The sequence below is a fragment of the Heterodontus francisci genome, chromosome 7 (genome assembly GCF_036365525.1).
Source record: "Heterodontus francisci isolate sHetFra1 chromosome 7, sHetFra1.hap1, whole genome shotgun sequence".
Lineage (NCBI taxonomy): Eukaryota > Metazoa > Chordata > Chondrichthyes > Heterodontiformes > Heterodontidae > Heterodontus > Heterodontus francisci.
Window position 1 is genome coordinate 68,584,414 of NC_090377.1, and position 144,179 is coordinate 68,728,592.

Genomic DNA, 144,179 nt, shown 5'->3' on the forward strand with positions numbered 1-144,179 from the left:
GATATGATAGCGACGTTTAAGAGACATCTTGACAAATATATGAATAGGAAGGGAATAGAGGGATACGGTCCCCGGAAGTGCAGAAGGTGTTAGTTTAGGCAGGCATCAAGATCGGCGCAGGCTTGGAGGGCCGAATGGCCTGTTCCTGTGCTGTACTGTTCTTTGTTCTTTGTTCTTTATTACAGCATCCATTTAGCCACAATAAAAACTAAAAGCCAACATAAAATGGACATTCCAAACCAAATTTATAAATTAAATCATGCCATAATGCATACAAAATCAAACTAATCACCCTTCTGCTTTCCCTTAGTACCAGTCTTCTGTGTGCCTTTGTCTGTCCTAGTGCTCTGACACTGTGCTAACCCAGTGGCTGCAGCATGGTTGGTAGAAGGCTGCAGACGTTTGGTGAAGGAGACGGCAGATGGCCTTGGAGGACGACCTCGAGCAACTCTAGGCCTAGGAAGCCTAGCTGCAGCCTGCACCATCTCAGAATGAATAGCAGCAATTTGGGCTGACTGGCTGAAAGGCAACAGCAAGATACTGGCAAAGTGGCAGAGGTGGAATACAAATGCTGTTGTCCTGAGAAAGGACAGCAGGCTCGTGCTCCATGGAGCCACTGCTACTCCCCAGGGTGACACCTCTGCAATCCTTGTAATCTGTTGGAAGCCAAATTGCTAGACTGCTGCAACACCCTGGAAACACCTTGGAACATTGTTATCTACAACCAAAATGGCAGCAGTCTGAGCTTGCATGGTAGCAAACTTAGATTGTGTGGTGGAAGTCTGAGCTTCCACTGCAGCACTCAGACCTTTGGTGAAAGCTGCTTTTGCTGCTATGGAAGCTGATACATTGGCCATCAGATGCTGCATCATAGTTAGTTCCACAAGCGTGTTTACGGAGTTGGCCACCAGTTCCATGCTGGAAAAGGTGGGCTCCAAACTCTGCACAAAGCCCTGTGCCAAGTTGGTGCCGGATTCCTCCATCTTCCATGACATTGACCACAGGCTTTCTGACAGGCTTCCCAATACACCCAGCATTTGGTTGTGTATATCTATAAGCCTTCTTCTGCAGCCTGGCCCATCAAAGTCCTCACCTGAGTCCTCTGCAGCAGAACTTGTGTGCAACTTCACTCTCTGGCAAGCTGGCACCTGCACCACCCTTGGCCCCCTGCTCTGGCTGCAGTGCACTTTTTTTTTAAGTTTTAGAAATACAGCACTGAAACAGGCCCTTCGGCCCACAGAGTCTGTGCCGACCATCAACCACCCATCTATACTAATCCTACACTAATTCCATATTCCTACCACACCCCCACCTGTCCCCATATTTTCCTGCCACCTACCTATACTAGTGACAATTTATAATGGCCAATTTACCTATCAACCTGCAAGTCTTTGGCATGTGGGAGGAAACCGGAGCACCCGGAGGAAACCCACGCAGACACAGGGAGAACTTGCAAACTCCACACAGGCAGTACCCAGAATTGAACTTGGGTCACTGGAGCTGTGAAGCTGCGGTGCTGACCACTGCGCCACTGTGCCGCCCAGTGTCTCATCACATGCAGATCCCGCCTCAAAGCTATCTTCTAATATATATGCTCTGTCAATATCTGAGCTGTTGGCTTCAAGGGTGAAATCAAGTGACAGCATGTCTTCATCAACACTGTCTTCTTGGTCTTCCTCCACTGCCTGGGCAGGTTGCAGTTCTTGGGTATCTGAAAAATAAAAGGACACAAGGTTAAGGTTGTGAAGAGAAGAGAGGGTAAAGTAAAAAGGCATGCTTACACCATCTGTAGCTTGTACATCAGAAGAGAGTGTGGGATGAGAGGGTTTGTGGGACATGAGAAGGAGGATGAGGTATGAGGATACCATCATCTTCAATGGATTCAGCCTCAGCGGTGGCCACGGGCTCAGCAATAACTTTTCTCGCAATGGCTAACACTATTTACTCCATGGAGGTTAAAAGGTGCAGGTACCCCTCTCCTGCTCCGGTTAGTTCCTGCTGCCTCAGGTTGTGCGCCACCTTTTCCGACAAGTGAGAGTGAAATGTGTTATTGAGTGTTGTGCAATCTGTTTGAATGATGTTGCTGTCATAGTTGAATAGCTGGCAGTATGTGCAAGCTGCAAGATGTGCGTGTGAGGCTTGCAAAAATGCTAAGTGTGTGAGGGTGAGGTGACGTCTATGAATATTTGATATGAGTCCTGATTGATTGAAGTTGTTTGTGGGTGAGTGATGAGGATGTGGCAAATTGAGCAGTCATCGAGTCGTAGAGTCATTCATGGAATAGAAGGAAGCCATTCAGCACATTGAGACTATGCTGGCTCTCCAGAGAGCAATCTAGTCAGTCCCACACCCCGCTCGATCCCCATAGCCCTGAAAGTTTTCCTTCAAATCCCCATTCATTTTCCTTTTGAAATCATTGATTGTCTCCGCTTCCACCACCTTCATGGGCAGCAAGTTCCAGGTCATTGCCATTCATGCGTAAAAAAATTTCTTCCTCACGTTCCTCCTGCATCTCTTTCCCAAAACCTTAAATCTGTGTTCCCTGGTCCTTGTATCATCAGTTAATGGTGTCACGCTCACAAGAAGTGCAGCGATTAAAATACAGAACCAAACTGAAGAGTTATTTTTAAAAATTGGAACAATTTTAAAGAGACTGGTACATGTGCTGTCAACAGAATGGAGGGCAAGACACATGACCCTCAGCATCTCTTGCCCTCAAATCCATATCCATGTTTATTAAAACTGAAAACCAATTAAGCCCCAACTGCATGAAAATGCGACAGATAACCACAGCTGGATGCGAGCCATGCTCAAGCAAAATGAGACAAAACCCTTTTGCAGACTTCTCATCTCTGAATAACTTCCATTGCAATGGAGTGGGAATGACCCTCATCTCCTCAGAATGGGGCCATTATCAAGGCTGTTATATAGTCCAGCTAGGACTGAAACCTGAATCCACATGGAGGAAGCCAACCCTTGTAAAAAAATTCACCTTAAAAGGTAATCGTTTTGAGGAACAAAGTGGGGAGTCTTTTCAGGACAGGACTAGAGACAACATTAGTCTGGTCTGTCCTCTGTTCTCACAGTACAACAACAAAAAAGTCATTTTGAATTCCAGCAAGGCTAATAGAGAGAGAGAGAGAGATCGATTCCAGCCAATACAGTTGAACTGAGAGTTAAAAGCTAGCTACAGTAGAGACAAGAGAGTGCCCTTGCAAAAGCAACTTTTCTACCAGTCACAATTGACCTCTGACATCAGCACCATCTTTAACCCAATGTGAATCATCAGGAGACTGCAAAAGCCCACGAATACCAGACTACCAGAAAACAGGCCTGCAACTTTAAAATTCACCTTCCGAAGGGGATATCATAGGTTATTCCTGAAGCAACAGACTTTTACAACCTGAATCTGAACACTTCTTACCCTGTACTTTTCTATCTATCTTCTTTTGAGAGTGCATGTGAGAGTGAATGTGTGCGTGAGTGATGATGCGATTATTTTGGGATTTATTTAAAATAAATAGCTATCTTTTTTTCCCTACAAAAAAACTAGCCACTCTCTGTTTATTTGGCAAATAAAACACAAGGGGTTAAAATACTAGTAACAAAAACACGTGCTGTGGTCAGTTGGGAGGTGAACAGTGGGAACAAGCCACACCATCACCCACCTGGCTGTAATAATGGGAACAGTTTTACCTTGCCTAACTTATCTAAGCCTGATTTTTCCTTGCCTAACTTATCTAAGCCTCAGTGTCTGAGGCTAGTGATGCAGTTCGTAGGCTATGGTATTTAAAGACTCATTCACTGGCCTTGACGACTCCTGTGAGGTCATTAAACTTCTTGCAGCACGGCATCCAAGTCGTTGGGGCTAAACTCCTGGCATTGACTTCCGTGGCTGTCTGTTTCCATTGCCTTCTCATTTTGTGTCTGGAGGGCCTCCTGCAACATCTCCACAACCCCTGCTCCACCCCACCTCCCGTGGATAAAGGTTATCTCTCCACCTTTCCACCTTCTCCATCAAGACCTCCAGTGTAATGTCAGAAAACCTTGGTATAAACTCTCTCCAATGGTCAGCCATTGTTAATTGTTGCACAGCACTATTCCCAATGATATCAGCACCTTCAGCAGCCACAATGCACCTTCCATTTAAGAGGTGCAAGTTATCTTTAAGTATTGTTAGCAAATAACAATATTGGGCCCCCTGCTGATGTGTGCAGCCAATGAACAATGTGGTTTGATCTGGTTGCACGTAAAAATCATTAGAATAAGCAGGCAACATGAAGATGTCATGCTGCCTGCATTACATTCTAATGGGTGTGGAGTAATCATTCATGCGACTCCTGTGCCATTTTCGGGGGCTATCCAATTTAGCCTCATGCAGTATTCATACAAATGATTATTGCCCACATTTTATTAAAAACATACAAATTTCTCATGTCAACATTTATTCTCTTCTAGATCCTGGAACCAGGCTGTTGTCTCTTAGGTAATTTGAAAGATCACCTTAGTTTCAATTCAATGAATTCTTCAATGTCACCTGGAGATCCTGATGAAAAAAAACAGGCCAAAGCACTTAAAGGCAGAAAGTAAGCCAATATTCTTTATAATCTTTGAAAAAAAATGAAATATTAAATAATATCTGTATAAGATTTGATATCCTGCCTAAAAATCTATGAATATGTCTTGTGTAGATATAGTTGGCTATAACTTCAAATAGTGGCATAAAACTAACATAATGTTTATAGCTGGTATTGTACCAAATTCCAGACTCTTCAAATATGATCTTACTCTACTTTATTTATTGGCTCAATGATTGCAAAGAGATGGAGGGGTAGATTTTCCAACTGTTACAATTTGAATGTGATAAATCAGGAGTAGCTCTGCCCTGTGGTACTGCTCCCTCGCCGTCCTCATCAGGGAACTCCTCTTTGCTGACGATGCTGCATTTAACATCTCACACTGAAGAGTGTCTGCAGAGACTCATCGACAGGTTTGCGGCTGCCTGCACCGAATTTGGCCTAAACATCAGCCTCAAGAAAACGAACATCATGGGACAGGGCGTCACAAATGCCCCATCCATAAATATCGGCGATCACACTCTGGAAGTGGTTCAAGAGTTCACCTATCTAGGCTCAACTATCACCAGTAACCTGTCTCTCAATGCAGAAATCAACAAGCGCATGGGAAAGGCTTCCACTGCTATGTCCAGACTGGCCAAGAGAGTGTGGGAAAATGGCGCACTGACACGGAACACAAAAGTTTGAGTGTATCAAGCCTGTGTCCTCAGTACCTTGCTCAACGGCAGCGAGGCCTGGACAACGTACGTCAGCCAAGAGCGACGTCTCAATTCATTCCATCTTCGTTGTCTCCGGAGAATCCTTGGCATCAGGTGGCAGGACCGTATCTCCAACACAGAAGTCCTCGAGGCGGCCAACATCCCCAGCATATACACCCTATTAAGCCAGCGGCGCCTGAGATGGCTTGGCCATGTGAGCCGCATGGAAGATGGCAGGATCCCCAAGGACACATTGTACAGCGAGCTCGTCACTGGTATCAGACCCACCGGCCGTCCATGTCTCCGCTTTAAAGACGTCTGCAAACGCAACATGAAGTCCTGTGACATTGATCACAAGTCGTGGGAGTCAGTTGCCAGCGATCGCCAGAGCTGGCGGGCAACCATAAAGGCGGGGCTAAAGCGTGGCGAGTCAAAGAGACTTAGCAGTTGGCAGGAAAAAAGTCAGAAGCGCAAGGGGAGAGCCAACTGTTTAACAGCCCCAACAACCAATTTTATCTGCAGCACCTGTGGAAGAGTCTGCCACTCTAGAATTGGCCTTTATAGCCACTCCAAGCGTTGCTTCACAAACCACTGACCACCTCCAGGCGCTTACCCATTGTCTCTCGAGACAAGGAGGCCAAAGAGAAAGAAAGAAAGAAGGCTCTGCCCTACTGGAAACGTGCATGTTTGTTTCCCAATGCATTTTCTGGCAGGCAGTAATTTCATAGAGACATGGAATTAAAGAAGTTTACAACACAAAAGGAGGCCATTTGGTTGAAAATCTAAAAACAAAACAGATGGTGTCTACCCGAAACATGGACCTGTCTTCATTTACATAGACCTGCTGTGTACTTCCAGCATTTTCTATTTTTACTCCAATCTCCTCGACATGTTTCATTTTCAAGTGAAAGGGTACATTTCTCATACTTCCCTAGTTCTTCTGTATTTGTCACACGTCATCTTACTATGAAATTGCTATGCTTCCTGGAAAATCCATCCTTTGCAGTTCACCTTCACAGCTTTGTAGACAATGAACATCATCAACTTAACACAAAGGTACAAAAAGAGACGATGAAAAAAACATGCAAAGGATGTCAAAAAACCTTTACAATTATCTTAGGAAAAAGAGGGTGGTTAAAAGCAATGTGAGCCACTTAAAAACTGATAATGGTGACACTATAAATGAAAATAAGGAAATGGCAGACATATGAAATAATTACTTTGCATACAGTTGAGGAAGAAGATAGCATGCCGGACATCCCAAGGAAACTAATACTGAATCAGGGAAGGGGGTGCACAAAAATTAACAATAAAATTAACAGTAATGAGGAAAATAACGGCACTAAAGTTTGACTAGTCACTAGATAGTATTCATCACAGGATTTTAAAGGAAATAAGTGAGAGTGTTGCAGATGCACAAACTATGATCATCCAATGTTCTCTCAAGTCAGGAACAGTTTCTTTAGAATAGAAAATTGCACATGTTTCTCAATTATATAAGAAAGGTGAGAGAGGGAAAACAGGGAATTATAGACCAGCTAGGATAGGCAGGAAGGAAAAGGAGGTGGTGTAGCTTTCTTAGTAAAGGAAGAGATCAGTGCTGTAGTGAGAAATGAGATAGGCACTGGAGATCAAGACGTAGAATCAGTCTGGGTAGAAATAAGAAATAGCAAGGGAAAGAAGTCCCGAGTGGGAGTAATCAATAGGTCCCCAAACAGTAGTTCCACAGTGGGGCACAGTATAAACCAGGAAATACTGGGGGCTTGTAAGAAAGGTACGGCAATAATCATGGGTGATTTTAATATGCGTATAGACTGGATTAATCAAATTGGCAAGGGTAGCCACGAGGGAGAGTTCATCGAATGTATTAGAGATTGTTTTTTGGAGCAATATGTTGTGGAACCAACCAGGGAGCAGGCTATTATAGATTTAGTATTATGTAATGAGGTGGGATTAATTAATGTTAAGGATCCTCTAAGAATTAGAATTAGAACATTAGAACATTATAGCGCAGTACAGGCCCTTCGGCCCTCGATGTTGCGCCGACCTGTGAAACCATCTGACCTACACTATTCCATTTTCATCCATATGTCTATCCAATGACCACTTAAATGCCCTTAAAGTTGGCGAGTCTACTACTGTTGCAGGCAGGGCGTTCCACGCCCCTACTACTCTCTGAGTAAAGAAACTACCTCTAACATCTGTCCTATATCTATCACCCCTCAACTTAAAGCTATGTCCCCTCGTGTTTGCCATCACCATCCGAGGAAAAAGACTCTCACTATCCACCCTATCTAACCCTCTGATTATCTTATATGTCTCTATTAAGTCACCTCTCCTCCTCCTTCTCTCCAACGAAAACAACCTCAAGTCCCTCAGCCTTTCCTCGTAAGACCTTCCCTCCATACCAGGCAACATCCTAGTAAATCTCCTCTGCACCCTTTCCAAAGCTTCCACATCCTTCCTATAATGCGGTGACCAGAACTGCACGCAATACTCCAGGTGCGGCCTCACTAGAGTTTTGTACAGCTGCAGCATGACCTCGTGGCTCCGAAACTCGATCCCCCTACTAATAAAAGCTAACACACCATATGCCTTCTTAACAGCGCTATTAACTTGGGTAGCAACTTTCAGGGATTTATGCACCTGGACACCAAGATCTCTCTGTTCATCTACACTACCAAGAATCTTCCCATTAGCCCAGTACTCTGCATTCCTGTTACTCCTTCCGAAGTGAATCACCTCACACTTTTCCGCATTAAACTCCATTTGCCATCTCTCAGCGCAGCTCTGCAGCCTATCTATGTCCCTCTGTACCCTACAACATCCTTCGGCACTATCCACAACTCCACCGACCTTCGTGTCATCCGCAAATTTACTAACCCACCCTTCTACACCCTCTTCCAGGTCATTTATAAAAATGACAAACAGCAGTGGCCCCAAAACAGATCCTTGCGGTACACCACTAGTAACTAGTAACACCACTAAAAGGAAGAGTGATCATAGCATGCTAGAATTTCAAATTCAGTTTGAGGGCGAGAAACTGGAGTCCCACACTAGCGTTCTGGAGTTAAAGGAATTACATAGGCATAAGGACAGATTTGGCCCTAGTGGACTGGGCAGGAAGGCTAAAAGGTAGGACAGTTGATGAGCAGTGGCAGATGTTGAAGGAGATATTCAATTCCTCCCAATTAAAATATATTCCAGAGAGGAAGGAAGATTGTAAGAGGTGGAAAAACATCCATGGCTAAGCAAGGAAGTTAAGGATAACATAAAGACAAAAAATAAGACATGACATATTGCAAAGGCCAGTGGCAGGCTGGAAGATTGGGAAACTTTTAAAGATCAACAAAGGGTTACTAAAAAAGTAATAAAAAGAGCAAAGGTAAATTATGAAAGAAAACTGGCTCAAAATATTTTAAAAGATAGCAAAAGCTTCTATAAGTATACAAAAGGGAAGAGAGTAGCTAAAGTGACTGTTGGTCCCTTGGAGGATGTGACTGGGGAGTTAATACTGGGGAACACAGAAACGGCGGAGACACTAAATCAGTATTTTGCCTCAGTTTTCACGGTGAAGGACACTAGTACCATTCCAATAGTAACAGGAAATGCAGAGGTTATAGAAAGGGAGGAACTAAGAACAATCATCATCACTAGGGAAAAAGTACCGAGCAAACTATTGGGATTGAAGGCAGACAAGTCCTCAGGGCCTGATGGCCTACATCCTAGGGTCTTAAATGAAGTGGCAGCAGAGATAGTGGATCCATTGGTTATAATATTCCAAAATTCCCTGGATGCGGGAAAGGTTCCAGTGGATTGGAAAAATGCTAATATAAGGCCCTTATTCAAAAAGGGAGGGAGGCAGAAAGTTGGAAACTCTAGATCAGTTAGTTTAACATCTGTCGTTGGGAAATTGTTAGAATCTATTATTCTTCTTTTTTCTTCTTTGGCCTCCTTGTCTTGGGAGGTGGTCAGTGGTTTGTGGAGCAGCGCCTGGAGTGGCTATAAAGTCCAATACTAGAGTGACAGACTCTTTCACAGGTGCTGCAGATAAAATTGGTTATCAGGGCTGTTTCGCAGTTGGCTCTCCCCTTGCGCTTCTGTCTTTTTTCCTGCCAACTGCTAAGTCTCTTCAACTCGCCACACTTTAGCCCCGCCTTTTTGGCAGCCCGCCAGCTCTGGCGATCGCTGGCAACTGACTCCCACGACTTGTGATCAATGTCACAGGACTTCATGTCGCGTTTGCAGACGTCTTTAAAGCGGAGACATGGACGGCTGCTGGGTCTGATACCAGTGACAAGCTCGCTGTACAATGTGTCCTTGGGGATCCTGCCATCTTCCATGCGGCTCACATGGCCAAGCCATTTCAAGCGCCGCTGACTCAGTAGGGTGTATAAGCTGGGGATGTTGGCCGCCTCGAGGGCTTCAGTGTTGGAGATACGGTCCTGCCACCTGATGCCAAGGATTCTCCGGAGGCAGCGAAGATGGAATGAATTGAGACATCGCTCTTGGTTGACATACGTTGTCCAGGCCTCGCTGCCGTAGAGCAAGGTACTGAGGACACAGGCTTGATACATGCGGACTTTTGTGTTCCGTGTCAGTGTGCCATTTTCCCACACTCTCTTGGCCAGTCTTGACATAGCAGTGGAAGCCTTTCCCATGTGCTTGTTGATTTCTGCATCGAGGGACAGGTTACTGGTGATAGTTGAGCCTAGGTAGGTGAACTCTTGAACCACTTCCAGAGCGTGGTCGCTGATGTTCATGGATGGAGCATTTCTGACGTCCTGTCCCATGATGTTCGTATTCTTGAGGTTGATGGTTAGGCCAAATTCGGTGCAGGCAGCCGCAAACCTGTTGATGAGATTCTGCAGACACTCTTCAGTGTGAGATGTTAATGCAGCATCGTCAGCAAGGAGGAGTTCCCTGATGAGGACTTTCCGTACTTTGGTCTTCACTCTTAGACGGGCAAGGTTGAACAACCTGCCACCTGATCTTGCGTGGAGGAAAATTCCTTCTTCTAAAGACTTGAACGCATGTGAGAGCAGCAGGGAGAAGAAAATCCCAAACAGTGTAGGTGCGAGAACACAGCCCTGTTTCACACCACTCAGGATAGGAAAGGGGTCTGATGAGGCGCCGCTATGCTGAATTATGCCTTTCATATTTCATGGAATGAGGTGATGATACTTAGTAGCTTTGGTGGACATCCGATCTTTTCTAGTAGTCTGAAGAGACCACGTCTGCTGAGTTTAATGAAAGCAATGTAGAGGGGCATCTGTTGTTCGCGGCATTTCTCCTGTAGCTGACGAAGGGAGAACAGCATGTCAATGGTCAATCTCTCTGCTCGAAAGCCACACTGTGCCTCGGGGTAGACACGCTCGGCCAGCTTCTGGAGCCTGTTTAAAGCGACTCGAGCGAAGACTTTCCCCACTATGCTGAGCAGGGCATGCACGATGCCAATATCATCACCCTCTATAAAAACAAAGGTGACCGCGGTGACTGCAACAACTACCGTGCAATCCATTATTAAAGCAGTAATAACAGAACATTTAGAAAGTCAAAACGCAATCCATCAGAGTCAGCATGGTTTTATGAAGGCTAAATCATGTTTGACTAATTTGCTGGAGTTCTTCAAAGATGTAACAAGTTAAGTGACAATGGGGATCCTGTAGATGTAGTATATCAGGACTTCCTGAAGGCATTTGATAAGGTGCCACACAAAAGGTGAATACACAAGGTAAGATCACATGGGGTTAGGGGAAATTTCTTACCTTGGACAGAGGATTGGCTAACCAACAGAAAACAGAGAGTCGGGATAAATGGGTCCTTTTCTGGTTGGCAAGATGTAACTAGTGGAGTGCCACAGGCCCTAACTATTTACAATTTATATTAATGACTTGGATGCAGGGATAGAAGGTACTATAGCCAAATTTGCAGATGACACTGAAATAGGTTGGATAGTAAAGTTGCAATAAAGAAATAGAAATTTACAAATGGATATGAATAGGTTAGGTGAATGGGCCAGAATTTGGCAGATGAAGTTTAACGTGGATAGGTGTGAGGTTATCCATTTTGGCGGAAGAATAGAAAGGAAAATTATTATCTAAATGGAGGGAAACTTCAGAGTGCTTCGGTGCAGAGGGATCTGGGTGTCCTCGTGCATGAATTGCAGAAAACTAGTATACAGGTACAGCAGGTAATAAGGAAGGCAAATGGAATTTTGGCATTTATTGCTAAAGGAATAGAGTATAAAAGTAGGGAAGTGTTGCCGCAACTGTGCAAGGCATTAGTGAGACCGCACCTGGAGTATTGCGCACAGATTTGGTCCCCTTACTTGAGGTGGGATGTAGTTGCATAGGAGGCAGTTCAGAGGAAGTTCACTAGATTGATTCCAGAGATGAAGGGTTTGTCTTATGAAGAAAGATTGAGCAGTTTAGGCCTTTACTCTCTAGCGTTTAGAAGAATGAGAGGAGATCTAATTGAGATATATGATTAAGGGGATTGACAAAGTAGACATAGAGAGGACGTTTTCTCTGGTGGGGCAATCTAGAACGAGAGGTCATAGTTTTAGGATAAGGGGTAGCAGATTTAAAACAGAGATGAGGAGAAATTATTTCTCTCAAAGGGTCGTGAGTCTGTGGAATTCACTATCCAAGAGTACAGTGGATGCCAGGACTTTGAGTAAATTTAAGGAGGAGATAGCCAAATTTTTAATTAGTAATGGGTTGAAGGGTTATGGAGAACAGGCAGGAAATGGAGTTGAGGCCGAGATGAGATCAGCCGTGATCGTATTGAATGGCAGAGCAGGCTCGAGGGGCTGAATTGCCTACTCCTGCTCCTAGTTCTTATGTTCTTAGCCTAACATCTGTTGTCGGGAAATTACGAGAATCTATAATTAAGGATGGAATGACTGAACATCTTGAAATGTTTCAGCTGATCAGAGAGCTGGCATGGATTTGTAAAGGGTAGGCCTGATAAATCTGATTGATTTTTTTTGAAGAAGTGATTAAAATAGTGGACAGGGGAAATGTCTATGGATGTTATTTATATGGACTTCCAGAAGGCATTTGCTAAAATCCGTCATAAAAGATTACTAGATAAAGTTGAAATTCAGAATTGAGGGCAAATTATTGACCTGGTTAGGAGATTGGCTGAGCAGCAAGAGACATGAGTAGGGATAATGGGCAGGTACTCTAATTGGCAGGATGTGACTATGGCATCCTAAAGAGATCAGTGTTTGTGCCTTAACTATTCACTGTATTTAGTAATCAGTTAGAGAGCCACATACCCAAGTTTGCTGATGACACAAAGATTAGTGGTATCGTAAGCAGTGTAGATGGAAAAGTAAAATACCAAAGAAATATTAATAGATTAGTGCATTGAGCAAAACTATGGCAAATGGATTTCAATATAAGCAAGTGTGAGGTCATCCACTTTGGGTGTCAAGAAGATAAATCAGAATACTTTCTACCTAGTGAAAGGCAAGAAGCAGTGGAGGTCCAAAGAGACTTAAGGGGTCCTTGTACATAGATCATTAAAATGTCAGAGAGAGGTAGAAAAAGGATAATGAAATGCTGGCCGTTATATATAGAGGACCAGGATACAAGGGGTTAGAAGACATGCTGCAGCTATACAAAACACTGGTTAGACCACACCTTTTCTTTCATTCACTCATGGGATATGGGTGTCATTGGCAAGGTCAGCATTTATTGCCCATCCCTAATTGGCCTTGAGACAGTGGTAGTGAACTGCCTTCTTGAACCACTGCCGTTCTAGTTTTGAAAATATTTCCACAGGGACTTTTTGTACTGGTTTGGTACAACCGAATGGCTTGCTAGGCCATTTCAGAGGGCAGTTAAGAGTCAACTACATTAGCGTACTGTGTTCAGTTCTGGGCAGCATACCCTAGGAAGGATATATTGACTATGGAGGGAGTGCAGCATAAATTTACTAGAATGATACCTGGACTTCAAAGGCTAAACTAGAGTTGTACTGCTGGGAATTTAGAACACTAAGGGGTGACTTGATTGAAGCTTTCAGGATGTTAAGGGGAACTGATAGGGTGGATAGAGAGCAATATTTTTGCTGGTTGAGGAATCTGGGACCAGGAGATATAGCCTAAACATTTGAGCCAGGCCTTTCAGGAGTGAAATTAGGAAATGCTTCAACAGGAAAAGGGTAATAAAAGTTTGGAACTCTCTTTTGTAAAATGGCAGTTGATGCTGGATCAAATTGTTAATTTTAAATCTGAGATTGATATATACCAACGGTATAAAGGGATATGGGCAACAGTAGGTATATGGAGTTAGGTCACAGATCAGCTGTGATCTCATTGAATGGTGGAACAGGCTCGAGGGGATAAATGGCCTACTCCTATTCCTATGTTTGAAACAGTATTCTTAGTTATCAGTACATAACCTCTTTTATCTTATTACAGGTATGTCCTAAATGAACTTGTTCAAACTGAAAATGTTTATGTGAAAGATTTAGGAGCTGTGGTAGAGGTAAGATGAGTTGGATCTAATTAAAATACCAGTGAAATGAGCTTAGTAATAGTCACTGTGAGAGGCTCTCTCATCCAGTTGGCTAAATTGGGAGCCTAAATGTTCTGATTCGGGTGCATCTCCGGTGGGGTAAGACTTCCACCCGCAACACAGGTGCCCTCCTTGTTCCCCCACCCCACCCCTGAATCCAACCAATATTCCAGACTTGGGATCAGTTAAGTACTGGAGGCTTCAGCCAGGTAATCCCACAGAAAGAAGGGAGGAGTTCTTCTGTGGCATGTTGTGAAGGCCTCCCACAGGATATTGTTGCTGGCACCTGCTAGCAGGCCAAAATGTTTTCTAATTTTATTTTTGACTGTCTTGACTGACAGAAACTTTTCACCCTACACCCAAGAGCCAGCCCTTGTACTCAAAATTCTGATGATGTAAATTCCAGAAAATAAATTGAAGAATGGATTTCCTTCATTTTACATGCGGCCCAGGCCCAGGCCAGTATTAGTCACATGGGCCTGAGGCATGCAGAATTTTTGTCCACCTCCCACATGACCCATGATGTAATAGGAGATAGGGCCAGTGGAGAGGCATTCCCCCATATGAAATTGGCTCCCAATCCCATCTGTCCAGTGATCAGGATGCCAGAAGGAATCCAGCGGCCAGGTCAGTGACAAAGTGGGGCCACAAAGTTCTCTGGCCTGGAAACTCCAGAATTCTTGCCATGTAAAATGCTTGATTGAACCTTTTATGAAAGGGGTGAATCAACTGCAGAGGCTAAACATCTGGAGGGAGACCAAGTGGTCATCCACCTATGCATGTGGCGGTTGGGGGGGGGGATGGTGCCGGAAAATACCTCCAGCAGAGGCCAGCATTCCTGCCCCTTTGGATACCCATCCAGGGATCTGATGTGGGACACTGGTGGGGAGGGAAGAGCAGGTAAGTATTTCAGTATGGGAGGTGTGGGAGCAGGGTCAAACTCATCTGATTGGTGTAGGGGATAGTGGGAAGGGATGAAATTAAAAGTTTATAAACTTTGGGGGTGGAAGGTCAGGTGCACAAGGCAAGTATTTTGGCAGGGAGAGAGCAAGGAATGAATTCTATGATTATTGGGGCGGGGTCAGAGAGGGGCTAGAAACATTTATTTAATTTTTTGAATCAATTTTAATACACTATCTCTTTAAAAATTTGAATTAAATGGAAGGGCTCGAAGCCCTTTGAAAATGGCGTCTGCCGCCATTGTAGGGGACGGACTGCCTCCACGTCATCAGGGTGCCTGCGGTCCGCCCCAGCCATTTAAATGAGCCACTTCCTTCAATATCATGGTGGCTCTGTGACGTGCGGTCCGCATGGGCAGACTGCCATTTTTGAAGCTCGCCGCCGAGATCTAGCCCAGGACTCTAGCAGAGATAGGGGCAGAGGTCAGTGGCACCTGGTCTGCTACATGTATGCTGGCCTGAAGATTTTTGGGGCCTTTATTCATTTGAGTTCAAGCATTTGGTGAGGAATTGTAATAAGCTATATACTAGCATGGCATGGATACAGGAGACTTTAGTTGTGATACCAATTTCTGCGCACATCTGATATTTTAGGGTTTCATGAAAAAAATGGAAGAGAAAGGAATTCCTGATGATATGAAAGGAAGAGATAAGATTGTTTTTGGAAATGTTCAACAGATCTACGACTGGCACAACAAGTATGTAGATAGCCATCTCGTATAGTTGTTGCTAAAGAAACAAATCAATAATTTAAGAAGGAAATTCCTTATTTTTTTCTCACACTATTTCTCTGCCAGTTTTCTTCCCTTTTTCTGAAGATCTTAAAACTTTCCCAGCATAGTTCCACAGCCGGCCCCCTATGTTTATCACATCCAATACTTCACACTCATCCTCCTTAACTACAATGTCTGCATCGGTCCCCCTCTTTTGTGGAGGCAGACGCAAAGTATTCATTAAGAACCACACCCACATCTTTTGCCTCCACGCATAGGTTACCTTGTTTTTTTATGGGCCCTATTCTTTCCTTAGTTATTTCCTTAGTCTCTCCTTAGTATTTTCCTTAGTCTTACTCTTAATGTATCGATAAAACATCTTCAGGTTCTCCTTAATTTTACTTTCCAATATTCTTTCATGCCCTCTTTTTGCTTTCCTAATTTCCTTTTTGATTTCACCCTTCCACTTTCTATACTCCTCTCAGCTTTCAGTAGTATTGAGTTCTTGGCGTCTGACATAAGCTTTCCTTTTCTGCCTTATCATACCCTATAAGCTCCTTGACGTCCAGGGGGCTCTAGATTTGGCTGTCCCACCCATTATTATCTGGGAACATGTTAACTCTGAACCCCTTGAATTTCCCCTTTGAATGTCTCCCACTGCTCTGACACGGATTTACCTTCAAGTAGCTGTTTCCAGTCCACTTCTGCTAAATCACTTCTCATCTTAGTAAAATTGGCCTTACCCCAATTTAGAACTTTAACTCCTGTTCTATTTCTGTCCTTTTCCATAATTATGTTAAAACTAACTGAATTATGATCACTACCACCAAAATGCTCTCCCACTGCCACTCCTTCCACCTGCCCAGCTTCATTTCCTGACACCAAGTCCAGAACCACGTCCTCTCTTGTTGGACTTTCTACATACTGGCCAAAAAAAATTCTCCTGAATGCACCTTAAGAATTCTTTTCCATCCATTCCTTTCACACTAAAACTATCCCAGTTAACCTCACTGTACTCCACATACCAATGCATTGAGGTGGCGACAGATTATCTGCACAGACTCATCAAGGACAACGACCTGGGGAATCTGAGTGAACTACCTATCCTTTTTGCATGAACAAGGCATCAAGGCCAACATCTGAATATTAAACTGGTGGAGAAAAACCACTCAAGCCTAATCACTTGAACAATGGGACTCTGGTTGTGAGAAAAGAATTCTTAGACATGGTATGATTAAGTTGCAAGAAGAAGTACACACTGGTAACCACCATGCTTAAATGGCTGAGTGACAGTCATGTGACATGCCCACCATCTGTGTGCTTAAGCTGGTGTTTTCTCTGCAGCAGCCAGACAAACAGTTAGACACTGACAAGAGAAGATCCAAGTGGGGTCCCTCCTTCCTCTCTCTCTCCCAATCCATCTTGCAAACTTTGAACCCTGCCTGTTGACTGTGACCACCTAGGTATATCCCTGCTGCAGACAGAGACCCCTTGAAGGAAATCAGCTGCATTGCTGTTTCCTGGAGAACCATTGAATCAGCCATCCACATCTTCAAACCCAAAGCCTCGGGACCACCAAAGGAAAGTTGCGTGACCACCAATTTCAGGCTGAAGCCAGCCAAGTCACCAACCTCCACATACTGTATTCCCCTTTTATTTCTCTGGACTCTAATTTGACCAATCTATCTTTCCCCACTCTGTAACCTATTTGTGTGTGTGTGAATTTTGAGTGTGTGTGTGTGAAAGTTGGAGTGTATTTTATTTTGTTTAGATCAGTTTAAGTACAATAAAGCTAACCTCTTATATAATATGTAGTATGTAATGTATAATTATGTATTATATATAATATATATATTATATATGTGCTAACCTCTTTCTTTGTTAAAGTCAAGAAAACCTGTCTGGTTCTTTTTATGATCATGGTGTGTAAATATTTAAACACTCACTGAATTGTCAAGTATATCCATTTCAAAAAGAAATAAACCTGTTGTGGTCAAACAAGGAAAGGGAAAAGAGGGGAGTCCTTCTACCCTGCCTCACCTGATCGTAACAGTATAAAGGGACCTTAATTAGTGATGACAATGCAAAGCACATGAACTTATGTGAAAGTACTGTTGTACATTGTTATGTGCATTTTATGAAAATCATTGTATGGATGTAAGATCATTCCTATTCATTAGTAAACTGTAGTATTCTATATTTATCATTTAAATGCAAATACAGGGAAATAGCTCACAGTCCTTTTTATACACTGAGCTTATAAATGAAAGGAATCTCCATTTCAAATAAACAGGACTCGTCGTAGCCAGATGATCACTTGGAATGGCTTCTCTTCTTGATCCTGCACAATTAGCTCTGAAGTCCTCCAAGAATTTATCGTTGGCCCCCTTCTATTTCTCATCTACACTCTACCCTTTGGCAACATCATCCGAGAAACATGGCAGGTTCCTCATCTACCCAGCTGTACCTCACCACTACTTCAGTCAACCCCTCCACAGTTTCTAAATTGTTCGACTTCTTGTCAGACATCCAGTACTGGATGAGCAGAAATTTCCTTCAACTAAGTATTGGGAAGATCAAAATTATTGTCTTTGACCCCTGCTACAAACTCCACTCCCTAGCCACCAACTTCATCCTCTTCCTGGAAACCGTCTGAGTTTGAACCTTGGTGTCGAAATGAGCTTCCAACCACATATCAGCAAAACTGCCCACATTCACCTCCATAGCATCGTCCAATCCCACCCCGACCTCAGCATATCTGCTACTGAAACCCCATCAATGCCGATATTACCTCTAGACTTGACTATTCCAACACACTCTGGGTCGGCCTCCTGTCTTACACATTGCATAAACGAGCTGATCCAAAACTCTGCTGTACATATCCTAGCACGCATCAAATCTTGTTCACCTATCATCCTGTGCTCGGTGATCTGCATTGACTCTTCGTCTGGCTAGCACACGCTCAATTTTAAAATTCTCATCCTTGTTTTTAACTTCTTCCATGACCTCACCCTCTCCATTTCTGTAATCTCCTTCAGCCCTATAATGCTCTGAGATTTCTGCGCTTCTCCAATTACTGCCTCTTGCACATCCCCTATTTTAATCGCTCCACCATTGGCGGCTGCAGTTTCAGCTGCCTCGACCCTAAACTTTGGAATTCCCTCCGTAAACCTCGCCACCCTCTATCTCTCTCTCCTCCTTTATGACACCCCTTAAAAGCTAATTCTTTGAACAAGCTCTGCCCCTAATATCTCCTTATGTGTCTCAGTGTCAAATTTTGTTTGACAACATTCCCGTGAAGTGGCTTGGGACATTTTACTATGCTAAAGACACTATCTGAGTGCAAGTTGTTGTTGTTATTGTAAATGGATAACTTTGTAAGCACTCCATTTTCTAGTAGTAGCCCTGTATTCTATGGATTTGAATCTGAAGAATGAAGGAGCTCTCTCTGACTAATAGTTTTCAGCTATTTTGATAAATAAAGCATTTAAAAAATAATAAAACCATAAGAGGAAAAGAACATAAGAAGTAGGAGCAGGAGAATGCCATCTAGCCCTTTGCGTATGCTCCACCATTCAGTAAGATCATGATATGATCTTGGCTTCAACTCCACTTTCCCGCCTATTTCCTATAACCCTTGACTCCCCCTATAGTTCAAGAATCTATCTATCTCAGTCTTGAATATATTACATAGGAACAAAGGAAATAGGAGCAGGCGAGCCTGCTTTGCCATTCAAACCGACCATGGCTGATCATCCATCGATTTCTGTCTTGAACATGCTCAATGTTTGAGCTTCCATAGCCCTCTAGGGTAAAGAATTCCACAGATTCACCACCCACTGAGTAAAGAATTTCCTCCTCAGTTCAGTCTTAAATGGCCTGCCCCTTATTCTGAGACTGTGTCCCCTGGTTCTCGACCAGGGTTATCCAACCTTTTCGGGCAAAGGGTTGCATTATGATTTATGCTCAGCCCGGTGGGCTGGTGAGCTAATTTCAAAAGATAAAGGCATTAAAATTTTATCTTACTAATACAAACAACAACAAATGTGCATTTTTGTGAATGAGAAGACTAATTAACTTATTTTCTCGTCACTTTATTGAAAATTGATTTAGTGACATACCTGGCATTAGTTTTGTTTGCATATGTAGTCAATCTCTGCCCGCCCACTTGATGTAGCAATGCAGAGTATTCTGGATAGATGTCCATCTTTCAGGAGAGACCTTGACCCCTTCCCCCTACTCTTCCCGCATGTGTGTCTCGTTCAGTCTCCGCTGCCCCCTGCCCACTCCCCTCTGGGACTAGGGGATACAGATGGAATGTTTTGTGCAAAAGATGCAGGGGAAATATGAGGAAGCACTTTTTTACGCAGCGGATGGTTTTAATAAAAGTCATAACCCACCGGAAAACCCCAAGTCTGTTGTGAAACGGCAATTCCCGATGTCAGCAGCTGTCGGCAGTAAAACGGACAGTGTGATATTTTTAAAAAGGCAGCTCTGTAAGAAGATGACAAATGGAAATTTCTAATTTCCAGTCATGGTGAGGCTGAGGAACGGTCCCAGGATCCAGTCCATGGGCCGTATGTTGGACAACCCTGTTGTAGACTCACCAGCCAGAGGAAGCATCCTATCCACATCTACCCTGTCATGCTGTGTTAGAAATTTGTAAGTTTCAATGAAATCACCTCTCATTCTTTGAACTTCTAGAGAATACAGGCCCAGTTTCTGCAATCTCTCCTCATAAGACACTCCCTCCATCCCAGGAATTAGACTGGTGAACCTCCGTTGCACTCCTTCTGTGGCAAGTATATCCTTCCTTAGATAAGGAGACCAAAACTGTACACAATACTCCAGGTGCAGTCTCACAATTGCAGTAAGACTTCTTTACTCCGGTACTCAAATCCCCTTGCAATGAAGGCCAACATACCATTTGCCTTCCTAATTGCTTGCTGAACCTTCATAGTAGCTTTTAGTGACTCATGAACAGGGACACCCAGATCCCTTTGGACAGCAACACTTCCCAACCTCTCACCATTTAAGAAATACTCTGCCTTTCTGTTTTTTCTATCAAAGTGGATCACCTCACACTTATTCACATTATATTCCATCTGTCACGTCATTTATCCTGTCCAAGTCCCTTTGAAGCCTCCTTGCATCCTCCTCACAACTTACATTCCCACCTAGTTGTGTGTCATCAGCAAATATGGAAATATTACATTTGGTCCCCATATCCAAATCATTCATACAGATTGTGAACAGCTGTGGGCCAAGCACTGATCCTTGCAATACCCCACTTGTAACAGTCTGCCATCCTGAGAATGACCCGTTTATTCCTATTCTCTGCTTTCTGTTTGTTAAACAATTCTCAATCTGTAGCAGAATATTACCCCCAATCCCATGTGCTCTACTTTTGTTTACTAACCTCCTGTGTGGAACCTTATCAAAAGCCTTTTGAAAATCCAAATACACCACATCCACTGGTTCTCCTTATCTATGTTACAAGGGGCGGCACAGTGGCGCAGTGGTTAGCACCGCAGCCTCACAGCTCCAGCGACCCGGGTTCAATCCTGGGTACTGCCTGTGTGGAGTTTGCAAGTTCTCCCTGTGTCTGCGTGGGTTTCCTCCGGGTGCTCCAGTTTCCTCCCACATGCCAAAGACTTGCTGGTTGATAGGTTAATTGGCCATTATAAATTGCCCCTAGTATAGGTAGGTGGTCGGGAAATATAGGGACAGGTGGGGATGTGGTAGGAATATGGAATTAGTGTAGGATTAGTATAAATGGGTGGTTGATGGTCGGCACAGACTCGGTGGGCCGAAGGGCCTGTTTCAGTGCTGTATCTCTAAACTAAACTAAACTAATATCCTCAAAAAGCTCCAACAAGTTTTTCAAACATGATTTCCCTTTCACAAATCCATGTTGACTCTGCCCAATCATATCATTATTTTCCAAGTGTCCAGTTATCTCATCCTTTAGAATAGATTCTAACATTTTTCCTACTACTGACATCAAACTAACAGGTTTGTAGCTCCCCATTTTCTCTCTCACTCCCTTCTTAAATAGTGGGGTCACATTTGCTAATTTCCAGTCTGCAGGAACCCTTCCAGAATCTATAGAATTTTGAAAGATAACCACCAATACATCCATTATCTCTACAGCCGCCTCCTTCAACACTCTGGGATGTAGCTCATCTGGTTCAAGGGATTTATCAACTTTTAATCCAATTAATTTTTTGAATACTACCTCTTTATTGATACTAATTTCTTTCAGTTCCTCATTTTTACAAGTTCCTTGCTTTCCTAGTATTTCTGGGAGATTTTCTGTGTCTTCCTCCGTGAAGACAGACACAAAGTAATTGTTTAGTCTCTCCGCCATTTCCCCATTCTCCATCACAAATTCTCCTGTTTCCACCTGTAATGGACCCACATTTGTCCTTGCTAATCTTTTCCTTTTCACATGCCTAAAGAAGCTTTTACAATCCGCCTTTATGTTTCTAGCTGGCTTGCATTCATATTCTCTTTTCCCTTTCTTTATTGGTTTTTTAGACTTCCTTTGTTGGATTCTAAATTGCTCCCAATCCTCAGGCTTACCACTTTTTCTGGCGACCTTATCTACCCTGTCAAGCCCCCTTCAGAATCTTAGATGTTTCAATAAGATCACCTCTCATTCTTCTAAACTCCAATGTGTATTTGCCCAACTTGCTCAACCTGTCCTCACATGACAACCCTTTCATCCCAGGAATCAACCTAATGAACCTTCTCTGAACTTCCTCCAATGCAAGTAGATCCCTCCTTTAAATAAGGAGATGAAAACTGCATGCAGTACTCTAGGTGTGCTGTTACCAGCACCCTGTATAGTTGTAACAAGACTTCCCTACTTTTATACTCCACCCCCCTTGGAATAAAGGCCAACATTCCATTTGCCTTCCTAATTACTTGCTGTACCAGCATGCTAACCTTTTGAGTTTCATATATGAGGATACTCAGATCTCTCTGTACCACTGCATTATGTGGCCTCTCTACATTTAAAAAATATTTTGCTTTTCTATTTTCCTACCAAAATGGATAACCTCACATTTTCCCACATTATACTCCACTTGCCAAATTTTACCCACTCACAACCTATTTATATCCCTTTGCAGACTCTTTGTGTCCTCCTCACAATTTGCTTTCCCACCTATCTTTGTATCATCACCAAATTTGGCTACAATACACTCGGCTCCTTCATCCAAGTCATGAATATAGATTGTAAATAGTTGAGGCCCTAGCACTGATCCCTGTGGCACCCCATTAGTTACAGTTTGACAACCTGAAAATGACCCATTTATCCTGACTCTGTTTTTGGTTTGTTAGCCAATCCTCTATCCATGCTAATATATTACCCCCAATACTATGAGCTCTTATCTTGTGCAGTAACCCTTTATGTGGCACCTTATCGAATACCTTTTGGAAATCCAAATACATGATATTTACTGGTTCCCCTTTATCCGCCCTGCTTGTTGCATCCTCAAAAAACTCTAATAAATTTGTCAAACATGATTTCCCTTTCATAGAACCATGTTGACTCTGTTGGTTGTATTGTGATTTTCTAAATGTCCTGCAACTACTTTAATAATGGATTCCAGCATTTTCCCAGTGACAGATGTTTGGCTAACTAGCCTATAGTTTCCTGCTTTCTGTCTCCCTCCTTTCTTGAATAAGAGTGTTATATTTGCAGTTTTCTGATCTGTTGGGACCTTTCCAGAATCTAGGGAATTTTGGAAGATTACAACCAATGCATCTAGTATCTCAGCAGCCACTTCTTTTAAGACCCTGGGATGAGGACCATTAGGTCCATGGGACTTGTCAGCCTAGTCCCATTAGTTTGCCTAGTACCTTTTCTCTAGTGACCATGACTGTTTTAAGATCCTCCCTCCCTTTTACCCCCTGATTTTCTACTATTCTTGAGATACTTTTGGTGTATTCTACCGGGAAGACAAATACAACATATGTGTGTAAAGTCTCTGCCATTTCCTTGTTTCCCATTCTTAATTCCCCAGTCTCATCCTCTAAGGGACCAATGTTTACTTTAGCTACTCTCCTTTTTATTTACTTTAGAAACTGTTACAGTCTGTTTTTATATTTCTTTTTCATTTACTCTCATAATTTGTTTTCTCCCTCTTTAAGTTGCTTTAGTCATCCTCTGCTGGTTTCTAAAATCAGTCCAATCTTCTGACCTACCACTAATCTTCACAACGTTATATGCCTTTTCTTTCAATTTGATACCATCCTTAAATTCCTTAGCCACGGATGGTTCATCCTTCTCATGGAATCTTTCTTTCTCAATGGAATACATCTTTTTGGGGAATTATGAAATATCTCCTGAAATGACTGCCACTGGTTATTTACCATCTTTCCTATTAATCTATTTTCCTTGTTCACTTTGATCAACTCTGTCTTCATACTTCTGTAATTGCCTTTATTTAAGTTTAAGACACTAGTTTCAGACCCACATTTCTCACCCTCAAAGTGAATATGAAATTATGAGTGATGTTATGATCACTCTTCCCTAGATGTTCTTTTATGATGAGATTGTTAATTAATCATGTTTCATTGCACATTATCAGATCTAAAATAGCATGTTCCCTGGTTGATTCCATGACATATTGTTCTAAGAAACTGCCCCGAATACACTCTATGACTTTGCCCTCAAGGCTCCTTTATCAATTTGATTTGTTCAATCCATATAAAGGTTAAAATTGCCCACGATTATTGCAGTACCTCTAACAACCCCATATTATTTCTTGATTTCTATTCTGTCCGGCAGTGTAGCTACTGTTAGGGGGCCAATCAACTACTCCCATCAATGACTTCTTTCCCTTGCTATTTTTTATCTCCATCCAAACTGATTCTACATTCAACCTTCCGAGCCATGTCTTGATCTTATCCTTTATTAACAGAACTACCCCACCTCCTTTTCATTTCTGCCTGTACTTCCAAAATGTCAAGTACCCCAGAATATTCAGTTCCCACCCTTGATCACCTTGCAACCACATCTCTGTGTTGGCTATCAGACCAGCTGTCAATACATTTTCTAAAATGAAATTCAGCAAAAGTAAAATACAAATTAACATGCAAAATAATCATTGAATGATAACAGCACAGAAGGAGGCCATTCAGCCCATCGTGTCAATGTCAGCTTTCTGCGAGAGCATCTCATCTAGTCCTACTCCCCTGCCTTTTTCTTGTAGTCCTGCAATTTTTTTCTTTAGATAATTATCCAATTCTCTTTTGAAATCCACTATTGAACCTGCCTCCAACATACCCTCAGGCAGTACATTTCAGATCCTAACCACTCGCTGTGTAAATGAGTTTTTCCTCATATAATAAAAACAAGAAACGCTGGAAATACTCAGCAGGTCTGGCAGCATCTGTGGAGAGAGAAGCAGAGTTAACGTTTCGGGTCAGTGGCCCTTCTTCGGAACTGATTTCAGAAAAACTGAGTTTTTCCTCATTTTGCTTTTGGTTCTTTTGTCATTCACCTTAAATTGGTGCCCCCTGGTTCTCGACCCCTCCACCAATGGGAACAGTTTCTTCCTATCTACTCTGTCCAGACCCCCCATGATTTTGAACACCTCCATCAAATCTCCTCTCAATCTTCTCTGCCCTAAGGCAAACAGTCGCAGCTTCTCCAATCTATCCACATAAGTGAAGTGCCTCATCCCTGCAACTATTCTCATAAATCTTTTCGGCACCGTCTCTAATGCTTTCACATATTTTCTAAAGTGTGGTGCCCAAAATTGAACACAATACTCTAGTTGAGGCCAAACCAAGTTTACCATAACTTCAAACTTCTCCTTCAACTCCACTCACTTCCTTCAAGTAAAAGGTGTTGCTATGGGTACCTGCATAGTTATGCCTGTCATTTTGTGGGATATGTCGAACATTCCTTGTTCTAGACTTACTCAAGCCCCCTCCCCCAACTCGTTTTCCAAATTTTATGTCATCTATTAGTAAAAATGGCATTGTTCTGGCATAGTGTTCAATCACTGTGGGTTTGAATAAGGAGGTATGCAAATGCAAGAACAAGTTGGATGAAGAGGGGTTAATGGGGAGGTTCTTGTGGTGTATAGACCAGCTGAGCTGAATGACCCGTTTTTGTGCTGTAGACTTGATGTAACTGACACAGCGCAACAAAATTCCTCTTGTGGGCTTTAAGAGGTGGTTCTGGGGGCTGGGTGGAACTTCTGCCTGCCTCATGGATGTCCCCTATTCACATCCTAAATCCTGGGATCAGGAACATTTTTATGTTGTGCAACTAGACTGAATCTCCAACTGTGGGGAGCTCCATGTTCCATGTTAGCTAGCCAGTTAACAGCAGCTTTGCTGAATTATAGGGGAATTTCAGACCCAATGGGGGAAAAATTCATTTGTATTGTAGCACTTCAAGCAGCACTATGCAGACTATGTTGATTCACCGCAGGCTTGTTCTCTAACCAGTATAGCCTACAGTAAATACTGCATAGCGTAATGCAAAGAATGTTCTACAGTCCTTCAGTAGTTAACACAATTGATTATGTTGTGCTCTTCAGTAGTCAAAGTTGTAATTGAGAAATATGCACCCACTAAGACAAATTTGTAGAATGGTGACTGTTCATATTTCTTTGTAGTTATTTCTTGGGAGAACTGGAAAATTGCCTTCAGGAACCAGAGCATTTGGCAGAGCTCTTCATCAAACATGTAAGTTATTTCAGTTTTCATCAGAGCTTTGAACAACAATAGCAACTTGGCCATTTAGTGCTGAATTGGAACACATTTCAGAACTTTACACTTCTCCTTCTATCACCTGGAAGAATGTGCCAAAATTGGCATAAATGTGTTACACCTCACCTCAACATCCCAGTTAAGGAGGGCGAAATTAGCCAGGGGTCCTGCAAAACTCCTTCTAATCACTATCCAGTAACCCTTGTTGGATATATGTTTATATATGAGGACATCAGGTGAGTTTGAGTAGCATACACCCCATCCACCACCTATGTACCAATGTGAACCATGTCTTTTGCCCCAGATGGATCTCTATGGGCTGATGAGTAAGAACAAAAAGGTAAATAATGAGTTGAGTTAAGGATGTGGTGATGTGCCCAGTGGTTCAGGAACCTAGTGCTTTTTCTTCCTCCTTCTCCTCTTTGCTGCTTGCTGCTGCTTGGCCTTTGGAAGGAAACAACGGGTCAAAAGTTGAGTCAGGGTACGAATTAAAGTATGAACTCTCGTATTTATAAGAAAACTGGCTGTGCTCCAACTACAAAACCGAAAAAAGCTACAGATTGTCAGATTGTTGCAGATTGGTGGGAGGGATATGGTTGAAGGACCTCCCACTACTCCGTTGCCTATAGTATAAGCCAAGCCAACAATGACAACACTTCTTCATCATGTGGAGTCAGTACATGAACGTCAGGGGGACATCCTCTGTTGCTGCCTTTCCTTTGCACTATGCAGAGTCTGCTCCTTCAAGAAGAATACAGATAGTGTGAAAACCACGTGGGTGTCATTGAAACACTAGCGAATGACAGCAACAGGAAGGAAACAAGGACATGGGGAGTAAGTTTTCAAAGAGTATTCTTAACTGCCTACATTTGTTATTTGTGAAGGCATTTTAGAGACTGGGCAATGGGCTGGCATACTCAAAAGGTGTATACTCAGATGGGATATAGGAGAAGAATGGAACCATGAACCAATGGTGCATTTTGTAACCCTATAGAGTAGTGACTGAGTACTGTGAGGACAATGAGTGCTACAGTAGCAAAGAGGGACTGATAAAGAACTCATGCCAGCTCATCTCACACCTTTCCCGCTCTAATTAGCTGTGACTCATTGGCAGCACTCTCGCCACTGAGCCAGAAGGTTGGGGGTTCAAGTCTGACTCTATAGGCTTCAGCACATAATCTAGGCTGGCAAACCAATACAGTACTGAGGGAGTGCTGAACTTTTGCAGGTACCGTCTTTTGGATGAGATGATAAACCATCTACCTCACAGGTGGATGTAAAAGGTGCTGCAGCATTATTTCAAAGAAGTGTCCTGATCAATATTTATCCCTCAACTAACACATAAAAATCAGCTGATTTGGTCATTTATTTAATTGCTGTTTGTGGGAACTTGCCATGCACAAATTGACTGGCACATTTACCGCATTGTTTACTTAAAAAGAAAAAGACTAGCATTTATGTTGTGTCTTTCACAACCACTGGACATCTCAAAGTGCTTTATAGCCAATAAAGTACTTTTGAAGTGTAGACACTGTTGTAATGCAACAGCCAATTTGCGCACAGCAAGCTCCCACAAACAGCAAAGTGATAATGACTGAATAATCTGTTTTTGTGATGTTGATTGAGGGATAAATATTAGCCAGGACACTGGGGATAATTCCCCTGCACTTCTTTGAAATAGTGCCACAAGATGTTTTATATCCATCTAAGAAGGCAGACAGAGCTTTGGTTTAACATCTCATTTGATAGACAACATCTCCAGCAGTACAACACTCTCTCAATACTCCACTTGAGTGTCAACTTTGATTTTTGTGCTCAAGTATTGGAGTGGGATTTGAGCCCACATCTTCCTGCCTCAGAGGCATGAATTCTACCAACTAAGCCATGGCTAACACCTATGTTCACTTCTGTGATTATAAGTGACAAGACTTCAAAAGTATTTCATTGTTTGTAAAGCACTTTGATATGTCCTGAGGTTGTGAAAGACGCTATATAAATGCAAGATTTTCTTTCCTTGTCAGGTCATTAAACATCTTCCTGCATTGCATGACTAGCCTAGGTGGCTCGAGGAGCTAAGGGAATTGGTTTCCTGCCACTCACCCCAAATTTTGAATTCCTCCTTTGATGCACCTCTGTAAATAGTATTTTAAGATTAACTTCAGGGAAATGAGCTGCACTCTATTTAGCTGTTGCTGTCATTTTCTCCGTGGCTGTTTTTCTGTCACTGTGTGCCTTTAAGCTGCTGAAGGTCTTTAAATCCTCAAGTAGGTACCAGCTCTCTATACATCCCAGTTTTATGAACGCCCCAGCACAACTAGCCTATTGCAGGCTGGATTTAGTCAACAACATGCTGAGCCTGGGATTTCCCACAGTTGGGGTTAGACTGGAAGTCCAACCCATCACAGTTCTACTGGTGGAATGGGAATTCAGGTAGTTCATGGCCCCTTTGGTTTTTGTAAAAGCAATGGCCAGGGTTCCGCAGATTCTCTCTCACTCCACCTCTGTAACTTTGCCAGAAGTGTGGCAGAAACCCCATTGATGTTGGTTAGACCACAGTTAGAGCACTGTGTGCTGTTTTAGGCAACCATTACAGGCAGATAATTAAAGCTGTAGAAACTGTATAATGTGGATTTACCAGGATGATGCTAGGGATTTGAAATAATAAAGAATGCCTGGAGATACTAGAACTATGTCCACTTGAGCAGAGAATGCTAAGAGGAGATTGAATAGAAATATTTAAAATTATGAAGGGATTTGACATAATGAATAGGAAAATAATGTTTCCTCTGGTTGGGGGGTCAGCAATAAGGAGTCATGAATTTGAAAAATATCACTAACAGAGTGAGAAGAGACGTTGGGAAAATATTCTTTACGGGTCTATTAGGGACAAAGAGGGTGATGTATTCTTTGAGGTGCAGGGCAAGGCTAGAATACTTAATGAGTACTTTGTATCAGTGTTTGCTAAGGAAGAGGATGCAGATAAAATATCAATACAAGTGGAGATGGTAGAGGTAATGGATGGGGTGAAAGTTGATTGGCAGAATGTACTGGAAAGGCTGGCTATGTTTAGAGTGGATAAATCACCTGGTCTGGATGGCTTACATCTCAGCTTTCTAAAGGAAGTAGAAGTGGTGATAGCAGAAGGGCTTTCCATTATCTTCCAATCTTCTCTAGATACGTAGCAGGTGCCAGAGGATTGGAGAGTGGCAAATGTGACACCCTTATTCAAGAAAAGGTGTAAGGTTATTCCTAGTAACTACAGGTTTAACATCAGTGTGAGTAAGGTTTTAGAAACAATAATCAAGAAAAAAAATCAAAAGGCACTTGGAGAGGTTTGAGTTAGTTGAGGAGAGCCAGCACAGATCTGTAAAAGGCAGATCGTGCTTGACTAATCTCCTTGAAATTTGATGAAGTGACAGAGAAGATTGATGAAGGGACTGCAATGGATGTTGTCTATATGGATTTCAAGAAAGCGCCTGACAAAATACCACATAAAAAGCTGGTTAACAAAATTAAAGCTCATGGAATAGGAGGGTCAGTGTCAGTGTCAGCTTGGATAAAAAATTGGTTTAGGTACATAAAACACCGAGTTGTGGTAAATAAAAACATAACATGCTGGAAATGCTCAGCAGGTCAGGCAGCATCTGTGGAGAGAGAAGCAGAATCAATGTTTCAGGTCTGTGACCTTTCATCAGAACTGGCAAAGATTAGAAAGAATTAGGTTTTAAGCAAGTGAAGGGGCGGGAGGGAAGAGAACAAAAGGGAAGGTGCTGCTCCTTGAGCTTACGTTGATGTTCACTGGAACACTGCAGCAGGCTAAAGACAGAAATGTTGGCATGAGAGCAGGGGTGGGTGTTGAAATGGCAAGCGACTGGAAGCTCGGTGTCATGCTTTCAGATTGAGCGGAGGTGTTCCGCAAAGCGGTCACCCAATCTGTGTTTGTTCTTCCAAATATAGACACCAAACGCAGATTGGGTGACCGCTTTGTGGAACACCCCCGCTCAGTCCGGTTCCCCGATCTTCCGGTTGCTTGTCATTTCAAAACCCGCATTCCCACCCCCTTTTGATTAGGTACTCTACAGCCTTGTGGACTGAACATTGAGTTCAATAACTTCAGAGTATTACTGGCTTTTTATATATTTTTTTAACCATGTGCCTGTTTTTCATGTAGACAGAGCTGCTCATTATTCTGCTATTGACAGTCTCTCTGGACTAATGCTTTGTCTTTCACCACAAGCATTAACACACTCTTTGCCATTGTCCCATGACAGCTTTGTTATTTAATTTCTCCTGCCCTCTGCCCTATCACACACCTTCCCTTTTGTTCTCTTCCCCACCACCACCCACCCACTCCCACCACCTTCACTTGCTTAAAACCTAATTCTTTTCTAACCTTTGCCAGTTCTGATGAAAGGTCACAGACCTGAAACATTAATTCTGCTTCTCTCTCCACAGATGCTGCCAGACCTGCTCAGTATTTCCAGCACTTTCTGTTTTTATTTCAGATTTCCAGCATCTGCAGTATTTTGCTTTTATTTTAGAATTGTTGTAAATGGTTGTTTTTCACACGAGGATGGTAGGCAGTGGTGTTCCCCAAGGGTCAGTGTTGGGACCACTGCTTTTTGTATTATATGACTTGGATATTGGAACACAGAGTAAAATTTCACAATTCGCTGATGATACCAAAGTTGATGTGGGCAAACAGTGAGGATGATACTAATCGATTGCAACAGGACATAGGTTGGCTAGCAGAATGGACAGACTGGTGGCATATGGAATTTAATGCTAAGAAGTGTGAGGTGATACATTTTGGTAGAAGGGATAGGAAGAGGCAATATGGCACAGTTCTAAAGAGTGTACAGGGGCAGAGGGACCTTAGGATCAATGAGCATAGATCCTTCATGGTGGCAGGACATATTGAGAGAGTAGTTAGAAAAGCATATGGGTTCTTGAGCTTCCTAAATAGAGGTATAGAGTACAAAAACAGGGAAGTTATGCTGAACCTTTATCAAGCTCTAGCTCAGCCACAACGAGAGTATTGTATCTAGTTTGGTTACTACACTTTAGGAAGGATGTGAGAGTCCTTGAGAGGGTGCATAGGAGATTTACCAGAATGGTTCCAGGCACGAGGGATTTTAGCTACAAGATTAGGTTGGAGAAGCTGGGATTGTTCTCCTTGAAGCAAAGGAGATTGAGGGGAGATTTGATAGAGGTGTACAAGATTATGACAGGTTTAGATAAGGTAGACAAAGAAAAACTGCTATCATTAGCTGATGGTACAAGGACTAAGGGATGCAGATTTAAGTTTTTGGGTAAGAGATGCAGAGGGGATATAAGGAAGAATTTTTTTTTCGCAACAAGTGATAATGACATGGAACTTGCTGCCTATGAGGGTGGTGGAAGCAGAGACAATTACTGGTTTCAAAAGGAAATTGGATGGGCACTTGGGGGAAATAAAGGTGCAGGGCTACAGGGATAGAGCAGATGAATGGGACTGATTGGATTGCTCTACAGAGAGCCACCATGGACTCAATGGGCTGAATGGCCTTCTTCTGTGTCGTAATGATTTTATAACTATGAATGGAATGCCTTGCCATGGGGATTGGTTGAGGCAGAAACCATTGCATTATTTAAAGGAAATATGGATAAATATTTGAAGCAGGGCTTGACGGGAAGAGCAGGGTAGTGGGATTAGGTTTGAATTGTTCTAGCAAAGGACCAGCACAGGCATGATGGACTAAGTGGCCTCCATTTGTGCTGTATTCTTCTCTGGTTCTATGTCATATGAAGTACTTTATTATTCCATTTGCTTAGACTCTAAACAGGTGGCAAGTAATAGAAAGCTTGTAAGCAATAATCTTATGTACTGATCGTCAGTGACTATTCTAATAACTACATTAAAGGGTCTATAAAATTCTGAATGTTTTTCACAGTCAGCTCAATAGTATGTAGTGTAATTTTGATTATTAGATTGTTAGTATCTTATCACTCTTTCGTGACACACTGAAGATCATAGTATGTACTGCTCAGTACCAGGATATTTACACACTCTTTCATTAGGGGTGGATAGAAATGCATTACACCTTGGGGTGATTGAGTAAGAAACCATAACACTGGCTACCTAGTTATTAAGCTTTGCATTTTGTTTTTGCAGGAAAGACGCTTAGACATGTATGTGGTGTACTGTCAAAACAAGCCGAAATCTGAATACATTGTGATTGAATATGATGCCTACTTTGAGGTGTGCAATTGGTTGTCTTTTTTCTCACAGTAATATAGATAAATAACAGCAATTGGAGACCAGTGGTTTACAGTAATTATTAACCTATGAGGAACACAGTTAATTATGTTGACTGAAATTTTCTGTTTATAGAGACGATTAGTTTCTTCAGAGTTGATTTTTCTTTCTGTTTATTTTGGCATGTGAATTAGCCTCATGTAAAGCGGAGGGGGAATATTTTTTTTAAAGAAATTTATTGAAAGGTATAAAATAGTATTCTAATGTAAGTTTCAAAATACTCTTTCTTAATATATTCACTATTTAAAGAGACAAACTGATGTTTTGTTTCCAAACAATTAAACCACATTAGCAGTTTATTTTGTTTTCTTTTCCGTGTCTCATGAAGACAGGACAACTGAAATGACTGATGCTGTGTAATAGTTCCATGTGCATGGCAACCCTCCAGTATTCCTAGACTAAATATTTATTCTTCATGTATGAGCCAGAGTGATGTTGATGAGCTTTTCATCCCTTGAGGAAGAACATCAACAACCCCAATCCTGGCCTCATTCAATCGCCGTACAAGTATACCTTCTATTCTAGAAGTGCTCAATGGAAAGCAATCAGGAGAATGAATATTGGTTACTAATTTCCTCTCCATTGCCCAGAGACTCTGACCAATTATAATTCCCTCAATACCAACCAAAACATGAGGTCACTTAGCACAGACCAGCGGTGAAGCCTAAGGGGTACTTTTTAGGGAGTCTCACCAGATTGGAAATTTGGGCGGAAACTGTGTACAGTTTTCGAACAATTAATTTAAATTAAATTTAAGGTCAGGTATAGCCCACACCCCCAGAGTTTCCAGTACGCACTTCTGGTACACAAGAATTCTCCTGGCAGTGCAATGTGAGAAAATTACTATAGAATGTACCTGAAATAAAAACAAGAAATGCTGGAAATACTCAGCAGGTCTGGCAGCATCTGTGGAGAGAGAAGCAGAGTTAACATTTCAGGTCAGTGACTTCATCAGAACTTCTTCAGACAATGAATCCATCAGTTCTGATGAAGGTCACTGACCTGAAACGTTAACTCTGCTTCTCTCTCCACAGATGCTGCCAGACCTGCTGAGTATTTCCAGCGTTTCTTGTTTTTATTTCAGATTTCCAGCATCTGCAGTATTTTGCTTTTATTATAGAATGTACCTGTCTGTATAGTTTAATATGACACTATATGGGCACCTATCCATTGAACCATTAGAATATCCAGCAGCACAGTTGTTTTTGAAATCTGGTGGTAGCTCAGCAGAAATAAAATTATCAGATATTACATAGGTATCACATTTTTTGCTTTTTTTTTCAGGAGGTAAAACTGGATTTAGGTGAGAAGTTTAGCCTGAGTGACTATCTCATCAAACCGATACAAAGGATAACTAAATACCAGCTGCTGCTCAAGGTGAGAATTTCTCCAATTGATAACATAGAAACATAGGAACAGAATAGGCTATTCACCCTCTCAAGCCATTGAATTAGACCATGTTCATCCATACCTTTTTCAGAACCGAGCACCAGCAGTACGTTTAAGGACCGCTGGTTAGGCTTCCAATAGACATGAATGCAGCAGGGCAGCCCAATTCTGGGAAGGGGTCCTCCATTTGCATATGTAAATTGCCTAACAGCCATTTCAGGCAAAAGTCCTGGATGCCTATACTGGAACTTTAACCAATATAGTGACCTGTGTACTCCTGGCACACAAATTAGATGTTTAGGCACCCATTTTATCTGTAAGAGGAGGGTACCATCAACTAATTCCTAGGCATTTATGCCTGCATCCTAGCATGGAAGCTTCTTTCTCGGTTGGCACTGTATGACACAAGATTAATTGTGTACCCAGTGAAGTTATGTTCTTTTAAAGGGATTACAAAACAAGCACTGTGTTTTGTATCTTGTTGCAGTCAGGATCCTGATCACGAGGAAGTCTTTTTTTTGAAGTACACAATAATTTTTTTATTTTGAGGTATGGACACTTTACATTTTGTTTTCAAACACAGAGAAAGGATAGAGAGATAAAATGCAAGGCGGATACTAGCACCAAAACACTACATACACAAGAGGATAAAATATATGTACAATCAAGACAAACTTCTGCATGTGTGCTTTATGTGTTACATTGATCCATGTTATCACCACGCAATAAAGTTAATTACGCAGAGCACTAAATATTCACTAATGGAAGAAAATTGTCTTGTTGCAGGATTTCCTTAAATACAGTGAACAAGCTGGGCTCGAATGTTCAGAAATTGCGGTAAAACCTGTTTTCTTAGATTGACTGTTATAGTAACAGTGGATCTCCTGTCACATGACAGGAACACCCATGCAAATTTATTAAGTAAATAATTAGCATTCATTTACTGCATTTGTCTTTGCATAAATTTGATAAATTAAATAGGGCAATTTAATGGAATGGAGTTAGTGTAAAAGTAATTAATTAAATTCTGAAAAAATTAGCAGAACTCAAGGTGAATAAGTCACTGAGCCCCAGTGGCAAGAGGTGACCGAGCAGATAGCAGAGACCACAATTTTTCAATGCTTTTAAATTATTTAAATTGTCCATTCAGCCTGTTAAAAACATAGGAACAGGAATAGGCCATTCAGCCCTTTGAGCCTGTTCCGCCATTCAATTAGATCATGACTGATCTGTATCTTAACTTTTTTTAATATTCTCTCATGGGATGCGGTCATCACTGGCAAGACGAGCATTTATTGCGCATCCCTAATTGTCCTTGAGCAGCTGGTAGTGAGCTGCCTTCTTGAACTGCTGCAGTCCTTGTTTCTAAGTCAAGATGGTTCATGACTTGGAGGGGAACTTGCAAGTGGTGGTCTTCCCATGTGCCTGCTGTTCTTATTCCTCTAGGTGGTAGAGTTTGGGGAATCTTGGCGAGTTTCTGCAATGCATTATGTAGATGGTGCAAACTGATGCCAGTGTGCATCGGTGCTGGAGGATGTGAATGTTAAAGGTGGTGCATGGGTGCCATTCAAGCAGTGGCTTTGTCCTGGAGGACATCGAGCTTCTTGAGTATTGTTGGAGCTGCATTCATCCATGCAAGTAGGGAATATTCCATCACACTCCTGACTTGTGCCTTGTAGATGCGGGATAGGCTTTGGGGGGATGTCAGGAGGTGAGTTATTCACCACAGATTTCCTAGCCTCTGACCTGGTCCTGTAGTCCACGGTATTTATGTGGTGGCCCAGTTCAGTTTCTGGTCAATGCTGACCCCCAGTATGTTGATGGTTGTGGATTCAGCAATGGTAATGCCATTGAATATCAAGGGGAGATGATTAGATTCTCTCTTGTTAGAGATGGTCATTGCCTGGTACATGTGTGGCATGAGTGTTATATACCATATATCGGCCTAAGCCGGAATGCTGTCCAGGTCTTGCAGCATGCAGGCACGGATTGCTTCATTATCTGAGGAGTTATGAATGGCACTGAACACTCTGAAATCATCTGAAATGTCTCCACTTCTGAAGGTCATTGATGGTTGGGCCTAGGACACTGCCCCAAGAAACTCCCGCAGTGATGTCCTGGGTTGAGATAATTGGCCTCAGGTATGCGAGGTATGACTCCAGCCAGTGGGGAATTTCCCCCTAATTCCCATTGACTTCAATTTTACTAGGGCCCTTTGATGCCATACACTCAGTCAAATGCTGCCTTGATGTCAAGGGCAGTTACTCTCACCTTACCTCTGGAATTCAACTCTTTTTTCCATGTTTGGACCAAGACTATAATGATGTCTGGAGCCAAGTGGTTCTAGTGGAACCCAAAATGAGCATCGGTGAGCAGATTGTTACTGAGTAAGTGCCGCATGATAGCACCTACCATCACTTTGCTGCTGCTATTATTAGCTGATGGTACAAGAAGTAGGGAAAGAGATGCAGGGCGTGTAACCAGGAACTTTTTTACACAGTAAGTTGTAATGACCAGGAACTCACTGCCTACGAGGGTGATGGAAATAGAGACAATCAATGATTTCAAAAGGAAATTGGATGGGTACTTGAGGGAAATAAACTTGCAGGGCTATCGAGATAGATCAGGGGAATGGCACTGACTGGATTGCTCTACAGAGTGCTGGCATGGACTCGATGGTCTGAATGGCCTCTTTATGTGCCGTCATGACTCTATGATTGAGAGTAGACTGCAGTGGTACTTGGCCAGATCCAATTTGTCCTGCTTTTGGTGGACAGGACATACAGGGGTAATTTTATCAAGTTTGGCTGCCACTAAATCAAATATTAACAGTGGACATTTAATGGGCAATAGGCTGTGAATAAGCAATGGAGTATGAAGATAAATTGGTGTCAAAATTAATTATTTTAAAAACAATGGAGTGGTGGGGAAAAGGCAGGAGAGACTGCGGCCTAGAAGAGATGGCTAGGCTTGTCAGGAGAAAGGCAGAATCCAGAAAGGGCAGTCGAGCTAGCCAGGAGCTAGACAGCAAGAGGCTCTAAAAATAGAGCAGCAGAGGAAGGCCAGGAAAGACTGGGGAGTCTACATAAAACAGTAGGGCACCCAATGAGTGCAAGGAAAGATTGACAACATTGGCAACAAAGAAGGGGAGAGAACACCAAGAATAGCAGGATGCGGGGGGCAACATCAGTGGAGCTGCAGAGCAGGGTAGGGAACATGAAATGAAAAATAAATGAAAACAAATAAGTACAATGGAAAAAAATGAAAAATAAAGCTGACCTGTGAAATTGTCAGGCAGACTCATGCAACTGCACCACTCAGTGGTGAGAAGATGTGACAAGAATTTTAGTTTATACATATATTTATATGTAAGTCACATTAACTGTACAAGAATATGTTAAAACTGATTTAAATTTAATCCTATTGTCAAGAAAACCCCATATGCCAAATGAGAAATATTGGGCTGGATTTTACCAGCCCCTCGACGTCATGGGTCATGACAGGGAGGCCCGTAAAATGCTTGCGGGAGCGGCCCGCCACGACCCACAATTCCAAGAAGGCCCCGCCGGATATTAGCAGCAGCAGCAAGGCCTCGGTGCGGCTCGGCGGGGCCTTCATTAAAATATTAAAATGTGGTTAATTAAAATGCGGTTAATTAAAATGCAGCTGAACTTACCTGAACTTACCCACGCCGATTTTACGGTTGCCGGCCGCAACTCGCACGCCTTTGGAACTCCGTACAGAGTGCGATGTGCACCGTATGGAGTTCCGAGGCGAGACACTGGTGGGGAGGGGGGAGGAGTAGAATTATCAGGATGGGGAGCAGGAAAAACAATCCTTATTGGCTGTGGGGATGGTGGGAAGGGGTTTGGGGCCAAAGGGAATAAAGTTCAGGGGGAAAGGTCATGAGTGAGAACACTTTTTTTGGGGGGGGGATAGGGCATAAAATTAAGTATTTATGCAGTGGGGGTGGGAGAGGGGATTGCAGGTGTGGACAAATCTTTTTTGAAATTTTTATGGACTGGCATCTTTGAATATTTAAATCTGTCCTGAAGGGCTTGAAGCCCTTTAGAAATGGCGCTGCACCTGCGCGGTGGTGCAGACGCCGTTGCTGGGGATGCGGCGGCCAACCCCTTAAATCATCAAGGGTGGCCGCTCCGCCCCCTCCATTTAAATGATCCCCCGTGCATAATATCGCAGGGGCTCTGTGGCGGCCGTTCAGTGCGGACAGGCCATCGACTTCAAAGCGCACCACGCGATGTGCATCGTGCCAGTAAAATTCAGTCCATTAATTCATCGGTTGGAAATTGACATTAGACTTTTAATGGAAAAATTCCTACAGTAACCTTTACCTTTTTGCACGGTCAAAGGCCCAACTGCAGACAGAAATCTGAGGAGCCCTGGACCCAGAACAATGGCTTGCTCTCAGTATTTGAATTACCTAGGATTGCTTCATTAGCATGGCTGTCAAGCCCATCCAGACACATAAACTTTGAAAGAGCAAACCCCTCCAAGTGTAAATATTGGCATACTGGAAACTATGGAGCCAATTCTGAACCTTGTATCTCATTAAAAACAAAGGGGCTTGAGAGAACCTTGTGAGCATCTGTCCAGCTCTGAAAAAACAGAAGTTTTGTTACACCCACAGCAGTAACTCAGAGTGTGCAGCAGCAGAAAGCTGCATACTTCCCTTTCTCTCTTTCTCTCTCCACAGAAAACATCAAGTTTGAAAACCGTCTGCGACTGTGGACCCTCCAAGCCTACAGTCTGGTACAGCCAGTGACCAGGGGAAGAGAGCCAGCTACAATTCTGCCTTCAAGAAAACCCTGAGCAAAGCCAGCCAACCACAAAGTGCACTTTGACCAGCGAGGACTTCAAGAATACAGCTTCAGCCGAGGATTACCAGATCATCCACTTCACAGACTGTGTATTTATGTTCCATTTAATCTGGATTTTAATGCAACCACCAAATCTATTTTTCCCTCTGTAATCTATTTGTGTACATGTGATTCTCATATGAATGTATGTGTGAATGTGCAGCCTATTTCTAATTATTTTAAATTGGGGTTAGAGTGTTAAGTATAATAAACTTACCTTTTTCTTGTTTAAACTCAAGAAAGCCTGTCCGATTGGTTCTTTCGCGATCACAGTAAAGGTAAAAGGTAAAACACTCACTGAGGTGGTAAGCAAGCGGGAAACAGCGAGAGCGGAGCCGGAGCACAAAGAGACTGGGAGACAGAGCGAGCATTCAGCGAGCGGGAAACAGCGAGAGGGGAGCCGGAGCACAAAGAGAGAGGGAGAGAGTTCATTCAGCGAGCCGGCTTACCATCCAGGAGCAGTCCAGGCGCGCTGGAGTTTTGAAAAAAAAAGTCAACAGTGACATCACAGGAAAGCTGCAAGGTGTTTGGTTGGTGAGTAACGGCTTTCAAGGAATAACTCTAAATAGCTCGGTAAGTAACTAAACTAAAGAGAAAGGTCTACAGTTCTTTTTAATATAGTAGGTAGTGTTTTTTGGGGGGGAATCAAGGTACCTAGTGTAAATCTAATTTTTGCAAAATTTAAGGGAGTAAAAACAGAGTGAAAAAAAACAAAGAGTGACATCACAGGAAAACTGTAAATTCATTGGTTGGTAAGTAACAGCTAATTTGAACTCCCTATTCTAAGTTGATTTCAGATTAAAGGTGAATAGGAGAAATATTTTACAGATTAAAAACTAAAGACCAGTCGGAAATTTAAAAAACAAATTAAAATCTATTGAAATAAAATAGAGATGCAGGGCGAGGCGATGTGTTGTACCTGCATGATGTGGGAGCTGGTGGACCCCATTGTGGTTCCCAGTGACCACATCTGTAGCAAGTGTTGGCTGCTCAAGGAACTCCGGCTCAGAGTTGATGAGCTGGAGTCTGAGCTTTGACACTGCGATACATCAAGGAGGGGGAGAATTACCTGGACGCTGTGTTTCAGGTGGCAGTCACACCCCTTAGATTAACTACCGTGAATTCGGCCAGTGGTCAGGGACAGGAGGGTGTGACTATGAGTGAGGCAGGTAGAGGGATCCAGGAGGTAGTGTTGCAGGAACCTCAGCCATTGTCCTTGTCCAACAGGTTCGAGATTCTTGCTCCCTGTGTGGACAAGAGCAGAAACTGTAGGGAGGCTGCACCGTGGTACAGGGAGCCATTCAAGTGGGGGGAGAAGAGAAATGTAGTCGTAATCGGGGATATTATAGTTAGGGGCATAGACACTGTTCTCTGTGGCCAGAATCGAGAGTCCCGAAGGCTCTGTTGCCTACCTGGTGCCAGGGTTCGGGATATCTCATCTGGGCTGCAGAGGAGCTTGGAGTGGGAGGGGTAAGATCCAGTTGTTGTGGTCCATGTAGGTACCAACGATATAGGTAGAATGAGGTTAGAGGTTCTGCTGAGGGAATATGAGTAGTTAGGGTCTCCGGATTACTCCCTGAGCCACGAGCAACTTGGGAAAGGGTCAATAAGATTGCAGAGGTAAATGCGTGGCTCAAAGATTGGTGTGGGAGAAATGGGTTCGAATTTGTGCGACATTGGCACCAGTACTGGGGAAGGAGGGAGCTGTTCCGATGGGACGGGCTCCACCTGAATCATGCTGGGACCAGAGTCCTGGCGAATCGTATAACTAGGGCTGTAGATAGGGCTTTAAACTAAATAGTGGGGGGGAGGGTTCAGTTGCATGGAAAAACAGGAAGTTAAAGGAGAAGGTAGGAGTGCAGGTTAGTGGTGAGGCTGATTGTTACCAAACTGCAAGAAGTATACTGGTTAAACCAGAAGAGAGAAATAATAAACAGGCAAATAAAGCATCAGTGCTAAGGGACAGGTTAGGGGGTATAGCCCAGATAAGAGTTCTATATACAAATGCATGGAGTGTAAGAAATAAACTAGATGAACTGCAGGTGCAAATTCAAATGGAAGATTATGATGTGGTGGCCATTGCGGAGACGTGGCTGCAGGATTGTCGGGACTGGGAACTAAAAATACCTGGTTATAAAGTTTACAGGAGGGACAAGAAAAATGGCAGAGGGGGTGGAGTAGCCTTACTGATTAGAAATAATATCGCCTCATTGGTGAGGGAGGATATAATGATGGGAGAGCATCCAGTGGAGACCTTATGGGTGGAATTGAGGAACAGAAAAGGATCTAAAACTGTAATGGGTGTTGTGTATAGACCCCCTGGTAGCAGTTCTGAGGTGTTAGATTGTATAAATGCACAAATTAGGCAAGTGTGTAACAAAGGCAGAGTAGTATTAATAGAGAATTTTAGCATACACATAGATTGGGAGAGGCAGACGAGCCCCTGTCGAAAGGTAGTGAATTTCTGCAATGTGTCCGGGATAGTTTCCGACAGCAATATGTCCTAGATGTAAGAAGGGGACAGGCAATATTAGATTTAGTTATGAGTAATGAGCCAAATTTAATTCGTAGCCTAACTGTGCGTGAACATTTATCAAATAGTGATCACAACATGATCGAATTCAAGGTAGCATTTGAAAGTGAAAAGCACGAATCAGCTACTAGAATTTTAGACTTGGGTAGGCTGACTTTACTGGGATGAGACAGAGACTGTCCACAGTAAACTGGGAAGATCTGTTAATGGGTCAAACGACTGAAGAACAGTGGAGAATATTTAAAGAAACATTTAATGAAATACAGAGTGAGTATATACCCCTGAGAGGAAAAAGCTCCACTTCACAGAAAAAACAGCCATGGACAACTAAAGAGATTAGGGATAGCACAAAACAAAATGAAATGGCTTACAAAAATGCAAAAACGCAGCACAGATCCGGCCGAGTGGGTTCAATACAAAGACCAGCAAAGGGCCACAAAGCAGCTTATAAGAGCTACTAAAAGAGATTTTGAAAGGAAACTTGCAAGGGACATCAAAATCAATAAGAAGAAATTTTATAGTTACATAAAGGGAAAACGGATGATCAAGAGCAATGTAGGCCCACTAAAAGCTGAAACTGGAAATATTGTCATTGATAATGGGGAAATGGCAGACATGTTGAACAATAATGCCTCAGTATTTACAGTTGAAAAGGAGGCTAACTTGCCGGAAGTCCAAAAACAATTAATAGCCGATAGGGGACAGGGACTTAATACAATTAACGTAAGTAATTTTTTAAAATTCATTCATGGGATGTGGGCGACACTGGCCAGGCCAGCATTTATTGCCCATCCCTAGATGCCCTTGAGAAGGTGGTGGTGAGCTGCCTTCTTGAACCGCTGCAGTCCATTTGGGGTAGGTATACCCACAGTGCTGTTAGGAAGGGAGTTCCAGGATTTTGACCCAGCGACAGTGAAGGAACGGCGATATAGTTCCAAGTCAGGATGGTGTGTGACTTGGAGGGGAACTTGCAGGCGGTGGTGTTCCCATGTATTTGCTGCCCTTGTCCTTCTAGTTGGTAGAGGTCGCGGGTTTGGAAGGTGCTGTCTGAGGAGCCTTAGGGCATTACTGCAGTGCATCTTGTAGATGGTACACACTGCTGCCACTGTGCGTCGGTGGTGAAGGGAGTGAATGTTTGTAGATGGGGTGCCAATCAAGCAGGCTGCTTTGTCCTGGATGGTGCCGAGCTTCTTGAGTGTTGTTGGAGCTGCACCCATCCAGGCAAGTGGAAAGTATTCCATCACACTCCTGACTTGTGCCTTGTAGATGGTGGACAGGCTTTGGGGAGTCAGGAGGTGAGTTACTCGCTTCAGGATTCCGAGCCTCTGACCTGCTCTTGTAGCCACGGTATTTATATGGCTACTCCAGTTCAGTTTCTGGTCAATGGTAGCCCCTAGGATGTTGATAGTGGGGGATTCAGAGATGGTAATGCTGTTAAATGTCAAGGGGAGATGGTTAGATTCTCTCTTGTTGGAGATGGTCATTGCCTGGTACTTGTGTGGCACGAATGTTACTTGCCACTTATCAGCCCAAGCCTGGATATTGTCCAGGTCTTGCTGTATTTCCACACGGACTGCTTCAGTATCTGAGGAGTCACGAATGGTGCTGAACATTGTGCAATCATCAGCGAACATCCCCACTTCTGACCTTATGATTGACGGAAGGTCATTGATGAAGCAGCTGAAGATGGTTGGGCCCATGACACTACCTTAAGGAACTCCTGCAGTGATGTCCTGGAGCTCCGATGATTGACCTCCAACAACCACAACCATCTTCCTTTGTGCTAGGTATGACTCCAGCCAGCGGAGGGTTTTCCCCCTAATTCCCATTGACTTCAGTTTTGCTAGGGCTCCTTGATGCCATACTCGGTCAAATGCTGCCTTGATGTCAAGGGCAGTCACTCTCACCTCACCTCTTGAGTTCAGCTCTTTTGTCCATGTTTGAACCAAGGCTGTAATGAGGTCAGGAGCTGAGTGGCCCTGGCGAAACCCAAACTGAGGGTCACTGAGCAGGTTATTGCTAAGCAAGTGCCGCTTGATGGCACTGTTGATGACACCTTCCATCACTTTACTGATGATTGAGAGTAGGCTGATGGGGCGATAATTGGCCGGGTTGGACTTGTCCTGCTTTTTGTGTACAGGACATACCTGGGCAATTTTCCACATTGCAGGGTAGATGCCAGTGTTGTAGCTGTACTGGAACAGCTTGGCTAGGGGCGCGGCAAGTTCTGGAGCACAGGTCTTCAGCATCGACTCCGGACCCCATGAAGTCTCATGGCATCAGGTCAAACATGGGCAAGGTAACCTCCTACTGATTCCCACCTACCACCCTCCCTCAGCTAATGACTCAGTACTCCACCATGTTGAACACCACTTGGAGGAAGCACTGAGGGTGGCAAGGGCACAAAATGTACTTTGGGTGGGGGACTTCAATGTCCATCACCAAGAGTGGCTCGGTAGCACCACTACCGACCGAGCTGGCCGAGTCCTAAAGGACATAGCTGCTAGGCTGGGTCTGCGGCAGGTGGTGGGGGAACCAACACGAGGGAAAAACATACTTGACCTCGTCTTCACCAATCTGCCTGCTGCAGATGCATCTGTCCATGACAGTACTGGTAGGAGTGACCACCCCACAGTCCTTGTGGAGACGAAGTCCCGCCTTCACATTGAGCATACTGTCCGTTTTGTTGTGTGGCACTATCACCGTGCTAAATGGGATAGATTTCGAACAGACCTAGCAATGCAAAACTGTGCATCCATGAGGTGCTCTGGGTCATCCGCAGCAGCAGAATTGTACTCAACCACAATCTGTAACCTCATGGCCCGGCATATCCCCCACTCTACCATTACTATCAAGCCAGGAGACGAACCCTGGTTCAATGAAGAGTGCAGGAGGGCATGCCAGGAGCAGCACCAGGCATACCTCAAAATGAGGTGTCAACCTGGTGAAGCTACAACACAGGACTGTCTACGTGCCAAACTGCATAAGCAGCATGCGCTAGACAGAGCTAAGCGATCCCATAACCAATGGATCAGATCTAAGCTCTGCAGTCCTGCCACATCCAGCCGTGAATGGTAAGTAAATCATCAGTAACAAGGAAATTAATGGAACTAAAGAGTGAGAAATTCCCAGGACCTGATGGTTTCCATCTGAGGGTGTTAAAGGAAGTAGGGGAGCACATTGTAGATGCCCTAACTATAGTCTTTCAGAGGTCCCTTGATTCAGGAGTGGTCCCTCTGGATTGGAAAGTTGCACATGTCACTCCACTTTCTAAGAAGGGTGAAAGGGTGAACCAAAGAAATTACAGACCAGTTAGCCTGACATCTGTGGTGGGCATGTTGCTAGAGTCTATAATCAAGGATAGGGTGACTGAACACCTAGAAAAATCTCAGTTAATCAGGGACAGCCAACATGGATTCATGACAGGAAGGTCATGCCTGACAAATCTCATTGAATTTTTTGAAGAGGTGACTAAGGTAGTGGACAGGGGAGTGTCTATGGATGTTATTTATATGAACTTCCAGAAGTCATTTGATAAAGTCCCACATAAGAGACTGTTAACTAAGGTCGAAGCCCATGGAGTTGAGGGCAAATTATTGACATGGTTAGAAAGTTGGTTGAGTGGTCGGTGACAGAGAGTGGGGATAATGGGTAAGTACTCCGATTGGCAGGATGTAACTAGTGATGTCCCGCAGTGATCTGTGTTGGGGCCTCAATTATTCACATTATTCATTAACGACTTAGATGATGGCATAGTAAGTCATATATCCAAATTTGCTGATTATACAAAGTTAGGCGGCATTGTAGACAGTCTAGATGATAGCATAAAATTGCATAGAGATATTGACAGACTAGGTGAGTGGGCAAAACTGTGGCAGATGGATTTCAATGTGGGCAAGTGTGAGGTTATCCATTTTGGACCAAAAAAGGATAGAGCAGGGTACTTTCTAAATGGGAAGATGTTAAGTACAGTCGATGTCCAAAGAGACTTGGGGTTCGGGTGCATAGATCTTTAAAATGCCACAAGCAAGTGCAGAAAATAATCACAAAGGCTAGTGGAATGCTAGCCTTTATATCTAGAGGATTGGCATATAAAGACACAGAGGTTATGCTGCAGCTGTACAAAACCCTGGTTAGACCCCACTTGGAGTACTGTGAGCAGTTCTGGGCACCACACCTTAGGAAGGATATATTGGCCTTGGAGGGAGTGCAATGTAGGTTTACAAGAATGATACCTGGACTACAGGGGTTAAGTTACGAGGAGAGATTACACAAATTAGGCCTGTTTTCGCTAGAATTTGGAAGGTTAAGGGGTGATCTGATTGAAGTCTTCAAGATATTAACAGGAAAAGACAGGTTTGATAAAGATAAACTATTTCCATTGGTTGGAGATTCTAAAACTAGGGGGCATAATCTAAAAATTAGGACCAGACCGTTCAGGAGAGCTGTTAGGAAGCACTTCTTCATGCAAAGGGTGGTGGAGGTTTGGAACTCTCTCCCACAAACAGCAGTTGAAGCTAGAACAGTTGTTAATTTTAAATTTGAGATAGATTTTTGTTAAGCAAGGATATTAAGGGATATGGGCCAAAGGTAGGTATATGGAGTTAGGCCGCGGATCAGCCATGATCTCGTTGAATGGCGGGACAGGCTCGAGGGGCTGAATGGCCTACTCCTGTTCCTATCTTCCAATGTTCCTATAAGCACATCCACTGTTTAAAAAGGAATAAATCCTGTTGCGGTCAAATAAGAGGTAGGGTGAGAGGGGAGCCTGAGACCCCCTCCTTATCTGGTCGTAACACTATTTAAATATTTTAAGGTCTGAAATTGAGGGCTTTAAGGTGAGTTTTTTTCCCTAAACATTCAACTACATCCCTTCAGCCTAAAACTTGTTGATATCATTAACTGCTTTGTTTCTTCAGGAATTTCTCCTTGCCCATCAAATATACCTCTCATCTAAAAATGCTCACTTTGACCCCTCCATCGTTTTTAATTATCACTGCATATCTAACCTCTTAAGGTCATCAAATGCATCTTCACCACACAAATTTGTACCCACCTTTTTCATCACTCTGTTTGAATCTCTTCAGTCTGGTTTTCACAGCATCAAAAAGATGCTAAATATTCTGTGTGAGTGTGTCCTGCAGTGCCTTATCTGTCCTGCCTTCTCTGTGACCTTCATTTTAGTCAGGCTTTCCATCTTACCCCATAGTCCATTTCCAATATCCTATCATGGGTCATTTTTGACTATACCACTGCAACCAATACATCTACAATGGCTTCTCCTTCCTCGCCCACACAGTCACTTCTGGTTACATTCTTGGCTCCTATTATACCTAAACTATATGCTGGCTTTTGGCAGTATTGTTCAAAATGTATGGCATCAATTTCCACATGTACGCTGATGATACCCAGCTTTACCTCTCTGCCACCGTCCTCGGCTGTATGACTGCTACAATGCTGACATTAAGTTGCGGGTGAGCCAGAATGTGCTACAGCTAATTAGCAATACCAAAACCATTCTATTAAACTCTCACCAGAATCTTTGCAGTTTGGCACCTAACTCCATCCCTCTTCCTAAGCAACAGTGTAGAACCTAACAGTGCAAATCCTTTGAATACAGTTTGATCCTGTGCTCAGCTTCAAAACCCACATCCAGTGCATCATAAGGACCACCAATTCTGAAACTTTGACCTATGCATCAGTCACCTCCGGGTTCAACTTCTCCAACTCTCCTCGTTGGTCTCCTGATCACGTCCAATGTAAATTCCAACTTATCCAGAAATCCACTGACTGTATCCTATCATCTATATCTTGCTTATCTATAATTCTGTCTTCAACAACCTCCAAAGGGACATTTTCCCCAGCATGTTGATTTCAAAATCTTTGTCCTTGTTTATAAATGTCTTCATAGCCTCAACACTACAACTTCCTAATTTGCACTTTCCAGGCTTTCAACTCTTGTTGACTGTATGTTTCCCCCTAGATGGATATTAAAAAAGTAATCAAAAATATGGTGCAGTGTCATCAATTTTCTTTCCTCGAGTTGCTTCTTATTTCATTGAGACTTGGTAAAATTGAGGAAGTTCATCCAGAGAGGAGAATTTTATTTTGCTCTTGGGATGTAGACAATGCTGGCAAAGTTGTACTAGCGCTTCAACTATCAAATACCTGCACTAGGCAATTTTGTTCCTACAATCTTGCTGTATTACTACCCACCTTCAAAAGCTTTCTCATAACCCACCTTTTCAAAGCCTCCTTCAGGCACACCCTTTAACTCAGCCCTCAACTTCTGCCCTCAACACAGATGCTGCCAGACCTGCTGAGTGGTTCCAGCATTTCTTGTTTTATTTCAGATTTCCAGCATCCGCAGTATTTTGCTTTTATCTCAACTTCTGCTTGGTGTTCATTCCTCCTTGTGAAGCACCTGCAGATATTTAATTATATTAAAGGCACTCAACTAGTGAAAGTTCTTGGAAGTTTGGCAGCCACATAACATTAAATTCTGAAATTATTGTTAACTGAAAGCACCATTATGTGCATCATTGACTACAGTTCAAATTAAAACAAAGACAAATTGATAAACTGAAATGGGGATACTTAAAGGACAAGGTAAAATAATCTCCATTCCATGGCACTGTCATATTAGATTTTGGCTTAGTGGAACATGTGTGTTCAACTTCACTGTTTATTTTTAAAATATCTTCCAATATCATTTTAATATTATCATTTTGCAATTTATAGGAAAAAATAGAGCTAAGTAAAAAGACACAAACATGTAGAATTGAAAGTAAATCTATTGGATGGATTCCAAAACTATTATGCTAAAATACTTATATCTGCAAAAAATGACATCACCAGAAACTAAGATTGACTTGTGCTTTGTTGACAGAAAGCTGTTGATGTAATGTACCATGTACCAAAACGTTGCAATGATATGATGAATTTGGGAAGGCTTGAGGGTTTTAAGGTAAGTTTTTTCCCCTTTCCTTCTCCCTGTATTATTATTTCACTGGTGCATAACAATACCAGAATTCTATATCCATAAAGTGAAAAAGGTTCAGATTGCACTAGCATATCTCAGGTCATCTTTCTAGTAAGGAGAGTGAGACAGAATGTTCCAGTGTGTTTCTTGGGGGCGGGGTGGGGGTAGGGGGTCAGTCAAGCATACAGGTAGTTTACTTCAAAAAGTATTAGCTGGAGCACCAGCTTTTAGTTTTTCCGCCGTGAAATCTTTATTATCTACTTGGCAAGCAGCTAGAAACTTGGTGCAATGGTTCATATGAAGGGGACTGCCTTACCACTTATGTTCAAGCTCCATAAAATTGTTTTGGGCTGCTACTAATAAGGATGAATCTTTTTCCAAAATAATGATCATATGTAGGACTTAGATAGGATGCAACCCCCAACATTGTAGGCATTTCTTTAAAGCATAGTATTTGTTGGTTTCTGGGCTGAAAATCTAAATCTCAGTAAACATTTCTGTTTAAATTGTTGTTTCGCAGAAAAGTAAAATGAAAGCATTTTGCATAGTGTTACTTCCATAATGAAAATGGCAAATAGAACAAATAATATTTTTGTGTACAGCGTTTGCTGTGTTGCTTCTCAAATTTCACTTGCACAAATCTAAGCAGACGACTGTTAGTAATGTAATCTAAAATGTGGGTAAAGTGTTTTCCTCAAGTTGCTTCTTATTCTCTTGAACTTAGTAAAGTTGAGACATCTAATCCAGAAGAGAATGTTTTTATTTTCCTTTTATTATGTGAGCATGACTAGAGAGGCAACAATTATTGCCACCTGAGCTCCCCATGAAGGTGGTGGTGGACCTTCTCCTTCAACCACTGCTATCCCTGAGGCTATGGTCCTTTCACAATGATGTTAGGCAGGATATTCCAGTTTATTGACCAGTCACAATGAATCAATAGCAATTTATGTCTTGTTATGAACGTGCTTCCATTTTTAAATATTTTTTGAGGACTGATGTTTGAAGATTGTGGAGATGGATTCATTTGGAAGACTGAAGTGATTCCAAAGGTGCTGGACTTTGTTTTTCTTACAAAAAAAGTCACTGGAAGGTCTTGAGCTTTCTGTTTTAAAACAGCCCTACTGGATATCACATGTCTTAAGCTAAATAAACAACTGGAGCCTTGCTGACTAGGGGGAGTTGTTGACAGAAAAGTGACATGTCAAGATTTATGGCGGTCAAAAGTTGGTTTCATTTTGGTTATGGTTTTGAGTCAGTTGGGATTGTAGCCTGCTGAGAGAAGCACCCAGCTCATCCTTTCTCCACCTCTCTAAGAAACTCTGAGAATCCAGTGTGTGATAGCTGAAATCCTTGATGCCGCATTTCTCCTGGAAAGCTTGTCAGACTAATCCTCGACATTGCCTGAAGAGAACTGCTCTAAAAAGATCCCAGTGACAGCTATCTAGGCGTATTTGGGATGCCAGAATAAAGGGACAACTGATATCATTCCATATCTTATTCTTTTCCTTCAAGAATTAACAAGTATTTGGCCCAAGTATCTTTTGTCTTCTTTTGTAAAGAGATCTCTGCAGAGAAAACTTCTTTATTTTTTCTACAACCTGTGTGTGTGTTGGGCTGATTTAAAAGGGAACTTCCATATTTCAATCTGTGTGATAGTGCTTTGCATCTTTAATGAATAAGTCTTGTTTTATAATTGATAATTTTGTTGTTTATTAAAGAAACCTGGTTGGTGGATTTTATTCTGAAATAAAAACTAGAGTATATAATTGGCTGCGTCGGTAACTGGGTAAACATTTAAATATATGTTGTGACCCGTGGAGAAGTGGAACTAAAGAAAGACAATGCACTCCTCCCGCCTTGGTCATAACAGTCTCCGCCCCTGTCTCAGCTCATCTGCTGCTGAAACCCTCATCCATGCCTTTATTACTTCTAGACTTGAATAAACTCCTGGCTGGCCTCCGTAAACCTAAGGTCATCCAAACCTCTGCTACCTGTGCTCTGACTCACACCAAGTCACGTTCACATATCAGAACTGTGCTCACTGACCAACATGAGCTCCCGATTAAGCAACGCCTTAATTTTAAAATTCTCATTCTTATTTTCAAATCCCTCCATATCCTTCCCCTTCCCTACCTCTGCGATCTCCTCCAGCCCTACAACCCTCCAAGGTATCTGAACTCCTTCAATTTTAGCCTCATGAGCATCCCTGATTTTAAACGCTCCACCATTAGCAGTTGTGCCTTCAGCTGCCAAAGGGTGGTAAAAGTAGGAATGAGACCCATTAGGGACCTAAAAAAGGATTTACGCATTAGGCTGAGGTACTAATTGAGTACTTCACATCTGTCTTTACCAAGGAATAAGATGCTGTCCAAGTCATGGTGAAAGAGGAGGTAGTTGAAACACTGGATGGGCTAAAAATTGATAAAAAGGAGGTATTATATAGACTAGCTGTACTTAAAGTCGATAGGTCACCAGGACTGGATGAGATGCATCCAAGGATACTTAGGGAGGTAAGGGTGGAAATCTCAGAGGCACTGGTCATAATCTTCCAATTCTCCTTATATACAGGCGTGGTGCCAGAGCAGTGGAGAATTGCAGGTGTTACACCGTTGTTCAAAACAGGGTGTTAGGACAAACTCAGCAACTGCAGGCCAGTCAGTTTAACCTGGTAAGCTTTTAGAAATGATCATTTGGGATAAAATTAATAGCACTTGGACAAATGTCAATTGGTTAAGGAAAGCCAGGAAGGATTCGTTAAAGGCAAATTGTGTTTAACTAACTTGCTTGAGTTTTTTGATGAGGTAACAGAGAGGGTTGATGAGGGCCTTAAGAGAAGTGGTTGCAGAGATAGTGGATGCATTGGTTGTAATCTTCCAAAATTCCCTAAATTCTGGGAAGGCCCCAGCAGACTGGAAAACTGCAAATGTAACACATCTTTTCAAGAAAGGGGGGAAAAAACAGAAAGCAGGAAACTATAGGCCAGATAGCCTAACATCTGACATCAGGAAAATGCTAGAATCCATTATTATGAAAGTAGTAGCAGAACATTTAAAAAATCATAATGCGATCAGGCAGAGTCAACATGGTTTTATGAAAGGGAAATCATGTTTGACAAATTTATTAGAGTTCTTTGAGATGTAACAAGCAGGGTGGATAAAGCAGAACCAGTAGATGTAGTGTATTTGGATTTCTAAAAGGCATTCAATAAGGTGCCTGTCATGCTCGGCCCCCATCTGCCAAGAATGAGGCACATTAATTTTGTCATGAACATTGATTTTTAAACTGTTGCTGGAGCGAGGAAATGACTTATTAAACAGATTAGCCATGTCTGGAAAAGTCATTTGCATATTAACAGACAGTGCTTGGAAGGGCAAAAGACCATTCCCTGACACATTCAACTCACAATGGACCTTTATCACCAGGGATTGTGTGCAAGAGGAGCATGCCAGAGACTGCTAAGGTGATACAATCCAGGAATGGTTAGACTAGCTGGTCACATAACTAACTGGTGGTTCCAGGGTTTTTTGAACTAGCCACAGAGAATTTGAACTCAGAAAGACTGGTTGCTCCTGGACTGTGAAGATCTTTCCTGTCTGCTCCCATCTTTTTCTCACAAGCCTCTGAATCCATTGAAGACACATGAACCCCAAGAGAGAAAAGTCTCCTACAGCGAACAAGGTTCAAGAAGAATACTAGGTCCCAATGAAAAGCAAGATCTACCTACAATCAAGGACTCTACAATGAGCTCGAAGAACAATAACAAAAACTCTTCAAATATTGCCTCAAACCTTTCCACTTTATTTTTCTTCTGCTCTTTTCTGTCTCTATTAGCATGTGTGTATTGTATATGCATGCTAGCGTGGGTACGTCGTGTATCCATAGGCGTCAACCGAATTAGAGTTTAAGTTCAAGTTTAATAAATTTCAACTTTTCTTCATTGAACCTAAGAAAACCTGTCTGTGCTGGTTTCTTTGCCTTATAGTTGGAAAGCGGTGAACAAGGATTCACCAAGGGGGAGCTAAAACAGTGTTTTAAAAATTAAACCCTATTAGGGTAAGACCAGGTGAAAGCTGAGAGGGACCCCTCAACCCCTTTCTCACCTGGTTGTAACAGTGCCACATAAAGGATACTACATAAGGTAAGAGCTCATGGTATTGGGGTGATACGTTAGCATAGATAGAGGACTGGCTAACTAACAGGAAAGAGAGAGTCAGGTTAAAGGGTCATTTTCCGGATGGCAAACTGTAACTAGTGGAGTGCCACAGGGTTTAGTGCTGGGGCCTTAACTATTTAGGATATATATCAATAACTTGGATGAATGGACTGACTGTATTGTAGGCAAATTTTCTGATGATATGAAGATAGGTAGGAAAGCAAGTTGTGAGGAAGATTAAATTAAGTTAAGTTAAGAGGTAGGTTAAGTGAGTGGGAAAAAATTTGGTAGATGAAGTATAATGTGGGAAAATGTGAGGTTGTCCACTTTGGCAGGAAGAATAGAAAAGCAGAATATTATTTAAATGGAGAGAGACTGCATAATGCTTCAGTGCAGAAGGAGATGGTGGCGTAGTGGTAATGTCACTGGGCTAGAAATCCAGAGGCCCAGACTGACACCCTGTGGTCACAGGTTCAAATCCTGCCATGGCAAGTGGTGGAATTTAAATGTAATTAATTAGTAAAAACAATCTGGAATTGAAAGCTACTCTCAGTAATGGGTCATGAAACTTTCATCAATTGTCATAAAAACCCATCTGGTTTGCTAATATCCTTTAGTGAAGGAAATCTGCTGTCCTTAACTGGTCTGGCCTACTTGTGACTCCAGACCTACAGCAATGTGGTTGACTCTTAACTGCCTAGCAAACCACTCAATTCAAGGGGAATTAGGGATGGGCAACAAATGCTGGCCTTGCCAGTGACGCCCACATCCCATGAAAGAATAAAAAAAACCTGGGTGTCCTTGTATATGAATCACAAAAAGTCAACATGCAGGTACAACAAGTAATTAGGAAGGCAAATGGAGTGATGGCCTTTATTGCAAGGGGGATGGAGTATAAAAGTAGGGAAGTCTTGCTACAACTGTAGAGGGCATTGTAAAGGGATACAGATAGGTTAAGTGAGTGGGCAAAAATTTGGTAGATTAAGTATAATGTGGGAAAATGTGAGACCGCACCTAGAGTACTGCATACAGTGTAAGTCTCCCTATTTAAGCAGGGACATATTTGTATTGCAATCAATTCAGAGAAGGTTCACTAGGCTGATGCCTGGGTTGAGGGATTTGTCTTATGAGGAAAGATTGACCAAGTTTGGTCTATGGTCATTGGAGTTTAAAAGAGTGAGAGGTGATCTGATTGAAACGAGGAGGCTTGACAGGGTAGATGCTGAGAGGATGGTTCCGCTTGTGGGGGAATCTAGAACTAAGGGGTACAGTTTCAAATTAAGGGGTTTCTCATTTAAGATGGAGGTGAGGAGAAATTTCTTCTCTCAGAGGGGCATTAGTATTTGGAATTCTCTTCCCCAGCAAGCAGTGGAGGCTGAGTCAATGAATATATTCAAGGCTGAGTTAAACAGATATTTGATCTACAAGGGAGTCAAGGGTTATGGGGGCAGGCAAGTAAGTGGAGTTAAGGCCACAATCAAATCAGCCATGATCTGATTGAATGGTGCAGCAGGCTCGAGGGGCCCAATGGCCTACACCTGATCCTATTTTCAATGTTGTTCTCAATGTTGTGGTGTACATAGACTTCCAAAAGGCATTTGATATAGTGCTACATAACAGGCTTGTCAGCAAAGTTAGAGCCCAACGAATGAAAGGGACAGTAGCAGCATGGATACGAAATTGACTGAGTGATGGGAAACAGAAAGTAGTTGTGAACGGTTGTTTTTCAGACTAGAGGAAGGTATATATTGGGATTCCCCAGGAGTCGGTGTCAGGACTCCTGCTTTTCTTAATATATACTAATGACCTAGACTTGGGTGCACAGGGCACAATTTCAAGATTTGCAGATGACACAAAACTTGGAAGTATTGTAAACTGTGGGGAGGATAGTGATAAACCTCTAGAGGACATAGGCTCCTCGGAATGGGCAGATACATGGCAGTTGAAATTTAATGCAGAAAAGTATGATGTGAATCATTTTGGTAGGAAGAATGAGGAGAGGCAATATAAATTAAAGAACGCAATTCTAAAGTGAGTTGCAGGAGCAAAGGGACCTGGGGGTATATGTGCACAAATCACTGAAGGTTGCAGAGCAGGTTGAGAAAGTGGTTAGTAAAGCATTTGTGATCCTGGGCTTTATAAATAGAGGCAAAGAGTACAAAAACAAGATTAGGTCATTAAAAGCTTCTTGCACTGAAGCTAGGAGCATGACACAATGCTCATGCTGCTGACCTCCTGGGACACATCCAGCCATGCCTATTTGTAACAGCAGCAGGTTTCTTCCTCCTGTTGCTGGGAAAGAATATCTTTCTCCAACTTCTTGCTGTCCCAGCAGTACACCAAGGGAGGAATCATTAAAGTGGGGCACAGTCAATGAGCAACCAGAGTCCATACTCTGTAATTCCTGTCTCTGGAATCTCCAACTCCTCCAAATTCCATCTTTGGATTGGGCCTTTAAATACTCCAGTTGAAATTGTGTCCTGTGGATCCACACCACGTGTGTTGCTGTGCATATGACACCAAATCCGGAAGTAAAATTGTAATGACATGCCTGCGTCAAAACACGATAAATAGACATGCTGAAATCACTTCCAGGTTTCTCAAGCATTAGCAGATTCCCACCCAATGCACCTCAGGTCATTTGGCCTATTGTGCCTGTGCCAGATCTCTACAAGAGCTATTCTGCTTCCACTGCCCTTTCCTCATATCGCTTACTTCATTAAAATTTAACTATTTTCCTTTTAAAAGATTATGGATTCTGCTTCCACCACTATCTTTGCCAGGACATTCCAATCTTCCTGCGATCATATGGATTTGTGCAAATAGTTCCATGTAGCAGTGAATTCCCCATCTTCACCAGATATGAACCAACCTGCCATTTCTCTTTCCTCACCCCAGAAATGAACAATCAATTGAGCAGCTTTTACGTCACTTTTTAACGGAGAAGCACTGGTGGAGGCCTAATATGAGATGACATGTCTGCTGCATCCCTATTGGTGAATGCATGTTGAGGAGTAGAATCCCAAAAAGGAAAGAAGAAATATTAATCTTATTTTAGAAATAGGTGCAGAAATCCTTTATATTTTGAACATAAAATGGTAAAATGATGCTCGACAGAATTGAATCAGTTCTGAACTATTTATTACTTCCAGAGCAAACTCACAGCACAGGGGAAACTGCTACAACAGGATACATTCCTCGTGATAGAGCAAGATTCTGGAGTTCTGTCACGAAGTAAGGAGCGACGAGTTTTCCTCTTTGAGCAGATTTTAATCTTCAGTGAACTACTGAACAAGGGTTCCTCAACACCAAGGTATCAATTCAAGCAGAGCATTAAGGTAATATGCAAAGGAGTAAATAAAGATTGCAGTATAATTATGCTCAGTTCTTCAGAATCAGCCCACAGAGTGGGATCAGAATATAACAGATTTTATTTTTTTTAATATGGTGATAAAAACCTATGTAATTTTAATCATTGTATGGGTACTGACAGCTTTCCCTTATCTAACCCAAATGGTCACTCTTAATGTGTGAGCCTGGACAGTCATGGTTTGACACTCTGTTCAACAATGGAAAGCATCATATCAGAGTACTGTTCTCCCATCTATGACATGGAATTTCTAGCAGGGGCCACTGGATAGCAGTTGAATGCATTTACCATTCCTGATGTTTTTTTACGTCCTTTGTTTGCTTAGCCTGAGGACACAAAGATTAATTTAGACAGATCCAAAACTTGGAACTTCCCTGGTGTGGTTCGCATGAGGCACAACTCACTGGAGTTGATTCCCTGCCCATCCATTCCCAGGTCCACATTCTTACTAGTGCTCAGTATTTTAGTGACTGGCAGCCTTTCTGACTCATCAACTACTTCCTCTTGTGTGGGTGTCTCTAAGCTGGTCTCGTCGGGTTCGGGTGGGGTAGCCAGGCCTTAACGCTGTGCTTTAACTGGCTGCAGCAGAACTGAATTTCCCTCCCACCCAATGGCAATAAATGTATTAGGAGCGGTAGTACCATCCTAAACCTACCTGTACAGCAAATGAGGGACACTGATGCTCAGTTTGGCTTCTGCCAGGGTCACTTGGCTCCAGACACAGAAAAAGCAGCTGAATTCCAGAGGTGAGGTAAGGGTGATTAGCCTTGACATCAAGGCATCATTTGGCTGAACGTGGCATCAAGGAGCCCTAGCAAAATTGAAGTCAACGGGAATCAAGGGGAAAGTCTCTGCTGGTTGGAATCATACCTTGCACAAAGGAAGATGGTTGTGGTTGTTGTAGGTCAATCATCTCAGCCCAAGGACATCGCTGCAAGAGTTCCTCAGGGTTGTCTCCTAGGGCCAACCATCTTCAGTTGCTTCATCAATGACCTTTCCACCAACATAAGATCAGAAGTGGGGATGTTTGCTGCTGATTACACAGTGTTCAGTACCATTCACAACTCCTCAGATATTGAAGTTGTTCATGTCCGCATGCAGCTAGATCTGGACAAAAATTAAACTTGGGCTGCTCTGCGGCAAGTAACATTCACACCACACAAGTACCAGGTAATGACCACCTCCAACAAGAAAGAATCTAACCACCTCCCCTTGATGTTGAACAGCATTACCATCGTTGAATCCCCCACCATCAACATCATGGGGGTTGCCATTGACCAGAAACTTAACTGTACCAACCATATCAATGCTGTGGCTACAAGAGCAGGTCAGAGGCTGGGAATTCTGCAGCGCGTAACTCGCCTCCTGACTCCCCAAAACCCGTCCACTATCTACAAGGTGCAAATAAGGAGTGTGATGGAATACTTTCCACTAATTTGGATGAACAACACTCAAGAAGCTCAACACCATCCAGGACAAAGCAGCCCGCTTGATTGGCGCCCCATCCACCACCTTAAATATTCATTCCCTCCACCATGAGCGCACAGTGGCAGCAGTGTGTACCATCTACAAGATACATTGCAGCAACTCGCCAAGGCTCCTTCAACCGCACCTTTCAAACCCCCAACCTCTAAAACAAGGCCAGCAGATGCATGGAAACACCACCACCTGCAAGTTCCCCTCCAAGTCATAAACCATTATGACTTGGAACAGTATAGCCCTTCCTCCATTTTTGCTGGGTCAAAATCCTGGAACTCCCTTCCTAACAGCACTGTGGGTATCCACATGGACTGCAGCAGTTCAAGAAGGCAGCTCACCACCACCTTCTCAAGCGCAATTAGGGACGAACAATAAATGCTGGCCTTGCCAGCATTGCTTACATCACATGAACAAATTTTAAAAAGAGGAAATTACACAAATTGATGTGTGTAGGCAGTATTTCCACTATGCCAACAGGTGGAGAAATATGCCCAGTTAGTCATTTAACTAAAATAATACACTCATCATAAACAGCTTCCAGAAGTCTTGTCTACACAAAACACAATTTTGCAGTAAGTAAGCACCAATTTGCAGTAAGTAAGGAGCCTACAGTTTTATAACCAGCCACTCAATTAAAGATAATAACATTCTCCAACATAAATTCTTTTTATTTAGCTTGTCACATAACCAAATTATACAACTTGCATTGCAGTGATGACATTTGTACTTAAGGGAGACATTGTCCTATTTTAGAACAGTTTCAGTTTAATAATTTGGATTATCAGAATAGCAGCAACTTAATTTGCATTAATCAGGCTGTGTGTGGACTATTGTATTATCATTTTAAATGTGAACAAAATTAGAAATGACTTTTTTTTAGTAATTTTCCTCCTCTGAAAGTGCGAATTTAGCTAGGATACAATTCTACTGGATACTTAGCCGGAGTCGACACTTTTCATGTGCAAGTCCAGATAGTGAGTATCAGAAGACTAGCCCATCATGGAGTACATTACAACCAAGCCCGATCCTATTCAAAACTGCATGATTCTGCCACTCTCATGACCTGGGATACAAATTGTATCTTCCCAAAAGCTGCCCGAGTTGAAATCAACTAACTCAGAATCATAGCATGGTTACAGCACAGAAGGAGGTCATTCGGCCCTTCGTGTCTGTGCCAGTTCTCTGCAACAGCCACTCATCTAGTCCCACTCCCCCACCTTTTCACCATTGCTCTGCAATTTATTTCTCTTCAGCTGATTATCCAATTCTCTTTTAAAGGTCTCGATTGAATCTGCCTCCACCACACTCTCAGGCAGTGCATTCCAGATCCTAAGCACTCACTGCATTAAAAAAAATTTCCTCATGTCGCTGTTGCTTCTTTTGCTAATCACCTTAAATTGGTGTCCTCTGGTTCTGCATCCTTTGGCTGATAGGAACAGTTTCTCACTATCTACTTTATTCAGACCCCTCATGATTTTGAACACCTCTATCAAATGTCCTCTTAATCTTGTCTTCTCCAAGGAGAACAGCCCCAGCTTAAAGTCATAGAGAGATACAGCACCGAAACAGGTCCTTCAGCCCACTGAGTCCATGCTGACCATCAACCACCCATTTATTCTAATCCTACATTAATCCCATTTTCCCTTTCACATCTCCACAATTCTCCGACCTACACTAGGGGCAAATTTTTTTTACAATGGCCAATTTACCTATCAACCCACAAGTCTTTGGCATGGGGGAGGAAACCCACACAGTCACAGGTAAAACTTGCAAACTCTGCACAGGCAGTACCCAGAACCGAACCCAGGTTGCTGGAGCTGTGAGACTGCAGTGCTAGCCACTGCACCACCCTTCTCCAATCTCTCTATGTAACTGAAGTTTCTCATCCCTGGAGCCATTCTCATGAATCTTTTCAGCACCCTCTCTAATGCCTTAAGATCCTTCTTAAAGTGGGGTGCCCAGAAATGGACACAATACTCCAGTTGAGGCCAAACCAGTGTTTTTTACAGGTTTGTCATAACTTACTTCTTCTTGTACTTTATAAAGTATTTATTTATAAAGCCTAGGATCCTGTATGCTTTATTAACCACTTTCTTAAACTGCCCTGCAACTTTCAATGATTTGTGCACATACACCCCAGGTCCCTCTACTCCTGCACCCCCTTTCGAATTGTACCCTTTAATTTATATTGCCTCTCCTCATTCTTCCTACCAAAATGAATAATTTATTTATTTGCCGACCAACAACCACCCATTTTATACTAATCCTACATTAATCCCATATTCCCTACCACATCCCCACCTTCTCCTACCTACACTAGGGGCATTTACAATGGCCAATTTACCTATCAACCTGCAAGTCTTTGGCTGTGGGAGGAAACCGGAGCACCCAGTGGAAACCCACACAGTCACAGGGAGAACTTGCAAACTCCACACAGGCAGTACCCAGAACTGAACCCGGGTCGCTGGAGCTGTGAGACTGCGGTGCTAAGCACTGCGCCACTGTGCCGCCCCAAAATTACTGCGATGGCCAGGACTTTTCTACATTAAATTTCATCTGCCACTTGTCCGCCCATTCCACCAGCCTGCCTATGTCCTCTGGAAGTTTATCACTATCCTCCTCACAGCTCACAACCCTTCCAAGTTTTGTATCATCTGTAAAGCCAGAAAACAAGCATTCAGGTGCAGCAAACAGTTAGGAAGGCGAATGGTATGTTGGCTTTCATTGCAAGAGGATTTGAATACATGAGCAAGGATGGCTTACTGCAGTTATACATGGCTTTGGTGAGACTACATCTGGAGAATCATGTGCAGTTTTGGTCCCCTTATCTGAGGAAGGATGTTCTTACCATGGAGGGAGTGCAAAGAAGATTTACTAGGCTGATTCCAGGGATGGCAGGATTGACGTATGAGGAGAGATTGGGTCGACTAGACCTATATTCACTAGAGTTTAGAAGAATGAGAGGGGATCTCATCGAAACCTATAAAATTCTAACAGGACTAGACAGGCTAGATGCAGGGAGGATGTTCCCAATGGCTGGGAAAACCAGGGATCACAGTCTCAGGATACGGGGTATGCCATTTAGAACCAAGATGAGGAGAAGTTTCTTCACTCAGAGGGTGGTGAACCTGTGAAATTCTCTAACGCAGAAGGCAGTGGAGGATAAGTCATTAAATATATTCAAGAAGGAGATAGATATATTTCTTCATGCCAAAGGGATCAACAGATATGGGGAGAAAGCGAGAACAGGGTACTGAATTAGATGATCAGCCATGATCTTTTAGAATGGTGGAGCAGGCACGAAGGGCCAAATGGCCTACTCCTGCTCCTATTTTCTATGTTTCTATGTGGCACTTTATCAATTCCTCTTGCAAGTCTATGTACCCCACATCAACTTCATTCCCATCATCAACCCTCTCTGTTACCTGATCAAAACACACAAGCAAGTTAATTAAACACAATTTACCCTTAACAAATCCATGCAGCCTTTCCTTAATTAATCTATATTTGTCCAAGTGACTATTAGTTTTGTCCCGAATTATCAGGCTGGATTTTAATGGCCTGCCGCCAATCTTGGTGGAGAGCACAAAAAAGAGCGGGCCGCATGCCAAAGTGCCACCGTAATCTCAAGCGTGGTGGCTCATTTAAATAGCTGGGGCAGCCGCGCCCCTCCCCTCCTAATCACGTGGAGGGGGCAGGCTGTTCTTCCCCAGCAATGGCCTCAGCTGCCTGTGCGCAGGCACTAGCGCCATTTTTAAAGGGGAGCCAGCCCTACCGCCCAATGTAAATTTTTAAAGTCCTACCCCGAAAATTAAATAAATAAATTTCTAACACCCCTTTCCCACCCCCCCCCCATAACAATTATAATAACTGTTTGCCCTTTCCCCCCAAAACACTTACTTGTTACATCTGACTTTTCCCCCCAAACTGCAAAAAGCTTAAGATTCAACCCTTCCCACCATACCCTAAGCCCATTACTATATTTGACCCCGTTCCCTCTCCCCTGCACTGACAAACTTACCTTCTCCCACCTCCCCATCAGTGTGGCGCCACATTTCTCCGGATGGGAATCTGAAGGCACGGGAATGCCAGCCGCCGCGCCAAAGATCGTGGCAGGCCCGCAAGATCGCAAGCAAGTCTATTTCAATTTAACAATTTTATTCATTTGACGATTTAAATTGTGGTCCCATCACACAGCGGTGGGGGTGGGGGGGTGGAGGGGCCACCACGGAGTCTCGCCTCTGCTGGGAGCATCGGGTCGGGCCGTCTCGGCGTCAAGGTCCGTGGTGGGCCTCATCCAGAGCCATCTTCAGGCACCCCCTGCCACGGAACGCAATGCCTGGGAAGAACAAAATCCCACCAAGGTTAAAATGACTGGCCTATAGTGCTGGGTTTGTCCTTACACCTTTTTTTGAACAAAGATGTGACATTTGCAATTCTCCAGTCTTTGGCATCACCCCTATATCTAAGCAGGATTGAAAAATTATGTTCAGTGCCTCCGCAATTTCCACCCTTACTGCCCTCTGGATTCTCGAATGCATCTGATCAGGTCCTGTTGACTTATCAACTGTAAGTACAGCCAGCCTATCTAATACCTCCTCTTTATTAATCTTTAGCCCATCCAGTGTCTCAACCTCCTCCTCTTTCACCATGACTTGGGCAGCATCTTCTTCCTTGGTAAAGACAGATTCAAATGTGCTCAATTAGTAGCTCTCATTCCAGAGGAACCATCGCTCAGAACTGAATACTGGTTGGTGAGTGAGATGCACTCAGGGGACTCCTGCAGTACCTGCCTGGTGCTTCTTGACTGGTTGGTGGCCACTCATTCACTGTCTGCCTGCATACCCTTAAACTTTGGGGTGTACAAATTGGAGATTTAATTGGTATATTAATCTATATTACACCTAGCAGTGTCTTTACTCATCAAGCTATTATGGGAACTGCTACAAGGTTCACATATTACATTAGTAATGTCTCATTGAGGAATCCTGCTACGACCTGCAGATTAAATTTTGCTCCTGAAGTAAAATAAACTCTGGACTAGGGGTGAGGTGAGAAATGTATTTACACAACATATTATGATCCAGAATGCACTACCTGGAAGGGAGGTGGAAACAGATTCAATAGTAACTTTCAAAAAGGGATTTGGATGAATACTTGAGAGGAAAAACATTGCAGTGCTATGGAGAAAGACCAGGGGAATGGGGCTAATTGGTTAGCACTTTCAAGAGCCAGCACAAGCATGATGGGCTGAACTGCCTCCCTCTGATTCTAATTTGTTCACCTTTACAGCAGTTCATTTGTCTGATCTATTTCAGATGAATAACCTAAAAATTGAGGATAACGTGGACAATGAACTTTGCAAGTTTGCTCTGATATCCCATGGAAGTGCTAAGCGATTCATCTTACAGGCACCAAACACTGAAATCTGGCAAGCTTGGATTCGTGATATCAAACAGATCCTTGACATTCAACAAAGGTTTTTGAATGGTATGCAGATCTTGTATCCTATTTATTTTTTGCACCATATTATACTCATTAGAAATTTTAATTCATTTCCTGAGGAGCACCCCCCCAACACCACAAAAATAAGCCTGCTGCTCACCCACTTAATTATCCCTGTTTGATTCCCATTTGTCTTGTGTGTGACACTTCAACCAATATTAATACAAGGGTGGCACCTGCCTTATGGTGACCCTTTGCAAAGATTCTATTTGGAGCCCCAACATTTTACTAGACAACGATACAAAATACTCCATACTTAGTCTGATGTCAAATGCGCACATGTACAATCATGATGAGGCATGTTTGCAATAGATAATGTAGTAATGCAAATATATAGTATGGATAAGGCAAGTCTGAAAGTTAAACAAGAAGGGCTGGGATGTTGAACAGAATCCTGACAAGAATAAAAAAGCAGGTCAACATGAAGGATGCAAAATGTCCTATCAGCACAGTTTTCCAAAAAAGGATCTATACCCCAAGCACCAACTTGCCCCCCTTCCCAAAAATCATCAATAGATCCATCCCACATTGCCAGTATTTCCTGCCATAAAGAAATTTTGAGTTATAGTTAAGGTTGTCCAATATTAAGGTCGTAGGTTTAAAAAGTGACTAGCAGAAAGATAAATAGCTTGAGCTTGCAATGGATTTCAATAGAACAAAGACATGGAGATCAGAATGGGAGTGGGATATTGAATTGAAGTGAAAGTGAAAGGGACTTCAAGGTTATACTTGTGACAGAATATAGGTGTTCACCAAAATGTTCACCTAATCTGCATTTGGTCTCCCTAATGTCGAAGGATTGAAACAAAGAATGTTAAACTTATTCTACAAAAGAGAGGCATAGCTGGGACCTGTGTTGGTTCCCATTGTGACATCTTTTATATGGAGGAAGTGAATGCAGTTAAATAAGTTATTCAATATAAGAACAAGTTCAGCCAGATAGAGGAGAGTGGTGATGGATGAAGACTATTTCAACAGCTATTCAATAAGAAGCAGAGGGCCCACAGTTGGAAGGATGGAGGTAAAGAAGTTTGTACGTCCATAGCAAAAAGAACGTGGACCCAGAAAATCATAATTCATTCAATTGGCAGAAAAGGAAGAGATATAGAAGTAGGTACTAGACAGGGGGGAATGTAAGAGTCAAAATAAGAGAATTCAGTGGGACAGGGACAAACAGAAATGATCTAGTCATGTATTGATACTGTACCTAGGGGAAAAGATAGAATTGTGCTGTGTAGCAAGGGAAGCAACTGGATAGGTAGATGGGGGGAGGGTGGTGGTGAGAGGGGAGATCTCCAGTAGAAAAGAGGTTAGTCTGGGAAATGATAGTTTGGTGTCCAATAGTGAAGTTGTAGTCCAGGAAAAGAGGAGAAATTATAAGGGAGTTGGTGTTCAGTATCAGTAAGGAAGAGGTCTTTCTGTTATACAAACTACAGTAGAATGTGTTGAGTCACAAAGCTACATTTGGACTCAAAAAATAAAGACAAGAAAATGTCGATTAACTAAGACTGGAATGAGTAGTCTGAATACCTCGTTTTTACAGCTTCCATTCTATACAGCATCTTAAAAACAATTTGGTCCCAATATTTACTGAGGCGTGTCTTCAGAGTGAGTAGGTGAAAGAGTTATAGACAGTAACCACGGAGATATAGGGTTCCCAAACGGCCTGTAGATATTAACTACAGGGCGTGTTTCAAAGTTATTATCTAGATTTCCCACCCGACAACCAGTCTGTTTGGCAGGCTAGCTGCCTGTTAGGTGGGAAAACCTGCAACAACAACTACAACAACAGCTACAACATATATTTATGTAGTGCCCTTAATGTAATAAAACATTCCAAAGCAATTAGCAGGAGCATTATAAAGCAAAATTAGACATCGAGCCACATAAAGTGATATTAGATGACCAAAACTTGACCAAATAGGTAGAAAATCTTAAAGGAAAAAAGAGAGGTACAGGGTTGGGGAGGGAATTCCAGAGCTTAGAGCCTTGGCAGCTGAAGGCACAGGCACCAATGGTGGAGCAATTAAAATTGGGGATGCTCAAGAGGCCATAATTAGATGAACCTAGGAGGGTTGTGAGGCTGGAGGAGATTACAGAGATAGGGAGGAGGGAAGCCATGGAGGGATTTCAAAACAAGGATGAGAATTTTAAAATCAAGGTATTGTTTGACTGGGAGCTAAGTAGGTCAACAAGCATAGGAGTGAGAGGTGAACAGGACTTTGTGTGAGTAAGGATATGGGCAGCAGAGGTTTGGATGACCTCAAGATTACAGAGGGTAGAATGTGGGAGACTGGTCACAATTATGCTTTAATAGTCAACTCTAGAGGTATCAAAAGCATGGATGAGGGTTTCAGCAGCAGATGAGCTGAGCCAGGCGTACAGTCAAGCGATGCTACGGATGTCGAAATAGGTAGCCTTAGAGATGGAGTACTTATGTGATCAGAAGCTCATTTTGGGATCAAATATGACAACAAGGTTGCGAACTGTTTTGTTTAGTCTAATACAGTTGCCAGGGAGGGGGAAGGAGTTGGTAGCTAGGGAACGGAGTTTGGAGCAGGGACTGAAGACGATGGCTTCAGTCTTCCCAATATTTAATCGGAGGAAATTTCTGATCATCCAGTACTGGACATCAGACAAGCAGTCTAATAATTTAGCAACAGTGGAGGAGTTGAGAGAGGGGATGGCGAGGTAGAGTTGGGTGTCATCAGTATACATGTGAAAACTAACCCTGTGCTTTTGGATGACATCGCCCGAGGGGCAGCACGTAAATAAGAAATGGGGGAAAGACAAGGATAGATCCTTTCGGGACACCAGAGGTAACGATGCAAGAGCAAGAAGAGAAGCCATTGCATGTGATACTCTGGTTACGATAAGATAATTAAGAATAGAATCAGGTGAGAGCAGTCCCACCCAGCTGGACAACCGTGGAGAGGCATTGGAGGGGGATGGTTTGGCAAACCGTGTCAAAGGCTGCAGATAGGTTGACAAGGACGAGAAGGGATAGTTTATCTTTGTCACAGTCACATAGGATGTCATCTGTGATTTTGATAGGAGAGAAAACTGCTAGTTCAGGGCTAAGGCAGGGGCGAGCTTTAGAGGGAAGTTTGGCCGGGTGGGCTAGTGGAATGGAGGGAACTGGCAGAGGCTGCTAATCAGATGGTCTCAATCTTAGTGACAAAGAAGTCCCTGAGCTCCATGCACTTATTGTTGGAGGTGAAGGTGGAGCAGGCAGGGAAGAGGGGTTTAAGAAGATGGCTTGCAGTAAGTAGAGAAAGTAAGCTGGGGATTATTTTTGTATTCCAGGACAATCCAGGAATGTTGAGCAGTTTTAGCAGATGAGAGGCAGGAGACCTGATAGTGCTTTATGTGGTCCCACCCCTGTCAAGATCAGGACTTTAGTCTTAGGAAACAGATAGTGCTCATCATAGGACTGATTGTAAGCTAATATTCTATATAGTCAGATTATGTATAATTAATAGTAACAGTGGCACCCTGTAAATTATTAGCAAAAGGAGTATTTTAACTTTCAGCATAAGTCTCCTGTGGTAGATCAAGAACACTCTGTAATCTTCCTTGCAAAGAGAGCAATAATGTAAGATGTTGCTGGAAATAGTTATTTCTCAAAGGATTTCGTAATTTGTATGAACAGAACAGTAAAAATCAGCGATCAAGCAATGTATTTTGTTTTTTCTATTGTCAATGCTATCAGCTTTATGTTGCATATTTAAATGATCACATTCCTCCCATAATAATACTTTGATCTTAATTTCAGCACTGCAATCACCAATTGATTACCAGAAAAAGGAACTTGGTCCCCACATTTTCAGCAATACACAAGCGAGAAGACTGTCCCAACCCAATGGCACTACAGGCTTCAATGAGTAATAACAGCATGGAGACAAATATGAGCAAACCAAGGTACCTACAAAATGCAACAAAGTCCTTCAATCTAATTTAATATTAAATGAATATCATACATCAACAGTTGGAACATGTCAATGATTGCCCCCTGTTGTTACTATCTATTAAGCTGGTGAAGGTAACCATAACCAACCATCAGACTGGTGGTACATTTAGTAAAATCAAGATTAATGAAACAGCTTAACTAAATTATTAAACATTTTTAACAGTACAATCAATGATTTATAACTAGCAACATCAGAAATTCACAGATTTCACCTGTGCCATAGAATTTACTCAGGTAAACACATCTAATATGAAAAAAACCACCAGCTAAGACTACATAGACCTATTGTACAAGAGAAAAATGGGCAGTCTTTGGTAGTGGCCATCCACTTTATTTTCAATTTGGCCCTTGTTAAAATGTTCCTTATTTACAAATATTTAGAGCTGAATGAAGTATAATTAAAAAGCTCTTACTATTCTTTTTCTGGTGGTTTTGTAAGAAAATCATTTCAGCTTGCGAGATTGTTGAATTAAATTATATCAACAATACAATCTGAGATAGTGAACAGATATAATTCATAAAGAGATGTTTTTCTTTCAGTGTAGAGACTAAAGTAGCAAAACAAACCATGCCTTTCACATGTCAGGATTTGTCCACGATTCAGCAATTTTCTTCATGCAAGCAGTTTTATATGGCAGAATGATGAGTGGCCTTATCACAATGGTATTGTTCTTTATGGTAAAATACTCTTAAGAGTTCCTTACCTCACTTGATATGGGATTTTATTAAAGCCCTAATGTTACAGGGATGAATGATACAAACATCTTGGCCGGAATTTTATGCCACCCCAAAGAGCAGGATGGTGGCGGGAGGTGGCATAAAATGGAGCAGGAGGCACCAGGAGCCCTTCCCAACCTGCTTCCGCTTCCACCGCCACTTAACACAGGGTGGCGGCAGCGAAAAACGGCCTGCCCATTCCAGGCCAATCAAGGCTCTTAAGTGGCCACTTAACAGCCACTTAAGGGCCTTCGCCCACCTCCACATGGATTTTACATCTGGCAAGCGGGCATCCTAGACCCGAGAGAAGCCACCTGACCCCTGGGGTGGGACCCTCATGATCGGGCCCTCACTAACCCCCCCCCCCCCACCTCAGCGTCACCCCCAACCGACCACCCTTGCTTCGCCGGGGCCCGACCGATTACGCCCGGCGAGGCAACCAAAACTTACTTGCCTTCCAGGCTCCCCGGCATCTTTACTTCTAGCTGGGCTGCAGTCCCAGCAATGGCCACTGCTCCTGATGGCACTGCTGGGTCTCGGAGCTGCCGGCCCGCTGATTGGCCGGCAGCTCCATTAGGCGGGACTTCCTACCTCAAGCGGGTGGAAGTCCCGCCTCAGAACAATTGAAGCTCGGGAACCTGCAAAATACGGGTCGGATCCCCAGGCGAGGCGGAAGCGGGTTCGCCACCGACTTTTCAGTCAGTGATCAGCTCCCTATGGTTAAATCCTGGCCCTTTAAGTAAGATTCCCAAAGTTCACACAAGATGTACCATGTTGTTGCGGTAACATAATTAGCCATCATATGTATGTAATGTTTTTAGATTTTTTAGATTTAGAGATACAGCACTGAAACAGGCCCTTCGGCCCACCAAGTCTGTGCCGACCATTAACCACCCATATATACTAATCCTACTCTAATCCCATATTCCTACCACATCCTCACCTGTCCCTATAATCCCCTACCACCTACCTATACTAGGGGCAATTTATAATGGTCAATTTACCTATCAACCTGCAAGTCTTTTGGCTGTGGGAGGAAACTGGAGCACCCGGAGGAAACCCACGCAGACACAGGGAGAACTTGCAAACTCCACACAGGCAGTACCCAGAATTGAACCCGGGTCACTGGAGCTGTGAGGCTGCGGTGCTAACCACTGCGCCACTGTGCCGCCCCATTATTTTGGAAATCTCTGAAAGTTATGTAAATATGGCAAAACTGCTTTGACATGTGCTGTAATCGATGTTAACACAAAATGCTGACCTCCAATATGCTGAAATAATAGAACAAATGCCATTACATAAAATTGTGAGTAATAAATTAAATATTTTAACCAACATGAGTTTGGAGTAACTATTGCCACAGTTAATGTCTTAATGATGAGAACCCCAGGTTAGCATAAAATATTTGGTCAACCTATCCGTGAAAAATAATGTAGCATATTAAATATGCCTGTTATTGTTCCTTTAGGCTGGTGCTTTTTATAACTAAGTTCACCTGCCATGTTTGTGTCGTGTCTCAAGCTGTCCTCTGAGGGACAGTATGGCCCGGAATTTGTGGTTGTAATGACTGGCAGCGTTCCCCATTGTTACGACCGACCACTTCTGTCAAAGCCCCCAATCAAAATATATGATTCTGATTGTGGTGGGACCAACGCACTGTTAATTCAATCCTGTTGTTCCACAGATCGGCTAGCCAAATTGTACCATCTATTAACCCCCGAATGAGGCTAACCAAACCAGGTGTCTTGAAATCAACAAATAACTCTTTAATTAGAAGAACTAAATTCTTAACCACTATGAAAATATAAACAACATTTAAAATAGAAAAAATTAGAGTACTTGCAAATTTACAGTCCAATGTAGCTCGAAGTCCTCACAGCCATTCGATAGGGAAAAAGTTCTTCCACGTGGAACAGTCTGTAGTCTAACTTCAACTGGAGGTGATGCTTTCTTCTTCGGCGATGAATTTCAACAATTAACAACTTACGAACACTTTTGATAGAATCAATCTGAATTTTGAGTTTTTGAGGGATAAAAGATTGTCACAGTCTAACTTTCCTTTCTTCAATTTAAATTACCAGAGATCTCTGTCTTGTCTTGATGGTTTAGAATTTTGAGAGATAATAATTAAGCCCACTAAAAATCCTCTTCCTTCAGTTTAATTTGGTTGAGAGCTCTTTTTCAGGTGTCTGAACACCACTGCTGTGTCTGTGTCCTCTGTCTGTGTTCAAACTGTCTTACTAACTGCCAGTTCAAACTGTATTGGTAGGAGTGACCACCGCACAGTCCTTGCGAAGATGAAGTTCCGCCTTCACATGAACGATACCCTCCATCGTGTTGTGTGGTGCTACCACCGTGCTAAATGAGACAAATTTCGAACAGACCTAGCAATGCAAAACTGGGCATCCATGAGGCACTGTGGACCATCAACAGCAGCAGAATTGTACTCAACCACAATCTGTAACCTCATGGCCCAGCATATCCCCCACTCTACCATTACCATCAAGCCAGGAGACCAACCATGGTTCAATGAAGAGTGCAGGAGAGCATGCCAGGAGCAGCACCAGGCATACCTCAAAATGAGGTATCAACCTGGTGAAGCTACAACCCAGGACACTTGCATGCCAAACTGTGTAAGCAGCATGCGATAGACAGAGCTAAGCAATCCCACAACCAATGGATCAAATCTAAGCTTTGCAGCCCTGCCACATCCAGCCGTGATTGGTGGTGGACAATTAAACAACTAACTGGAGCAGGTGGCTCCACAAATATCCCCATCCTCAGAGGTGGGGGACCCAGCACATCAGTGCAAAAGATAAGGCTGAAGCATTTGCAATAATCTTCAGCCCGAAGTGCCGAGTTGATGATCCATCTTGGCCTCCTCCTGAAGTCCCCAGCATCAGAGATACCAGTCTTCAGCCAATTCGATTCACTCCGCGTGATATCAAGAAACGACTGAAGGCACTGGATACTGCAAAGGCTATGGGTCCTGACAACATTCCAGCAATAGTACTGAAGACCTGTGCTCCAGAACTTGTCGTGCCCATAACCAAGCTGTTCCAGTACAGCTACAACACTGGCATCTACCCAGCAATGTGGAAAATTGCCCAGGTATGCCCTGTACAAAAAGCAGGACAAATGTAACCTGGCCAATTACCATCTCATTAGTCTACTCTCGATCATCAGTAAAGTGATGGAAGGTGTCATTGACAATGCTATCAAGCGGCACTTGCTTCGCAATACCTGCTCAGTGGTCCTCAGTTTGGGTTCTGCCAGGGCCACTCAGCTCCTGACCTCATTACAGCCTTGGTTCAAACTTGGACAAAAGAGCTGAATTCAAGAGGTGAGGTGAGAGTTACTGCCCTTGACATCAAGGCAGCATTTGACCGAGTATGGCATCAAGGAGCCCTAGCAAAACTGGTGTCCATGGGAATTAGGGGGAAACGCTCCACTGGTTGGAATCGTACCTAACGCAAAGGAAGATGGTTGTGGTTATTAGAGGTCAAACATCTCAGCTCCAGGCCATCACTGCAGGAGATCCTCAGGGTCATGACCTAGGCCCAACCATCTTCAGCTGTTTCATCAATGGCCTTCTTTCAATCATAAAGTCAGAAGTGGGGATCCTTGCTGATGATTGTTCAGCACCATTCATGACTCCTCAGACACTGGAGGAGACCGTGTAGAAATGCAGCAAGATCTGGATAACATCCAGGCTTGGGCTGATAAATGACAAGTAACATTCACGCCACAAAAATGCCAGGCAATCACCATCTCCAACAAGAGAGAATCTAACCATCTCCCCTTGACATTCAACGGCATTATGATTGCTGAATCCCCCACTATCAACATCCTGGGGGTTACCATTGACCAGAAACTGAACTGGAGTAGCCATATAAATACTGTGGCTACAAGAGCAGGTCAGATGCTAGGAATCCTGCGGCGAGTAATTCACCTCCTGACTCCCCAAAGCCTGTCCACAGAAGTGTGATGGAATACTCTCCACTTGCCTGGATGGGTGCAGCTCCAACAACACTCAAGAAGCTCAACACCATCCAGGACAAAGCAGCCCGCCTGATTGGCAACCTGTCCACAAACATTCACTCCCTCCGCCATTGACGCACAGTGGCAGCAGTGTGTACCATCTACATGATGCACTGTAGCAACTCACAAAGGCTACGCAGGCAGCACCTTCCAAGAACTCTACCTAGAAAGACAAAGGCAGCAGATGCGTGGGAACACCACCACCTGCAAATTCCCCACCATGCCACACACCATCCTGACTTGGAACTATATTGCTGTTCCTTCACTGTTGCTGGGTCAACATCCTGGAACTCCCTTCCTAACAGCACTGTGGGTGTACGTACCTCACATGGATTGCAGCGGTTCAAGAAGGTAGCTCACCAGCACCTTCTCAAGGGCAATTAGGGATGGGCAATAAATGCTGGCACAGCCAGTGATGCCCACATCCCATGAATGAATTAAAAAAAAAATACTCAGTCGTTTCTTTACTTTTTAATAGCTTAATTCTCCTCTGTTTTCCCAGCTCTCTTTCTTGGCCCCATTCTACACTTAATTTCTTTCCCCGCTCTTTTTTATTGAAACAAAGCATTCCGCTTAGTAAAAGTCTTAAAAGCTTTAATAAGTGCAATGAGTTTTTAGAAGAATTGCCATTGGTCTCAGTGTGAGCCACGCCACAGGCTCAGTAGTATATTATGAATGGTTTATTACTATTTTGATTGAAATAAAAATGTTAAAAGTAACACTACTTTACCCCCAAAATATGGTGATAAGCAAGAAAGTCTTCCTGAGGCAGCTTGACAACTAAAAAACAAATGTCATACAATGTGCTTAGTCTTTTATTTCATAATTTGAAAGGTGTTTGCATAATTATATCATATGCTTATTCTAATTTGTTCCTATTTATTTGACCTTTCGAAGGGGTTCTTTCTTCCAGCAATGCAATAATCCCCATTACAATACTGGATCGTCCATCTGCAACCGCTATTGTACACGACATTGAATAGTCTGGAACTTGTTGATGTTTCTTCTTATTAATTCAAAATACAAACCCTAATAAAGATCCCTGGACAAGACTTCCCTCTTCCCTCTGATACCTCTGCCACCATCCCACCCGATTTTATGCTCTCCCCCACGGTGGGTTTGGAGGCAGGGAGAGCATAAAATCGGGTGGGATGGTGGTGAGGGGGGGCTCCGCCGAAATATAGTCCAGGGTGGGATGGCCTATGAATGGCCTTCCTGCTCCACTGCAAATTGAGGCACTTAACTGGGTAATTAACCCCAATTAAGGGCCCTTTCCCGCCGCAGTTGCAATTACCCACGCGGTGAGCGGCCCTGTTGCCACACAGGAAACATGGTACGAAAAACCATGTGGGCTGCTTCCTGGCTCTGGGTAGGGGTGGGGGGGGGGGGGCGGTCCCTCATTTAAAGGCACTTATTGTCTGAATGAGGGACCCGGCATTGGGAAGGAGGTTGGGGGGGGGGGGCCGTTGAGGGCCCACCTCCTGCCCTTGCTACCAACCCCCTTCCCACCTCCCCTGCGACCCCCACCCTGTGAGACCCCTGCCACTCTGATCTACCTTAAGCCCGGTTCCAGTGTTGCTCCTCAGTGTCTGGTCGCTGCAGCTACAGCAGCAACTACTGCCTCCATGGTGGCACTGAAGCTGCTGGCTTCTGATTGACCAGCAGCTCTCCAAGGGCAGGACTTGTGGCAACGGGGTCCTAAATCCTATGAAAAGCCCGCCACTGTCCAGTTAAGTGCCTGATTGGCACGAAAAATTCGGCGGGCCTCCCATAGAAGATGTGACACGGAGATCTCACGTTGGTTTCCCTCGACGTCGAGGCCCCCGCCACCAGCATAAAATTTCCCCCTGGTCTGGGCTTAGCTTTCAATAATAAGATTGGGGTGCATCATTTGGTTTCCAAACCTGCTTGTTGATATTGCCAGTTCTGTCCTCCTTCACTAAAATATTATAGTCATGTTGACTCGTGAAAATACATGAATGTGAAGTACTATATCAATACAGTGATGGCTATTTTTTTTAAAAGAACAAATCAATTTTTTTTCCTGTTTTGCACACAGGCAGTCAAGACCAAATGCAATATTCAGGTCAAGTAGCAGTAGTGGGCAGAAAGGTATTTGTTCCCAGCCAGGTAAGAGGGGAAAGGAGAGGGATAGAAAAGGATAGGGTAAAGGTAGGATGGGGACAAGAGGAGGGGAAAATTAGTTGCTTTTCAGTCATGCATGACTGGAAAATGCTTACTGTTCACTTCCAAAAAGATGTGTTTATGATCAAGGTCTGTCCTTTTTTTTTAGAGATACAGCACTGAAACAGGCCCTTCTGCCCACCGAGTCTGTGCTGACCAACAACCACCTATTTATACTAATCCTACAGTAATCCCATATGCCCTACCACCTACCTACACTAGGGGTAATTTACAATAGCCAATTTACCTATCAACCTGCAAGTCTTTGGCTGTGGGAGGAAACCGGAGCACCCGGCGAAAACCCACGCAGTCACAGGGAGAACTTGCAAACTCCGCACGGGCAGTACCCAGAATTGAACCCAGGTCCCTGGAGCTGTGAGGCTGCGGTGCTAACCACTGTACCGCCCCTGCTAAAAAGCCTTTTAAAAGCAAACACCAAACTGGAACCATTGGCCGGAATTTTACCTGTGGCGGTGGCCCCACCCACCGGCAAAAAATTTCAGGGGCAAGCCTGCCTCTGTCTGATCTGGAATCCACACTGTAATTTTACGTGCCCCAGGCCTCCTGCCCCTCCGAGAGCTGCTGGCCAATCAGAGGGCCAGCAGTTCCTCAATCCCAACAGCACCACCAGGAGCAGAGGTCACTGCTGGGACTGCACCCAGTGAGAGAAATCAGCATGGATGCCGGCCCTAAAACAGGTGAGTGGAGGTCTGGCCTTGCCGGGGACAATCGGCTGGGCCCCAACAAGAGGGTGGGTGTCAGGGTGTAGGGTGGGGGGTTTGATTTAGGAGGAGCGGCCCATGCTGCTGGGGGAGCCCTCTGTGGGGCACAGGGTGTCCGATCAGGAGGCCACCCCTTTCCCCCCCCACCGCCCCCAGACCACAAGGAGGCCACCAGATATTACTGGGCGGTCTCCTCAGGTGCTGAAATGTCTGTCCACTGCTGGTAATATACCAGCGGCGGCTGGAGGAGGCCCCCACCTTCCATTCGATTTTACGCCCCTCCCCTCACTTCCCAACATTCCAGGTAGCCATCTCATACAGCTGATTTCTCTTTTTTGCAACAAAGCAAATTAGTTTGAATTTGACATAGTGCTTATAACATTGATTAATTCCTTGTGATCAGAGATGCTGCATTGGTCATAACAAATACGCCTGAAAACATTTTTGGGTAATTCTAGAGAGTTTATTATTTGACACTTTTATTATAAGAGGCATTGGAATATTGCAGTTGTTGTTAGGACAATTACACTTTACTATTTGATTCATTCCTTGCTATCAGAGATGCATCATTGGTCATAAAAACATCTGAAAACTTTTTTGAGTAATACTATGGAGTTTAATTATTATCTGGCTTTTTTAATATAGGAAGCATTTGGATATTGCAGTTGACATTAGGACAATTAACACTTTATTACTTAACATATTTTTAATATGGCAGAATATCATGCAGCATTCTGTATTTAAACTGCTATTGTTAATAAAACAATAATGCACAATGTGTATGTATACCACTTTGTTATGTATAATGTATGTGTATATGGACTAAAGATGTAGACAATTTCAATTTATAGTTGCAGTTATAGTTAGGTACCTGAAACTATGTATGGATTGATTTAAAAAAGCAAAAGTTTTGATCAGCAAGTTACTTCAGTCTTTCTTAACTTTAAGTGATTTTGTAACTTTATTTAGACATTTTGTCTTACCCTTATTTTTGTTAAAAGAAATACGTTGGGCACAAAGGATTATTGTTTTCAGATGTTTTGCTTCAATCAATAAATACAACTTCTATTTATTTTCATTGGCTGTATAGTCTTTTCTTGAGTATTTTGAAATAATATTCAATATAAACCTTTTTTAAATAAAAACTCTCATGTATTGATATACTTTTCTAGAAAAAAATCCAAAATTGAATGTCTGCTGCACAAAGCTCATGGGGGTGGTAATGGCATGCAGATCCGCGTGCATCTCCGTCATCCACTGTGTGGTCTTCTGGATATGGCTCTCCATAAGGCTCGCCTATCTCTCGATGGAGGAAGCTAAGCGCACACACACCAGAGACATGGCGACACTCATGGCTTGGACAGACTCCTCCACCGTCTGTGCCAGGGTGCACATAGTCTCTGGAAGCTCTGCCAGATGTTCTCTCATGTCATGTTTTAGCTCCAGCATCTGCCACCTTGCTGACAACTCCACAGACATGTCATCAGTCTGAGGCTCAGCATTGCCCTGGCCTCCCACAGTCCTCTAAGTATTGGTGGCCTCGGCTGTCATAGACTTCGTCAGCTGCTTGGGCACTTGTGTGGCGTGCTCACTAGATTGTGGTCTCAGATTTACTCCCGAATGGATACTCACTGACATGAGAGTGTCTGACTGGTTGGAGGGCACAGGGGAACAATGTGATAGTGCATCCTCTGAGGCTCCTTCTACTCCTCCTCCTCCTCAGAGTTGGATAGCCATCTCCCAGTCTCTGGAGCTGTCTGCTCTTGTATTTTCCCTGTGTAAGAGAGAAGATTAATTAGAGGGTAATGTGCATTCTATCAGTCACTTCACACTATTCCTAGTGTGGAGCTCCATTTAACCTGTGGTGGACACATGAGCACTATGCCTCATATTCACCGGAGGCTCTTATGCTTATCCATGCAGTATCTCCGCTCCTGTCTCACCATCAATGATGGAACGGCCTCCATGCTGTCCTTCACGTTCTAGTGCCTCTTCCTCCAAAGAGATCAGGATTGCGATGAATGGGATGCCACCGCCAATCTTCACGATTTCCTTCGCATTGTGGGATGTCTTCTCTTAAAAGCACATAGATGAACATTGTTAGTCACCCGACAAAGAGACACTGAACCCCCAAGCAGGTGGCTGCCTTTCTGACCACAATGGTGCCACTGGAATGCCCCCTGTATGCGGCCACTTAGAAGCAGGAGCCAGGTCTGATGGACCAGAGACATTCACTGAGATACTGCATGACCAGTGACTGGCATTCCTTTTCTCATGCAAAGCCACATATCAGCCCCTAGTGTGTGGCCTCCTGTGCTGATCGCATGAGGTCATTCACCCACTTGCGGCACTGCAGCCAGGTTCTGGGGGTTACTCCACAGTTGCTGACCTCCGCTGCAATCTTCCCCCATTCAGGCTTGCTTGGTCTAGTGGGCAGGTAGCCTCCTCCCATCCCTGGGGAAAAGGACTTACCACCTTGCCCAAGCAGCCTGGAGGAGAATCTGCAGGGAGGCCATGGGACCACTAAGGATTTTTAAATTCATTTCATGGGATGTGGGTGTCGCTGGCAAGGCCAGCATTTGTTGCCCATCCCTAAATGCCCTTGAGAAGGTGATGGTGAGCTGCGTACTTGAACCACTGCAGTCCAGCTGGTGCAGTTACACCCAGTGTCCTGTTAGGGAGGGAGTTCCAGGATTTTGATCTAGCGGCAGTGAATGAACGGTGATATATTTCGAATTCAGGATGGTGTGTGACTTGGAGGGGAACTTGCAGGTGGTGGTGTTTCCATACGTCTGCTGCCCTCATCCTTCTAGATGGAAGAGGTTGCAGGTTTGGAAAGTTATGTCGAAGGAGGTGTGGTGAATTGTTGCAGTACATCTTGTAGATGGTACACACTGCTACCACTGTGTGTTGGTGGTGGTGGGAGTCAATGTTGAAGGCGGTGGATGGGGGATGTCAAACAAGCAGGCTGCTTTGTCCTGGATGGTGTTGAGCTTCCTGAGTGTTGTTGGAGCCGCACTTTTCCAGGCAAGTGAAAGGTATTCCATCACACTCCTGACTTGTGTCTTGTAGATGGTGAGCAGGCTTTGGGGAGTCAGGAGGTGGGTTACTCGTCACAAAATTCCCAGCCTCTGACCCGCTCTTGTAGCTACAGTACTTACTTGGCTGGTGCGTTTCAGTTTCTGGTCAATGGTAACCCCCAGGATGTTGAAGGTGGGGGAATTCAGTGATAGTAATGCCGTTGAATGTAAAGGGAAGGTGATTAGATTTTCTCTTATCGGAGATCTTCATTGCCTGGCGCTTGTGTGGTAAGATTGTTACTTGCCACTTATCAGCTCAAGCCTGAACGTTGTCCAGGTCTTGCTGCATTTGGATATGGACTGCTTCAGTATCTGAGGAGTTGCGAATGGTGCTGACCATTGTACAATCATCACTTCTGACCTTATGATCGAGCGAAGAACATTGATGGTATTCCTTGACAGGCCCTCTGTAGCAGCTTGTCCATTCAGACTTCTATATGGCTGGATCAATGTAAAAAAGTGATAGCAGCCATTTAAATGTAGCGCCAACACTTCCAACATCTTAACCTAACACATCCACCGCTGCTTTCAGGATGCCTCCTCTGCCTGACGGCAGTGAATTGGCCCACGCAAGTAGCAGCCCGCTCCCCCTTCCAGCAGCATGACCATGGCCATAAACGAAAAATTCATCCAGCAATAAAAACAAAAAATGCTGGAAGTACTCAGCAGGTCTGGCAGCATCTGTGGAGAGAGAAGCAGAGTTAACGTTTCAGGTCAGTAACCCTTCATCAGAACTGGCAAATATTAGAAATGTAATAGGTTTTAAGCAAGTATAGCGGGGGTGGGGCAAGAGATAAAAAAAGAAAAGGTGTTGATAGGACAAGGTCACAGAGAATAACTGACCAGAAGGTCATGGAGCAAAGGCAAATGGTATGTTAATGGTGTGGTGAAAGACAAAGCATTAGTACAGGTCAATTTACTGATTAGGCACTGTACAGCCTGCAGGACTGAACATTGAATTCAATAATTTCAGAGCATGATAAGCCCCCCTTTTTATTTTTAGTTATTTTTTTATTTTTTCTTAGTTTATTTTAATTTAGTTTGTTTCTACTGTGCCTATCCACTGTTTTTTTCATGTTTGTGTTTGGGGCCAAGGCTGTTCAGTTTTCTGTCAATTAACACCCTCTCTGTACTAACAATTTGTCTTTCACCACACCATTAACATACCATTTGCCTTTGCTCCATGACCTTCTGGTCAGTTATTCTCTGTGACCTTGTCCTATCAACACCTCTTTTGTAATAAAAACAAGAAATGCTGGAAATACTCAGCAGGTCTGGCAGCATCTGTGGAGAGAGAAGCAGAGTTAACATTTCAGGTCAGTAACCCTTCATCAGAACTGGCAAATATTAGAAATGTAATAGGTTTTAAGCAAGTATAGCGGGGGTGGGGCAAGAGATAAAAAAAGAAAAGGTGTTGATAGGACAAGGTCACAGAGAATAACTGACCAGAAGGTCATGGAGCAAAGTCAAATGGTATGTTAATGGTGTGGTGAAAGACAAAGCATTAGTACAGGTCAATTTACTGATTAGGCACTGTACAGCCTGCAGGACTGAACATTGAATTCAATAATTTCAGAGCATGATAAGCCCCCCTTTTTATTTTTAGTTATTTTTTTATTTTTTCTTAGTTTATTTTAATTTAGTTTGTTTCTACTGTGCCTATCCACTGTTTTTTCATGTTTGTGTTTGGGGCCAAGGCTGTTAAGTTTTCTGTCAATTAACACCCTCTCTGTACTAACAATTTGTCTTTCACCACACCATTAACATACCATTTGCCTTTGCTCCATGACCTTCTGGTCAGTTATTCTCTGTGACCTTGTCCTATCAACACCTCTTTTGTAATAAAAACAAGAAATGCTGGAAATACTCAGCAGGTCTGGCAGCATCTGTGGAGAGAGAAGCAGAGTTAACGTTCCAGGTCAGTGACCCTTCTTCAGAACGGGTCTCTTTTGTTATCTCTTGCCCCACCCCCGCTATACTTGCTTAATCGTTTACATTTCTAATATTTGCCAGTTCTGATGAAGGGTCACTGACCTGAAATGTTAACTCTGCTTCTCTCCACAGATGCTGCCAGACCTGCAGAGTATTTCCAGCATTTCTTGTTTTTATTTCAGATTTGCAGTATTTTGCTTTTAAATTCATCTTGCAGTTCGTCTTTGAATGTGAAGGAACCCGCACAGCGCGCAGAGAGGGTGTGGCGCGCAGGCGCAGAGAGGACACGGCGCGGTGTGGCGCGCAGGCGCAGGGGAGGTTTGATTTGGGCAGCATGGAGTTACTGGTGTCCGAGTTGTATGGAGTTCGGGCGGTAAAGTTCGGCAGCTTTGTGCTAAAAAGTGGAATATCGTCGCCCGTTTATTTCGACTTGAGGGTCATTGTGTCCCATCCGATTCTAATGAACCAGGTATAATTTCCAGCGCGCATCGTTGGTGTATGATTGCTTAGGCCCAAGCCACCTCCTCTTAGTGGAGTTATGACTATTAATTTGGGTTTAACTGGCGGTTGGGTAGGTCCTGGCCTTTGTGGAGCGGCACCTATTTGCTGCTCCCAGTGGTGCCACTCTCAGTTAGGATCTGTAGTACTGTAGATTTCCTGAGATAAGTCCTGATTGAAGGACTGAAGCATTGCTACTGGGAGAAGGAGCTGCAGGTCAATCCAGTGCACTCCTACTGATAATTCTGTTTAAATTGCCCCACAAATCTAGCAATTTCTACTGGTGGGGTTTTTCAGACATTTCTACAGGAATAGTGCTCACCTCTCATCTGTGACCCTATACCTGGTATGGGAATGGAAGGATAGTTCATCATGGCAAACAATATTCTGCTTTTCATTGCTTTAAAGTTATAATGTAAATGCTACCTTTATCAATATGGACCATTCATTAGTTGCAAAAAATTGGACTCTAAATGTTCTGAATCTGGCTGCATTATCAGTATTTCTCCTGTGACTGACTGCTGGGTGTGAATGTGTAAACAGTTACAACAAAGGCTGTAGGCCCGAATAACACGCCAGCTGAAGTGCTGAAGACTTGTGCTTTAGAACTAGCCACACCTCTGCCAAGCTGTTATGTTTCAGTTACAACACTGGGATCTACCCAAAAAAGTGGGAAATTGCTCAGGTATGGTCTGTCCACAAAAAGCAGGACAATTCCAACCGGCAGTTATTGCCCTATCAGTCTGTTCTCGATCATCAGCAAAGTGATGGAAAGTGTCGCCAACAGTGCTATCAAGTGGCAATAACCTGCTCTCCAGTGCTTTCTTAGGTTCTGCCAGGGTTACTCAGCTCCAGACCTCATTACAGCCTTCGTCCAAACGTTGACAAAAGAGCTGAATTCCAGAGTTGAGGTGAGATTGTCTGTCCTTGACAGTAAGGCAACATTTGACTGACTGTGGCACCAAGGAGCTCTAGTAAAATTGAAATCAAGGGGAATGAGGAGGAAAATTCTCCATCTGGTTTGAGTCACATCTAGCACAAGGAAGATGTTTTTGGCTGTTGGAGGCTAATCATCTCAGCCCCAGGACATCGCTGCAGTCATTCCTCAGGGCAGTGCCCTAGGCCCAACCATCTGCAGCTGCTTCATCAATGGCCTTCTCTCCATCATAAGTTCAGAAGTGGGGATACTCACTAATGATCGCAAAGTGTTGTTCCATTTGCAACTCCAAATGACAGTCCATGCCGGATGCAGGTCAGATGCTGGGAATTCTGCAGCAAGTAACTCACCTCTGGACTTCCCAAAGCCTCTCCATCATCTACGAGACACAAGTCTGGAGTTTGATGAAATACTCCCCACTTGCCTGAATGAGTACAGCTCCAACAACACTCAAGAAGCTTGACACCATCTAAGTCTGCAGCCAAGTAATCCTGGCAGAACCTAAGAAAGCACTGGAGAGTGGGTTATTGTTGCTTGATAGCACTGTTGTCGACATCTTCCATCACTTTGCTGATGATCGAGTAGACTGATGGGGCGATAATTGCCAGATTAGAATTGTCCTGCTTTTTGTGGACAGGCCATACCTGAGCCACCCCATCCATCACCTTAAACATTCACTCCCTCCACCACTGGCACATCCTGGCTACATTGTGTACTACCTACAAGATTCACTGCAGCAACTTGCCAAGGCTTTGACAGCGCCGCCCAAACCCACGGTCTCTATCACCTAAAAGGGCAAGAGCAGCGGCTGCATGGGAACACTGTCACCTCCAAGTTATCCACTATCGTGACTTGGAAATATATGGCTGTTCCTTCCTCGTTGCTGGGTCAAAAAACTGTAACTCCCTGCCTAAAGCACTAGGGGAGTACCTTTATTACACAGACTGCAGTAGTTCAAAAGGACAGCTCACCACCACTTCTCAAAGGGCAATTAGAGATGGGCAATAAATGCTGGCTTTTCCAGCAAAGCCCACATCACATGATTGAATAATAAAAGTCCTGCATCCTGTTTTGGTATTGTCTATAAACTTGACTGTTTTGCTTCCAATAATCATTAAGACATACACATCTAAATTCTGGCTTTGTGACCCTGTTAAAAATGTACTACGGCTCCTAAATGTCTGCTAATTCAGTAATTACAGTTGACAAATTAATTTTTTTTTCTTACAGATTTCAGATCTCCTGTGGCAAACTGCAAACAATGCTGGAATCAAATGTAATTCTGTTTGTGGGGTTCCATACACTGCTTTACCTCTTGCAACCATTATCTGTTCTTCCAATGGAATCCCCATGCTTATTCGTCGAAAGGAGGCAAAGGATTATGGTAAACTCACATTATAGCACAGTTGGTACTGCCTATTATTCTGATCAATGCTGAAGTTTAACAATTTCAGGACTGTTAATGTTCCATGTAGTAACTGGTTAAAAGTTGAATGCTTCATATGATCTAAAGGTTTGGTAATTAAATTATTTTGCATTTGAATCTTATAGTGGAATATTTTTAGTGTCGTAACAGTGCAATATAAAACAAAACGTTTCAGATTATTCCAATGTATTACTTGCTGTAAATGGTCATATGGATTGTATGTAGCTCTGCAAAAACACAACATAAAATAGTGAGTCAAGTTGTCGTTTTTCACAATGTAGTTTGTTATCTTCATTTTTTCAATCAAAACTATTTGATGAGATCTTGAAATACAAAGGGAGAGGGGAAATTTACTTTGAGTACCTCAACCAGTAAGATTTATTTGTATATTCCAACAAGTCAACTGTGGGGCGGCACAGTGACGCAGTTGGGGCAGCACAGTGGCGCAGTGGTCAGCTCCAGCGACCCGGGTTCAATTCTGGGTACTGCCTGTGTGGAGTTTGCAAGTTCTCCCTGTGACCGCATGGGTTTCCGCCGGGCTCCGGTTTCCTCAAACAGCCAAAGACTTGCAGATTGATAGGGAAATTGGCCATTGTAAATTGCCCCTAGTGTAGGTAGGTAGTAGAAGAATTGAGGGAAGGTGGGGATGTGGTAGGGAATATGGGATTAATGTAGGATTAGTATAAATGGGTGGTTGTTGGTCAGCACAGACTCAGTGGGCCAAAGGGCCTGTTTCAGTGCTGTATCTCTAAATAAGTAAATAATAAATAGAAGAATGAAATGTTTTAGGTGCTGCTTTCACAAAGTACATTCTCTGTACAATACTGTTCCTTGGAATGTTTTGTGATAACTGGATATCATTACTAAGTGATTCCCAGCCTTTTCAGAGAATTTTGCAATTTTTAAATGTTTACCATATGTTCACAACATACTGCTCATTCTATATTCACCTGTTTGCATGGATACAGTTTTAATTTCCAGCATTGATGGACTAAATATGAAGAAAGTTAATGTGAATAAATGCAGGAGATTTTTTTCTGTTCATATTGTGTCCCATTCTGGTAATCCACACTTTAGGAAGGATGTGAGGGTCCTTGAGAGGGTGCAGAGGAAATTTACTAGAATGGTTTCAGGGATGAGGCATTTTAGCTACAAGGTTAGGTTGGAAAAGCTGAGGTTGTTCTTGGAGCAAAAGAGATTTGATAGAGGTGTACAACATTATGACGGGTTTAGATAAGGTGACAAAGAAAGCTGTTCTCATTAGCTGATGGTATAACCAGGAGGCACAGATTTAAAGTTTTGGACAAGAGATGCAGTGAGGGATGTGAGGAAGAACTCTTCTACACAGCAAGTGGTAATGACCTGGAACGCGTTGCTTACGAGGGTGGTGGAAGTAGAGACAATGAATGATTTCAGAAGGAAATTGGATGGGCACTTGGCAGAAATAAATTTGCAGGACAGAGGAAATAGGGAATGGGACTAATTGGATTGCTCTACAGAGAGCCAGCACGAACTTGATGGGCTGAATGGCCTCCTGTGCCATAATGACTCTGATGCTATAATGAGCTGTAAACCCCTCTTGGTGCAAATATATGGATAGTAGAAATGCCTGTTGGTCAAACTTTTTTAAAAATTTGTTGATAGGACGTGGGCAACGCTGGCAAGGCCAGCATTATTGGTCTTGAGAAGGTGGTGGTGAGCTGCTGCCTTGAACCACTGCAGTCCTTGTGGTGTAGGTACACCAAAAGTGCTTTTCGGGCGGGAGATCCAGGATTTGACCCAGCGACAGTGAAGGGACAACAACATATTTCCATGTTAGGATGGTGTATGACTTAGAGGGGAACTTGCAGATGGTGGTGATTCCGTGCGCCTGCTGTCTTTGTTCTTCTAGGTGATAGAGGTCATGGGTTTGAAGGTGTTGTCCAAGAAGGCTTGGCGAGTTGCTGCAGTGTATCTTGTAGATAGTACACACTGTTGCCACTGTGCACCAGTGGGGGAGGGAGTGAATTGTTAAGGTGGTGGATTGGGTGCCAGTCAAGTGGCCTGCTTTGTCCTGGATGGTGTTGAGCTTCTTGAGTGTTGTTGGAGCTGCACTCAGCCAGGCAAATGGGGAGTATTGCATTATGTTTCTGACTTGTGCCTTGTAGATGGTAGATAGGTTTTGGGGAGTCAGGAGGTGAATTTCTGCCACAGAATTCCCAGCTCTTGCAGCCACAGTATTTCTGTGGCCAGTCCAGTTAAGTTCCTGGTCAATGGCAACTCCCAGGATGTTGATGGTTTTTCTCTTGCTTTTGTTTTTGGATGGCAGCTGTTCTGCCATTCACACCCCCTCTAGACACATCTTTTGTTTCTTTACTTGTCCCAATCACACTTCCCTTGGCCCTGCGCCACCAACTCTTTGTCATTTAATCTCTCCTCTCTTCCATCCTATCACAGACCTTCCCTTTTGTTCTTTTTCCACCCTCCTCCCTTTCACTTGCTTAAAACCTATTACATTTTCAACTATTCCCAGTTCTGATGGAAGGTCATCGACCTGAAATGTTAACTCTGTTTCACTGTGCACAGATGCTCTCTGACCTGCTGAGTATTTCCTGCATTTTATGTTTTTATTTTCAGATTTCCAGCATCCACAGTATTTTGCTTTTATATTAGGGAGATCTTGGGGTCTTTAATGGGTGGGATGCAGATAAAATAGGAACATGCGATTCTTAGCTTTGCAACATAAAGGCATTAAGTATAAAAACTAGGCAGTGATGCTGAAATTGTAAGTGTTAGTATTGCATTCAGTTTTGGATGCCCTTCAGTAGAATATCATCACTAATGAGAGTTAGTATTCAAAGAACAAAGAAAATTACAGCACAGGAACAGGCCCTTCGGCCCTCCAAGCCTACGCCGATCCAAATCCTCTATCTAAGGGTCTGTATCTCTTTACTTCCTGCCCATTCATGTATCTGTCTAGATACATCTTAAAAGACGCTATCATGCCCGCGTCTACCACCTCCGCTGGCAACGCGTTCCAGGCACCCATCACCCTCTGCGTAAAGAACTTTCCACCCATATCCCCCCTAAACTTTTCCCCTTTCAGTTTGAACTCGTGTCCCCTTGTAATTGAATCCCCCACTCTGGGAAAAAGCTTCTTGCTATCCACCCTGTCTATACCTCTCATGATTTTGTACACCTCAATCAGGTCCTCCCTCAACCTCCGTCTTTCTAATGAAAATAATCCTAATCTACTCAACCTCTCTTCATAGCTAGCGCCCTCCATACCAGGCAACATCCTGGTGAACCTCCTCTGCACCCTCTCCAAAGCATCCACATCCTTTTGGTAATGTGGCGACCAGAACTGCACGCAGTATTCCAAATGTGGCCGAACCAAAGTCCTTACAACTGTAACATGACCTGCCAACTCTTGTACTCAATACCCCGTCCGATGAAGGAAAGCATGCCGTATGCCTTCTTGACCACTTTATTCACCTGCGTTGCCACCTTCAGGGAACAATGGACCTGAACACCCAAATAGAACATAGAACATTACAGCGCAGTACAGGCCCTTCAGCCCTCGATGTTGCGCCGACCTGTGAAACCATCTGACCTACACTATTCCATTTTCATCCATATGTCTATCCAATGACCACTTAAATGCCCTTAAAGTTGGCGAGTCTACTACTGTTGCAGGCAGGGCGTTCCACGCCCCTACTACTCTCTGTGTAAAGAAACTACCTCTGACATCTGTCCGATATCTGTCACCCCTCAACTTGAAGCTATGTCCCCTCATGTTTGCCATCACCATCCGAGGAAAAAGGCTCTCACTATCCACCCTGTCCAACCCTCTGATTATCTTATATGTCTCTATTAAGTCACCTCTTCTCCTCCTTCTCTCTAACGAAAACAACCTCAAGTCCCTCAGCCTTTCCTCGTAAGACCTTCCCTCCATACCAGGCAACATCCTAGTAAATCTCCTCTGCACCTTTTCCAAAGCTTCCACATCCTTCCTGTAATGCGGTGACCAGAACTGCACGCAATACTCCAGGTGCGGACGCACAAGAGTTCTGTACAGCTGCAGCATGACCTCGTGGCTGCTAAACTCGATCCCCCTACTAATAAAAGCTAACACACCATATGCTTTCTTAACAGCTCTATTAACCTGGGTGGCAACTTTCAGGGATTTATGTACCTGGACACCAAGATCTCTCTGCTCATCTACACTACCAAGAATCTTCCCATTAGCCCAGTATTCTGCAATCCTTTTACTCCTTCCGAAGTGAATCACCTCACACTTTTCCGCATTAAACTCCATTTGCCATCTCTCAGCCCAGCTCTGCAGCCTATCTATGTCCCTCTGTACCCTGCAACATCCTTCGGCACTATCCACAACTCCACCGACCTTCGTGTCATCCACAAATTTACTAACCCACCCTTCTACACCCTCATCCAGGTCATTTATAAAAATGACAAACAGCAGTGGCCCCAAAACAGATCCTTGCGGTACACCACTAGAAACTATACTCCAGGATGAACATTTACCATCAACCACCACCCTCTGTCTTCTTTCAGCTAGCCAATTTCTGATCCAAAGCACTAATTCACCTTCAATCCCATACTTCTGTATTTTCTGCAATAGCCTACCGTGGGGAACTTTATCAAACGCCTTACTAAAATCCATATAGACCACATCCACGGCTTTACCCTCATCCACCTGTTTGGTCACCTTGTCAAAAAACTCAATAAGGTTTGTGAGGCACGACCTACCCTTCACAAAACCGTGCTGACTATCTCTAATGAACTTATTCTTTTCAAGATGATTATAAATCCTATCTCTTATAACCTTTTCCAACATTTTACCCACAACCGAAGTAAGGCTCACAGGTCTATAATTACCAGGGCTGTCTCTACTCCCCTTCTTGAACAAGGGGACAACATTTGCTATCCTCCAGTCTTCCGGCACTATTCCTGTCGACAATGACGACATAAAAATCAAGGACAAAGGCTCTGCAATCTCCTCCCTGGCTTCCCAGAGAATCCTAGGATAAATCCCATCTGGCCCAGGGGACTTATCTATTTTCACACTTTCCAAAATTGCTAACAACTCCTCCTTGTGAACCTCAATCCCATCTAGCCTAGTAGTCTGTATCTCAGTATTCTCCTCAACAACATTATCTTTCTCCACTGTAAATACTGACGAAAAATATTCATTTAACACTTCCCCTATCTCCTCCAATTCCACACACAACTTCCCACTACTATCCTTGATTGGCCCTAACCTATCTCTAGTCATTCTTTTATTCCTGATATACCTATAGAAAGCCTTAGGGTTTTTTTTGATCCTATCCGCCAATGACTTCTCGTGTCCTCTCCTTCCTCTTCTTATCTCTCCCTTTAGATCCTTCCTGGCTAGCTTGTAACTCTCAAGCGCCCTAACTGAGCCTTCACGTCTCATCCTAACATAAGCCGCCTTCTTCCTCTTGACAAGCTCTTCAACTTCTTTAGTCAACCACGGCTCCCTCGCTCGACAACTTCCTCCCTGCCTGACAGGTACATACTTATCAAGGATACGCAGTAGCTGCTCCTTGAATAAGCTCCACATTTCGATTGTGCCCATCCCCTGCAGTTTCCTTCCCCATCCTACGCATCCTAAATCTTGCCTAATCGCATCATAATTTCCTTTCCCCCAGCTATAATTCTTGCCCTGCTGTATATGCCTGTCCCTGCCCATCGCTAAGGTAAACCTAACCGAATTGTGATGACTATCACCAAAGTGCTCACCAACTTCTAAATCTAACACCTGGCCGGGTTCATTACCCAGTACCAAATCCAATGTGGCATCGCCCCTGGTTGGCCTGTCTACATACTGTGTCAGAAAACCCTCCTGCACACACTGGACAAAAACAGACCAATCTAAAGTACTCGAACTATAGTATTTCCAGTCAATATTTGGAAAGTTAAAGTCCCCCATAACCACTACCCTGTTACTCTCGCTCCTGTCAAGAATCATCTTTGCTATCCTTTCCTCTACATCTCTGGAACTATTTGGAGGTCTATAGAAAACTCCCAACAGGGTGACCTCTCCTCTCCTGTTTCTAACCTCGGCCCAGACTACCTCTGTAGACGAGTCCTCAAACGTCCTTTCTGCCGCTGTAATACTTTCCTTGATTAACAATGCCACACCCCCCCCCTCTTTTCCCATCTTCTCTGTTCTTAGTGAAACATCTAAATCCCGGAACCCGCAACATCCATTCCTGTCCCTGCTCTACCCATGTCTCTGAAATGGCCACAACATCGAGATCCCAGGTACCAACCCATGCTGCAAGCTCACCCACCTTATTCCGGATGCTCCTGGCGTTGAAGTAGACACATTTTAAACCAAGCTCTTGCTTGCCAGTGCCCTCTTGTGTCCTTATAACCTTATCCCTGACCTCACTACTCTCAACATCCTGCACACTGGAACTACAATTTAGGTTCCCATCCCCCTGCTGAATTCGTTTAAACCCCCCCGAAGAGCACTAGCAAATCTCCCCCCCAGGATATTGGTACCCCTCTGGTTCAGGTGAAGACCATCCTGTTTGTAGAGGTCCCACCTACCCCAGAAAGAGCCCCAATTATTCAGGAAACCAAAACCCTCCCTGCTGCACCATCCCTGCAGCCACGTGTTCAACTCCTCTCTCTCCCTATTCCTCGCTTCGCTAGCACGTGGCACGGGCAACAACCCAGAGATAACAACTCTGTTTGTTCTCGCTCTAAGCTTCCACCCTAGCTCCCTGAATTTCTGCCTTAAATCACCATCTGTCTTCCTACCTATGTCGTTGGTGCCTATGTGTACCACGACTTGGGGCTGCTCCCCCTCCCCCTTTAGGATCCCAAAAACACGATTTCTCTGTACATCAATTTTCCCCAGGACTTTTCCATTTACTGTATAGTTCACTCTTGAATTGGATCTTCCAAAATGCATCACCTCGCATTTTCCCTGATTGAACTCCATCTGCCATTTCTCTGCCCAACCCTCCAGTCTATCTATATTCTGCTGTATTCTCTGACAGTCCCCTTCACTATCTGCTACTCCACCAATCTTAGTGTTGTCTGCAAACTTGCTAATCAGACCACCTATACTTTTCCTCCAAATCATTTATGTATATCACAAACAACAGTGGTCCCAGCATGGAACCCTGTGGAACACCACTGGTCACACGTCTCCATTTTGAGAAACTCCCTTCCACTGCTACTCTCTGTCTCCTGTTGCCCAGCCAGTTCTTTATCCATCTAGCTAGTACACCTTGGACCCCATGCGCCTTCACTTTCTCCATCAGCCTACCATGGGGAACCTTATCAAACGCCTTACTGAAGTCCATGTATACGACATCTACAGCCCTTCCCTCATCAATCAAGTTTGTCACTTCCTCAAAGAATTCTATTAAGTTGGTAAGACATGACCTTCCCTGCACATAACCATGTTGCCTATCACTGATAAGCCCATTTTCTTCCAAGTGGGAATAGATCCTATCCCTCAGTATCTTCTCCAGCAGCTTCCCTGCCACTGACGTCAGGCTCACCGGTCTATAATTACCTGGATTATCCCTGCTACCCTTCTTAAACAAGGGGACAACATTAGCAATTCTCCAGTCCTCCGGGACCTCACCCGTGTTTAAGGATGTTGCAAAGATATCTGTTAAGGCCCCAACTATTTCCTCTCTCGCTTCCCTCGATAACCTGGGATAGATCCCATCCGGACCTGGGGACTTGTCCACCTTAATGCCTTTTAGAATACCCAACACTTCCTCCCTCCTTCTGCCGACTTGACCTAGAGTAATCAAACATCTGTCCCTAACCTCAACATCCGTCATGTCCCTCTCCTCGGTGAATACCGATGCAAAGTACTCGTTTAGAATCTCACCCATTTTCTCTGACTCCGCGCATAACTTTCCTCCTTTGTCCTTGAGTGGGCCAATCCTTTCTCTAGTTACCCTCTTGCTCCTTATATATGAATAAAAGGCTTTGGGATTTTCCTTAACCCTGTTTGCTAAAGATATTTCATGACCCCTTTTAGCCCTCTTAATTCCTCGTTTCAGATTGCGCCTACAATCCCGATATTCTTTCAAAGCTTCGTCTTTCTTCAGCCGCCTAGACCTTATGTATGCTTCCTTTTTCCTCTTAGCTAGTCTCACAATTTCACCTGTCATCCATGGTTCCCTAATCTTGCCATTTCTATCCCTCATTTTCACAGGAACATGTCTCTCCTGCACGCTAATCAACCTCTCTTTAAAAGCCTCCCACATATCAAATGTGGATTTACCTTCAAACAGCTGCTCCCAATCTACATTCCCCAGCTCCTGCCGAATTTTGGTATAGTTGGCCTTCCCGCAATTTAGCACTCTTCCTTTAGGACCACTCTCGTCTTTGTCCATGAGTATTCTAAAACTTATGGAATTGTGATCACTATTCCCAAAGTAGTCCCCTACTGAAACGTCAACCACCTGGCCCGGCTCATTCCCCAACACCAGGTCCAGTATGGCCCCTTCCCGAGTTGGACTATTTACATACTGCTCTAGAAAACCCTCCTGGATGCTCCTTACAAATTCTGCTCCATCTAGACCTCTAACATTAAGTGAATCCCAGTCAATGTTGGGAAAATTAAAATCTCCTATCACCACCACCCTGTTGCTCCTACATCTTTCCATAATCTGTTTACATATTTGTACCTCTATCTTACGCTCGCTGTTGGGAGGCCTGTAGTACAGCCCCAACATTGTTATCGCACCCTTCCTATTTCTGAGTTCTGCCCATATTGCCTCACAGCTCGAGTCCTCCATAGTGCCTTCCTTCAGCACAGCTGTGATATCCTCTTTGACCAGTAATGCAACTCCTCCACCCCTTTTACCTCCCTCTCTATCCCGCCTGAAGCATCGGTATCCTGGGATATTTAGTTGCCAATCATGCCCTTCCCTTAACCGAGTCTCAGTAATAGCAATAACATCATACTCCCAGGTACTAATCCAAGCCCTAAGTTCATCTGCCTTACCTACTACACTTCTTGCATTAAAACAAATACACCTCAGACCACCAGTCCCTTTGCTTTCATCATCTGCTCCCTGCCTACTCTTTCCCTTAGTCACGCTGACTTCATTATCTAGTTCCTTACAGGCTTTAGTTACTACCTCCTTACTCTCCACTGACCTCATTTGGTTCCCATCCCCCTGCCACATTAGTTTAAACCCTCCCCAACAGCGTTAGCAAAAGCACCCCCAAGGACATTGGTTCCAGTCCGGCCCAGGTGTAGACCGTCCAATTTGTAATCGTCCCACCTCCCCCAGAACCGGTCCCAATGTCCCAAAAATCTGAACCCCTCCCTCCTGCACCATCTCTCAAGCCATGCATTCATCCTGACTATTCTTTCATTTCTACTCTGACTATCATGTGGCACTGGTAGCAATCCTGAGATTACTACCTCTGAGGTCCTACTTTTTAACTTGGCTCCTAACTCCCTAAATTCTGCTTGTCGGACCTCATTCCGTTTTTTACCTATATCATTGGTGCCTATGTGCACAACGACAACTGGCTGTTCACCCTCCCCCTTCAGAATGTTCTGCAGCCGATCTGAGACATCCCTGACCCGTGCACCTGGGAGGCAACATACCATTCGGGAGTCTCGTTTTCGACCACAGAACCGCCTATCTACTCCCCTTACAATCGAATCCCCTATGACTATAGCCCTTCCACTCTTCTTCCCGCCCTTCTGAACAGCAGAGCCAGCCACGGTGCCATGAACCTGGCTACTGCTGCCTTCCCCTGGTGAGCCATCTCCCTCAACAGTATCCAAAACGGTATACCTGTTGTGGAGGGAGATGACCGCAGGGGACACCTGCGCTGCCTTCCTGCTCTTTCTCTGCCTTTTGGTCACCCATTCCCTTTCTCCCTCAGCAATCCTAATCTGCGGTGTGACCAATTCACTAAACGTGCTATCCACTACCTCCTCAGCATCGCGGATGCTCCAAAGTGAGTCCATCCGCAGCTCCAGAGCCGTCATGCGGTCTAACAAGAGCTGCAGCTGGACACACTTCCTGCACGTGAAGGATTCAGAAACGGCCCAAATATATAGGGTTTTACTTACCCAGCAGCCCCCTGGTCTCCGCCGAAAACAAAAAGAAATTAAGTTTACTTTAAACTGACCTTCCCAGCTGCTCACTCGCTCGCACTCTCTGCTCCCGAAAAAGCTGCTGCAATGCAGCAATTCGGTAGAAATGCTCTCAATTTTTCCCCCACTGGAACAGAGAAGATTAAAGAGGGATCTAAGAGAGGTTTTCAAAATTAGAAAATGCTTTGAGGGGACAAAAATAGTGAAACATTACGTCCATCGGTTGGCAGCAAGGGTTTATGGACATCAGGATTATTATTTAAAGGGGGAAGTTAAGACATTCTTTCTGTACTGTTCTCTTTAACGATGGAATGGTTTGTTGCAAGTGGCCATTGAGGCAACGTATATAACTATTTAAAGAATTAGATTAAGTATTTGAAAGAAAGAAAATGAAAGGATGCAGAGAAAGTGCTTGGGAATGGGATTAAAGTTAACAGAACCAATTAAAGAGCTAGCACTGATCCAGCCATCATGGGCTAAAAGGCTTTTCCTATAGTATATTGTGATTGTAGATAATTTCTAAACTAACAGCATAATACTTTGGTCTCTTGTATTGCCTCCTTCCTGTCTTTTATTGACAACCAGGACATATCTCTCTTAAATAAAAGCAAAATACTGTGGATGCTGGAAATCTGAAATAAAAACAGAAAATGCTGGAAATACACAGCAGGTCTGGCAACATCTTATTTTTTTTTTGTTTTGAGATACAGCACTGAAACAGGCCCTTCGGCCCACCGAGTCTGTGCCAACCATCAACCACCCATTTATACTAATCCTACACTAATCCCATATTCTTACCACATCCCCACCTTCTCTATATTCCTCTACCTATACTAGGGGCAATTTATAATGGCCAATTTACCTATCAACCTGCAAGTCTTTGGCTGTGGGAGGAAACCGGAGCATCCGGCGAAAACCCACGCGGTTCACAGGGAGAACTTGCAAACTCTGCACAGGCAGTACCCAGAATTGAACCCGGGTCACTGGAGCTGTGAGGCTGCGGTGCTAACCACTGTGCCACCCAGTGGAGAGAGAAACAGAGTTAACGTTTCAGGAATAACCTTTCGTCAGAACTGGCAAAGGTTAGAAATGTAATTTGAGCAAGTGAGAGGTGGCAGGGGTAGGGGGTGGGGAACAAAAGGGAAGGTCTGTGATAGGGCAGAGGGCAGGAGAGATTAAATGACAAAGATGTCCTGGAACAAAGGGCAAAGGGAGTAGTAATAGCTGTAGTAAAAGACAAAGCATTTGTCCAGTGAGAGTGTTAATGGCAGAATAATAAACGGCTCTGTCCAAAAGAAAACACATGAAAAACAAGTTGAAGACTGGTGCATGGTTAAAAAAAAAAAGCAACCAAAGTGGCAGTCATGGTCTGAAGTTGTTGAACTCAATGTTAAGACCAGAGGGCTGTAGGATGCCTAATTGGAAGATGAGGTGCTGTTTCTCGAGCTTGTGTTGAGCTTCACTGGAACACTGCAGCAGGCCAAGGACAGAAATGTGGGCATGAAAGCAGACTGGTGAATTAAAATGGCAAGCAACTGGAAGCTCGGGTCATGCTTACGTACCGAGTGAAGGTATTCCACAAAGTGGTCACCCAATCTGCGTTTGGTCTCCCCAATGCAGAAATACATTATACTAAATTGAAAGAAGTACAAGTAAATCACTGCTTCACCTGGAATGGTAAGGAGAGAGGAGGTAATAGGGCAGGTGTTACACCTCCTGCGATTGCATGGGAAGGGGACAAGGTGTTGGGGGTAATCGAGGAATGGATCCGAGTGTCACGGAGTGAAGGGTCCTTTCGAAATGCTGACAGAGAGGGGAGAGGAAGATGTGCTTGGTGGTGGCATCACACTGGAGGTGCTAGAAATGGCGGAGGATGTTCCTTTGGATGTGGAGGCTGGAGGGGTGGACAGTGAGGGCAAGGGGAACCTTCTCGTGGTTCTGTGAGGGAGGGAAGGGGTGAGGACAGAAGTACAGAAAATGGGTCGAACACAGTTGAGAGTCCTGTCAAGCACGTTAGGGGAGTCCTCGGTTGAGGAAAAAGGAAGACGTGTCAGAAGAGCTGTTGTGAAAGGTTGCATCGTTAGAACAGATGCGACGGAGACAGAGAAGCTGAGAATGGAATGGAGTCCTTACAGGAGGAATTGTAGTCAAGGTAGCTGTGGGAGTTGGTGGGCTTATAATGAATATTAGTAGACAGCCGATCCCCAGAATTGGAGGCAGAGAAGTCGAGGAAGGGAAGTGTCAGAATGAACCATGTGAAGGTAACAATGGTGGAAATTGGAAGGAAAGTTTGTGAAGTTTTCCAGTTCGGGGTGAAAGCAGTAAACGACACCGATATAGTCATCAATATGCTGGAAAAAGAGTTGGGGGAAGGGGCCTGAATAGGACCTAATCGCCACCATGCATATGTAATCTGAATTCCCTCCGTCTTCTTTTTCCCTTTCTTTGCTTTTGGGGTCCTTTCCTGTGATTCTGTCATGGCACCATTAATTTCTCCCCCCCTCTGATACTTTGATTTGTGCTCCCGCCACCCAAAACCGATCACTACTCCTCCGTCCTCCTACTGCCATTCCAGACTTCTATTTCCGTTTTGGATAAGGTTGTAGCTATCCTTTGCCTTGCTCAGAATTCTCTGGAAGTCTCACTAAGGAACTTGTCACACCTCCTTGAAAGCAGAAACCCCAGCTGCTATGTCCTTCTGTCTCTCTCTCCCCAACCTTCCTAACCCAGTGCACCTACTGGAGACTAATTTCGCCAACCTTGTTAGAACATAGGTAATAGGAGCAGGAGTAGGCCATGCGACCCATCGAGCTGGCTCAGCCATTCAAATGATCATGGCTGACCATCTACCTCCACGCCATTTTTCCCCACTATCCCTCAGTGTCAGTATCCAGAAATCTAATGATTTCTGTCTAGAATATGCTGAATGATTGCGCTTTCACAGCCTCTGGGGTAGAAAATTCCAAAGATTCACCAACCTCTGAGTAAAGAAATTCCTCCTAATCTCAGTCTTAAATGGCCTGCCCCTATTAGCAGCAATGCTCATTTCATTAAAAAAAACCTCCTGTTTTATGATCCTACACACTTACATATTCCACTTCTGACTCCTCCCTCTTGGCAATGGGCTTAATAGGGATATTTATTGCAAGCCTACTAATGCCACAATTACCTAGATAGCATTTCTTCCCACCCTGCTTCATTGCTGCTAAGGAAATTAAGGAAACTATTCAATTTAATCTTTTGATCAAAGGTATACTGATCATTGTGTAAGTGAAACAAGTTATTTGAACTCTGCTGCCGAAAGATGGAGGGAATATAGGATGCCACCAGCTTTTTGAAAAGAGTAGGATAAATCAAGAGGTAGTGATAAGTAACACCAAACTTGATTTTTAAAAACCTGTGGATTGTGTACGTGTGCTGCTTGAGTGTATTTTGTGGAACTACATGGGTCATATATAAAGTTTAAATAAAGTTTCCCATTAATTTGCACACACCACAATCCATAGTACTGACGCTCCTTGGGGTTCTGACTTACAGTTTGTTTGCCAGTGGAAGCAACAAAGCTAAGAATGGTCCATTCCAAACATTTTGGCTCAAAAAATAGAAACAAGGCAAATGACAAATAAGGCCTATACGGTCAAATGGAAATGGAACTCACTGGATTATGTGGGCTGGACTGCTGACACGATACATTTGGCCCACGATTGGTAGTTAGAACATCAAAGGGTTAAGCCATCAAAGCTAAGAAGTGTTTGCTGGACCTGAAAGATGCATGAAGAAATAGTGAATTTGTAAAATTGAAATTTGTCTGTAAATAGCAGTCAGCGTGGATTCCAAAGTGCAAGATTCTGCCTGTTCAACGTTCTTTATTTCTTTGAGGAAGTTATAGAGTGACAAATAAATGCAATATGGAAAGCCCTATAAGTGATGTAGAGGGCATTTGACCATAGGAACATAGCAAATAGGAGCAGGAGTAGGCCATTTGGCCCCTCGAGCCTGCTCCTCCATTCAACTAGATAATGGCTGATCTGTCTTAATGCCATTTTCCTGCACTATCCCCATATCCCTTAGTGACTTTAATATCTAGAAATCTATCGATCTCTGTCTTGAACATACTCAATGACTGAGCCTCAGCCAGCCTATGGGGTAGAGAATTCCAAAGATTCACCACCCTCTGAGTGAAGAGATTCTTCCTCATCTCAGTCCTAAATGGCCTACCCCTTATTCTGAGACTGTGTCCCCTGGTTCTAGACTCCTCCCCCCACCCCCCCAAAGCCAGGGCAAACATCCTTCCTGCATCTACCTTGCCGAGCTCTGTAAGAATTGTGTATGTTTCAATGAGATGACATCTCATTCATCTAAACTCTAGAGAATACAGGACAAGCCTCCTCAATTTATCCTCATAGAACAATACCACCATCCCAGGAATTACTCTGATGGACCTTCATTGCACTCTCTCTATGGCAAGTACATCCTTCATTGGGTAAGGAGACCAAAACTGTACACAATACTTTAGGTGTGGTCTCACCAAGGCTCTATACAATTGCAGCAAGACATCTATACTCCTGTATTCCTTGCAATGAAGGCCAATATACCATTTGCCTTTCCAGTTCCTTGCTGCACCTGCATGGTAGCTTTCAGTGACTCATGAGCAAGGACACCCAGGTCCCTTTGGACATCAACACTTCCCAATCTCTCACCATTTAGGAAATACTCTACATTTTTGTTTACCCTACCAAAGTGGATAACTTCACATTCCTTGAAGCTTCTTTGCATCCTCCTTACAGCTCACATTCCCATCTAGTTTTGTGTCATCAGCAAACTTGGAAATATTATATTTGGTCTCTGCATCCAAATCATTGATATAGATTGTGAATAGCTGGGGCCCAAGCACCAACCCTTGTGGTACCACATTAGTCACAGCCTGCCAACCTGAGAACGACGGGTTTATTTCTGCATGCTGTTTCTGTCTTTAACTAATTCTCAATCCATGCTGGTATATTACCCCTCTAATTTGATTTTTTAGCCTCTTGTGTGGGACTTTATCAAAAGCCTTCTGAAAATCCAAATACACCACATTCACTGGTTCCCCCTTATCTATTCTGCTAGATACATTCTCAAAAAACTCCAACAGGTTTGTCAAACATGTAAATCCATGTTGATTCTGCCCAATCCTACCATTATTTTCTAAGTATTCCGTTATCATGTCATCTATAATAGATTCTAGCATTTTCCCTACTACTGATGTCAGGCTAACAGGTCTGTAGTTCCCCGTTTTCTCTCTCACTCCTTTTCTTAAATAGTGTGGTTACAATTGCTACCTTCCAAAATGTAGGAACCGTTCACGAATCTATAAAATTTTGGAAGATGACTACCAATGCATCCACTACCTCTACATCAACTCTTTCAACACTCTGGGATGTAGATTATTAGGTCCAGCTGATATACCAACTTTCAGTCCCATTAATTTCTCCAATACTACTTTTTTACCAATACTAATTTCTTTTGGTTCCCCATTCTTGCTAGTCCCTTGGCTCTCTAGTGTTTCTGGGAGGATTTTTGTATCTTCCTCGGTGAAGACAGACAATAAGTATTTGTTTAGTTTCTCTGCCCTTTCCTTATTCCCCATTATAAATTTTCCTGTCTCTGCCTGTAATGGGCCCACATTTGTCTTTGCTAATCTTTTCCTTTTTACCTACCTATAGAAGCTTTTACAGTCTGTTTTTATGTTTCTTGCTAGTTTACTTTCATATTACATTTTCCCTTTCATTATCAGTTTCTTGGTCCTCCTTTGCTGAAATCTAAAATGCTCCCAATCCTCAGGCTTATTCTTTTTTGGGAACTTTATGAACCTGTTTCTTTGATCTAATACAAACTTTAACTTCTCTTGTTAGCCACTTTTCCATTTGGGTTTTTGCGCCTCAAAGGACCAAGTCTTGCATGATTGGCTGTTGGTGAAACTGAAAGCTGTGGGAATTCTATGCGAATCATGAGAATGGATAAAAAACTGTTGAAGGTTAGGAAATTGGTACTCGTTAGAGGTAGCATGTTGGGGTGGCAAGCATCCCAATGATTGATGGCTGAGCCACAACTGTTTCTAATTTGCCTCTATGACGTGGATTCAGAAACTCAAAGCAAATTGGTCAGATTTTCAGAGGCCTCGGAAGGACACTGGAATCAGATAGATTAGAAATTGCAGAATGAATTGCACAGTGTATTACCACCAGGTGAGAAAGGGGTCTGGGGGTTCCCTCTCAGCCTTTGCCTGGTTTAGCGGTAACAGGATTTAATTTTAAAAACACCGTGTTTTAGCTCCCCCTCAGTGAATCCTTATTCACTGCTTTCCAATTGTAAGGCAAAGAAATCAGATAGGTTTTCTTAGATTTAAGCAAGAAAGGTGGAAGTTTATTTATCTTAAACTCTAATTCGGTTAACGGCTACGAGGACGTGACGCGACCATGCTAGCATGCATATGCGACAAAGACACACGCAGATAGAGACAGAAAAAGTAGAAGGAATAAAGGGGAAAAGTTTGAGTCAATAGCTGGTAGTCATTTATGGTCCTTTAAGTTCAATGGGAGTCTTTGGTTGCCGGAAAGTCTTGCTGTTCGTTGGCGCCCAGTGCACGCTTCAATTTGTTTCAATGTAGGAGTCTTTTTTTCTCTTGAGGTCTAAGCGACTTCAGTGGGTCCGGAGGCCTGGGAGAAAGCGAGAGAGAGCCAACCAGGAGAGAGGCTATCTTGTTCCAGGTTCAGTTACAATCTGCAGTCTGACCCCAAACTGTCCTGTGTCTAGTTCAAAAAGCCTGGACCAGCTGGTTAGTCATGTGACCAGCTGGCTTAACCACTCCTGCATTTGTGGATTCCAAAGCTCTCAGTGGTGGGTGGGGCGGGGGGGGGGGGGGGGCAGGGGGTGTAGTGCTGTCTGCCACCCCGACAAGATGTAGATCAGTATTGCCCAGCCCAATCTCTGTTAATTGAATCAGTGAGCAATTCTTTTGTCTCTCCAAGCACTGTCTCTTAGTGTGCAGATGTCCTCCAAGATGTCTGGTTGTTTCTTGTAAAACAAGTCATTTCTTCACTCCAGCAACAGTTTAAAATTAATGTTCATATGACGAAATTAATATGTCCCATTCTTGGCAGGTAGGGATCTTCATGACAGTATATAAATGAACAGAACAGTAGTAGATTAAATTGAAAGTGCACACATATAAAATACTGCACATAGAAAAGAAAAGTGGCCAATACTGGTGTTAAAAAGTTGAAAGTGACTTAGGATTTGGTAAACTTGGTAATCAAGATGTCCAACTGATATAGAGCATCAGTCAACCATATCAAGAGAATGTTGAACTATGAGGCCAAATATCTATAGAACTCAGGAATAATTATCAAACTGTACCGTGATCTGGCCAGACCACACCTTGAGTACTGTCTAGTTTTGCTGTAGGATAGCATTCTAATGCTCCTACAGAGAGAAACACAAGATCAAAGATATGAGTTATAAGGGAAGACTGGAGAACCTTGGGTTTTACCATCTTGAAAGGAGACATCTGAGAGATGACCTTAGAGAGGTATATAAACTATAGAAAACATATTGAATGGCATGGAAAAGGTAAAACCAAAGGTTTACTTTCAATTGCGGCAGCAGGGCAGGCTAATAAAGTTCAGACTAATAAAAGGCCAATTTAGGACTAATATCAAAAAATTCTTCACATGATCAGTACATAGAATGGACTTATAGGAGTACTGGAGGTACTATTTCTGAAATGAATTAAGGAACAGTTAGATGCTGAAGAGACTTCAGGGCTATTCTGGATGGATGAGCTAAGGTTGACTAAATGGCAGACTCATCTGTGATCTTTGAAATATTTTTTCTGCACATTTGTTATTGAGGTTCTTGCAGCATTAGCAAGGCCAAATTCATTGTCATCCCTAGCTGTCCTGAGTAGATGGTGGTGTACTTTCTTCATGCTACAGTGCATCCTGCAAATAGCATATGCTGCAGCGATCGTGTGCCAGTTGTGGATATTAAATTCAGTTACAGAGGAAAAGCACTGATCAAGCTGACTGCTATATCATGGATGGTGTTAATTGTCTTAATTGTATTTGCATCTGCACCCGCCATCATATTCCTGATTTGATGCTTGTAGCTAGTGGAAGGGACGGGAAGGAATTTCTTGTTGCAAATTATACACATTGGCCCTTGTCTTGTAGTAAAGCTTCTGGTCAATGGTGACCCTCAGAGTATTGATGGTAAGCAACTCAGTGAGGTGTTTGGGTTGGAGATGGTCATCCCCTGCCACTTGTGGAGCAAATGTTACATGTCACTTATCAGCCTAAGCCTGGATGTTGGTCAGGTCCAGCTATAGACTGGCATGGGCTGCTCCATTATTGGACCTGTTCCATTTCTGATGTTCTAACAGAGGGAAGGGCATTGATTAAGCAGCTGAAGATAGTTGGTGTGTGAGAGCTGCCCTGAGGACTTGTAGCAACTATGTCTTGGAGCTGCAAAGATTGCCTATAATGAGCACTGGCATCTTCCTACATGTCAGATATGACTTCAGCATTGGAGAGATTTTCCCCCCATTAACCTCAGTTTTGCTGAGGCTTCTTAATGCCACAGTTGGTTGAACGCTGGCTTTTTGTCCAGGCAGCTACTCTCACCTCTCCTCTGACATTCAACACTTGTGTCTTTGTCTTTGTGTAGCCCAAGACTATGACAATGTCAGGAACTGAGTGCTTCTGATGAAACATGAACTGAGCATTGGCAAACAGGTTATTCGTGAGTGGGTTTCACTTAATGGCAGATTACATCTTCCATCGCTTACATGACGATTGAGGGGCAGCTGATATTGTGGTAATTAGTCATTAGATTTGTGCTACATTTTATGGATAGGACATACCTAGGCAATTTTCTACATGGTCATGTCAATGTTATAAATGCACTGGAATAGCTTGGCTAGATGCCTAGCTAGCTCTGGTGCACGGGTTTTCAGTCATAGCCAGAATGTTTTGGGTTTGTTGTGTCCGTTGTTCTGAGCTGCTGCTTAATAATGTGTGAAGTGAGCCAAATTGGTTGGACATTGGTGACTGCAGTGGTAGGGATTTCCAGAGGAGGCTGAATAAAACCATCCACTTGGCACCTTTGGCTGAAGCCACTTGCAAATATTCATTGCAGGCATATCAAAACGAGGGTATCTACGTCTTGTTACTTTTATAAACTTACAGCATACTGCTTTCTGAAGTTATTTGCAATAATGCTCTATTTGTAGGGTTGAATAATGACTATTTGCATAGCTCTTGCTTAATGTCTTTTGTGCAACTTAAGTTTGTATCTCCCTGGAAAATTAACTGATATCTTCAATCATCAGAATCTGAAATTTGTCATTCAGCAGTATAAATTATATTTTTTAATGTGTAACATTTCCAAATGTTGGTCTGGAAAGAAATAAACCGTTTTAGATGTGTATTTTGCCTTGAAATCCATTAACTTGTTTTAATTGTAATACCGCATTGTTTTTTTACATTTATCAAAAATAACATCCTATAATTACAGGTACAAAACGTCTAGTGGAAGGCACTGTCATCCCAGGAGAAACCTGTCTTATTGTCGAGGATGTTGTCACAAGTGGTTCCAGTGTTTTGGAGACAGCAGAAGTTCTTCGTAAGGAAGGATTAAAGGTCACTGATGCAGTGGTGGTGTTGGACCGAGAACAGGGAGGAAGGGCCAGATTAGAAGAGGAAGGGATACGTTTACACTCTGTCTGTTCTTTATCCAAATTACTGGAAATTTTAAATGGCCAAGGCAAAATTGACTGTGAGATAGTAGAAAGTGTCAAGACATTCATAAGAAAAAACTGTCCACCAGTGAATAAAATGATGAATGGTTCAGCAAAACAGCTCAATAACCAGCCGGATGGGGCATCTGCAAAAAAACCCTATAAAGTAATTAGCTATGCTGCTCGTGCCCAGCTCCCTGAGATTCACCCAATCACAGCACAACTTTTTAAGATAATGGAAAAGAAGCAAACCAATTTGTGTCTCGCTGCTGATGTCACAAACTCAAAAGAGTTGCTACAACTGGCTGAATCGCTGGGTAGCGAGATCTGCGTTTTGAAAACACATGTTGATATCTTGGATGATTTTAATCCAGATGTGTTCAAAGAGCTAAGAGCAATTGCTGACAAGCATGAATTTTTGATATTTGAAGATCGAAAGTTTGCAGATATTGGGAACACTGTTAAACATCAGTACGAAGGTATAGAGTCATTCTTTTAAAGTGTTTAAAAGCCTGTGATGGTTGTTATAGTCACTTCCAGGCATTCATTATTTTATAAGTAACTGAGTAGATTACAGCTTAACCTCAAGGATAGATTGCGTTTTTGTTTTTTTTTAATCACTTGTGAAGGCCTTTTTAAACGTCCATTGATTTTATTTTTGATTCTGACAAAAATGAGTAATTGTTACAATTTTTGAGCTGCATCAGATTGTTCTTTTACAACTCTCAGTATTCAAGTCCACTAGCGTTAGCACGCCCTTATTCCCTGCAAACTGCAGTGTGTCCTTATAAGCACCTAAATGAAGATTTGCCTTGGGCCTAACAACACTCAATACTGCCTAACTAGCAGAAAATTGCAAACTGTATTTCATTGCAGTGGCAAGGAGCTGTAAATCAACCCCTTTCCTCAGAAACACTGGAGAATGTCACCTGCTTTGAAGACCAGGTTACAAGAATTCACAGTTTCAAGGCATTCAACAGTCAAAATATGTGATGGTATCTGACTGACATTTATCTAACAGCTTCATAATAGTTACTAGACACAAATCCTGGTTCCAAGTACTTTGTTAAAGAAAACAAATATGTAAAATGGGGGTAAAAGCAGCATATTAAGGACAGTTTGTCTCATTGCAGCATTCTGCACCTTAAAAATAAATATGCTAGCTTAGTGAATGCACAGCTTCCAGACTGAGCATAGTGTTTATTTAGGAAAGCATATCTTAGACTTGTACTGTGGAAAAGGTGGGCGCCAAATGTACATTATCTCTTATATTGGCATTTGTCCCACAGGTGTGTCCTGTACATGTCTGTTTTGGGGGACATCACACCTCATTTCTAAAGGGGACTGCATCTAGAGGCTAGCAATAATGCATCTATTAGCTTGCATGTTTTCAGAACAGTTCATTTTATGGTAATTAGGCCCAATAGGTGCAGACCTAGGTTGGCAGAAATCGAAAGTCCTGTCAAGCTATTCTTTATAACTGACTTTTGGTTTATGAACAGATTATATGTAGCAGTGTACCTTTCTGACTGCAACAGTCATTGCCCTAGAGACAAATATGAAGCAAAGGATAGCGAAGGGTTTTCTTGGGAATGGGGGTACTTATCTAGGGAACTTTACTCACCCTTCAGTCTCTGAAGCATGGCCAGATCTTGGAGGTAGTGGTATAGCTCATATTGGGCGAGGTGAAATTTTTCTGCCACTGAGAAGTTGGAGTAGTGTGGCGATACATTCTCATGCCTGGTTCGGAATCCATCTGTGGTGACGGTACCTGAAAATTCTCCATTGTGCCAATTTGGGGACTTTTATGAGAGGAATAGACTTTCTATATTGATAGTGTCATTGCTGTTTTGAGGTGTTTCTGGACCTCTGTCAGCCTCTCTTGTGTTTTTGAAGAGCAGACTGTATAAAGGCTTGTTTTGAGGGCTCTGAGTTCCATGGCTGGTCATGAATTGTATGGCCAGCCAGATTATGGCCCAGAATTCCCTAGAATTAATAGTGCTGAAGATTAGGTTATGAAGGAAAGCTGTGCCCTCCTTTTTACATTTGGGATTTTGTGCCTTAAGAACAGGAATAGGCCATTCCACATCTCAAGCCTGTCCTGCCATTCAGTTCGTTTTTTGCTTTCTGTACCTCAACTCCACTTACTTGCCTTTGATCCATATCCCTTGATACTTTTACCTAACTATGTCAATTTCCGTCTTCAAAATTTCAACTTTAATTGACCCAGCATCTACAGTCTTTTGAAGGCAGGAATAGCCTAGCTCAAAAGTCCTGAGATTTCATGCCTAAACTGAAGTAATCCAGCTGGGGTCTAAGGCTCTATACAAATGAAGCACAACTTCCTCCCTTTTTGTATTTCAGTCCTCTTGAGATAAAGGTAATTTTCCATTAGCCTTTTTGATTACATGATTTTTTTCTTCCTACGTACTAGATATTAGTGATTTGTGTGCATGGATGTCCAAATCCCTTTGGTCTTCCACAGCTCCTCACCTCTCACCATTAAGAAAGTATCCCAATTTGTTGGTCTTGATTAAAAGTGGATGATTTTTTGACTTCCTCACATTGACCACAGTTATGTCCACTATTTTAATCTGTCTATGTCCCTTTGTAACTTCTTGCTCCCACTTACACAATTTACCATCTAACTTATAGAATCTTACAGCCCATCATTTCTGTGCCAGCTCTGAAAGAGCTGTCCAATTGAGTCCCACACAACAGCTTTCTCCCCATAGCCATGCAAATTAGCTCTCTTCAAACATGTGTCCAATTGCCTTTTGAAAGTTCCTATGGAATCTGATTTCATCACCATTTTAGCTAGTGCATTCCAGATCACAGCAGCCCTCCGTATGAAGTAATTTCTCATCATTTCCCCTCTAGCTCTTTTGCCAATTATTTTAAAATACATAACCTCTGGGTTTTAATCCATTTGGCAGAGAAAACAGTTTCTCCATGCTTGCTCTATTAAAACCCTTTATAATTTTGAATGCCTTGATTAAGGCTCCCCTTAAACGTCCTTTCTCTAAGGAAAACAATCCCAGCTTCTCCAGTCTCTCCACATAACTTTTTGAATAGCGGTAGCAGTGAGAGTGCGAGCCAGGGGGCAGCTGGGAAGGTAAGTTGAGCTATAAAGTACTTACCTAGCGATTCGGCGGACACAGGGACTGCTGGGTACGTGAACTTATATATTCGGGCAGTGGCTAAACCCGAAACACTACACGTGTAGTGTCTCCCACCCATCCTCCTCCTCTAACCAAAAAAAAGGACTCTTGTGTGGAGGGTTTGGTAAGGTAAGGTTTTCCTTTATTTTTACTTAATCCCTGTGTCAATTTAGAGCAGAGGGGATGGAAGCTAGGGCAGTTGCATGCTCCTCTTGCAGGATGTGGGAGGTAAGGGTCACCACTTGTGTCCCTGCTGACTTCACCTGTGAGAAGTGCACCCAACTCCAGCTCCTCACTGGAGCTGGATGAACTTCGGATCATTCAGGCGGCTGAGGAGGTGATAGAGAGCAGTTATAGGGAAGTAGTGACACCTAAGTTACAGGATAAAGGTAGCTGGGTGACCGTCGGGAGGGAAAGGGAATAGGCGCACAGTGCAGGGATCCCCTGTGGCCGTTACCCTCAATAATAAGTATACCGTTTTGGATATGGTTGTGGGGGGAGGACCTACCAGGGGAAAGCCACAGCGGCCAGGTCTCTGGCACTGAGCCTGGCTCTGTGGCTCAGAAGGGAAGGGGGGGAGAATAAGAGAGCGATAGTGATAGGAGATTCAATGGTTAGAGGAACAGACAGGAGATTCTGTGGTCGCGAGTCTACAGGATTCTTAAGGGGGAGGGGGAGCAGCCAGAAATCGTGGTACACATCGGTACCAATGACATAGCTAGGAAAAGGGATGAGGACCTGAAAAGCGAATATAGGGAGTTAGGTTGGAAGCTAAAAGGCAGGACGAACAGGATAGTAATCACAGGATTGATACCGGTGCCAAGTGCTAGTGAGGCTAGAAACGGAGCGAGTGCAGCTGAACACGTGGCTACAGCGCTGGTGTAGGAGGGAGGGCTTCAGATATGTGAATCATTGGGATACCTTCTGGGGAAGGTGGGACTTGTACAAGAAGGACGGTTGCATCTGAACTGGAGGGGCACCAATATCCTGGGCGGGAGGTTTGCTAGCGCTCTTCGGGAGGGTTTAAACTAGTTTGGCAGGGGGATGGGAACCGGAACTACGGATCAGTGGATGGGGTAGCTGTTGAACAGGCAGATACAGAGTGCAGAGAGTCTGTGAGGAAGGTTAGACAGTTGACAGGGCAAAGTTGCAGCCAGTATGATGGGTTGAAGTGTGTCTATTTTAACGCAAGAAGTGTCAGGAATAAGGGTGATGAACTTAGAGCATGGATCAGTACTTGGAGCTACGATGTTGTGGCCATTACGGAGACTTGGATATCACAGGGGCAGGAATGGATGTTCCGGGGTTTAGATGTTTCAAAAGGAATAGGGAGGGAGGTAAAAGAGGTGGGGGAGTGGCATTGCTAATCAGGGATAGTATCACGGCTGCAGAAAGGGAGGTCGTCGAGGAGGGTTTGTCTACTGAGTCATTATGGGTGGAAGTCAGAAACAGGAAAGGAGCAGTCACTTTGTTGGGAGTTTTCTATAGACCCCCCCCAATAGCAACAGAAACACGGAGGAACAGATTGGGAGGCAGATTTTGGAAAGGTGCAGAAGTAACAGGGTTGTTGTCATGGGTGACTTCAACTTCCCTAATATTGATTGGAACCTCCTCAGTGCAAATAGTTTGGATGGAGCAGTTTTTGTCAGGTGTGTCCAGGAAGGTTTCCTGACTCAATATGTAGATAGGCCGACTGGAGGGGAGGCTATGTTGGATTTGGTGCTTGGCAACGAACCAGGCCAGGTGACAGATCTCTCGGTGGGAGAGCATTTCGGTGATAGTGATCACACCTCCCTGACCTTTACTATTGTCATGGAGAGGGACAGGAGCAGATGGGATGGGGAAATATTTAATTGGGGGAGGGGGAATTACAATGCTATTAGGCAGGAACTGGGGAGCATTAATTGGGAACAGATGTTCTCCGGGAAATGCACGACAGAAATGTGGAGGTTGTTTAGGGAGCACTTGCTGCGACTGCTGGATAGGTTTGTCCCGATGAGGCAGGGAAGGGATGGTAGGGTGAAGGAACCTTGGATGACAAGAGATGTGGAACAGCTAGTCAAGAGGAAGAAGGAAGCTTACTTAAGGTTGAGGAAGCAAGGATCAGACAGGGCTCCAGAGGGTTACAAGGTAGCCAGGAAGGAACTGAAGAATGGACTTAGGAGAGCTAGAAGGGGACATGAAAAAGTCTTGGGTGGGTAGGATTAAGGAAAATCCCAAGGCGTCTTACACTTATGTGAGGAACAAGAGGATGGCCAGAGTGAGGGTAGGGCCGATCAGGGATAGTGGAGGGAACTTGTGCCTGGAGTCGGAGGAGGTAGGGGAGGTCCTAAATGAATACTTTGCTTCAGTATTCACTAGTGAGAGGGACCTGGTCGTTTGTGAGGACAGCGTGAAACAGGCTGATATGCTCGAACAGGTTGATGTTAAGATCTTCCCGGATGTGCTGGAAATTTTGAAAGATATGAGGACAGATAAGTCCCTGGGGCCAGATGGGATATACCCAAGGATATTACGGGAAGCGAGGGAAGAGATTGCCGCACCTTTGGCGATGATCTTTGCGTCCTCACTGTCCACTGGAGTAGTACCAGATGATTGGAGGGTGGCAAATGTTATTCCCTTGTTCAAGAAAGGGAATAGGGATAACCCTGGGAATTATAGACCAGTCTTACGTCGGTAGTGGGCAAATTAGTGGAGAGGATTCTGAGAGACAGGATTTATGATTATTTGGAAAAGCATAGTTTGATTAGAGACAGTCAGCATGGCTTTGTGAGGGGCAGGTCATGCCTCCCAAGCCTTATTGAATTCTTTGAAGATGTGACAAAACACGTTGTTGAAGGAAGAGCAGTGGATGTGGAGTATATGGATTTTAGCAAGGCGTTTGATAAGGTTCCCCATGGTAGGCTCATTCAGAAAGTAAGGAGGCATGGGATACAGGGAAATTTGGCTGTCTGGATACAGAATTGGCTGGCCCATGGAAGACAGAGGGTGGTAGTAGATGGAAAGTATTCAGCCTGGAGCTCGGTGCATGGAAGACAGAGGGTGGTAGTAGATGGAAAGTATTCAGCCTGGAGCTCGGTGACCAGTGGTGTTCCGCAGGGATCTGTTCTGGGACCTCTGCTCTTTGTGATTTTTATAAATGACTTGGATGAGGAAGTGGAAGGCTGGGTTAGCAAGTTTGCCGATGACACGAAGGTTGCTGGAGTTGTGGATAGTGTGGAAGGCTGTTGTAGGTTGCAACGGGACATTGACAGGATGCAGAACTGGGCTGAGAAGTGGCAGATGGAGTTCAACCTGGAAAAGTGTGAAGTAATTCATTTTGGAAGGTCGAATTTGAATGCAGAATACAGGCTTAAAGACAGGATTCTTGGTATTGTGGAGGAACAGAGGGATCTTGGGGTCCATGTCCATAGATCGCTCAAAGTTGCCACCCAAGTTGATAGGGTTGTTAAGAAGGTGTATGGTGTGTTGGCTTTCATTAACAGGGGGATTGAGTTTAAGAGCTGCGAGGTTATGCTGCAGTTCTATAAAGCCCTGGTTAGACCACACTTGGAATATTGTGTTCAGTTCTGGTCGCCTCATTATAGGAAGGATGTGGAAGCTTTAGAGAGGGTGCAGAGGAGATTTACCAGGATGCTGCCTGGACTGGAGGGCATGTCTTATGAAGAGAGGTTGAGGGAGCTAGGGCTTTTCTCATTGGAGCGAAGAAGGATGAGAGGTGACTTGACAGAGGTGTACAAGATGATGAGAGGCATAGATGGAGTGGATTGCCAGAGACTTTTTCCCAGGGCGGAAAGGGCTATCACCAGGGGGCATAATTTTAAGGTGATTGGAGGAAGGTTTCGGGGAGATGTCAGAGGTAGGTTCTTTGCACAGAGAGTGGTGGGTGCGTGGAATGCACTGCCAGCAGTGGTAGTAGAAGCCGATACATTAGGGACATTTAAGCGACTCTTGGATAGGTACATGGATGATAGTAGTATGAAGGGTATGTAGGTAGTTTGATCTCAGAGTAGGTTTAAGGTTCGGCACAACATCGTGGGCCGAAGGCCCTGTACTGTGCTGTACTGTTCTATAACTAAAGTTCCTCATTTTTGGTAAGCCTCCTCTGTACCCTCTCTAAGACCTTGTCAACCTTCCTAAATTTAGTGTCATCTGCAAACTTGAATATACAGCTCTCTATTTCTTTATCCAAGTCATTGATTTTTCTGGGGAAAAGCTGAGGCTTAGTACAGGTCACTGGGGAACACCATTTGTCACATCCTGCAAATCAGATTATGTTTCTTTTATCACACTTCTCTGTCTCCCACCTCCCAATCCCTTTCACAAGTTACCTCCAAATCCCAGCACTTTTATTTTTACTAATAATCTCTGGAATGTTGCCAAGTTACTCTGGAACTTCATATAGACAGAATTCATAACCTTAACCCTCCGGCCTCCTCAAAAAGGTCGATTTGATTAGTTAGACATGATCTATCACTCACAGATCCAGGCAGACTCTCTTTGATCAGCTGATACTTGTTTAAGTGCTCAGTTGTTCTGTCCTTGATGATGAATTCCAATAATTTGCTCTCAACTGATGGTTTCCTGGTTCTCTTTCTTTCCATTCTTATATAATGGAGTAACATTTACAATTTTCTAATCCAAAGTCACAGCTCCTGAATCTAGAGAGCTTTTGAAAATTATAACTAACTCATCTGCAATTTCCCCAACTGTTTCTTTTAATACCCTAGCGTGAAAGCCATCATGTTATGGCAATTTGTCCATTTTAAGTCCCATTATTTACTGCATTACCATTTTCCTTACTTGTGTTATGTTCAGTAAATTCCTCCCCTTGTCTTATTTTTAGATTCCCTTCGGCCTTTGGTATTTTTCCTGTTGCTCTACTATGAAAACAGATACAAAGCATTCACTAATTTCTTCCCCAGAGATTTATCTATCAATATCTTCAAATTATTGAGCTGTAACCCTGCCTTGCAACTTCTGAAGCATGTAGAGGAGACAGGGGATTACAGTCATTCTTCATGCTTTTTGTCGGCACCAGAAAGGAGATGGGCAAGTTATTTTTTGTGGTGTTTTCTTCATTTTCAAGCCTTAAATTTACTTGTCTCAACATAAGTTAGCAGAATTCTCCCTGTCATTATTTGCATGGATTATGCTGGACAAATGATTGATAAGTTTATTGGAATTAATTTGGAGCTTCTTTGCCCCTTTCCAACTTTTCCACCTCTTCCTAAAATTACTAACAAATGGTTTCACGGGCAGTTTTCAGAATTGACTTCGTGAATGTGCTATAGGAAGTTAAAGGCATCACGTGGTATATTACTCTTCTGCTGATAAATCTTCTGTTTGAAAGAAATGTTTTACGTGGGATGGAAACAAGTGTGTGAGATAACTCGCAATGTAATGTGCCTTTGCATCACATACTGAAGTGACTTAATGCATTTATATGCCTGATGAAGGAGGTCCCGTACTCACAGCAGATTGGGAGAAACAAGAAAACTGGATGTATGTTCGTGTCAAAGCAGCGCAGACTGATAGGTTTATGTTTGATTGTGTCATTACTGTGTCAGACTCAAATATTGGGAGTTATCAACATTATTGCAGTGTAGAAGTGCTCTGTTTGGTTAATTTATGTCTTCTTGTTCTCCAGGTGGAGTATACAAAATTGTTTTATGGTCTGATTTTGTGAATGCTCATGTGGTTCCTGGCCCTGGAGTAGTGAAAGGATTAAAAGAAGCTGGGATGCCTCTGAACCGAGGCTGCTTGCTGATTGCCGAAATGAGCTCCAAAGGTTCCCTGGCTACTGGGGACTACACCAAAGCAGCTGTAATTAAATCATTCTGACTTATTACCAAATACAATGCAAGAAAGATATCCCAATACTCTAAGAAGTCCACACGTAGAATTTGAGGATCTTTCCACATAGTATTGAGCACAAAACCATTCCACAACAAATCAAGGCTTCCGTTATATTGAGGCTATGGGAGGATATAATTCCATTATCTCTTCCTGATTATGGCTTCCAAATTGAGATGGATAAATGGAAAAAGCCAACGGTTTAGGAATACTTTCTATATTAAGATTCCATAAACCCTGGTCACAGAAATTACTGTAGATTTCCAGTGGCCATGACCAGCATTACAAATACTGTATTTTTCAGTGTCTTAGTTAAGTGATTTATTTTAGCAAATCTTAACTTTATTTCATTCCTGTCATATTTAAGATTTTGCAAATGCCACTAATTTTGGCTTCACTCACGAATTGCAAACATAGAAAGATTTGCAGCACTGAAGGGGGCCATTGGGCCCATTATGTCCATGCCAGCTGAAAAAAGCTATCCAGGCCAATCCACCTTCCAGCTCTTGGTTTGTAGCCCTGAGGTTATGGCACCTGAAGTGCATATCCATGTGTTTCTTAAATGCAACAAGGGTTTCTGTGTCTTATCATCCTTTCAGGCAATGTGTTCCAGTCCCCAACCACCCTATGGGTTAAGAAATTACTCCTCAACTCCCCTTTAATCCTATCAGTTACCTTAAATCTATGCCCCCTAGTTATTGGTGTCTCTGCTAAGGTAAATAGGTCCTTCCTATCAACTTTATCTAAGCCCTTTATAATATGCACCGAAATTAAATCTCTCCTCAGCCTCATCTGTATGCAGTACTCTAGCTGTAGCCTAACTAGTGCTTTATACAGTTCTAGGGTAATGCCTCTGCTGTTATATTCTATTCCTTGGCTAATAAAGCAAAGTATCCTGTTGCCTTCTTAACTATCTGCCCTGCTACCTTCAGGGATCTGTAGATATACAGTCCAAGATCCATCAGTTCCTCTGCACTTTTCAGAATCCTGCTATTTATTGTGTATTCCCTTGACTTGTTTGTCCTCTCCAAATGTATTACCTCATACTGCTCCAGATTGAATTCCATTCGCCACTTTTCTGTCTACCTGATCAGTCCATTGATATCTTCCTGCAGTCTACAGCCTGCTTCCTCACTATCAACCACACGGCCCATTTTGATATCATCTGCAAACTCCTTAATCATGCCTCCTACATTTAAGTCTAAATCATTGAAATGTACCACGGAAAGCACGGGACCCAGTACTGAGCCCTACAGAACCCCACTGGAAACAGCCTTCCAGTCTCAAATATACTCATTGACCCTGACCCTTTGCTTCCTGCCACTTTCCCTTGGATCCAATGAGCCCTACTTTTCTGACCAGTTTGCCATGTGGGACCTTGTTGAAAGCCATGCTAAAACTCATGTAGACTACATCATACATGCTGCCATCAGAAGTGCCTGTGTTGGGCTTACTACACACTGGTTAAAAAAAGTTCTCCTGAATACATTTTAAGAATTCTGTGACCTCTATACCTTTTACACTGAATTTATCCCAGTTAATATTGGGGTAGTTGAAATCCCCTACTTTTACTGCCCTTTTGTTTCTGCATTTTGCCTACATATTTGCTCTTGACTATCTCCCTCTGGGGATCTATAGTAGCAGCGTGATTGCCCCATTTTTCCCTCAGTTCAACCCAAATGGCTTCATTTGATGCTCCTTCTAGCATTTTATCCTTACTCACAGCTGTGATTATTGCTTTAACCATGGAGATAGCTTGTGAATTTGTACTACTAAATTAGGAGAGATAAAATTCAAGCTAAAATTCTCTTCTAAAACATATTTTTGTTTATTTAGGTAAGACTGGCTGAAGAGCATTCTGACTTTGTCATTGGGTTTATATCTAACTCAAACATCAGCAGCAGATCAGAGTTTATAAACATGACCCCGGGAGTTCGGATGCAGATTGGAGGTAAGGGTACTACTCTTCAAGTGCAGTATATTGCAATGCTAGAAGCCTCTTGCTAGTCATTAAAATCTTTGTCTTAGAGAGAGAATGTAGTGGAAGTGGATTATATGAAGTTGCAGCTCATAGCAAGTATTTTATACTTGTAACTGTTTAATTGGGAAGTGAAGTTTGCATTGATTTTTTTTACATATAGCAGAAATGCACTGCAAAGGCATAGCAGATTTAAAAATATATTAGTTGGTGTCCTGCAGTGTTAGAACAAAAATTTAATGTATCTTTTTATCCTGCTTATCAGCTACAGTGTTGATTGCACTGAGTTTTTGCTTAATTCAGCCCCTGAGGGAGAAGAATTGGACCTTGAACTGCTAATATTGGTAGTGTCAGAGGTTGGCCCCTCCCTGGGTTCAATTCAGTGTGCCTGAAATGGTTTCCAATCAGTATGGACCCAACAAAAAATGATATATCAATTATAATTATTAACATTGGACAGATTGGTAATTGTCTATTATTGAGAGCTAAAGGTTACACAAAATTATACACAAACAGGCTGTTGGTTCCACGAGCAGTAGTCCTAATCCCATGTGCAGGCGCTGGTTTTGTATTGTTTCATGTCCCTTTCCTTCACACACCTATCTAACCTATTGTTGACGTGACTAATCAATAACCTTAGTAGTACCATCCACACCCTCTCAAATCTTTTTGACGCTTCCCTTCTCTGTCGTAAATTTCTTCTAATTTTATAGCTGTACACCTTTAATTACTGGAAACAGTAATTGTGTCCAATCCCTTCATCATTTTAAATAACCTCTATCAAATCACCTCATAATGTTCTCTGTTATAAAGTCATAGTATTAGCGTTATACAGGACAGAAACAGGCCCTTCGGCCCATCAGGTCTGTGCCAGCCATCAAGCACCTAACTATTCTAATCCCATTTTCCAGCACTTGGCCCGTATACTTGTATGCTATGGTGTTTCAAGTGCTCATCTAAATACTTAAATGTTGTGAGGGTTCTTGCGTCAACCACCTCTTCAGGCTGTCCTATGGAAGCAATCCCAATTATTCAAGTCTTTTTATTTTCATATGTATATGTCCTCATACCAGGGATCATCCTAGTGAATCTGTGCTGTAGCCTCTTTTTTTTCTAATCATTCTTGAGGATTTGGGCATCACTAGCATTTATTGCCTGTCCCAATCTGTCCTTAAGAGGTCGTATTACCACAGTACTGTTTGGGTAGGGAGTTGCAGGATTTTCAGCCTGTGACAAGGACAAGCACTGTATGTTCATGTTGGGATAGTGTGAAACTTGGAGATGTTTCCATGGACCTACTTCCCTTGTCCTTCTAAGAGTTGGTAGTTCCAAATTTGAAAGGTGCTCCCACTGAAGCCTTGGCAAGATGCTGCAGTACATCCTGAAGTTAGTACAGTTGTCAAAATCCAATGGTCCAAAAGTTTTTTATGGCCCTTTTTCCCCTCATTTCCTTCAGGATGCTTGGATGTATCCTGTCATATTCCGGCACTTTGTCTTTCTTTCACTGAACCAACTTATTTATTTGTTACAAATGTTTATCACTTCCCTTTCTCTCTGCCGCCACCCCCTCAACCGTGCTCTTGCCAGTAAACTATTGCAAGCGTTTGATAGGGACATGCCCTGTGCTGCAATTATCCCTTTGGCAAGCCATGTGAAATATGTAAACCCTCAGCTATCTTTGAGTGTCTGCTAAAGCTGCAGCCCATGCAGGGAAGGAAGGATAGGATATGCCACATCTGCTCTTCACGCTTAGAAAAAGAACTAAAATCAGAACCTGTTTCTGTTTTTAAAAAAGTTTTCCAGCTAAAATGGATGCATTGTCTCAACAACTTGCATTTGTTTTGCACCATTAATGCAGTAAACCGTCCTAAAAAAACTTCACAGGAGTATTATCAAACAGAATTTGACAACATAAGATATTCGGACAGATGACCATAAGCTGGGTCAAAGAGGTAGGTTTCAAGGACTATCTTAAAGGAGCAGAGAGGCGGAGAGGTTTACGGAGCGAATTCCAGAGCTTGGTGCCTAGGCAGCTAAAGGAACAGCCACCAGTGGTGGCCATGTGTTGCATCTCTTGATGTCAAATTATGACAAAATAAATAATCTATTTACAGGAATAAATAGATTAGATAGTCCTATTATTTTCACAAAAGTGCCCAGTTTTCAAGCCAGCCAGTTCTGTATTTGGCTTTTACAGAATTACCCCAGGGTGCCAAGCATCACTAGAATTAACTAATTGGTACCAGCTTATTAGTACATACAAAGAAAACAAGGAAAAATAAAATCAAATGGAATGGTAACTTATCGACCATCTTGGTGACACACAATACTCTTTTAACTTAAATGGCAACAACCCTTCACAGGCTGTTCAAGAAGTCACTTCAAAGTGAGCCAGAAAACAACTCTGCTGGGCTATTGTCAGTCTGTCTGCCAGCAATTGACCCTTGTGTTACATTGCTTGCATCAAAACAAAATAAGTGTTTCATAGTTTGGCCAGTATGTTGAAAGCAAATTGTGCCAACTTCTTTAAAAACTGTGCACAGTGCAATAGTTAATTCCTAATTGTGCCCATGAATAATGTATTACTAATTCTGTGATATTCTTAGGTTAACTGTCATACATTGTTGTCATGGTTGCTTGCCATTTCAACACTCCCCCCCCCCCCCCCCCCCTGCTCTCATGCTCACATCTCTGTCCTGGGATTGCTGCAGTGTTCCAGTGAACATCAACGCAAGCTCGAGGAACAGCATCTCATCTACCGATTAGGCACACTACAGCCTGCCGGACTGAACATTGAGTTCAATAATTTCAGAGCATGACAGCCCCCCATTTTACTTTCATTTTTAGTTGTTTTTTTCTTCCTTTTTTTTTACATTCTTTTTTACATTTTTTACAATCTTTTTTTGCATTTATTTCATTTCATCTTAGTTTGTTCAGTTTGCTTACCCACTGTTTTTTTCAGGTTTTTTTTCAGGTTTGCACTTGCTGCTGTTCAATATTCAGTGTATTCACACCTAATCTGTACTAATGCTTTGTCTTTCAACACACCATTAACATATTGTTTGCCTTTGCTCCGTGACCTTTTGGTCAGCTATGTGGCTTGGTCCAATCTGCACCTTCTCCTTTGTTATCTCTTGCCCCACCCCCACCTCACTTGCTTATAATCTGTGACTTTTCTAATATTTGTCAGTTCTGAAGAAGGGTCACTGACCCGAAACGTTAACTCTGCTTCTCTTTCCACAGATGCTGCCAGACCTGCTGAGTGATTCCAGCATTTCTTGTTTTTGATACATTCTTCCTCGCTATGTAACCCCTGTTTCAGATTGTTTTACTAAGATTGTTGAGGACTTTTACTGCTTCTTCCCTCCCCCTCACCCCAACCAATCTTAATAGTACCATTCACTACTTCCACAGACAGGAGACTAGCTGTTGGTGCAAATATTTAACCATTAGTAGAAATCACTGAGATCAGAACCGCACCTGTGTGAATTTGCAGAACGTTTAGTGATGCAATATGATGATGCAGCCATAGCACAAAGGTTTCTTTCAGCTAGTAATTTGTTTGCCAGTTAAACAGTATTATACATATGAAAATTTGTAACCATATCTTGGGTGTATAGAATTAATTCAACAAGTTCTGTCTGTGCCTCACATTTCTTTTCAGCGGATAATCTGGGCCAACAGTATCTGAGTCCTGAAGAAGTGATTCACAACAAGGGCTCAGACATCATCATTGTGGGTCGAGGGATCCTGTCTGCAAAGGATTGTGTGGAAGCTGCAAGAATATACAAAAAAGCAGGATGGGAGGCTTACCTAAGTAGATTATCATCTGTTAACAATTGAAAGTTTGAACAAAAATACACAGGTGGTTAATTTTGAGCACAAAGTCTGTTGTAATCAATTGATTATTATTATTACTCTTTTCTTGATTTGTTATTTTGTAATGTAGTACAATTATTAAATGTACTTTTAAATAAAGACTGTAATTTGTTGCGTTTTAAAGACAATCAGTCTGATCTTTACAACTGCAGATTGCAAAACTAAGTCTTTTTGTTGCAAGAGTTAATAACTGACAAGCACATATATAGAATCATCGAATGAAACAGCACAGAAGGAGGATATTCGGCCGCTTGGGCCTGTGCCGGCTCTTTAGTAGAGTTATGCAATCAGTCCCACTCCCCTTTTTTCCCCAAACTCCTGTAAATCTTTTCCCTTCAAGTATTTCTCTAATTCCCTTTTGAATGTTACTATTGAATCTGCTTCCACCATTCTTTCAGGCAGTGTATTCCAGATCACAACAACTCACTGTGTTTTAAACAAAAGTTTCACGTCACTTCTGATTCTTTTGCCAGTCACCTTACATCTGTGTTCGCTGCTCACTGACCCTTCTGCCTTTGGAAACAGTTTCTCTTTATTTACTTTATCAAAGCCTTTCATGATTTTGAACACAGCTACCAAATCTCCTCTGAAGAAGGGTCACTGACCTGAAACGTTAACTCTGCTTCTCTCTCACAGATGCTGCCAGACCTGCTGAGTATTTCCAGCATTTCTTGTTTTTATTTTTGTTTCAGATTTCCCGCATCCGCATTATTTTGCTCCTCTTACCCTCTCTGCTCTAAGGAGAACTACCCCAGCTTCTCCAGTCTCTCCACATATCTGAAGTCCCTCATCCCTGGTACCATTTTAGTAAACCTCTATTGCATCCTCTCCAAGGCCTTGACACTCTACCTAAAGTGTGGCAGCCAGAATTGAACACAGTACTCCAACAGAGGCCTAACCAGTATTTATAAAGGTTCAGCATAACTCCTTTGCTTTTGTAATCTATTCTTCTATTAAAGCCAAGGATACCATATGCTTTTTTTAAACAACATTTTCAACTCGTCCTGCCACCTTTCAAAGATTTGTGTATATATACCCACCCTCTCCCCAACCCCAGTCTCTGTTCTCACAGTATCTTTAAAATCGTATCATTTAGTTCATATCGCCTCTCCTCATTCTTCCCACCAAAATGTATCACCTCACATTTCTCTGCGTCAAATTTCATTGGCTATGTGTCTGCCCATTTCAGCAATGGTTCAAGAAGGCAGCTCACCACCACCTTCTCAAGGGCAATTAGGGATGGGTAATAAATGCTGACCTAGTCAGTGACGCCCACATCCCATGAATGAATTTTTTTTAAAAAACTAACCTCCTCATTGTTTGCTACATTTCTGAATGTTGTGTCATCTGCAAACCTTGAAACTATGCCCTGTATACCCAAGTCCATTTATATCAAAACAGCAATGGTCCTAAAACTGACCCCTGGGGAACATCTCTATATACCTCTCTCCAGTCTGAAAAACAACCATTAACTGCTATGCTCTGCTTTTTGTCTCTTAGCTAATTTTGTATCTGTTCTGCCAGTGTCCTTTTAATTCCATGGGCTTTGATTTTGTTAACAAATCTATTGTGGTACTTTATCAAACACCTTTTTGAAAGCCCATCTACACATCAGCCACATTGCCATCATCAACCCTTTCTATGCATCAAAGCACTTGATCAAGTTAGTCAAACCCAATTTTATTTTGGCAAATCCCTGCTGACTTTCATTTATTAACCCATACTTTTCCAAATACCAATCAATTTTGTCCCAAATAATTGTTTCTAAGTTTTCCCACCACTGATGTTGGGTTGACGGGCCTGTAGTTGCCAGGTTTTCCCCCTCCCCTTTTTCTAAACAGGTGTAACGTTTGCAATCCTCCAGTCCTTTGGCACCACCTCCATATCCAAGGACGATTGGAAAATTGTGGCCAGAGCCTCCATAATTTCCACCCTTGCTTCCCTCAGTAACCTAGTGACTTATCTATTTTGAGGACTCTCAACTTTTGAGTACCACCTCCTATCAATTTTTATTCTATTCAATATCACTAATGCCTCCTGCTTTACTGCTGCATTGGCAGCATCCACTTTTCTAGTGAAGACAGATGCAAAGTACTGGTCGTCTGCCTGCACAAGATTTCCTTTTTTGTCCTTAATCAACACTACACTTTTTTACTATTTGTGCTTCTAAAAGACTTCCCTTTTATGTTGGTGACTAATCTATTCTTTAACTCTTATTCCCTGTTTTTAGATCTCTGTATTTTCTTTATTCAACTTCATTCTCTACTCTATTATGAACTTTACATTTGTCTTAAGCCTGCCTCCTTTTTCTGTCTCATTTTAATCTCTCAAGTCATCCAAGGAGCTCGAACTTTGGATGCCCTTCCTTTCCCCCTCATGTGAATGTGTCTACTCTGTACCTGAACCATCTCCTCTTAGAAGGCCTCCCATTGTTCAATTACTCTTTTACCTATGATGCAGTTTGTTAAGATTACAAGCTTTTAATTTATGTGGATTCTCTGTTGGATTTTAAATATAATTTCTGTTTACCATTTTAAGGGAAGTTGTAACACTATGTTGTGTTGTTTTGTCTTTCTGGGAAAAAATAAGTTTCTTTTGTAATTAGGAAAATCTACAATAGTAAATTATTCGTCCATTTCTTAGCATGCAGGTCTTGCATATAAACCTTACAGAATGAATTATTTAATCTTAAGAATAATCAGAGTGAGGTTAATTAATGGGAGGGTTTATAGTTTACCTATATTGCTCCTTCAGGCAAGTAGGATTGCAAATTTATGGCTGCCATCAATTTATTTTTTGACAACTCCATTTTTTGATTTTTTTTTTTCAATTCATTCTTAGGATGTGAGCGTCACAGGCAAGACCAGCATTTGTTATTCATCCCTAATTGCCCTTGAACTGAGTGGCTTGTGTTGTGGAAAAATCTAACCACTCTCGAGTCCACGGGATTAAAGCAAATAAAGACTTTATTTCAAGCATTTGCAAGGGAGAAGCTTCTGGTAACCCAAAGAATTTCTCAATGATAGAGTTTACAGTACACATTCATAGGATGCAATAGTCATTATTCATCGATCACACTACCACCAACGCATACCAGGTTTACGACTTGATCAATGAACTGGATTGTATGCCCCCCCGCAACCCCCCCCCCCCAACAAATGTTTCCTGTTATCTCATCCCCCAACCTTGACACTGCTAGTTCCCATGGTTTATTGTTGCTTGTCTAGTCTCTAATTTCCCCTTTCCTCTTTTCTTAGTGAAGCAAGGACAGCATGTTTACACAAGCTGTTTGAGGCAATTAAGTACTGAGTTGTAAAATCCCAGAAATAATGGTCAAGTATCCCATCTGGCCAAAGGGTCCCTCACAGCTACAGTGTTTCTTCTAAGATTATTAATGCATTCTAATGCTAAATCTACTAATGGCTCCCACTTCACTTGCTAGACCATTTCAGAGTCAGCCACATTGCTGTTAGTCTGGAGTCACATGTAGGCCAGACTGGGTAATGACAACAGATTTCCTCCCCGAAGGACGTTTGTGAACCAGATGAGTTTTTACGGCAATCTGGTAAATTCATGATTATTAACGAGACTAGCATTTTGTTCTGGATGTATAAATTAATTGAATTTAAATTGCCCCAGCTGCCTTGGTGGGATTTGACCTCCTATCTCTGAAGCATTAGTCCAGGCCTCCGAATTAATAGTCCAGTAACATTACCACCATGCTACCATCCCCGATTGACTGGAAGATTACCTGAAAGAAGGTGAATTGACCTTTCTATGTTTTGTTTGTAAATATTCTTAGCCCCTTCATCTATTGTCGAAGCTTATTTGTACTTCACCTGAGAAACCAGACAAAGAGATTATTGAGTCTTGGCTGATCGCATACATCAGTTTATGAAATTTCCTCCACTGATACTGATCACATTTTTAACCTCAGTTATGTGGCTACATCGTAATATAAATCATTCCATAATCCGCGAGTAAAATAAAAGGGAAGGTGAACCGATCAAATCACTCAAAATGCTTTTTGAAAATATTTTTGTAAGTAACTGAAGTTTCTAGTGTTCAAAATAAAATTGTAAACCTGAAAAGACAAATGATATATTTCACAATAACATGATTAAACGTAAAAGTTACCTTTAGTGCCTTTGCGTACTTTTCTTTTGTTGAAGATATCGGTCTTTCAAAAAACTGGAATTGGATGTGACATTTTTGCCTAGAACTGTGACTCTTTCAGATCCTGCAGTCTGACTGTATGTATTGTGAACTATCTCTTAGGATGTCAGTCCAAGGGGGAAAAAAGTTTCCCTTCCACCTGTAATTGTATCTGTTTGGTTTTGCCCCTAAAAATAGGAGCATCTGGAGAATAAATTTTATCAGAGAAAGTTTTCTTTTACAAGCTGAGACATACTAGGGGTGAAATTGGTCTTTCGAGGGATTGCAAAAAGGACAAATAGCATATTGGCAGCCTATTTTATATTTCACTCCATTTTTCTTTTCCGATTTGCTTTCGTCCGTTTTGAGGTACTGGTGAAGAGCAAAATGCAAAACGGGCAATAGTGAATCAACATAATTCCATTGCTTATAGGAGTGACCAGGACTGCGGTATCTGAGGTAACATGCAAGGAAGACCCAAAACTTGTAATGGATGCATGCCATGATAAATATATGGATCTGACCATACCAAAGTAATAACCAAATCAATAGCGTCAGAAGGATTTATGGACACTGGGCTCATCTTTGAATGAGATTAAGTTTCCTTTTTTCAAATGTCTTTCATTGAGGTACTCCTAGTTTTAGAAGAATCAATTTCAATCTCAGATCTCGAGATCAAATTAAAGCCTGAACAGAAGTATGCTAATTGTGTAACATTAGTTATATGCGTTTGGCATCAATAACCCAATCTTTATGAATAGGTTTAACGTTTCATTGCACATGACATAGTGAAAATATGTCCCAGTGTTTTGTTGCCAATCTGGAGAAGGAATTGTGTCATTTAGACGGGAGAAATGCTTTAATTTTATAAATGCTTTTCAAGATTGGCTGTAATCTATTTACAGATTTATAGGTGCCAACGTTTATTTTTTTTCTATGAAAGAAGAACATGTGAACACCAGGAGGTCATTCAGCCCTTTGAGCCTATTCCAACAATCAATTAGATCATGGCTGATCAATATCCTAACTCCATTCACCCACCTTGACTTCATATCCCTTAATAACCTTGCTAGCAAAAATCTAGCAATCTCAGATTTAATATTAACATCTACCACCTTTGTGGGAGTGTGTTACACACTGGTACCACCTTTTGTGTGGAGAAGTGTTTCCTAACTTCCCTCCTGAATAGCCTGGCTCTGATTACAGGTTTATGTCCCCTTGTCCTGAACTTCCTATCAGCAGAAAAAGTTTCGATCTACCCTATCAGTTCTTTTCAAAGTCCTAAAAACCTCAATAAAATCACCCCTTAACTTTTTATAGGAGACTCGAGAGAATTCAAGCCTAGTTTATGTATTCTCGCCTCATAATTTAACCCTTGGAGCCCTGGTAACAATCTGGTGAATCCCTTCTGATAACCGTTTGAATTTGGGTTTGCTGTTAAATTGAAATGCTCGGAAAAAATTATAGATGCATGCTTACTGTAAATCTTCTGAAATAAAAGGAATAAACTTACTGTGAAATTAGAAACGTAGGAATTGCTGGATGAAAGAAGACTACAGTCCATCTGGTTTGCCTTCTGCCATCCTGTTAGTCACATGATGCAATAATGGAGTTGTTGGCTAATCATAGCAATTAGTCGACAGCAGACTGAGGTGAGGAAAACTCCCAGTGGTGGAAAGCTTTGGGAGCCTAGGTCCAAATTCACCTATCCAAGGGTACTGCGGGAAGTAAGGGGAAAAATTGCAGAGGCGCTGGCCATAATTTTCCAATCCTCCTTAGATGTAGGCATGGGGGCAGAGGACTGGAAAATGGCAAATGTTGAACACTTATTCAAAAAAGGGTGTAAGGAAGCCCAGTAACTACAGGCCAGTCAGTTCAACCTCGGTGGTGGGAAAGCTTTTAGAAATGATAATTTGGGACAAAATTAATAGTCACTTGGGCAAATGTGGATTAATTAAGGAAAGCCAGCATGGATGTTAAGGGAAAATTGTGTTTAACTTATTTGCCTGATTCTTTTATTAGGTAACAGAGGGTTGATGAGGGTCATGTGGTTGATGTGGTGTTTATGGGCTTCCAAGAGGCATTTGATAAAGTACCACATAACAGGCTTGTCAGCAAAGTTAAAGCAGTTTGGAATAAAAGAGACAGTGGCAGCATGGATACAAAGTTGGTTGAGTGACAGGAAACAGAGTAGTAGTGAATGATTGTTTTTTGGATTGGAGGAAGATATATAGTGGGGTTCCACAGGGATCAGTGTTAGGACCACGGCTTTTTGTGATATATATTAATAACCTAGACTTTGATGTACAGGGCACAATTTCAAAATTTTCTGATGGCACAAAACTTGGGAGTATTGTGAAATATAAACAGATAGTGATAAACTTCCAGAGTGCATAGACAAGCTGGTGGAATGGGTGGACAAGTGGCAGATGAAATTTTATGCAGAAAAGTGTGAAGTGATTCATTTTGGTAGGATGAACAAGGAGAGGCAATATAAAATAAAGGGTACAATTCTAAAGGGGATGCAGGGACAGAAGGACCTGGGGGTATATGTGCACAAATCATTGAAGGCTGCAGGGCAGGTTGAGAAAGCAATTAATAAAGCATGTGGAATCCTGGGCTTTATAGATAGGGTATAGAGTGCAAGGACAAGGAAGTTATGCTGAACCTGTATAAAACACTGGTTCGGCCTCAACTGGAATATTGTGTCCTATTCTGGTAATCATACTTTAGGAAAGCTGTGAAAGCATTAGAGAAGGTGCAGGAAAGGTTCATGAGAATGGTTGCAGGGATGAGGAACTTCAATAAAGTGGATAGATTGCAGAAGCTGGGGCTGTTGCCCTTTGAGAAGAGAAAATAAGAGGAGATTTGATAAGGTATCCAAAATCTTGAGGGTCTGGACACAGTAGACAGGGAGAAACTGTTCCCGTTGGTGGAAGAGTCAAGGACCAGAGGACACTGACTTAATGTGATTGGCAAAAGGAGCAATAGCAACTTGAGGAAAATCTTTTTTATGCAGCACATGATTAGTATCTGAAATGCACTGCTTGAGAGCGTGGTGGAGGGAGATTCAATCGTGACTTTCATAAGAGATTTAGATAATGATCTGAAGTGAAAAATTGGATGGGCTACAGGGTAAAGACGGGGGAGTGGGACTAGGTGAGTTGCTCTTCCAGAGAGCCAGCACAGACCCGATGGGCTGAATAGCCAACCTCTGTGCTTTTGCCATTCTATGAATCTAGGTTATAATCTATTTGTTTATCATTCGTGATCTTACTCAGGCTGTACTTGTGTAAACCAGTTGTTAATAGAATATTGTCATGGAGGCCCCCACCTGCCAAGCATAAGGCATATTAATTTCGCCACATGGACATTAAAGTTCAAACTGTTGTTGAAGTGAAGAAAGGACTTGCTTTAAAAAATTGCCAGATCTTGGCTGGAAAGATATTTGCATATTAACAGATAGTGTTTGGAAGGACAAAGCAGCCATTCTCTGACACATTCAAACCACAATGGACCCTTGGCTGGAAAGACATTTGCATATTAACAGACAGTGCTTGGAAAGAACAAAGGACCATTCCCTGACACATTCAACCCACAATGGACTTTTGATCACCAGATGTTGAAGGTGGGGGAGCTCGCATTCCAGGTTGACTGCTAAGATGGCCAAATACACAAACGGACATGGTCAAACCAGCTAGTCACATGATTAACCTGCTGGGGCAACTTGAGTTTTTTGAATTAATACAAACAGTTTGGGCAGAAAGCAGACTGGACTGAGAAGATCTCTCCTGGCTGGCTCGCCACAGCCTCTCCTGTCTGTCTGCTCCCATTTCTGGGAGCATAAGAATACTGGGTCCCAACGAAAAGCAAAATCTACATTCAAGCAAGGACGCAACAGTGAGCTTGAAGAACCATAACACAACAAAAACCCTTCGGATATTGCCTCAAACTTTTCCACTTTATTTTTCTTCTGCTCTTTTCTGTCTCTATTTGAATGTGTGTATCGCGTATGCATTCTAGCGTGGATGCACTGTGAATCCATAGTAGTGAACCGAATTAGAGCTTAAGTTTAATAAATTTCAACTTTTCTTCTTTAAACTTAAGAAAGCCTGTTTGTGCTGTTTTCTTTACCTTATAATTGGAAAGCGGTGAAGGATTCACCAAGGGGGAGCTGAAAACACGGGGTGTTTAAAAATTAAACTCTGTTACAATAAGACCAGGTGAAGGCTGAAAGGGAACCCTAGACCTCTTTCTCACCTGGTCATAACCATGTAAACAGATGTTCTTTGTTGAAGGAAACTATAATTAGATCGTAAGTGACTTGAGATAGTGGAGGAATGCAGGAATGGCTCTTGGGTATCTTTCAGATAATCATGAATGGAATTGACCAAGAGTTGACCAAAAATATGGCTGAGCGAGTCCCATTGTTTAAAACAGACATCTGTTCTTTCATCAGGTAATGGTGATTCATTCTTCCTTTGTAACAGTACTGCAAATAAATACTTTTGAATTAAACTTTTCCGTGAGCATATTTATTTATGGTCCCCAAAGTCGTTGATCACATAAAACAGGAGGTACTGTGGTTAACAGGCATGAGAGGTCACAGTTTTTAATGTATTATGCACCCTATGCAGGATTTCTCATTAACTTATATATATATATTATATATATATATATATATATATATTTCAACACTAGTGGATAGTTGAAGATTTGAATATCTATATATTAAGAATTTGAATTTTCTTTTTAAAAACTTACTTTCAATTTATTTTCAATATAAATGAAACACTTGGAAAAGTTCCTTAATATAGAGCAACTTTGCTAGGTCATTTAGGACTGAGATGAAGAGGAATTTCTTCACTCAGAGGGACGTGACTCTTTAGAATTCTCTACTCCAGAGAGCTATGGAGGCTCAGTCATTGAGTATATTCAAGACAGAGATCGATAGTTTCTCGATATTAAAGATATCAAGAGATAAGGGGATAGTGTGGGAAAATGGCTTTGAGGCAGAAGACCAGCCATGATCTGATTCAATGGCAGAGCAGGCTCCAGGGGCCAAATGGCTTACTCCTGCTCCTATTTCCAAAGTTCCTATGTTCCTACTTCGAAAAGACCACGGGATAGAGAAAGTGGTTTTGCTTTTTAATAATGAATTATGAAAATACAGTGCCTAAAGTAAAATGCTGTTTAATTAACATTGTGATAGAATTTTTTAAAAATGTCATGGTTATTGTGAAAGGACATGTAGCAATATAAGACTGAATGGGTTCTTTCCCATAATGTCTTGTAACAGATGGTCAACAGCACAAAATTGCTCATATTAGGCACCTATGTATAGAACTTGAAAATTAAAATTTGGTGTTTGAAAATGCTTACCTGCATGTTATATATTATTTGGGAGAAAGACCTTGTTAACATGTATGTGGCAACAAACATCCTATTTAATATATCCACATAGAAACTAATGACGTAGGTGGAACTGGGAACTGATAGAGTTTGCAGAACTAAGGTTGGAATTAAAACACAAAACTTCACCCATAATAATCTCTGGATTGTTATCTGAGCTATGCTGAAATTGGCATAGGCATAAATAGAATCGAAGGTTAAATGGTGTGGGAGGCAGGGGTTTCGATTCATGGGGCACTGGCACCAGTACTGGAGAAAGAGGGAGCTGTTCTGTTGGGACCAGTATCCTGGTGAATCAAATAACTAAGGCAGTAGATAAGGGCTTTAAACTAAAAAGCTGGGTCGAGTGGGAGATCCAGGAAAGTGCAAAATCAAGAACAGTAATAAATGTCAAGGCTGTAGAGCAAAGTAGTAATTTGGATAAAATAAAAGTGGGACAGGAAGGGACAGAGTTTAACAAATAATAGAGCATTAGAGACTAAGGTGATATCAGGGAAAAATAGAAAAAAGTTAAAGCTAAAGTCACTATATCTAAATGCACAAAGCATTTGCAACAAAATAGATGAATTAATAGCATAGATAGACAAAATGGATTTGATCTAATTGTCTCAATAGTCATTATGGAGACATCGTTACAGAATGACCAAGGTTGGGAACTAAATATTCTAGCTTTAGAAGAGATGGGCAAAATGGAAAAAGAGGCGGGGGTGGAGACAATTGGTGTAGCCCTGATAACAAAGGATGCGATAAAGATGGTAGAGAGAAAAGATTTTAACTTGGAAAATCAAGATCTAGAATCAGTTTGGGTGGAACTAAGAAACATCAAGGGGCAGAAAACAATAGTGGGAGTAATTTATCAGTCCCCAAACAGTAGTTATAGTGTCAGGTGGAGTATAAATCAGGAAATTAGAGATGCATGTAACAAAGGTAATGCAGTAGTCGTAGGAAACTTTATTCTTCATGTAGACAAACCAAATTTACGGTAAAAATGTGGAGGACAAATTCATACAGTGTCCAGGCATTGTGCCTTTTTTGAATTATACAAAAGCGTGGGGACAATAGTTCCCTGTTGCATTCTCCATGGCAACGCTCCAACCAATCAGAGTCGACTTGCCAACCAATCAGCACCCTTTTCTCATCCAGTATACATTGTTGCTCCCTTTACAATTTGACATTCTTCTGGCTGTCCTGATGAGTGCAAAATGAAAAGCTTTGACAGCATGTCTCTTTTTTCAGCAATACTCAAGCTCTGTACTACCAAGCAACTATTCATGGAATTCATTCAAGATCATTTTCTAGATAAGTATGTCAAGGAAACAACTGGGAGCAGGCTATTTTAGATCAGAATTGTGCAATGAGAAAGGGTTAATTAATAATCTTATAGTGAAGGAGCCTCTGGGGAAGAATGATCATAACATGATAGAATTTTATATTGAATTTATGAGTGATTTAGTTAAATCCAAAACTTGGCACTTAAATCTGAACAAAGCAAATTACATAGGTCTGAGGGAGTGAGCTAGCTAAGGAAGACTGGAAAACTATATTAAGAGATATGACAGTAGATAAGCAATGGCAAACATTTAAAGAAATAATTCATAATTCACAATGAATATACATTCCCTTAAAGAATAAAAGACCAATGGAGAAAGTGGTCCAACCATGGCTAATGAGAGAAGCTAAAGACAGTGTTAGATTAAAGGAAGATACTTTAAACGTGTCAAAAAGGATAGAAATTGGAGGATTTTAAAATTCAGCAAAGGAGGACCAAGAAATGGATAATGAAAGATAAAATAGAACGAGAGTAGACTAGCAAGAGACATAAAAACAGATTGTAAAAGCTTCTATACGTCTGTAAAAAGGAAAGAGATTAGCGAATACAAATGTGGGTCACTTAGAGGCAGAGACAGGAAAAATTATAAAGGGTAATAAAGAAATGGCAAAGACATTGGGGCTGAATTTTATGGGAAGTTTGGGGACATGAAGAGAGTCTGGAAGGGGCATAAAATCAGGACGGAAGACATTGGACCGGAAGTCTGACATTATGACGTCCTGTCCATATTTTACTGTCGACGGCTGACATGAAGGGCAGACTTCACACTCCATACAATGGGAATTAAAGCAGTTAAGAGCCCAATGGAAAGCAATTTTATTCTCTGTTTTGCATTTAATTGGTGGTGCACATGAACCAAGGGCCTTCGGAGCTTCACCTGGTTAAAGGAGGTGACAAGGAGCTCAGTTTTCCTTGCAAAGGGAAGCCATTGAATGAGGCAGCATTGATTGCCAGTGAGGGTGGAGAAGGGAGGGCAATAGGAATCAGTCTGAGGAGTGGGGGAAAAGGTGCAATCACTGCGGGGGAGAATACCAGGGTGCCATTGGGCAGGTGCCAGTTCATCCAAGGTGACAACGGATGGAAAGAAGGTGGCGTTGGTTGTGAAGGCCTTGCACAGAGGGAGAGGAAACCTATTGGGGACCTCATTCACTCTGGCTTCAGGGCTTCCTTTGAGGAGGAGGAGGAGGAGGAGCAGCAGAGATGGAGGGAGGTCCAGGCACCAGCAACGGGTCATCAGCAAACTCAGGGCCCACAGGACGGTCAGTCCCAGGGTTGGGTCACCAGAGAAGCAGGGTGTCACGCCAATAACCTCCTGTGCACAGAAGAAGCTACCTCCAGAGAGGGTCCACCAGCCAAGGCTCAACTATGTCCAGATGTCCAAGTGGTAGTGTTAACCAAGAATCCGCCTCGCCATAGAGGCCTTCACTGATCTGTGTGCCATGATGCACGATGAGCTGAGCCCCATGGGAATTGTTGGACACACGATGCCAGTGTCACTGAAGGTCACTGTGGCACTGACCTTCTACGCCTCCAGATCTTTCCAGGGATCCACTGGAGATACATGTAGGATCTCAGTCTGTGGCACATCAGTGCTTCAAGGAAGTCACCAATGTCCTTTTCAAGAGGGCAGGCAACTATGTGTGCTTCTGCACTGATGCAAACAGTAAAGCTGAAAGGTCCATTGGATTCAGGGCGACCACTGGATTCCCCTAGGTGCAGGGTGTCATCGACTGCATGCATGTGGCCATCAAGGCTACTGCAGACCAGTCAGAAGCCTTTATCAACAGGAAGGGCTTCCAGTCGCTCAATGTACTAATGTGAGCACCGCAAACAGATCATGAAGGTCTGTGACAGTTCCCCGGAAGCATCCACAATGCCTACCTCCTTTGGCAGTTGCAGGTGCCAGAGCTTTTCCGGCCCCCTGCATGCCTCTGGGATGGATACTAGAAGACAAGAGTTACCCACTGAGGACATAGCTACTGATACCTATGAGGAACCCACGCTTATATGCAAAGGAGAGGCACAACACCCACCACAAGAAAACCCGAACAACCAATGAGCAGACCATTGGTTTCTTGAAGATGAGATTTCAGTGTCTGGATTGATCCGGTGGAGCTCTTCAGTACACCCCTGTGAGGGTCTCGTATCATGGTGGTCCGCACTGCAAAACCTGGCACTACAGAAGGAGGATGCATTGGCCATTGAGGATATCCTGGATTGCTTTGCCTCCTCCAACGATGAGGATGCAGAGGAGGACACTGGCCAGGCAGTGCCAGATGAAGGACCCCAAGGCCAGCAGGAAAAGTGCCATGAGATACGTGCAAGTGAACCTCAAAACGCCCTTATATATCCTCGTTTCTTATCAGAGAATCAAAGAATTGTTACAGCGCAGAAGGAGGCCATTCAGCCGATCATGTCTGTACTGGCTCTCTGAAAGAGCAACTCCCTCAGTTCCATTCCCCTGCCTTCTGCCTATAACCCTGCACATTCTTCCTATTCATATAACAGTCTAATTCCCTTTTGAATGCTTCAATTGAACCTGCCTCACCACATTCTCAGGCAGTGCATTCGCGACCTTAACTACTCGCTGCATGAAAAAGATTTTTCTCATGCCACTTTTGCTTCTCTTACCAAATACTTTAAATCTCTGCCCTCTTGTTCTCAATCAGTTCATGAGTGGGAACAGTTTCTCTCTATCTACTCTGTCCAGACCTCATGATTTTGAATACCTTTATCAAATCACCTCTCAGCCTTCTCTTCTCCAAGTCGTAACATCTCCAATCTGTCTTCATAACGGAAATTCCTCATCCCTGAAACCATTCTCGTGAACCTTTTCTTACCTCTCTCCAATACCCTCGCGTCTTTCCCCAAGTGCGTCGCCCAGAACTGGATGCAATACTCCAACTGAGGCTGAACTAGTGTCTTATACAAGTTCAAAATAACTACCTTGCTCTTGTACTCAATGTCCCTATTAATAAAGCCCAGAATACAGTTTGCTTTATTAACCACTCTCTCAACCTGCCCTGCCACCTTCAATGACTTAAACACATATACACCTAGGTCCTCTGCTCCTGCACTCCCTTTAGAATTGTACCCTTTATTTTATATTGTCACTCCATGTTCTTCCTACCAAAATGAATCACTTCACATTTCTCTGCATTGAACTACACCTGCCACCTGTCTGCCCATTCCACCCACTTGTCTATGTCCTTTCGAAGTTCTACAATATCCTCCTCACACTTCACAATGCTTCCAAGTTTTGTATCATCTGCAAACTTTGAAATTGTGCCCTGTACAACAAGGTGTAGGTCATTAATATATATCAGGAAAAGCAAGGGTCCCAACACTGATCCCTGGGGAACTCCACTACAAACCTTCCTCCAGCCCGAAAAACATCCATTAACCACTACTCTTTGTTTCCTGTCACTCAGCCAATTTCGTATCCATGTTGCTACCATCCCTTTTATTCCATGAGCTATAAGTTTGCTCACAAGTCTGTTGTGTGGGCATTGTATCAAATACCTTTTGAAAGTCCATGTACACCACATCAACAGCATTGCCCTCATCAACCCTCTCTGTTACCTCCTCAAAAAACTCCAGCAAATTAGTTAAAAATGATTTTCCCTTAATAAATCCATGCTGGCTTTCCTTAATTAACTCACATTTGTCCATGTGACTCTTTATTTTGTCCCGAATTATTTTTTCTAGAAGCTTTCCCACCACCGAAGTTAAACTGACTGGCCTGCAGTTGCTGGGCTTATCTTTGCACCCATTTTTGAACAAGGGTGTAACATTTGCAATTGTCCAATCCTCTGGCAGCACACCCAAGTCTAAGGAAGACTAAAAAATTATGGTCAGTGTCTCTGCAATTTCCACCCTCACTTCCCTCAGTTTCCTTGGATGTGATTCATCCGGCCCTGGTGTTTTATCCACTTTAAGTACAGGCAGCCTATCTAATACTTCCTCTTTATCAATATTAAACCCCTCAAGTGCCTGACTTACCTCCTCTTTCAACATTGCCCGGGTTGCATCTTCTTCCTTGTTAAAGACAGATGCAAAGTATTCATTTAATACCTCAGGTACGCCCTCTGCCTCCATGTGTAAATCCCCTTTCTGGTCCCTAATCGGTCCAACTCCTCCTTTTACCACCCTTTTACTATTTATATGCCTATAGAAAACATTGAGATTTCCTTTAATGTTAGCTGCCAGTCTCTTTTCATGCTCTCTCTTTGCTTCTTTTATTTGCTTTTTCACTTCCTCACTTCTATATTCAGCTTGGTTCTCAATAGTATTTTCTACCTGGCATCTGTCATAAGCACACTTTTTCTTCTTTATCTTAATCTCTAGCACTTTGATTATCCAGGGAGCTCTGGATTTGTTTGCTCTACTTTCCTGCTTCGAGGGAACATACCTTGACTGCCAGAACTATCTCTTCTTTGAAGGTTGATGAATTGTTCATCGACCGGTTTTCCTGCCAGCTTTTGACTCCAATTTATTCACCCCAGATCCAATCTTACCCCATTGATGTTGGCCTTCCCCCAGTTAATTATTCTTACCCTGGATTGCTCTTTCTCTTTTTCCATAGCCATGACATTATCTTCTGCAGCTGCTACAATAAAGCCTTACCTTTATGCAGCCCTGTTGTAGCCTTCCTTCATTTTGCTCTCCATGGCCCTGTGCCCAGGTGCACATTGCGAGGCTGAAGTGTTGATACTTGTGACTCGGTCCCTTGCTTTCAACCCCTTCAGAGAGGCAGCATTTAAATGGCATCCCGAAGGGCATCAATGAAAGCAGGACAATGTTGTGACATAATTGTACTTCTTTATTCCATGTGAGACCAAACAAAACCCTTTAATGTAAACTAAACATTCACCCATGAACCCCAAGTGCATCTAGGTGCTCTTCTTAAATCTTTTCTGGGCGTTCCTTCGTGGTGCTCCTCCTGTGCTGTCAGCTGAGGTGGAGGTAGGCATCTGACCTTGCTGCCCCATGGCTTGGGATGACTTCAGCAGCCACTCTCTGGCTACCTGAAGCCTAGAGGCCCCCAGCACACTGAGGGCCTCTTGCACAGATGCTAAGACCTCACTGTCATCGGTGATGATGGAGGCGCTGGCAGAGGGGCTTTGGGGCTACTACCCTCACCAGGAGCATCTTGAGAGGAGTCCCCAGATGTGGGAGGCAGCTACTCCTCCTCCCTTATAAGGAACACTTGTACATCCCTGCCAACCTGAGAGGGAGGAGGACCTGCTGGAGACTCCAGGTGACTCGCTACCTCTCACCTTGCCACTGCTGCCTTGAGCTCATGAATAGTGCAATGGTGTGCAGTTCTGTGTGCATCTGCAGGAGCCAATGATTGATCTGCTGGATCTGGCTCTCTATGAGAGTCGCCAATTTCTTGATGGAGGAAGCCAAACATGCAGCACTCAAGGCCTGGATGGAATCCTCTTTCGTCCGCTCTTGGGTACGCATGGCCTCTGGCATCTCTGTCATATGTTGCCTTACCTCTCACTGCAGCTGCAGCATTTCCCATGTTACGAGTGACATCAGAGGCACATCATTAGCCTGGGGCTCAGTTTGGGCTTGGCCTCCAGCAATTCTCTGACTGCCAGTGGCCTCAGCTGTCACAGCCTCTGTCAACTACTTGGGCGCATCTGTGATGTGCTTAACAGGCTGCGTGGCCCAATTTAACCACAAACGGATACCCACCAATGTGACAGTATCTGTAATGATGGAGGGTACGGGGGAATGATGTGATGGTGCACCCTCTGTGGCTCCTTCTTCATCCCCATAAGCAGCCAGCTGTCCCCCAGTCTCTGAAGCTCTTTGTTCTTATTGTTCAGCTTGAACTGCATGACAGAACAGAGGCATTGTGAGTTAGGGGCTGCCCATGGTGACAATCTAAGCACCCCTACTGTAGAGCTCCATTTTTGCAGTGGTGAACACATAAGCAGCATGGCTTGTTTGTAGCCGATGCAACCTTGTGCCCCGACATGCTCACTCATTCTCTTGGGTAGGTAGCAAGTGAATATAGAAACTGGGATAGTAGTAGTGTAAAGGGCAGTGAGGGGCAAGAGTTCCTAGAGTGTGTTCAGGAAAATTTTCTATAGCAGTATGTTGCGAGTACAGTGAGAATGCGTGGCTGAAAAGATGGTGCAGGAGGGAGGGCTTGAGATTACTGGGTCACTGGGACCAATTCTGGAGAAGGTGGGACCTGTACAGGCTGGACAGGTTGCACCTGAACAGAGCTGGGACAAATTTCTTTGCGGGGCGATTTGCTTGTGCTATTGGGGAGTGTTGAAATTAGCTTGGCAGGTGTGTGGGAACCAGGAGGAAATATCAGAGAGGAATACCATGGTGCACAGAATACTGGATAGCACTGGAGCACTGGAGTAAGAATAGTAAGTTATTAGTTGGGGTCAGTAAGGGAGAAAGTAATAAAGTCAAAATCAGGCTTAATGTGCATGTATGTGAATGTTATTTAATAAGTTTGGTGAGTTACAAGTGCAGATTGACATGTGGAAATATGATGTCGTGGCTATGACAGAGACCTGGCTCAAAGAAGGGCAAGACTGGGTATTGAATATTCCTGGATACAAGGTGTTCAGGAAAGATAAAAAAGGGGAAAAGGGGGGGGGGGGGCAGGGGGGTATGGTATAGTTTAAGGAGAGCATTGCAGTGCTGGAGAAAAAGGATGTTGCAGAGGGGTCGAGGCCAGAATCAATTTGGATAGAGCTAAGGAACAAAAAAGGTGCAGTTACATTGCTCGGTATTGTCTAGAAGCCACAAACTAGTGGCAGGATGTGGAGGAACAAAGTTGCAAGGAAATTACAAAGAAGTGCAAACATTATAGGGTAGTTATAATGGAGGACTTTAATTATCCAAACAGAAACTGGGATAGTAGTAGTGTAAAGGGCAGTGAGGGGCAAGAGTTCCTAGAATGTGTTCAGGAAAATTTTCTATAGCAGTATGTTGCGAGTACAGTGAGAAAGGAGGCACTGCTAGACCTGATTCTTGGGAATGAGGTGGGCCCAGTGGATCAGTATCCATTGGAGATCATTTAGGGGATAGTGATCATTGTATCATAAGGTTTAGGCTGACTGTGGAAAAGGACAAAGAACAATCCAGGATAAGAATAATTAATTGGGGAAAAGCCAACTTCAATGGGGTAAGAACGGAGCGGGGCAAATTAATTGAAGTCAAAGGTTGGCAGGAAAAATGGTAGCTGAACACTGGGCTACCTTCAAAGAAGAGATAGTTCGGGCACAGTCAATGGATGTTCCCTCGAAGGGGAAAGGTAGGGTAAACAAATCCAGAGCTCCCTGGATGACAAAAGAGATAGAGATTAAGATAAAGAAGAAAAAGTGTGCTTATGACAGATGTCAGGTAGAAAATACTATCGAGAACCTGGCTGAATATAGAAGGTCCAGAGGGGAAGTGAAAATGCAAATAAGAGAAGCAAAGAGAGCATGAAAAGAGACTGGCAGATAACATTAAAGGGAATCCCAAAGTTTTCTACAGGCATATAAAAAGTAAAAGGGTGGTAAAAGGAGGAGTTGGGCCAATTAGGGACCATTAAAGGGGATTTATGCATTGAGACAGAGGGCATAGCTGAGATATTAATACTTTGCATCTGTCTTTACCAAGGAAGAAGATGCAACCCAAGCAATGGTGAAAGAGGAGGTAATTCAGATCCTTGAAGAGTTTAAAATTGATAAGGAGGACATATTAGACAGGCTGTCTGTACTTAAAGTGGATAAAGCACCAGCGGATGAGATACGAACATACGAATTAGGAGCAGAAGTAGGCCATTTGGCCCCTTGAGCCTGCTCTGCCATTCAATAAGATCATGGCTGATCTGTGTGTGTCAAATTCCACACTCTCATCTACCCCTGATATCCTTTGATTCCCTTTCCTAACAAGAATCTATGTACCTCCGCCTTAAAATTATTCAATGACCCTGCCTCCACCACTTTCTGAGGCAGAGAGTTGCAAAGTTGCACAACCCTCTGAGGGAAAACATTTCTCCTCATCTCTGTCCTAAAAGGGTGACCCCTAATTTTAAACAATGCCCCTTAGTTCTGGACTCACCCACAAGAGGAAACATCCTCTCCAAATCCACCTTGTCAAAATCGTTCAGGATCTTATAAACTTCCATCGTGTCTCCCCTCACTCTTCTAAACTCCAGTAAAAACAAGCCCAGCCTGTCCGACCTTTCCTCATAAGACAACCCGCTCATTCCAGGTATCAATCTAGTAAACCTCCTCTGAATCGCCTCCAACACATTTACATCCTTCCTTAAATGAGGAGACCAAAACTGCACACAGTATTCGAGATGTGGTCTCACCAATGCCCTATATAACTGAAGTATAACATCCTTACTTCTACTTTCAATTCCTCTCGTAATAGAGGATAGCATTCCATTAGCCTTCTTTATTACCTGCTGTACCTGCATTCAAACTTTTTGTGGCTCCTGCAATAGAACAACTAGATCTCTCTGCACCTTGGAGTTCTGCAGTCATTCTCCATTTAAGTAATACACTACTTTTTTATTCTTCCTGCCAAAATGAACAACTTCACATTTTCCCACATTCTACTCCATCTGCCAGATTTTTGCCCACTCACTCAACCTATCTATATCAATCTGCAAGTTCCTTATGTCCTCTTCACAACATACTTTCCTACCTATCTTTGTGTCATCTGAAAATTTAGCTATTATGCCATCGCTCCCCTCATCTAAGTCATTGATATAAATTGTAAAAAGTTGAGGCCCCAGCACAGACTCCTGCGGGACTCCACTCATCACAACCTGCAATCAGAAAAGGACCCATTAATGCATACTCTCCATTTTCTGTCAGCCAGCAAATCTGCTATCCACACTAATATATTACCCCCGACACCATGGGCTCCTACTTTGCACAATAACCTTTTATGTGGCACCTTGTCAAATGCCTTCTGGAAATCCAAGTACAGTACGTCAACAGGCTCCCCTTTATTCACAGAACAGGTCACTCCTTCAAAGAACTCCAACAAATTGGTTAAACATGATTTCCCTTTCACACAACCATGCTGACTATTCCCGAAAGCTTGCGTTTTTCTAACTGCCCAGCTACAATCTCCTTAATGATCGAATCTAACACCTTCCCCATGACAGACATCAAGCTAATTGGCCTATAGTTACCTGTTTTCTGCCTCCCACCCACTTCTTGAAAGAGGGGTTATATTTGCTACTTTTTAATCTGATGGAACCTTTCCAAAATCTAGAGAATTTTGAAAACTTAACACCAACGCATCTACTACCTCATTAGCCACCTCTTTTAAGACCCTAGGATGAAGTCCATCAGGACCCAAGGACTTGTCAGCCCACAGCTCCATCAGTTTGGTCAGTACCGCCTCCCTAGTGATATTAATTCCACCAAGTCCCTCTCTTCCTTCCACCTCTTGATTTACAGCTATTGCCGGAATATTTTTTGTATCCTCTATATTGAAGACAGAAGCAAAACATTTTTTCATTTCATCCACCATTTCCTTATTATCTCCCTATTCTCACTCTCTGGAGGACCAACACCCACTTTACTAACTCTTTTCCTTTTTAAATACCTGTAGAAACTCTTGCTATCCATTTTTACATTTCCAGCTAGCTTCCTCTCATACTCTAAATTCTTTCCTGATTAACCTTTTAGTCGTTCTCTGCTATTCTTTATATTCTGACCAATCATCTGAACTGCCACTCATCTTTGCACAATTATATGCCTTTTCCTTAAGTTTGATGCTTTCCTTAACTTCTTTAGTTAACCCTTAGAATTTTTCTTTATAGTAGGAATATACTTATTCTAAGTATTCTGAAATATCCCCTTAAATATATGCCACTGCTTCTCTATTGATCTATCTCCAAGCCTAATAACCCTATTTATTTCAGCTAGCTCAGCTTTCATGCCCACATAGTTGCCCTTATTTAAGTTTAAAATACTAGTTTTAGACTCACTCTTCTCTCTTTCAAACTGGATGTAAAATTCAATCATATTGTGGTCGCTGCTACCTGGAAGGGCCTTTACTCTGACGTCATTAATTAATCCTGTCACATTACACAATCCAATTCTTATATAACCTGCTCTCTGGTTGGTTCCAGAATGTGCTTCTCTAAGAAACTATCTCAAAAGAATTCTCCAAACTCCTCATCCAGGCTACTATTGCCAATCTGATTTTTCCAGTTTATATGTAGATTAAAATCACCCATGATTATTGCCATCCCTTTATCACAAGCACCCAATATTTCTTCTTCTCCTTCGTCTTACATTGTGATTACTGTTCGGGGGCCTGTAGACCACTCCTACTAGTGACATCTTTCCCCTACTATTCCCCATCTTCACCCAAACTGACTCTACATCCTGATCTCCTGAACCAAAGTCATCTCTAACTATTGCGCCAATACCATTCTTGATTAACAGTGCTACCCCTCCACCTTTACCTGGCTTCCTGTTCTTCTTGAATGTTACATACCCCTCAATATTGAGGACTCAACCCTTGTCATCTGCAGCCACATCTCTGTAATGGCTATCAGATCATATTTATTTACATCAATGTGTGCTATCAGTTCGTCTACTTTGTTATGAATGCTATGGGCATTTAGATGCAGGGCCTTAGTTTTGTGTTTTTGGTATCTTTGTAACATCTAGTCTTGACTGTTGGTGTGTTCTTAGGTTTTTCTCTCTGTCCCTTCCTGCCATTCTCTGACCTTCATTTCCCATGTTACTATTCTGCTCTCCTGCCTTGATTCCACCCCTTGATTTGCTACTTCTACTCAAGCTTGATCCTTCACCACCCCCCCCCCCCCCCCATAACCCCTTGTTTAATTTAAAGCCCTCTCTACTTCCCTGACTATATGGTTTGCTAGAACACTGGTCCCAGCACTGTTCAGGTGCAGACCGTCCCAACGGTATAGCCCCCACTTTCCCCAGTATTGGTGCCAGTGCCCCACGAACCGAAACCCACTTCTCCCACCAGTCTTCGAGCCACGTATTCATTTCACTAATCTTATGCGCCCTCTGCCAATTGGCACATGGCTCAGGTAATAATCCAGAGATTATTACCCTTGAGGTTCTGCTTTTCAATTTGGTGCCTAACTCCTCGTATTGTCTATGCAGAACCTCTTTCCTAGTCCTACCTATGTCATTGGTACCTACATGGACCATGACAACTGGATCCTCCCCCTCTCACCGGGTTCCTGTCCAGCCCTGAGCAGATATCCTGAACCCTGGCACCGGGCAGGCAACACAGCCTTCTGGATTCATGCTCTCGGCTGCACAGAACAGTGTCAATCCCCCTCACTATACTGTCCCCTACTACCACTAGATTCCTTTTTGCTCCCCCCACTTGATTGACTTCCTGTATCACAGTGCCATGGCCAGTCTGCTCATTCACTTTTCAGACCTCACTTTCATCCACACAGGTTGAGAGCACCTCAAACCTGTTTGACAATTGCAAAGTCTGAGGCTCCTCCACTACTGTCTGCTCGGTCCCTTTACCGGCCTCACTCACTCACAACTTCCATCCCTCACTGCTGACCAAAACAGATGACCCTGTTCTAAGAGGTGTGACCGTCTTCCGGAACAAAGTGTCCAGGTATTTCTCCCCCTCCCTTATGTTGCACAGTGTTTGTAGTTTGGCTTCCAGATCAATAATCCTGATCAGGAATTCCTCAAGCTGTTTACACTTTCTGCAGACGTGTTTGTCCTGGATCACCTTGGCATCCAAAAGCTCCCACATACCACAGCTGCAACACAACACCTGTCCTGCCATTGTTACTTATGCTATTAGTTAATTTACTTTAATTACTTTCTTAATTAACTTAGAATAATTCCTATGTATAGCAGAATTTACTGTCTTATTAAATGCTAGTACCTCCTACAACTAAAGTTACACTTTTCTTAATTACACAGATATGTGTTTTAGGTATTTATTTGAATTATTTTATCTTTTCTTTCTTTATTTTGTATTTTATTTATTTTATTTCAAAGTGCTAGTTCTTTTTATAGATTTAGCTTAACTCTGGTGTCTGAACCTAGCTAGTAACACACTGTCCCTTACACAAAGCACTTACCAGCCAATCAACTTACTAGTTTCCTGTGATGTCACAATTGTTTTTCACAGTTTCTCCAGCAGCTGAAATGGCTCCTGGCGACTGCCTCAGCTCCACTCCAGGTAGGTTAAGCTGCGCTCCAATTCCCGGGCTGTATTTATGGTGTTCCCAGCTCCCAACTGCCTCTGCTCCGCTCGAGGTAGGTTCAAAAGCATCCTAGGATACTGAGGGAAGTGAGGGTGGTCCTTAGACTCAGGGGTGGTGCCAGAGGACTGGAGAATTGTAAATGTTACACCCTTGTTCAACAAAGGTTGTAAAGATAAGACCAGCAACTACAATCCAGTCAGTTTAACTTCAGTGGTGGGGAACCTTTTAGAAAGAATAATTCAGGACAAAATTAATAGTCACGCGGACAAATCCGGGTTAATTAAAGAAAGCCAGCATGGATTTCGTGAGGAAAAATCATGTTTAACTAAACTGCTGTAGTTTTTTGAGGAGGTAACAGAGAGGGTTAATGAGGGCAATGCAGTTGATGTGGTGTATGTGAACTTTCAAAAGGCGTTTTACTACAGTGCCACTCAACAGACTTGTAAGCAAAGTCACAGCTCATAGAATAAAAGGGACAGTAGCAACATAGTTATTCCAAGAATAATTCAGGACAAAATTAATAGTCACGTGGACAAATCCGGGTTAATTAAAGAAAGCCAGCATGGATTTCTTGAGGAAAAATCATGTTTAACTAAACTGCTGTAGTTTTTTGAGGAGGTAACAGAGAAAGTTAATGAGGGCAATGCAGTTGGTGTGGTGTATGTGAACTTTCAAAAGGCGTTTTACTACAGTGCCACTCAACAGACTTGTAAGCAAAGTCACAGCTCATAGGATAAAAGGGACAGTAGCAACATAGTTATGGAATTGGCTGAGTGACAGGAAACAAACAATAGTGGTTAATGGATGTTTTTTTGGGTTGGAGGAAGGTTTGTAGTGAAGTTCCCCAGGGATCAGTGTTAGGACTGTTGTTTTTCTTGATATATATTAATGACCTAGACCTTGGTGTACAGGACACAATTTCGAAGTTTTCAGATTATACGAAACTTGGAAGCATTGTGAACTGTGAGGAGGATAGTGTAGAAGAAGTGCAAAAATATATGGACAAGTTGGTTGAATGGGCAGACATGTGGCAGATGAAGTTCAATGCAGAGAAATGTGAAGTGATTCATTTTGGTAGGAAGAACATGGAAAGACACTATAAAATAAAGGGTACAATTCTAAAGGCGGTGCAGGAGCAAAGAGACCTGGGTGTATATATGTGTAAGTCATTGAAGGTGGCAGGACAGATTGACAAAGTAGTTGATAAAGCATACAGTATCCTGGGCTTTATTAATAGGGGCATAGAGTACAAGAGCAAGGAAGTTATGTTGAACTTATATAAGATAATAGTTCGGCCTCAGCTGGAGTATTGCATCCAGTTCTTGGCACCACACTTTATGAAAGATGTAAGGGCATTGGAAAGAGTACAGAAAAGATTCACCAGAATGATTCCAGAGATGAGGAACTTCAGATATGAAGATAGATTGGAGAAGTGGAACAGTTTTCCTTGGAGAAGAGAAGGCTGAGAGGTGATTTGATAAAGGTATTCAAAATCATGAGGGGTCTGGACAGAGTCAATTGAGGGAAGCTGTTCCCACTCATGAAAGGATCAAGAATGAGAGGGCACAGATTTAAAGTAATGGGTAAGAGAAGCAAAAGCTGCATGAGGAAAAACTTTTTCACGCAGCGAGTGGTTAAGGTCTGGAATGCACTGCCTGAGAGTGTGGTGGAGACAGGTTCAATTGAAGCATTCAAAAGGGAATTAGACAATTATATGAAAAGGAAGAATGTGCAGAGTTATGGAGAGAAGGCAGAGGAATGGAACTAGGTGAAAGCTCTTTCTAAGAGCCGGTGCAGACACTATGGGCTGAATGGCCTCCTTCTGCACTGTAACAATTATGTGATGGGGAACCAAGGGTCTAGTGAAAATGAGGTACTTAGAGAAAATAGTAAAGAAATAGTACTGGAGAAATTAATGGGACTGAAAGCCAACAAATTCCCTGGAGCTGATAGCCAATATCCTGTGGTAGCGACAGAGATACTGCATGCATTCATTTTGATCTTCCAGAATTCCCTAGATTCTAGAATGGTCCCTGTGAATTTGAGAGTACCAAATGTAACACAGCTATTCAAAAGGGAAAGAGGAAACAGGGAAATATAGGCCAGTTAGCCTGACATCAGTTGTAGGGAAAATGTTAGAATCCATTGTTAGGGACCTGATAACAAGACACTTAGAAAGTGATAATATGATTGTATAGAGTCAGCATGGATTTATAAAATTAAAATTGTGCTTGACAAATTAGTTTTTTGAGGTAGTAATTAGCAGGGTAGATACGCAGGAACCAGTGGATGTAGCGTATTTGTATTTTCAAAAAGCTTACAATTGTGAATCTTAGGAAGTCTGTACTCCACAGAACTGTGGATGCTCAGTCATTGAGCATATTATAGACAGAGATTGCAAAGATTTTTGGATACTAAGGGAATCAAGGGATATAGCAATAGTGCAGGAAGGTGGAGTTGAGGTAAAAGATTGGCTAAACTTATTGATTTGCAGAGCAGGCATGAAGAGCTGAATGGCCGACTGCTACTCCTATTTCTTATGTTCAATGGTTTTTCGAAAGTATCAATGATAAATCATTATGAAGGTAGCAATTTGTTCAGCATTTTTTCGACAGCCTTCAGTTCTTCTTGAAATCACTGCAGTTATGCAAGTAACATACTAGAGCTGATCTTCCTGTTGTCACCTTCACATGTTACAGTCTATGATGCACGTTTCTGGTGGGCAAATGGATGGATGTAGCAAGCTTCCATCTGGGGTGGGTGGGAGTTCATAATTAATATGATGTAGAAGATGTTTTTGTCATATCCATATTTTACTATGTTTACACTGGATCCATGTCACCTCAAATTACTACCCATATAAATGGGCATCCAAGGCCTCTAGGTCCTGAGCTGCACAATGAAGTAAGATTAAAGGGCGAGTAAGAAGATTCATCTATTCATATGGGAATTGCAATTCTTAAAAATCTTCTGTCTGCATGTATTTCCTGTCATGAAATATTACTTCCTGTTGTCACATTTTTCTATGAACATTTTCGATTATTGTCCTAGGCCCAACCATCTTCAGCTGCTTCATCAATGACCTTCCCTCCACATAAGGTCAGAAGTGGGGATGTTCACTGATGATTGCACAATGTTTAGCACCATTCATGACTCCTCAGATACTGAAGCAGCCCATGACCATATGCAGCAAGACCTGGACAACATCCAGGCTTGGGCTGATAAGTGGCAAGTAATATTCGTGCCATGCAAGTGCCAGGCAATGACCATCTCAAACAATAACCATCTCCCCTTGACATTCAATGGCATTAGCACCACTGAATCCCCCACTATCAACACGCTGGGGGTTTCCATTGACCAGAAACTGAACTGGACCAGCGACATAAATGCTGTGGCTACAAGAGCAGGTCAGATGTTGGGAATCGTGCAGCAAGTAACTCACCTCCTGTCTCCGCAATGCCTGTCCACCATCTACAAGGCACAAGTCAGGAGTGTGATGGAATACTCTCCACTTGCCTAGATGGGTGCAGCTTCAACAACACTCAAGACGCTCAACACCATCCCGGACAAAGCAGCCCGCTTGATGGGCACCTCATCCACCACCCTCAACATTCACTCCCTCCACCACCGACGCATGGTGGCAGCAGTGTGTACCATCTACAAGATGCACCGCAGCAACTCACCAAGGCTCCTTCAACAGCACCTTCCAAACCTGCGTCCTCTACCATCTAGAACGACAAGGGCAGCAGATGCATGGGAACACCACCACCTGCAAGTTCCTCTCCAAGACACACACCATCCTGACTTGGAACTATATTGGCATTCCTTCACTGTCGCTGGTTTAAAATCCTGGAACTTCCTTCCTAACAGCACTGTGGGTGTACCTACCTCACATGGACTTCAGCAGTTCAAGAAGGCAGATCATCACCACTTTCTCAAGGGCAATTAGGGATGGGCAATAAATGCTGGCCTAGCC

General features: G+C 42.9%; 2 protein-coding genes across 3 annotated transcripts; both read left to right on the forward strand.

Moving 5' to 3' along the window:
• The first annotated feature begins 1,927 nt into the window (after positions 1-1,927).
• On the forward strand, positions 1,928-66,689 carry LOC137372384 (rho guanine nucleotide exchange factor 25-like). Its single transcript, XM_068036273.1, has 12 exons — positions 1,928-1,987; positions 4,459-4,586; positions 13,710-13,776; positions 15,360-15,463; positions 26,122-26,191; positions 32,370-32,456; positions 33,798-33,890; positions 34,689-34,739; positions 48,202-48,279; positions 55,600-55,785; positions 62,615-62,786; positions 66,577-66,689. Exons 1-12 carry the CDS (start codon positions 1,928-1,930, stop codon positions 66,687-66,689), a joined length of 1,209 nt encoding a protein of 402 aa, XP_067892374.1.
• Positions 66,690-79,739: 13,050 nt separating this feature from the next.
• umps (uridine monophosphate synthetase) lies at positions 79,740-121,225 on the forward strand. 2 transcript variants are annotated; one of them, XM_068035345.1, is made up of 7 exons: positions 79,740-79,916; positions 82,113-82,266; positions 101,987-102,688; positions 111,021-111,196; positions 113,063-113,177; positions 116,869-117,069; positions 119,925-121,225. In XM_068035345.1, the coding sequence occupies exons 1-6, from the start codon at positions 79,782-79,784 to the stop codon at positions 117,045-117,047; spliced, it is 1,461 nt and encodes a 486-aa protein (XP_067891446.1). In that variant the 5' UTR covers positions 79,740-79,781; the 3' UTR covers positions 117,048-117,069; positions 119,925-121,225. The 2 variants fall into 2 exon arrangements, with proteins under 2 accessions (XP_067891446.1, XP_067891445.1); XM_068035344.1 differs by lacking the exon at positions 119,925-121,225 and having other exon boundaries at positions 116,869-117,211.
• Positions 121,226-144,179: the final 22,954 nt, after the last annotated feature.

Coding starts and splice junctions, on each gene's coding strand:
- umps (XM_068035345.1), top strand. CDS start 79,782: ATGGAGTTACTGGTGTCCGAGTTGTATGGAGTTCGGGCGGTAAAGTTC. Junction 102,689..111,020: donor TGTTAAACATCAGTACGAAG/GTATAGAGTCAT, acceptor CTTGTTCTCCAG/GTGGAGTATACAAAATTGTT. Junction 111,197..113,062: donor GGGACTACACCAAAGCAGCT/GTAATTAAATCA, acceptor TTGTTTATTTAG/GTAAGACTGGCTGAAGAGCA.
- LOC137372384 (XM_068036273.1), top strand. CDS start 1,928: ATGGCTAACACTATTTACTCCATGGAGGTTAAAAGGTGCAGGTACCCC. Junction 48,280..55,599: donor GAAGGCTTGAGGGTTTTAAG/GTAAGTTTTTTC, acceptor TATTACTTCCAG/AGCAAACTCACAGCACAGGG. Junction 62,787..66,576: donor TCAACAAAGGTTTTTGAATG/GTATGCAGATCT, acceptor TCTTAATTTCAG/CACTGCAATCACCAATTGAT.